Consider the following 144,179-nt stretch of genomic DNA (forward strand, 5'->3'; position numbering starts at 1 on the left):
CAAATCGTTGTCCTGGCGGTGGTAGGTTGTCCAATGAAGCATTTGCAGAAATTAGCATTGGTCCCGCACTGCACGGAGATCCGTAAGAGGTAACTGCACCGTCGATGAGGGAGGGCACATGTGATGGGAACAAAGGTGTCAGATAGCCAGAGTCATCCACACTCCTAACCTCACTTATTGTTGCAGGCTCTAAATCGGCATAATTGTCGAGTGAGAGGCATCGTGTTGCAGTCCTGGCGGGTGTACATAGCCCGCAACACAATGCATGTCGATCACAAAATCCGGTGTTAGGCATTGGGCCGAAGTCATTGTTCGAATGCTCTGTCGAAGTAATACACGCGAACATAACCAACGTGGAGTCCGCGGACACAGTATAACGGCGAAAACTGAAGACGTTACAACTCGGGGTCACCAGTGAGGAGGAAGTTCGGGTCGGTTTCACCAAACAACACTCCCATTTTGCAATAGCTCATTTAGTCACCTCTTTACACAAGCAAGGATTACACAGAACTGAATGGTGGAACTGCACAAAGATAATGTTTAACTTAGTTCGAAGACGATACTTAGATCGATACTGGTGTCGACCTCATCGGCGCCATAGTATAGAGAAGACTTTGTGATTATAATACAGGATAGATATTGTAAAATAGCTACATCTTTTAGTAGCATGGATGGATTGGAGCTCTCTTTTGGCACCCGCCCCAACTGTAAAAAGCATAGAAGTAACATGGCACAGTCTAGTTGCACTGCATAGAAGGTCCACTCATGCAATTAACTTCCAGAATGGTGACAGAAAATTATTTGTAAGGTACAGTTGGCACACACTTGTGGTCAGGTGAGAGATTGTGTATGTAGTGGAACATATTAATAACCCTTCAGTAGTAGTGAAGTGCAAAGGATACAGAAATATTTTGTATATGCACGCTGGGAATTACCTATTTCTGCGTACAACTACCATATTTGAAATTATAATAATTTCTGCTAATTCTTAATTAATGATGTATTTGTTTAAGGATGAGTGTCATTTGGCCCAGAAAAATTGGGATAACAAAAGTGTGATGCTGAACCCGAGAATTAAACAGGTGTAATGCACAAAGGCAACAATAATTATGTGTGTCCAAACTTTGACACCAATTATGTATTAAGTTAGCTTCCAACAATTAACCTGGTATTGTAAAGTCTGGATCCCTAGCTTCCTAATGGTTGTTGTATTGATTAGCTTAGTCAGAAGCTGTCATTACATGGTGTTATGGTAATTTCAATTATAAATTACTTTTAATCACTAAGTTTTCTAGAAAAACTAAACACATTACTGTATTTAGCATACTGCAAATTATCATCTTAATAATTCATTTACATTAAGTATGGCCTGAATAACATCCTGACAGATTTAGGAATGCACTACATATGCCCAACATGGATAACTAGCCTCAAAATGTAAAAAAGAAGAGCAAAAATTTAATTATTAATAGGAGTGCAACAACAGTGTAGAATGGTTCTAGCCCATTTTGTTCCAAACAGAAGGTTTATTTTTTGGTTTTTCACCATGGGATATAACAAACAGCTGTGACAAATATTTCAAGTGCTAGAATCACTGAAGAAAATTTACTAGACTATATACTCTCTTGAAACACCTTTCAGTTCTTGAGGTATATGTTTCTTATTGACTTGCAAAGTTCCCAAAACAGTCACAGTAGCTAGCAATTGCTCCCCGGATCTTTGTTCAAATCAATTGAAGTATTATATCTGTCGGTTGTGATACTGTGCCCTGAATTTTGTATAGGAATCACCATGCATTTCACCACAGCCGCAGCTGAATTTGATTGTTATGTGCCATCGTTTTTCTTTCCTGCAAATGGTTCTGTGCTGATAGTGTTATATTGTTTTAGAATCTGTAAGCATGCATACAACATACTTCTCAGGTTTTTCTTTCATGAAGACCTTAAAGGGACACCTGCAGTGTAATGACAATTCAACAATAACTCTCAACTTCCCTCTAGTACTGAATCAGTCATCCCTCGATGCTTCAGAATGTGTCCTATCAACTGATCCTTTCTTTTGGTCAAGTTGTGCCATAAATTACTTGTCTCTCAAATTCTATTCAGTACCTCCTCATTAGTTACATCCTCTACTCATCTTATCTTCAGCATTCTTCTGTAGCATCACACTTCAAAAGCTTCTGTTCTCTTCATGTTGAAACTGTTAATCATCCGTGTTTCACTTCCATACATGGCTACATTCCATACAAATATTTTCAGAAAAGATTTCCTAACATTTAAATCTATAATCATTGTTAAAAATTTCTCATCATCACAAAATCCCATCTACTTCAGCATCAAGTCAGTTTGCAGCCCAAATAACAAAACTCATTTAATATCCTAAGTCTCTCATTTCCTAATATAATTCCCTGAGCGTCACCTGATTTAATTTGACTATATTCCATTATCCTTGTTTTGCTTTTGTTGATGTTCATCATATCCTCCTTTTAAAAACACTGTTCCTTCCTTCCAACTGCTCTTACAAGTACTATGCTGTCACGCACAGAACTACTATGTCATCAGTATATCTCAAAGTTTTTATTTCTTCTGCCTAAATTTTAATTCCTACTACAGATTTTTCTTTCATTTCCTTTACTACTTGCTCAATGTACACACCGAATAACATCAGGGATATTTTACAACCCTGTCTCACTCCCTTCTCAACCACTGCTTCTTTTTCATGCCTCCTCGACTATTATAACTGCCAGCTGGTTTCTGTACAAATTGTAAATAGCATTTCCGTGCCTATATATTACTCCTGCTACCATCACAATTTGAAATGCTACAAGCATAAGTTTACATTTCCTTAGCCTATCTTCTAAGGTAAGTCATAGGGTAATTTTGTCTCGTGTGTTCCTACATTTCTTCCGAATCGAAAATGATCTTCCCCAAAGTTGGCTTCTACCAGTTTTTCCATTCTTCTGTATGTTTGTATTTTCCAACCATGACTTATTAAACTGACAGTTCGGTTATATTCACACCTCTCGGTACCTGTTTTCTTTGGTATTTAAATTACTATATTCTTTTTGAAGTCTGAAAATATTTTTCCTGTCTCATATATCTTGCACACCGAATGGAAGAGTTTTGTCATGGCTGGCTTTCCCAAGACCATCAGTAGTGCTGACAGAATGTTGTCAACTCCCAAGGCCTTGTATCAGCTTAGGTCATTCACTACTCTATCAAATTATTCTCAAAGTATTATATTTCCCACCTCATCTTCATCTACACCCTCTTCCAATTTATAAAGTTGCCTTCAAGTTCATCTCTCTTGTATAGACCCTCTATACACTCCACCTTTAGTTTGTACTTCCTTGCTTAGAACTGGTTTTCCATCTGAGCTCTTGACATTTATACAGCTGCTTTCGTTCCTCCAACAACCTCTTTCATTTTCATGCAGAAGGTATTGATCTATAACCTAGTGACACATGCTTCTAAATCCTTACATTTGTCCTCCAGCCATTCCTGCTTAGCCATTTTGCACTTCCTATCAACCTGATTTTTTAAAGGTTTGCGATCCCTTTCCCCTGCTTCATTTGCTACGTTTTTATATTTTCTCCTTTCATCAACTGAATTCAGTATATCTGTATTATCCAAGGATTTCTGCCTTGTCTTTTTACCTATTTGATCCTCTGCTGCTTTCAGTAATTCATCACAGACAGCTACCCATTCATCATCTACTATATTCCTTTCCCCCGTTCTAGTCACTCATTGCTTGATGCTCCCTCTGAAACTCTCAACAACCGCTTGTTCTTTCAACTTATTCAGCTCTCATCTCCTTGATTTCCTACCTTTCTGCAGTTTCTTCACTTTTAATCTACAGTTCATTGCCAATAAATTGTGGTTAAAGTCTGCCCCTGAAAATGTCTTACAATTTAAAATCTAAATCCAAAAAGCTATTATACAATCAATCTGAAACCACCTGGTGTCTCCAGGTCTCCACATACAGAACCTTCTTTCACAACACTTAAACCAATTGCAAGCGATGATCAAATTATATTCTGTGTAAAATTCGACCAGTTTCCTCTTTCAGTTCTTTCACCCATTCCATATTCACCTACTAGTTTTCCTTCTCTTCCTTTTCCTATTATCAAATTCCAGTCTCCCATAATAATTAAATTTTCACCTCCCATCTATCTGAACAGTTTCTTTTATCTCACCACACATTTCTCCAGTGTCTTCATCATCTGAGGAGATAACTGGGATATAAGATTTGGTTACTGTGGGCTTTGTGTCTACCTTGGCTAAGATAATGCATTCACTTACGCTCTTCCTGGTACCTTACCCGCCTTCCTGTTTTCTTAGTCATTATTAAATTAATCCTTGCATTACCCTACTTGATTTTGTATTTATGACCCAGTATTCACCGGACCATAAGTCCCGCTCCTTCTGCCACCAAACTTCTCTAATTCCCACTATAACTTCAATCTATCCATTTCCCTTTTTAAATTTTCTAACCTACCTGTCTGACTAAGGGATCTAACATTCCTTGTTCTGAGTAGTTGCCACCCAGAGAACTCCATATGGGACTATTTTACTTCCAGATTATTTCACCCAATATGATTGGTTGATGCTACAAGGCTGGATTAGTTGATCATCCAAATTGCAGCCCTTGCAACTACTGAAAAAGCTGATACCCCTCGTCAGGAACTTCGGCTTTCAGGGTATGCTAATATGACAGCTCCTTACTTAGCAATCATACACAAATGCTCGCTCAAAGAAAAATTCTTATCTAAGGACTGGGAACAGGAACATGTCACACTAATACTCAAGACAGGAAATAGGAGTAATGCGCTGAATTACAGGCTTGTATCATCAATTTCGATTTGCAGTAGTGTTTTGGAACATATATTGTGTTTGAGTATTATGAATTACTTCAGTGAAAATGCTATATTGACACACAGTCAGTACAGATTCATAAAATTTCATTCTTGTGAAACACAGCTATTTCTTTATTCACACACTAAGTCATGAGTGCTATTAACAAGGGATCACATACGGACTACATGTTCCAGATTACCAGAAGGTTTTCGACACTGTTCCGCATAAGAGATTACTAGCCATATTGTGTGCCTATGGAGTATTATTTCTATTGTGCGACTTGATTCATGGTTTCCCATCAGAAAGATCACAGTTTATGATAACCAACACACAGTTGTTAAATAAAACATAAGTGATATCTGGCATCCCTTAAGGAATGTTAAAGGCCCAGTGATTTAGGAGATAATCTGAGTAGCCCTCTTAAGATTGTTTGCAGGCGATTCTGTCACTTATTGTCTAGTAAAGTCATCAGTTAAGATCAAAACCAATTGCAAAATTATTTACACAAGAGAAGTGGCAACTCTAAATAATGACAAACCAAATCTATTCCTAAACGACGGAAACTATATGACAGCTTCAACAGTCTTAAATTTTTTGATTAAGTTTAACTGATAAATTTAAAACAATTAGAATCTGATAGAAGAATTCATCAAAAAATTATTTTTCAAAATTTTAAAATACAAAAGTACATGACTACACAAAACATACCGAAGATGCACGTCTGGCACACTCTTCAAATTTACCAGATGACTCAATACATTCATTACAGTCATTCAACAATCTATGATTGAAATTAACATTCAACAGTCTGGTCACAAAATAGCATGTGCACTACTCTTGTCGAAAATTATTTACACTGAATATGTAATTTCATCATAATGTACATTAGATTCTTCTTGTAAGCTAGTGCGAACTGGATACAAATTTAGGTTGCACTGATTCCTATGACAAACAGCCCAGACTAATTCTTTAAAATTCATTCAGTGTTAGACATTTGATTAATATTACAATAAAATGAAATTTGTGATTACAGTTTTGTAATTCATGTTGGCAAGAAACAATTTGAGGTACATAATGAAACATACTTCACAAAGTTGACAGAAACATTTTTTTTATAATAAGTTTGTATTTCATATAAAAAAATAATCATATTTTACACTGTACACAAAGTAATATTTATAATATCAACCATCATCATCCTCCGCATCTTCATATTCAAAGTCTCTGGTCTTTACATCTGAGTCCTCACCAAACTGAATCATGTTATCTATTGTCAACATAATGTCTGCTATGTTCTCCTCGTCTCTTACATCAAATGGGTAGAATCTCACTAAGCTGTAATCTTCAATTAAGCGTCCAATTGCTTCCGTTAATCTGTTGTACTTTTGATTCCACTTTGAAGTAGTCTCCATTTCTCCTAACAGTGCATGAGGATCTGGTTCCAAGTAACTGAAAATGCAATCACAGCAATATGAGAATTCAAGAAAATATACAATAAAAGTAGTTGAAATCGGTACCCTGCCTTGATCCTCAAGCATCGAGAAACCCCAATGATGTCCAATATTTTGTTTCCAAAAAGAATAAGATGAGAGCAGAAAGCAAAGCTATTTGCAATTTAGCAATATCCATTTTATTAGCAGTTTGAGTTACAATAAAAGAACTTGAAAGCAACATACAAAAGCAAGACTACAGTTTTCATCTTTGACAGTGGTGCATATTTAATACCGAGATTTTGGTGAGTGACAAAAAAAAACAAAATATTAAACACACAAATTTAACTTTTTGGTGGTGATAATTAAAATTTTATGATCACCCCTCGAATATGTTAATTACTTCCTTTTCATTGACTACATTTTCACGAGATGATTCAAGCACTGCAATTATTTGTTATTTAACAAGCAGCAAGGTTATGGACATCAGAGTTAAGCAAACTTTTATGGTTATGCTACGTGTTCCTGTTGCTCTCACAGGAACGTACTTTTATTTCTTGAGTTAGGTATAATGGCATATAACGTCAGGGAAATTTCTAGATTTTTTTTCTGTTCTATTGTCAGTTTTATATTTTCAAGTTTACATGCTGCTGAGAACACAAACTTCATTGGAGTTATGCTTCCAGGATCAGTATACATACGTAAACCAACTCACAGATTAGGCCTTAGGCCTGTTCTAACTGACAGACTGCTGCCTCCAAGGCTGTACAAGGAACAACCTATGACTGTAGGACATGTGATACTCATGGCTACAAAGTTTTTCACAACAGAGGCCATGGCTAAGATGTTGGTTTACTTGCTATATCAAATAAAGTTAAAATGCCAAGCTTTTGATGACAACCTCCACCATCGTCTTCAGGTGCTAAGCCTGACCATCATGAAACTGTAAAGGATTCTGTCTTTTATATTCTGGAGGACTGCACGTGATTGGCTGGATTATGTCTTAGTGACATTACGGAAATGGTGCGAACTGAGGTGGTGGGACTCCTTACATCCACTGATTATGTTTGCGCTCTTTATCTGGCGTCGCTTGCAGCATCATCACTCACAACAAGAAGTCTTCCTCCATGCTCTTTCTTTATCCACTACATGCTTCCATACATTGCCAAGTGCATAGACGGTGCGCCTATTAAAACTATAATCACATCGTTTTACTATCAAGTACTTCTCTGAACACAGATTCCCAATACTTTGATGTGTGGGCAAGAATTCTTGTGTGTTTCAACAAAATCTTGTTTTTATTTAACAGGCTGTGTCGGCCTCTGATGATTTTTCAAAATTCCTGTATATAAGGTGACGCTGGTGCTCAACACAGTGATAGGCAACAGTCCATACAGACTGGCCCACATAACTTTTACCACACTCACAACTAAATTTATAAATCCCTGGTACTCTCAGGCCCAGATTATCTTTAACGTGTCACGATATTTATTTAATTTCCCTGGCTGGCTGGCAGACTGGACAGATTCCTTCTCTGTTTAAAACTCTACCCACCTTGCTAGATGCTGCACTGCAGAATGGAAGTCATGCTACATGGCAGTCCTCCTGCCCTTGTGGAAAAGTGTCACAACCTTGTTTTCGTGACAGTGTTGAACCGATATCATGGACAGAATACCTGTTCCTTCTTACAACCATCATCAGGTGATTAATCTCCGAGCCGAGATGGTCCTGGACCAGAATAGTCCTGGCTCTGTGTAGATCCCTTCTGAGCTGGATGGTGAAAGTCACTCCTGCTGAGATACACGTCTGTAAGCATCGCTTTTCTATAAACAGAAAGGCCAAGTCACCCATCTGAGTTACTTTCAACCAACACATTTACAAAAGGCAACTCCATTTACACTGTAAATCTTATGTTACAATGCATACCGCTCATACAGTTGATGAACTGCTGTGGCACCTCACTGACATGCAACCAGATTAAAAATGTATTGTCAACATATCTGAAGAAGCAGGATGGATAGAAGGGATCACTGTTCAGTGCGCGTTCTTCTCAATCCTCCAGGAAAAAAAATTAGTTATGGCTGGTGACAGTGGGGAACCCATACCTGTTCCATCATCAGTTATTTCGTAATAATTTCCACTGTGCAAAAAAGAAATGGTCATCAAGATGTGCCGAAATAATTTTAAATTTTCAGCATAGAAATGAGCAGCCAATAGTTTCAATGTTGCTTCCACTGGTGCCTTCATAAAAAAGGAGACAACATTGAGGCTGACCATGACTTCACTTGGGACTGTCTTCATCTGCTTTACGATAACAACAAACATATATGATTTCTTAAGGTTATTTCTACAGGTACCAATAATTCGGTTAAGAACTTTGCTAGCCTTTGGGTAGTAGAATTCATAGCACACACACTTGATCTCAGCAGTACACCGTGTCTGTGTATTTTAAGCAGACTTTACATCCTGGGTAGTCTAGGTGCTCTCGGTCTCAAATTCTTCAAAAGTTACTCAGAGAAAACACAGTTCTTTAGTAGCTCCCCTCTCTTCCTGGTAAGTGCAAAGTGGGATCCTGTTGAGAATTTGATATGTCCTGCCTTTCAATAACAGACCACGTTTCTTATGATAATATGTAGCACTGAGGACAACTGTAGCATTATGCTTGCCAGGCAATAAGACAATTCCCTGAATGATTTCACCCTAATAATATTGGACTTACAGGGATTGGCTGTCGGTAAAATCCAGCTAGTAGCAAGGCTTACCTCATTTGCCGCTTCTTGGGGAATTGCTACACTGCTTGTTCTATTCCATTCAGTAACTGGTAGCAATTGTGAAACTTGAGCAAAGTTCGTATCTTTACTGAGAATTGAGATGGAGGCTTCGACAAGTTCCTTATCGGAGAATTTGACAATAGTATGGTGAACATCACTGGGCCTAGGAGTTCCTTGTCCATGGTTAAGGTGCTCAAATTTATTGGCCTCTTTTGCCATTGTCTTGCTTAAATTAGCTCATTGATGTGTAGTCCAAGTCATGTCCACTGCAGTATTCAGCAATGAAAACAAAGTCTGCCAGCACACAATTACAGGCATTTGTGTTTAAGAGGTAAACCTCGTGATTGGTATCTCGAAGAGCGTATTCTTCAACGATATGCTGATTCCACCATAGGCCATATCCATATGGACTGGGATGCAGTAAGTTACCACTCTTCTTCCAATTTCATGTTTGTGGAGAGAATCCTGACAGTGGTCAGTACATGCAGAATGTTATTCGCCAGTTTTCATGCTGTTCTAGCAGCAGGTGATGATAGGCTGTTCCAACATAATAATTCTCACTAACATTCTGCCCATGAAACTTAATATACTGTACAAACTGTGCAGCCAGCACAAACTTGGGATTTCTCTCCAATTGGGCAAGTGGGCAGCGTGAAGGAATGACACATAATTCACGTAACTCATCCGCCAAAACAGAGCTACCCAAACAGGTGGAGCACGCATAGAATAACATATTTCAAGCTAGTATTTGCCACCTGTAGGATTGTCCACATGGCAGAGTTAGTGCTTGCTAAACTGTGCACCAATATGAATGTTTCAGCAATGGCCCTTACATGATATCTCAGAACTACTTGAGCTACTGAAACATAAATGTAATAATTTCATGTACTCTACATTTACTGTTTCTGTAATAAACATGTAGTGAATTGTAAAACTCTCAATTTGTGTTCTTTCTTCTGGCATTGTACTGCACACAAGATCCATGGGGGCCAAATCTGTCATGTTTTTTTTAGATTAGATTTACCCATGGTGACAAAATTTCGAAATATGTGCTCAATGCAGAAAATAGTTATTTCTTTCAAATAAATGTACACTGCAAACAGGTAATTGCATTATTTTATCAGGTCTGTTATTCATAAGCTAGCTGAAATCAACACCATACAAAGGAAAGTTGTAGTATGAAGAAATACTGAAAAAACATACTGGTCTACAAGGGTGGTTTGATAAGACTGGTAAAAAACAAGAAAGAAATATCTGTTCTGTACACAACTCACCTTACTTCTCGATGTAGTCTCCTTTGACAGATATACAGCTGGTCCAGCAATCCCCCAGCTTCTTCATCCCCTTGGAAAAATAGGTTATGTCAAAGTCTACAAAATACTCATTGACTGCAACTATTCCTTCCTCATTTGATGAAAATTTCTTCCCAGCAAGCCAAAGTTTCAAGTTGGGAAACAGAAGAAATCACTCAAGGCCAAGCCTGGTGAACAGGGTGGATCAGGAACTGATTCAAAGCTCAATTCATGCACTTCTGCTATAGTTGTCACTGATGTGTGAGAAGGTGCATTATCCTGGTGAAAGAGAACTTTTCTGCATGCCAACCTTTGTCTTTTTTCAAGCACTGCAAGTTTCAAACAATCTAACAATGGTTCTATATTTTCCAAGTAATCTATGAGAATTATCCCTTGGGAATCCAAGAAAACATTGGCAATCACCTTACCAGCTAAAAGAGTGACCTTTGCCTTCATCGAAGCATTTTTACCAGACTTTATATATTGTTTTAAACGTCGTTTTGGCAATGGCATGAAATGATGGATCCAGGTTTCATCAACAGTCACAAATAATCATAGAATGAAGGCTTCCATGGCAGGTGTTGTCATCACTTAACATTTCCGGGCTGAGATGCTGTGGTCCATACATAAGACTCTCCCCTGACATTTCGCCTTCGACTGCGGAAGGCATCCTCCAAGGACAATCGGCGAACTGCAACGAGAGCAATAGTGAGTGCCATATATACAAGCCATCCAGAGGGCGCCACTGTCAATCATGTGACGTTGGCTGTGCTGTGATCTCTGGTATTGCCAACTTTCTCAATTGAAACTAATTGATTGTCACGCTGTTGCTGCAACATTGACATCCATATCTTATCCAGCTTAATGCCTTCATCTTTTCTATTAAAATTATTGCAGTGTTTGGCAATCTCAATGGCCTCTCTGTACATTCGCGCATAATAATGCGACGTCTTTGCTATGACGGTCGTCTCACTAAACTTTATTTCATGATCACCTTAGTTTCAATTGAGAAAGTTGGCAATATCAGAGATCACAGCACAGCCGACATCACGTGATTGACAGCGGCGCCCTCTGGATGGCTTGTATATATGGCGCTCACTAGTGCTCTCGTTGCAGTTCGCCGATTGTCCTCGGAGGATGCCTTCCACAGTCGAAGGCGAAACATCAGGTGAGAGTCTTATATATGGACCACAGCATCTCAGCCCAGAAATGTTAAGTGATGAGTCACAAACAAGCACAAAAAGTCTTGCGGATTAGGGTTAAATATCACCAGATATTGTGTTGAAATGTATCGCCAGATGCACTATTGCTAGATTGCGGCCAATCGTTGCACCCACCTCATATACAGCTTCTTCATAGCCAATTCTTCCTGCAGGATATTATGCACTCAGTCAGTTGAGATACCTACGGTCTCAGCAATCTCACTTATTTCTAGTTGGTGGCCTTGCATTACCATATCATGGCTTCTCTCAATGGTTCCCTTTGTGGTAACCTCAACTGGACATTCAGAGGGCATATCATCTTTGATGCTTGCCCAAGCATGTTTAAAGTCATTAATCCAAAAGTAAATGGTCATCAAAGTTGTTGCAGTATTTGCATGAACTTCATCCAATTCTGTTTTGATCTGTATGGCAGTCCACCCTTCAAATGATAACAGCACAAAACTCAGTTTTCCCCATTTTCAATCATAGTCAAGACACTGAACAATTCATATGATTGTCAAAAATGAACTGAATGCAGTACATTGTTAAAATTCTTTACACAATCCTTGAAATAATCAAGATTCCATCCATGAAAGTGCAAGAAAAATGTTCCATTTTTCATGGAAATTTACCAGATCTATCAAACCACACTCGTATTTGAGACGGGAGGTTAGTGTTTGCATAGCAGTTCCTGAAACAATGACTACTAGAGAACAGCTTTTATAATTAATCAGAATCCCGAGATTTTGCAACTATAAAATAGTTTCTCAAGGTGGTGAAAGGGGTTGAACAGACAACAAAAAAAGGACATAACCAATTTAGGATTATTTAAATAATCAAAGTTTGAAAAATGGGGAAGAGTTTTCAGAAAAGTGGCAAAAAATCATTATTCTACACAAGATACAGCACAGAAGCTTTACCTGTCAAGGCGTGATCGTGCAGTCTTGCTTAATAGGTCCATCTTGCTCAAGACATTTATGTGTGGAAGTTCTAAATTTGTCATAACACTTAATGCTGCCATTGTGCCAGACAGAAACTTGGCAGGATCTACCATAAACTGAGAGTCTATGAGGAACACCGCACAAAGGCGAAAGTCCTGACGCTGCAGATGTTCAACAAGCTGTCTCATGACTGTCATGTGTGTGTACAGCTCTATCTGCCCAGGACAGTCAAACAGAGTGTAGTCATCCTCATCCTCACCTAGCTGCTCTTCCAACCAGTCGATATTCTCCACCAGGTACCTATACGAGAGAAAACACAATGATTATTTTTTAGTTTTCTTAATATATATAACTCACTGTTAAAAATTGTGTATCTCCAATCCTCTTCCTTTTCTTGGTATACTGCCCTAACATCACAAAAAAGACGCAAGGGTATCTGTGTGTGTGTGTGTGTGTGTGTGTGTGTGTGTGTGTGTGTGTGTGTGTGTGGGGGGGGGGGGGAGGGATCACTAACATTTTCTTTTACAAATAGACTCCTTATGCAGACTTCACAGTAATGTTCCTTATGCTGGTGCAGAGGTCTTCAACAAGCTCCCAGTTGGACATAAGGCAATAAACTGTAAATCCCAACAAATTCAAAAGAAATTTGAGGTTCATGCAGGGTCAGCTCCTCCTGCCACATGTAACTTGATGATCTACTTTCTATGGACTGAATATCTGTGTTAGCTATATGGCAACTACAATCAAAGGCTAGTAATTACACACATCTGCAACCAAGCAAACATCTGTGCGTGCACCTGAAAAAACTGTTCTGTGCATATTCCTGTATACATAACTATGTCAAATAAATTAGGCTACACCACATAACCATACATGAAAGATGTCTACATAATCACTTTAAACAAAATCTTACTTGAAATACTCCAGGTTTTACTTTTGTTTCAAAGTATACTTAAAGAAAGCAATGAAGATGTTGAACATACTGTTTAGAATGAAGTAGTTAGGGACAAGAGTATCATTCAAGGCTTGGATAAGAGATGGTGAAAATCAGCTACAGTCTTTCCAAGGGAAGCATCTCAACAACTGCGTCAAATTATTTAAGGAAACCATGGAAAAACAAAATCAGGATGACCAGACAGCAATGTGAATCTCAATCCTGCTAAATGCAGGTACAGTAGCTTAAACATGGCGCCACTTCACTCAGCAAGGACACCACTTGCCATTTACAATAATATACTGCATGACAAATTCTTTAGGTTATTCAGATATTATAGAAGTGGGTCATTCAGATATTATAAAAGATACTCCTTATATTTACCTGTTTGTTATCAATAGATAGTGGAGTATGCTATTCAATCCCTATCAGAGATACAGGCGGGAGGACTTTACTATTCACTTACATTCATAATTTCATGAAATCTTGTTAAATGAGAGCCAGCAATGTTTCACAAAGTCAATTCTGCCTGTACTAATACTTCTTTGGGGAGGGAATCATTTCTCTCCCTCGGTCATTAGTACGTTACATTTAGGAAGCCCACAACAAACATTGGCGAGATTGGTTTATGTATCTTTGTAGTGTGAATGAAATTAGCTGTCCAATCTGTCACCACTTCCCTACCAGTAGGCAAAATATATTTTATATTCCTTGTAGGTCTTCAGTCCCCTGACCATGACAGCACTGGGTACTGACCTTACAGTACGTGTTTCCACCAGGGGTAGTTATATAATATAGGACAGGAGGAAGGTCACAAATACACAGCAAAAAAAGCAGTAAGTCAATGGAATGATTATTTATTGCCCATTTAAGAATATATCTAGAGGATTTTCTATAGCAGGGACAACATCAATCCACAGTTCCGAATAACTTGATGGATAAACAGTCATGTTTGTCTGGCCCTCATGGAGTCCTAATTAATGAAGCGTGGGACTTCATCTTAAGAATAATGCAGGCGATACTGTTGCTGACCCTGAGAGGTAAGGGACGTGAAAACAAAGGTTGATAAGCATTGCAATTCCTACCCCATCAACATCGATGCATAGTATACAGACAGCTCATAGAGCAAGTTGTGTGTGCATGTAATTATAATCGTCAAGGCCGGCACATGGCATAATCCCGTGGCGTAAGTGGATGTTACCACTATGATTTTGCACACAACTGATTCCAAAGTAATGAACACCAGTTCATGTTAACACAAGATGACAGTGACTTCCACATTAATGTTTTAACAACATTTGAAATCTGCAACAGAATGGGGGCCAGAGAGCAGCTCTAAGAAGTTTTCCTACCTTAAAGGAAACACAATGAAGTGCATGCTCCAGGAAAAAGCATTTCCTGTAGTGAACAAAAGAAGTAAATCCTTTATTCAGCCTTACCAAGGCAGGAGAGAGAATTGGGGAGGGGGAGGGGAAGGCAGTGCTGTTCATTCCTGTGGCTTTTTTTGGTCAGAGTTGCCAGAGTGGTGGGTTGGTTGGTTTGTTTAAAAGAGGGGAGAAGGGACAAAACTACGAAGTCATCGGTCCCTTATTCCTAATAAAACAATGCCACAAGTGTGAGAATAAAACAGACAAGACATATAACACAAAATGGAAAGAAAGGAAAAACCAAAAGAACAAAGGAAAGGCAACAAACACTAAAAGGACCAAAGAGGACAAGAAAACAACAGAGAGACTCTAGAAACAGAAGAGAGTAAAACAAGAAAGTGGATTACAGTGGCTGGCCGACCTAGAGAATAAAAAGGAAATGCCAGCCACTCTGCAACACCTTAAAACCTCCACCCTAAAAGCGCTATGGTGGAGGACACAGAGGAACAAAGGACATGCACTAAAACTTAGATCAAATGATAAAACCCACCCTTGTGAATAAAACGTAAAATTAAATCAGCCAATGAGGCATAGTCAGATAAAATGAGTGGCAACGAGTCTGGTAATCCAAGATTTCATCGCTGGACAGTCAAAGCGGGACAGTGCACCAGAATATGGGCCACTGTCAACTGGGCGCCGCATGACACTGAGGTGGGTCTTCATGGCGCAAGAGGTAACTGTGGGTGGCCCAAGCATGGCCAATGCGGAGGAGGACAACTGATTCCCTGCGAGAGGCCCGCATGGCAGACTTGCGCACATTCATAGTCTCCTTAATGACACACAGTTTGCTGTGCGTACTGTTATGCCATTCTGTCTCCCAAAGTTGAAAAACCCTGCAGCGTAAGTCAGAATGCTGGTCAGATTCAGATTTGCCTATCTCCAGAAGCGGTTTCTGTGTAGCCTGTTTGGCCAGCCTGCCAGCAAGTTCGTTGCCTGGTATACTGACGTGTCCTGCAGTCCACACAAACACCACTGAACGATAGGACTGGTCCAGGGCATAGATGACTCCTGGATGGACACCACCAAAGGATGGCGAAGGTAGCACCGGTCGATAGCTTTTAGGCTGCTCAAGGAATCAGTACACAGAAGAAACAATTCCTCAGGGCATGAACGGATATACTGAAGTGCACGAGATACGGCCACCAGCTCTGCAGTGAATACACTGCAGCCATCGGGCACGGAATGCTGTTCAATATGGCCTCTGTGGTCAAAGGCGTAGTCAAGATTACCATCAGCCATCGAGCTGTCGGTGTAAACCACTTCAGAGCCGCAGAACACTTCAAGAATTGAGAGGAAGTGATACGGGTGAGCCGCAGGGTTAACGGAGGCCTTAGGGCCATGCAAAAGCTCCAGGCCAAGCTTCGGCCTACAGCTACACCACAGAGGTGTACGTGAATGGACCTCAAGGAGAGGTGGTACAGGCATGGACTCCAGTTCAGACAGAAGCAATAACTCACGAACCGAAATCGTTAACCCTGACCTGGGCCACCTATGCGGGAGGTGAACCGCTGTGGTTGGGAAAAGAAGACAATAATTAGGATGTTCTGGGGAGCTATGAGTGTCTGTGCAACATAACGGGTGAGCAGTTGCGCACATCTGATATTCAATGGAGGGACTCCAGCTTCCACCAGTACGGGTGTCACCAGACTTGTCCTAAAAGCTCCTGGTAGTCAAACTCTGCAATGGAGCGATGGGTCGAGCAAACGCAATGCTGAGGGCACCACCAAACCATAAATAACACTCCCACAGTCAAGGCGGGATTGTATAAGGGCTCTGTAGAGTTGCAGCAGCGTGGAGCGATCTGCACCCAAGTTGGTGTTTCTCAGGCAGCAGAGGGCACTGAAGTGCTGCCAACATTTCCATTTAAGCTGACGAAGATGAGGAAGCCAAGTAAAACTAGTGCCGAAAACCAGACCTACGAATCGATACGTCCCCACTACAGTGAGTGGATCACCATCAAGGTAAAGTGCTGGTTCCGGATGAATGGTATGATGCCAACAGAAATGCATGACACGTCTTCATGGCAGAAAACTAGAAGCCATGGGCTAGAGCCCATGACTGCACCTTGTGGATGGCTCCCTGTAGGGACTCCATTCTCCTGGATATGGATGAAACTATGGGAGTCACCAACTTGGACATGGAAAGTATGGAGCGACAGGAAGTTTTGGATAAAAATCAGGAGTGGTCCCCTGAGACCCCACTCATACAATGTGGCAAGGATATGATGTCACCAAGTCATGTTGTATGCTTTACGTAGGTCAAAAAAGACGGCAAACAGGTGTTGCCATCTGTAAAAGGATGTTCAGATGGCAGACTCGATGGAGATTATCAGTGGTAAAGCAACCCTGGCGGAAGCTGCCCTGACATAGAGCCAGCAAGCCACGTGACTCCAGGACCCAACCCAGTTGCCGTAGCTCAGCCAGGCGGTGGAAAAAACCGCTGCGATTCCACTGGAGGATGAAGTCATCGTGAGACTGGGGAGGCATGCAACATTCAATGAGGCATTTTATGTCTCAGGGCCACCTGCTGCCACCCACTTTTTGCCTGAGCAGTCTATATCCATTGTGTCTGAGGGTCTGGCGAGATCTAGGTCCTCAGTGGATGCCAGAATCTCCACCCCATCGTCAGACACAGAGCTTGTAGGTAGCGGTGGTGTGGGTGCCATCGCAATTTCCTTGGTCTTATGGGTCTACTTTTTTTTTATTTCTCTTGCTGCTCCTTGGGTTTCCCTGGCTTGGAGAAATTCACTGGCTCAGTCTCGGGGACTGAGGATGAGCATGAAGACCTACGACCAGCTGCTTTTGAGCTCTTCAGCCACTGGTCGGTGTCATCTTTCCCACTAGCAGAAACCTGGGAAGGGAGTGACCCAGGGGACCCCATCCTAGCGAGAGAAGCCAAAGAAGACTTATGCTTTCTCCATCTTAAAAGTGGGGACGGACGTCCCTGATGGTTTGGGGGGGGGGGGGGGGGGGGGGATGTTGGTATCAAAGTAGGTGGTGCGTGCTGAACCAACAGGGAGGGAAGTGCCCCCCACCATCAAGGAGGCAGGTGTAGTTTTCCGGCTCAGAGAGGTGACTGGGGTTGGCGGAGCTGATGGTGCCAGAACTATTGTAACGGTGGCATAAGACGATGTCATACATACAGGATGCAAGCGTTCCAATTTTCTCTTGGCCTCAGTGTAGGTCAGTCGGTCCAGGGTCTTGTACTCCATAATTTTCCTTTGTTTCTGGAGAATCCTGCAGTCTGGCGAGCAAGGCGAATGGTGCTCTCCGCAGATGACACAGATAGGAGACAGGGCACATGGAGTAATGGGATGTGGTGGATGTCCGCAATCTCAACATGTAACGCTGGAATTACAGCAGGAAGACACATGGCTGAACTTCCAGCACTTAAAGCACCACATCGGGGGAGGGATATAGGACTTTGCATCACAGTGGTAGACCATCACCTTGACCTTCTCAGTCAATGTATCACCCTCGAAGGCCAAGATGAAGGCACCGATGGCAACCTGATTATCCCTCGGACCCTGGTGGACACACCGGACAAAATGTACACCTCGACGATCTAAAATGGCGTACAGCTCATCGCCACACTGCAATAGAAGGCCCCTGTGAAACATGATACCCTGGACCATATTTAAGCTCTTATGGGGCTTGATGGTTACAGAAACGTCCCCCCCTTGTCACAAGCGAGTAACGTCCGTGACTGGGCAGGGAATGCTGTTTTGATCAAGACTGACCTAGATCTCATTTTGGACAATCCCTCCCCCTCCCCAAACTCGTCCTCTAAATGCTCAACAAAAAACTGAGACTTCATCATCACGAAAGATTCCCCATCAGCTCTCGAACATACAAAGTACCGGGGCGAATAAGATCTGCTGGCATCCTTAGCCTGACGTTCCTCCAATGGTGTGCCCAGGGAGGGGAACGATTTGGGGTCATACTTCTGTGCGTTGAATTGAGCTTGTGAACGCTTAGAGATTGCTGGTGTTTCACCACCAGCAAGAGATGATGGACTATGTTTCACTGCATGTCATCTGCCCTGATGCCACCCACTCCAACCAGGGCCGCCCAGCCACAGCAAAGGACACCTGGCAGGATGGCCACTGCCAGGAGTCCCGATGCCCCACGGGGATGGGCATCTACCCCGTGGCATAAGCGGGGAGCTAACGGCGCAGGCATCAGAAGAGCAATCCCTGTGTAGTCAGGGGCTACAACCAACAGGGTACATGGCGACCCCACCACAACGGGCTGGCTACTGTGCTGGATATCAGGTGCAAAGAAGTCCACGGTCATCGTCAACGCAGAATGCAACACTGCATAGTGAGTGCACGGTGGAAAACGCACCCAGGAAGGTGTCCTCGCCGAAGAGATGGAGAATGAGCGGGACTGAAATGCGACAACGAGAAAGTAGGCTAAAGATCTCAATGCACAACGGACACGATGCACCATGTAAGGCGCCCTTCCCCAATTGGTTCACTCTTCGGGAAAATTTTGTAGAATGGAGGTCAAACCCTACAGGGGACCATCACATGAAGGCTGAAACATGTGAAACTCCTTTTAGTCGCCTCTTACAACAAGCAAGAATGCCTCGGGCCTATTCTTACCCCCGGACCCCCAGGGGGGAGAGTGGTGGGGAACACTTCCTGTCATTTAGGTTGATCATTCGATGGAGGTGCCAGGAGGGTGTGCCCTGGAAAAAAAAAAAAAAAAAAAGGTATCCTTTCATGGTGACATGTCTGCAGCTTCAGTTTGAGCACAATGTCTCCGCCCTTTACTGACTGACGACATCTTGAGACTTTCTTCAACTATCTGTTTGGCTGATATTAAAACTACTTTACCACCACATCCAATAGTTCTTCATCTAGGCAACACATTGATGAGTCCTGATGACCGAGAAAAATTGATATTACAATATAAATTTGCTTATCAAGTTTTCCACCTTGTTAAATATTCATGCAATCAGCATGTGACCGAGGTCATTGGATTTGAATTTTGACTCTTGTCTGAATCAGTGATTAGAAATATTATTGTTCAAATAATTAAATACTCTCCCTTTGTAAGGACTGGATGACACTGCTAAGGCCTCTCCACATGCAGGTGATAATATGGTGGAAAAGTTTCAGATCTACACCTAGATGGAAACAAGAAATTGCTTGACAGTTGTGTGCAGTTGAACATACAAAATAATGATATCGTTACTTCATCATTACTCCCACACACAGTATGGCTATGACAGCAATAGCTGTGCACTGACAGACTGGCTCAAGTCTAATATACAGGCAGGACTAGCCAGGGCACTTTTCCTGTATACAAGGGTGGTTTGAAAAGTTCTCAGAATGGAATAGAAAAAAGTACTTATATCACAAACTTTTTTTTTATTTTTCAATGTAGTCTGCTTGTAAATTAATGCACTTGGTCCAACGATGTTCCAGTGCCTTGATCCCATCTCAAAAATGAGTTTCCTCCAGGTCTGCAAAATAGTTGTCAACTTCAGCTATCAATTCTTCGTTTGAGGTGAATCTTCATCCACCAAGAAAAACTTTCAGTTTCGGGAAGAGATGGAAGTCTGACAGAGCCATATCAGGTGAATAAGGGTGGGGTGGCAAAAATTCATACCCTAGTTTGTGTAATTTAGCCAAGGCAATGGCACATGTGTGCAGGCATGCATTGTCGTGATGGAAGATGACTTTCTTTGTTGCTAAACCTGGCATTTTTTCGCGTATCTTTTGTTGCAATTTGTCCAGGAGGTTAGCATGGTATTCTCCAGTAATTGTTTGGCAAACAGAATCCCCTTTGTATCCCAGAACACTGATGCCATGACCTTTCCCGCAGATGGAATTATCTTTCCTTTCTTTGTTGGTGGAGAATCAGCATGTTTCTACTGCTTTGACTGTTGTTTTGTCTCTGGGGTATAGTAGTGCACCCAAGTTTCACCTGTGGTCACAAACCGGCACAAAAGATCTTGTTCATTTCTCCTAAAATGGGCTAATCATTGTTACATTATGTCCATTCTCATGCGTTTTTGATCCAGCGTCAAGAGTTGTGGCACCTATCCTGCACAAAAAATCTTGTTCATTACTCCTAAAATGGGCCAAACATTGTTACATTATGTCCATTCTCATGCGTTTTTGATCCAGCGTCAAGAGTCGCAGCACCTATCCTGCAGATAATTTTTTCATTTCTAATTCTTCAGTTAAAATGTGAAATACCCTTTCAATCGGCGATCCTCCATGACCATTTTGTGCACTTTTGGAATGATTTCCAGAGTAGTGATACATTTTGGCCAACCACTGCGTGGTTCATCATCTAAGTGCTCCCGACCAAATTTAGATTCATTTGTCCACTTGGCAACAGTTGAATATGAATGAGCAGAATCCCCCAGTATATTCTGGAAATCAGCCTGTATGTCCTTTGCTTTCATACCTATTTTTATGATGTACTTAATCACTGCTCGGACCTCGATTTTTTCCATCTTTGCAAATTATTAGGCAGGAACAACAGACCCAAGTCACAGCCACAGCTCTCTTCCAAGAGCACTGATGTGGCACATGTTTACATGCAGCAGTCAACTGAATAACTCGTTGCACTAGTGCTGACCTCTCGTGGTGATTCTGAGAATTTTTCAAAGCACCCTCGTGCTAAATACCTTGGTCATGTGTCTGTTCCATGTATCTAATGATGATAGTAATTGGTAACCGATGAGAGGCAAGAAAAGCTACAATATATTCGAGCATTGAATTTATTCAGTATTATTTGTAAATAATTCACACCTATGTTGAGTCATAGAAGGTTGTCTTAAATTGCCCCTTCCACAGTTCCAATATTTGCTTCTAGATTTTGGATGCAGGTTGTGGTAGTAGATGTAACTGTAGCACAGCCTCAGGTATACATTAGGTTGAAAGGAGATAGTTCGGTTATGAGATGACCAGGTCAGTGTGACGTCACGAGAAAAGGAAAGGCATTGAACAGATTATGCAGCACATTTAATTTTTTCATTTTTTTTAAACAGCAAATATGTTGCAAACTTTAGAATCACAACTGCTGTAATTATATTCATATTTGGATTTGGCACAATTACTTTCAATCTTTGCTATGAAACAAATCACCCACCAACTGTTCTCTCATTGTGTATTCAACACGCCATCTCGCCTTCCCATCACACTTCACAGTAATTCCTGCCAACATTACCCCACAAAAAAGATAATGGCACTGTTCTCATTGTACCTCTTGTCCTGCTATAGTTCAATTCTTTTATCTTGGCGGCTCACGCATGCCCGCTCAGACACGGGAGATTGCTGCGTTGCCAGTTGCACACGACGCACGCATCAAGAGAAGCAGCGCCATAGTATAGCATAGTTCGTAAGCTTACGTTTAGGGGGGAGCGCGCAGTTCATGAAGTAAAGCCACCACGGCCTCATTAACCCTTTCACTGCTACAAAAACGTGCTCCCTGCATTCCGCACTGTGCGCGATTTTGACACTGCACTGCTCACCTGTGCAGACACATGGTGTCCTGACTGCTTTGACAATCTTATCATTTGATTCCACAAAAACTATTTGGCCCAAAAATTTGATTTTTACACATCTTCTTGACTGATACCTTCCCCCCATAAAGGACTTAATTTTGTTTCCATGTTCAACGCAGTTATTATGCAGCATTAAATATAGTAAACCATTGCACGAAATTTTGAAGAGTTTGCAAAGGTAAAAGTCCATAGAGTATACTTTCCATATGGTCGATTTTAGTTGCCACAATGTTGAGAATGAAATGTGGACAAGATACCTAAATTTCATATAAAATTTACTGTATAACAATATCTCATTTAATTTAAGTACCACATAGGTGTCGTATGTAATATTGAGAAATATTCCATCTTTCGTAACTGTAACAAAAGTTTTATTTACACCGGGCACGTTTGGCTTTATTTTAAAGCACTTAAATCAATCAAAAGGAAGTAGACAAAATACATTAAACAAAACTGTGGACTTACAAAAACATTAGGACTTGAATATACCATCTATCAGTGAAGTGCTCTGAGCTATGTCAAATATAATTTTTGTGTGTGGCACACACAAACAGCACTTATTTGCTGAAACACTGATCAGCCGACACAAACGTTGAATATTGTGTTACCGCAGCACAAAACTACGAAAGGTGACTTGGCAATGGAGGAGACAAAATACTGTCCACTAAAGATGCTTCAAAAGAGAGAAACACGTCTGGTCTAAATAAGTCGCTTATTACAGTTGCAGAAGAGGAATATATTTCAATACCATTGGTAAAACTGTGACTGTGGAACAAAAACCAGAAAGAGAACACGAGTACCATTGTGTATGTGCCATACCTTTCATTGATTGAAGTGCTTTAAAATAAAGCCAAAAGCGCCTGGTGTAAATAAAACTTTTATTACAGTCGCGAAAGACAGAATATTTCTCAATATTACATACAACACCTATGTGGTGCTTAAATTAAATGAGATATTGTTATGCAGTAAATTTTATATGAAATTTAGGTATCTTGTCCACATTTCATTCTCAACATTGTGGCAACTAAAATCGACCATACGAAAAGTATACTCTATGGACTTTTACCTCTGCAAACTCTTCAAAATTTCATACAATGGTTTACTACATTTAATGCTGCACACTAACTGCGTTGAACATCGAAACAAAATTTAGTCATTTATGGGGGGAACGTATTAGTTAAGAAGATGCGTAAAAAGCAAATTTTTGGGCCAAATAGTTTTTGTGAAATCGAATGATAAGTGTATCAAAGCAGTGGGAACACCATGTGTCTGCACAGGCGAGCAGTGCAGTGATGACAAAATCGCGCACAGCGCGGAATGCGGGGAGCACGCGTCTGCAGCAGCGAAAGGATTAATGAAGAGACAAAGCACTAGAAATTTCAAAAAACTGCATTCAAACGAATAAAATTCGTGAAGTATGACACTTCGATATTGTTTTTTAAATAAAGAAAATATTATGCACCACACAAGGTTTGAACTCAAAACCTTTCGCTTAGCAGCCCAACGACATTACCGTTGCGCTAACGCATCTCATTGCTTTTGTTCTATTACTTTTTTTATGAGTGAACGTTTCTAAAACTGGAGACACTCGTCCGTGCTCTGCACTGCAGTCGAGATCTGGCAACATCGTTCTCTGTTCATTGGCTGACTGTGTTTTGTGACGTCAGATGCGCAGAACGAACCTAAACTCGGCCGCCAACATAAATGACGCACACTTTACCAACACATTATGCCCAAGTTCATGTGAGTCAACGGGCTTTTCTACAGAGGTTGAACAAAAATGAGGAAATGCCACGAGAAATGCAGGCTTGAATATAAATGCAGATGCTACACAAGCCTGCAGGTTTTGCTGTTGTATATGATCATGAACAGTACCTGTGCAATGTCCTCAACACATTCACAAGTGACAGTAGTGGTCAGAATAGTGTTCAGTGTGATTAGAGAGCATTACATCAGAACTAAGAGTATTTGAACATGGGTAGACAGTTGGTGCTCATATGGTGGGTGCTTCCATAACCATACCGCACACAGAGAAAGTAGAAAAATATCATCTGCTATCACAAAGCAGCTGAAAGTGTATGTTGAGTGTTTCAATGAAGAAGATTGTGGTGATATATAAAGAGGACAACAGCTGCAAAGGTCACTGCAGAACTGAATGTCTCAATCATGAATCCTGTCAGCATCAAAACAATACAAGTGGAGCTACATAAGCATGGAATTGCAGGGCGAGTTGCAATTCCAAAACCACTCATCAATCATGCAAACGGCCATAACAGGAAAATGAGGCACCAAAGCAACGGAAGAGTCTTGTTTCCCACTGTTTCCAACTTCTTGCCAAGTTTACACCCCAAGAGCAAAAAATGGCAGGAATTCAGTGAAGATTGGGTGAGTCATATCTTGGTATTTGATGGCTCCATGTTTACTCTGCATGGTCACCCCTACTGCCTAGAATTATAGAACTATTTTGATTGATCAGGTCCATCCCCTACTAAAATGTTTGTTCCCCAACAGTGATGTGTTCCAAGACTGCAGGGCCTCTGCTCACACAGTTGCTTCATCCAAGATGGGTTTTGTGAGCATGAGATTGACCCCTGGCCACCAGAGTCCCCAGATCTCATTATTAGTGAGTCTTTGTGGTCTACTTTGGAGAGAAGGGTACATGATCATTATCCAACTCCATCATTGTTAACTGGACTTGTCTCTATTTTGCACGAACAATGGTAAAAGATTCTCCTGACAACCATACAGGATGTGTACTACAATTCCAAGATGACTGGATGCTGTTTTGGATGCCAGCAGGTTTCTTACTCTGTACTACCCATGATAATGCGTTTCCTATTTGGTGTTACCACATTTTTATCTACCTCCTCCATATCAAAAATCTGCAAACAGCTGTGAACTGCACAATAGGAAATTACACATAGTATCACATATTATGGTTTCTTTCCATGCCACACTCATGTAAGACGTGTAGGAAGACTGGCTTCAATCATACAGGCATTTGTGCATGCTGCAATTAGTTGCTCTACTGACAATGCCATTGACAAAATCACTCACCATATTTTACAAGCATTATGTATGAAAATAGCACTGGTTGGTATTTTCCGTGATCTTTCTAAGGTACTGTGTGTATCACAATATTCTCCTACATAAATTGAGGTTTTCTGGAATTGATGCTACAGTTACACAATGAATAATGGCATACATAACCAAAAGAATGCAGAAATTTGTACTTAGTAACTCAGTCAATGTAATTAGGGAAGATTCTTGTGACTAAGGAGAAACCCATATGGGGTTCCCCAAGACTTGTTCCTCATATGTGTAAATAATCTTCTGTCTGATATAAATCAAGCGTGATTAGTTCTATTTGTCAATGAGACTAGTTTTGTAATCAATCCAAGCCTACATACAGGAACAGAAGAAAAAGTAAAGAAGGTTCTTAAAAATGTCACTGTCTGTTTTTCTGTGAACAGCCTAACTCTCAATTTTAAAAGGACACAATATATTCAGACCTGCAGATCTAAAAGTACAACACCAATGATAAGTGTAACGCATGGTGAGGAAATAATAAATAGGGTGCAAACTTCAAAATTATCAGGTTAAAAGCTGGAAAAAAGCACAGATTAGAAAAGTCTTCATTGCTCAAAAATGTGCTGTAAGAATAATATGTGGAGACCACCCAAGCTCATCTTGTACATATATTTTTAAAGAGTTGGGTATTTTGATTACTGCTTCACAATACAAGTATTCCATCATGAAGTTTGTTGTAAATAAACCACTGCAGTTCAAAAGGAACAATGATGTATATCATTACAATATGACAAGAAAAAATGGCATTCATTACTACTCATTAACATTGTCTTTAGCACAAAAATGGGTGCACAATGCTGCAACTAAAATTTTTGAACAGCTACCCAACATCTGACAGACAGAAAAGCAAAATTTGAAAATAAACTGAGAAAGTTTCTCCTTGACAACTCCTCCTATTCCATATAATCATTTCTATTATTGCAATCTGTAAAAGGTGCTGGGTAGGAATTACTAACTCACATCTGTATATTTAAAATAAATAAATATAATGAACAACAACAACTTATACATGTTCAGCGTGTCATTATATTTACAAATTAATGTGTGATGTGAATGTAAAATTACTCGTTCCACATTATTACAGTTTATTGCACAAAGGGAACATGAAACTGACTAAAACTACAATTATAGGTCTCTACAGGAGTGATATGTAGGGAGCTGCAATATAGTCCTAGGATCCCCACTTAATACTGGTTCTTAAAACTGTGTGTGTTGTGAAAACTGGAAACTGGCTCAAAATAATGAAAAATATGAAGTCCTCTATGAGTATTAAAAGAAATTCACTAAATTTTGGTTACACATGAAATCTTACAAATTTAAAGGCTCTTAATTCAACTAAATACTTTGGCATTACAACTATGAATAACTTAAACAAGAATTATCACATAGATAATGTTGTGTGGAGAGTTAACCAAAGGCTGCTATTTATTGGCAAAACACACAGAAATTCCAACAGTGTCTGCTAAAGAGACTGCCTACACTATGCTTGTCCATCCTCTTCTCTAGTATAGCTGCATGGTGTAGGATCCGCATCAGATATGATTGATAGAGGACTCGAAAAAGTTCAGAGAAGGGCAACATGTTTCGTATCATCATGAAATAGGGTATAGAGTGTCACAAATATGATACGTGAATTTAAATGGCAGTCACGAAAACAGAGGCATTTTTTGTTGCAGCAGGATCTTCTGATGACATTTCAACCACCAACTTTCTCCTCCAAACGCAAAAGTAATTTGTTGGCACCCACTAAGATCATCACAACAAAATAAGCTAAATCAGAGCTTACATAGAAAGATTTAAGTGTTTGTTTTTTCCGGGTGCTGTTCATGAGTGGAAAGGTAGAGAAATATCCTGAAGATGGTTTGATGAGACCTCTGCCAGGCACTTAATTGAGAACTGCAAGCTATCATGTAGGTGAGTGGGCTTTCACTGTATAGTTGATGTCTGTCTTCAAGTGACTGCCAGTTCAATTCCTTCAGTATCACTGTGACACTCTCCCATGGATTAAACCAACCTGTGACCGTTCGTGCTGCCCTTCTCTGTATACGTTCAATACTCCTGTTTGTCCTATCAGGTACAAGTCCCACACACTTGAGCAATATTCTAGGATGGGTTGCATGAGTGATTTGTAAGCAATCTCTTTTGTGGACTGATTGCACTTCCCCAGTCCTCTACCAATAAACTGAAGTCTGCCACCTGCTCTACCCACAACTGAACCTATGTGATCATTACATTTCATATCCCTACCAGGTATCTGTATGAGTTGGCTGATTCCAACAATGACTCATTGATGTTATAGGATATTACATATTTTTGTTTTAAATGAAGAGCAAAATTTCTGAACATTTAGAAGAAGTTGCCAATCTCTGCACCACCTTGAAATCTTATCAGATCTGACTGAATATTTATGTGGCTTCTCTCAGATAGTACTTCATTACAGATAACTGCATCATCTACAAAGCCTAATTTCATTGTTAATATTGTGTGCAAGGTCATTAATGTACAACATGAACAGCAAGACTCCAAACACACTTCCCTGGGGCACACCCAAAGTTACTTCTATAACTGACAATGACTCTTCATTCAAAATAACATGCTGTGTCCTTCCTACCATTAAGCATCATCCAGTCACAAATTTCACTTGATACCCCACACGATCATAGTTTTGATAATAATTGTAGGTGTGGTACTGAGTCAAATGATTTTCAGAAGTCAAGAAACACTGCATCTGCCTGGTTGCCGTGGTCCAAAGCTTTCAGTATGTCACGTGAAAAAAATGTGACATGGTTTTCACAAGATCGATGCTTTCAATATCCATGATGGTTGGCATTGAGGAGGCCATTCTGTTCAAGGTACCTCATGTTTGCGCTCAGAATACGTTCTAAGATTCTATACTCGGTGCCAAGGATATTGGACAATAGTTTTGTGGATTACATCTAATACCCTACCTGTAGATGGCAGTGACCTATGCCTTTTTCCAAGAACTAGGCATGGTTTTTTGTTCAAAGGATCTCCAATAGATTTAGTTAAAAGCGGCACTAACTCAGTCGCAAATTCAGTATAGAATATAGATTCAATTGGCACATGCAGCTTTGTTCAATTTTAATGATTTCAGCTGTTTCTCAACATCACTGACACTAATACTTATTTCATTCGCCTTTTCAGTGGTACGATGGTTAAATTGGAGCAATTCTCCTGGGTTTTCCTTTGTAAAGGAATATTTGAAAATGGAGTTCAGCATTTCAGCTTCTGCATTGCTACCCTCAATTTCCGCTCATTTCATCGCTAGGGACTGGACACCAACTTTGGTGCCACTAACAGCCTTAGCACATGACCAGAATTTCTTTGGGTTCTGTGAAAGATCATTTAACAATATTCTGCTATGGTAGTCACTGAAGGCATCATGCATTTCTCTCTTGACAGCCAAATATGTTTCATTCAGCATCTCTCTATCTATAGCCCTATGCTTTGTTTTATACCTATTATGCAGTAATCTCTGTTTCTTTAGAATTACTGTATACCATTAAGGTTCCCTTCCGTTATGAACTGTTGTACTGGGTACACATCTATCCAGTGCTTGGTCAACTACTCTTTTACATTTGAGCTGGAATTCCTTTAGTTGCTTCTGATCTGTGTTGAAAGTTTCAAGTTCCTCACTGAGATATGACACTACTGATTTTTTATCTAGTTTGCTGAACATATACATCTTTCTGCTTGTTTTAGCTGTCCTTTGTACTTTGGTAATCACTGTTGCCATGACTGCATCACGGTCACTGATACCAGTTTCAATGTGGACATCCTCAAAAAGGTCAGGTCTATTTGTTGCCATTAGATCCAATTTGTTTCCATCATGAGTGGAGTTCCTACCTATCTGTTGTAGTTTTCAGAGAAGGTATGTAGTATAGTTTCACAGAATGTGTTATCATGCCCACGACTAACAAAACTAATTTTCCCAATTAATTGTTGGATGATTAAAGTCTCCACTGGTGATTACAGTATGACTGGGGAACTTACGTATAAATGAACTGATGTTTTCTCTCAAGTTTTCGGTTACATTAGGAGATGAGTCTGGTGGGAGACAGAAGAATCCAATTATCATTTTATGCCCACCCTGATACTGAGTCTTGCCCAAACACACTCACATGCAGCTTCAATTTCTATTTAAGTGGATTTGAGCTTTTTGTCTACTGTGACAAATACACCACCTCCATTTCCCATTTGCCTATCCTTTCGACATACACTTAAATTTTCCCCAAAAATCTCAATGGTAACAATTTCAGGTTTCAACCAGCTCTCTGTATCTAGTATTATACGAGCTTCACTGCTTTTCACAAGTGCTTCAAACCCTTCCAGTTTGTTGCAAATGCTTTAGCAGTTTACCATTAGGATTTTAACACTCTCGCCTTTGGGAGGCATTTCTTTCAATCTCATGCTGATACTTCTGGGTTTCCTTCAGGTATCATTATCTGTATTGGAAGGAGAGTCGCCTAATCTAAAAAACCATTGAATGCACCCGACACAGTCAGCTACCTGAACAGCAGCCTCTGACGTGTAGTGAACATATGACCTAGTCTCTCAACCCTGTGGCCCAAGTCCAAGAGGTCACAGCCTAGCTTATCATAGAACTTTCGAAGACTCTGGTTCAGTCCTTCCACTCGACTCAGAACCAAAGGGCCACGATCAGTTCTGAGAATTATGCTGCAAATTGTGAGCTTTGTTGAAACTCCATGCACAAGGCTCGTCTTCTCAACCTTCCCTGCCAATCGCTGGAATGACCCAACAATGACCTCGGAGCCCAGATGACAGGCACCATTTGTTCCAACATGTGCCAAAATCTGCAGTTGACTGCACCCTGTTTCCTCAATGGCTGCCAGAATATGCTCCTCAACATGTTTAATGAAGCCTCCATGAATACAAACTGAGTGCACTAGTGTCCTTTTCTGCCCCATGCTGCCATTTCCCTAAGGGGTATCACCGTCCGCTGTACATGTGAACTGCTGACGATTAATAGATACCTACCCTTTCGCGTTTGCCTCCTGCTGACACGAGACAAAACACGATTCCCCAAAACAGGTGAAGTGAGTCCCAAAGGCTGTTTCAGTAAAAGATAGCACCTCAGACTTGTTGGTTAGGGAGATTGGTACAACACACTGAGTCCTCCCTAGTCCTCGTCCACCCTGTACAGGAAGCCTACATCTCCCCACTGACACACCACTCGCAGTCAAGTGGGCGTGTATTGACAGATCTTGTACTTTCTGCAGAGGAGACATGATTCACAGGAGAGGTTAGTACTTGAGGTACCTATGGTATAGGTATCACAGGTACATGACTCTCAGGAGCTCATCCAACACGCCAATTCGCAGCAGCTGTCAATCATTTGACAGCAGTTAGGGCTATTTCCAGATGCTTACAAATGTCAACCAACTCATCCCGTAGTTGAGAACAGCATTCACAATGGGTCTGCATTTTGGCTGGTGCAATATACTACAAGGCAGAGAAAAAATAACATTAAATTAAGCCTGCTGATTATATTTTTATCAGTTGAGCTAAAAAGTTGCTAATCCCCAATAAGAATTGAACGAGTTTTCTATTAAGGCAACACAAAAACCCATGGTAAAAATTACTAGTCTCCTAAATGATTTTGATGTTAATTATAGTTGTCAGCACACTCAAAAACCAAGTTAATTTACGATAAATGCAGATAATACATACGGCTACTCCTCTTTAAGGGAAACTGGATGTAACACTGTATCTTAGGAAACTTCTACAGTAACTAAATCATAAACCCCATCCTGTTGAGCAAAGAACAATGGTAGCTTCCAAAAATTCTGACAAACGCATGTTTATTTGCACTGATATACAATGAAATTCATGGGTGATGTCCACTTTGGCTGAACTGTGAACCACAACCAATTTTATACAAATTAAATAAAGTGTCCAAAACATTCGCACTAGTAATTTACGAAAATATAGTTTCATAAACATCTGAAAATTCTAAAACTAGCCTGTTTATCATGTAATTGCACAATGAAATTAGAGAAAGATTGTTTTCAATAAAGATAGGGCTACTGTCTTTAAAAACTTTAAAAGACCACAATTTAGTTCGAGCCTACAATTGACGATAACAATATTAAGTTTATCGCCGCACTTGCAAATGTCTATTTCAATCAAAACCTCTAAAATGTGCAGCAACAACAAAGCACGTCTTCTGCCTGTTGCAGCTAACAATGAGTGTGTCACAAATTTCTTTTGTAGCCCATACAACTATTTTGGGTACTAAGTGTTGGTTCGTTACTGAGTCAAATCATCCTCGTATCTCACAAAATACTGCATCTACCTGACTGCCTTGATCTATGGCTTTCAGGATGTCATATGAGAATAGCGCAGACTGTATTTCACATGAGTGATATTATAAGAATCGATGCCTGTTGGCATGGAATTGTGTTTAAGATGTATGTATCGTATTTCCTTAAGTTTTCACTCGGAATATGTTCTACGACTCTACAACAAATGGATGTCAATGATACTGGATGGTAGTTTTCACGATCACTTCTGTTACCCTTTTTTTTTTTTTGGGGGGGGGGGGGGGGGCGTTCCAGATTTAATGTAATTTCTGTCATAGCAATTAAAGGTACAATGTAAATTCAGAACATCTGTATTACATACTAGACAAATGTGCATGAGTGTTTTGGTGCATACTATGTACACATATTACACCTCCAGAATTAAGGGGAAGGGGTAAGTGCATACCTCTTAGTGAAAATTAATGTTCCTTTTAACTTAGAATACAAAAGATAGCAATCCTTTCAGGAACTTTAAAAAAAAAAAAAAAAAAATGTTTCCCTCTATTTGATGAATGAGTAGGCACCTATAGTTACACCATAGGGTCTGGTGAAGGATTCCCCTGAATAAATTATGCCAGCATCTGCCTGGAGCAATGACTTGTCTTTTAGAGAACTACAACATGGACCCTTCCTAAGCCAGCCACTTTACCAATTCCCCCAGGATTAAAACGAGTGTCATTCGTCGCTCTTCAGGCTTTCCTGGTAGATCTATTGAATGTATATGTCTCTCCCACCAGTGGCTAGATTATGCTGTGTAAATTCCACAGTTCTTAGTCGACGCAACTCCTCAACATCATTAGATGGTTACTGACTCTGAGCACTATGGGGCTTGACTTCTGAGGTCATCAGTCTTAGATGGTTACTGCTGATGAGTAGCAACTGCTGGTGTCCACACTAAGAGGTGGTACTAATATGGAGGCCTCGTAGAAAGTCGCACATGTGACCAAGTTGTTCCCAAGTGCATGATGGTAATGTGTCCAGTATTTGCTCAATTCTGTAAAGGCCAATTTGGTCTTAAGAGAAAAGGCACATAATCAAGATGCCTTGTCAATGTGGAACGTCATATTGGTCAGCCATGCCATACAGTGCAAGAATTGGGATTAACTAAAGCGTTTGATATTGCTTTGCCAACACGTAATGACATTGTCACCTTTCAACCTAAGCTTATACCTCGAGCTACACTACAGATAAGGTAAGTCATTACATATAAGATTTCACATTCACAATTGTTGGTTGACTTCGGGCCATGCTACTGATCAGTATGTCACCACATCCTGACTTCTAAAATGTATTAAAGGTACAAAGAAAGTATTGTATAGTATGACATGATGATATCACATGTCACATCATTATTAAGTTACAGGCTGAAATCTACTTATGGTATCAGAACAATATGATGAATACCATCATTATACAGGCATAAACACCTGAGCCACTGAGATAAAGCTGCAATATCAAAGCACTGTCTAAGCACACAACAGTGCATGACAAATGAGAAGTCGAAGATTATTAAGTTCAGTTTCATCTGTCTGGTTGTGTTTGATGCAGGAGGGGATACATATTTGCACAACAGATAACCTTATAAATAGAAACTCATATTTACAACTAACTACAGCTTGGAATACCAACACTTACTGCCATTAGATACACAGGAAAACAAGGGTTTCCAGTAACATCTCCAGTGCAGTGTAATGGAGGATACACCTAGTTACCAAATTTGGGTTGGCTCCCTGACAGTGATGCCTAGAAACAAATACCTGTGGTCCAATGCATGTGTGGAAGGCTGCAGCTTGGTTCCCAATAGGGGGCCCTGGATGCATTACAGTCATATGCCAGGAAGGAACTTAGTTCTCCTGTGTGAATTTTGGAAAACGCCTTCAAAGCAAGATCCCACAATGTGCAGTGTGTATTGTTTAATACAAGTTACAACTGTAGCTTCCATTGACATGCAATACCTGATACCTATAAACAGTCTCTCACAACGTCTTTTTCAACCCTACCTGTCTTGTAGCACTCATAATGGTTCATTCTTTTACTCACGTCCTTCCCCTCCAATTTCTCGTATCAAATAAAGTTATGGTAAGTAATATATCTCCAGATGTCACCCTCTTAAGCACTGAAGTGAACATAACACCACACAAATGGTTGGCATAAACTATAGTAAAAAAAAAAAAAAAAAAAAAAAAAAAAAAAAAAAATAGCACCAGTAAAATCAGAAATACCACCATGACATGTAAAATAAACGTAAATGAGAGAGAAAAAGGACTTATTCAGAATGAGTGGAGTGTCAAGATTGTATAGAATTAGAAACATGACGAACATCATTATTGCTTCAAATTGTTTAAATATACAGAAGAACAAAAGGAGCAAACCCTGACAGGTACCTCATAATCTCTATCAAAGTGATGTAACCCCAATTATAAACACAAACAATGAAGCTGATGATATCCTTCTCGTGGCAGCAAAATGAAACAGCTGTAACGTAGCTTCTGTCGAATACTCCACGATTTAAAACACACAGTTTCAATGAAATGTTTCACTTCTTTACGACTGACAGTCTACAAACAGCATACATAGCATCTAACACAGAAAGCGTGTAACTATCTAAGTAAGTTTCAAACATAAAATATATTCTGGATTCATATTTGATATTCATGCGAGTAACATTTGAACTTACTCCATACAAAATACCAAACCACCGTTTGGTCCAAACTTCAATTCTTCGTCTTCCATTGCATCATCAACGTGAATAAGTTGCCGAATATCAACGACAGGATCATAGTCAAAAAATTCTGCTGCTGGATCCAGATTCACAACGTTGATTACTTTCTTCTCATCCGCTGCATGTTTCACTAACGTAGAACAGTATGTGGACTGTAAAGGGAGGACTTGTAATTTATGAACGTTCACTCACAATTCGATAAATGCAATCACAATCGCAGAAAACAGTCACATTACCTTCCCGCTGCCAGCAGGGCCCATTACAAGTTGGCCATATCTCATATTTGTATAATTTATGTATTCACACAACTCAGAGCATAAACGTGAAAACACATAACCTCATCCTCACTGCAACAACACAATACATTAGCAGTTAGCACAAACAATACCAAAGTATTCCCAATAGCAAACGATAGAACTTTACATCCTTGGTTTAGAGATCGATCCCTGCAAGCAGCTAAACTGGCGTGACGCCACCGTCCGAGTATGGGGAAAAATTCATTTAACATTCAGATGTGCTTGCTTATTTATTTAGCCCTTCAAATCCTATATGTATAAAATATATACAAGGATATTGGACATGGTTAGGTATTTACAAGATAAAATACAGTTTGTGTTGCAATCCTAAGGACTAGATATTGAAGTAATTTAGCACAGATTCATAAATACAGCAAACATTACAGGCAACATACAAAGTAGAATATTATTAATGCATCTTTATTTTTGTTGTTTGGCTTTTATATATTCTGTCAGACTGTAAAAGTAATGATCAATTAAATATGCCTTTACACCAGCCTTAAAACTATAGAGTTTAACTATTGATTTAATATGTTTAGGTAGATTATTGAAAATCTTTATCCCACTATGTAGTGTGCCTCTTTGGCACAATGATGTTCTCACCTGTTTCATATGAAGCTCAGATTTTTGCCTTGTATTGTGTGCATGTATATCTTCATTATTTAATAAGATATCTGTGTGTCTATTGATATATTGTTTGATGAAAACTGATGTTTCGTAGATAAAAATGCAAGGAAGAGGAAGAACTGATAGTTTTTTGAATATGGGTCTGCATGATATCGTATTGTTTACCCCTTCAATAATTCTTGGTATTCTCTTTTGCATCCTGAAAAGTTTAATATTTGTTGTTGTACTGCCCCAGAAGATTATGCCATATTTAATTACAGAATGCACATAGGAGTAGTATACATTTAACAGGCTGCCTTTTCTGCAACAAGTTTTTAAGATCTGTATCATGTAACAGGTTTTGCTTAGTTTTCTTTGCAAATATTCAATGTGTACCTCCCACTTTGTGTTGTTCTGGAGCCAGAGTCCCAGAAATTTAGTACTGTCAACACCTTCAAGAACTCTGTCCCTAAGTTCTATTTCTATGTTTGGGTGGTGTCTTCCTTTTACATTATAGAAGTTCAGTGCTACTGTCTTTTCTTTGTTTATAATTAGCTTGTTGTAGCTGAACCACTGTTCTACACTGTTCATTCTTTGGATAGCGGAGTCTTTTAGTTTTTCTTCTGTTTTACCACTAATAAGGAAGCTTGTATCGTCTGCAAATTGGAGGGTAGTTTAGCAATACTTGTTGTACATAAGATCATTGACATAGAGGAGAAACAGAATGGGTCCTAATACTGATCCTTGAGGGACACCATATTTCACATTTTCATATCCTGAATAGTAGTAGCTGATTTTGTTATGGTCAGCTTATTGCACTTCAACCACCTGCTTGCGACCACATTGAATATACCTCAATTCCTAACTGGTCAAGCTTCCACAGTAGGGCATTATGAACAATGACATCAAAAGCTTTAGATAAATCAAGACATATGCCTGTCACAAACTCACTTGCATCCAGTTTAGTATAGATTTCATTAATAAATTCAAATATTGCACTTTCAGTTGAATAGCCTTTCCTAAAACCATGCTGTGAAGGAGAGAGAATTTTATTTTTATTTAGGAAATCAGGCAATCTCTTATAAAAAACTTTTTCTAAAATTTTTGAAAATACAGGCAATAGGGCTATTGGTCTATAATTTGAAACACATTCTGGATTTCATTTTTTGAACAGTGATTTCAGCTTTGCTGTTTTTAAACATGAAGGGAAGGTTCCTGATGCCAGTGAGGTGTTGCACAAATGTGTCAAGGGTTCAGCTAAGGCAAGACAGCATTTTTTAATAATTGCATCTGGTGTTCCATCAATTCCACATGAATACCCTGTTTTCAAGGTTTTTATAACTGATAAAATTTCTTCACAATTTGTAGGTGAAAGGAACAAAGATATAGACACATTTCTCACACTATTGCATGATGGAGGTGATATTTTGTTGTGTTCTTCCAGTCCACTCACCAACTGTTCACTTACGTTTGCAAAATATTTGTTGAAGGTCCCTGCAATTTCTGTTGGGTAAGAAATCATTTGTCCTTCGTAACATAAGTTCATATTTTTATATTGTTTAGTTTCACTTGTTTGATTTTTTATAGCTTCCCATATAGTTTTACATTTGTTTTTTGAATTTTCAATGTATTTGTCATTTGCCATTGTTTAAGCTTTCCTTACAACATTTTTGAGGATCCTCTTGTAATTCTTCAGGTACAAATGAAATTCTTGAGGCATGTTCTGTGTCTCTGCTATATCGTGTAATCTTCTTTTCTCTGCACAAGATATTCTAATACCTGTTGTAATCCATTTGTTCTTTTTGAAGTTAGGTTGACATTTTTGCTTTTTTAATGGAAATGCAGCCTCAAAGTATGACATGAAGATTTCCATGAATTTTTCAAACTTTTTGTTAGTATTTTCACAAGTAGACACTTCATACCAAGTTTCTTCACTTAGTTTCTGTACAAAAAGGTTTATTTGTTTGTTAGTGAATTCCCTTGCTTCTTTTACAAGTTCCTCTATCTCAGTTGTTTCACTTGGGGTGTGCAAAGCAATGAACTGTGCATACTGATCACTGAAGCCAGTATTAAGATTTCTGGCACAGAAATTGTGATTTACATTTGTGTTTATTAATATCTGATCAATTGTAGAGCTAGTTGTTGGTGTAACTCTTGTAGGAGAGTCTATGGTGGCTTTTATGTTTTATGTTTCCAGTAGGGTCATCAAGCTTTGCTGGTCTTTTGAGATTTCTTGAAAATCAATATTAAAATCTCCACATATGGTCACTGTTTTGCTGAAGTTTTTTATAATATTTAAAGCTGCTCCTATATACATAGATGATTATTAATTTTAATGCAGAGAATTCAACTGTAGATACTTCAAAAATTTTCTCTTCAGCTAACAGTTCAATGGGTTTTATGTTACAATAATCAGTGCCACTTTTAACAAATATACATGATCCTCCATGACTGGATGTAATTCCAGAAAATGATGATGAAAGATTGAAGTCTGCACGTTTTGTGACTGACATTGCATCTTTAAGCAGCCAGTGTTCAGTTATACACATTACAGAAACGTTTTTTAGCTCATCAGTACATAAAATTTCAACTTCACTTAATTTGTTTGGCAATGATTGGACATTTTGATGAATGAGCATGAAATTAAAGGGTTTGTTAGGCTTTGGCATATTATAAGACTTTGGTATATTTAATTGATCACTTACCTTTACCTTGTCAATAAAAAATCATTCAGGTGTGCTGGAAGTACTGCTTTTCTTTTCCTGACTGCACCAATTCTTCTATTATCATCTGCAGCAGAATTTTCTTCTGTGTCTGGCTCCCCTGGTAGTTGTTCAGCTGCTGCTCCTACTGTTGATAATATTGCTGCTGGTGTTAGAGCTGGGTCTGCAATTGGAAGAGCTGTTACTGCATTCATTGTTGTTCCTGTGCCTGAATATTGGAGCACCTAGTACCTTCTTTTGTTGTTGAGGTTGGTGAGTGAGGTCTTGCTGGCGTTGTTTCCTTCGAATATTTGGGCGGGCCAATCCAGGATGATTTTGCTTTTGAGTGTTTGATGGCTCTTGATGATAATTTCTTCAATTTTTCCGACGAGTAGTTTTTTCCCCATGTTGTTAACGTACAATTCATGTAATGTGTGGAATCTGCGCCCAATATTGCTAACATTTACGAGTTCTACATTTCTGAAATGTTTGCAAAGTAATGAAATTTGTTGGTTAGCAATGATTATTTCTTTATTTACGCATGACCAGGACGGTAAGTCATGCCGATGTGGAATGTTTAGGACTAAAACATTTGTGTGTGTCAACTGTCCTAAGAACCTTTTTAGTTCTTGTTTTGCTTTGTGGGTTTCGTTTACAAATCTATAAACCACAGGTGAGTTAAGTTTTGTTTAGTCCCGCAAATAAAAAAAATAAAAAGAAGAAAGAAAGAAGAAGTTAAGTTTTATAATAAGGATAAAAGGTTAAATTTGTGATCACAAATATTAATTTCTTTGGCTTAGTCCATAAAAGTGATGACATTGCGACTTTTAATAAAGTTCCAAAATCAGATGTAAAAAAACGCTGTTTTTCTCTTGGAAAACAAAAACTCTGCAAAGTGGGATCAAATATCTAACAAATGAATTAAATCTGTCTATGATATAATAACACACTCTTTGTTTTCAACAATCAATCATTTGAACAGACCAACTTCCCTGACATACTCAAGACTACATCTACATACAAACTCTGAAAACCACCGTAAGGTTCATGGCACGTACCAGTTATTAGGGTTTTTTGCGTTCTATTCACATATGGAGTGAGGGAAGAATGATTGTTTGAATGCCTCTGTGTGTGCAGTAATTATTCTAATCTTATCCTCACGATCCCTATGTGAGCTATAAATAGGGGATTGTAGAATATTCCTAGAATCATCATTTAGATCCAGCTCTTGAAACTTTATGTGGAAACTTTCTTGGGATAATTTATGTCTATCTTCAAGAGTCTTCCAGTTCAGTTCCCTCAGTACCTCTGTGACACTTTCCCACGGATTAAACACACTTGTGGCCATTCATGCTTCCCTTCTCTGTAAACGTTCAGTGTACTCTGTTAGTCCCACTTGGCCCAGTTTTCATACACTTGAGCAATATTCTAGAGCTGGTCGCATGAGAGATTTGTACACTTCTTGCACTTCCCCAGTACTCTACCAATAAACCAAAGTCTACCATCTGCTTTACCCATAACCGAACTTACGTGATCGTTTTTGATTTATCGTGCCTTTTCCTGTCTGGTTAGAGAATATCATAGGACAGACAAATAATAATAGATAATGATAATAATATGTGATAAGTTTATACAAACTTTGGGCTCTTGATAATGGCTTTTTGCGTAAGGCCTGTTCATTGTAAGTTTGACTGTGAGTGATTTTTCTGAAGATAATTCTCTATCGGACTTCGTAGATTGAATAATTGAAAATATTTGGTTCGTCCCAGAATCAGATTTTCACTCTGCAGTGGAGTGTTCTGGAAACATCACCCAGGCTGTGGCTAAGCCATGTCCCCGCAGTATCCGTTCGTTCAGGAGTGCTAGTTCAGCAAGATTCGCAGGAGAGCTTCTGTAAAGTTTGGAAGGTAGGAGACAAGATACTGGCAGAAGTAAAGCTGTGAGGACCGGGCGTGAGTCGTGCTTCGGTAGCTCAGATGGTAGAGCACTTGTCCGTGAAAGGCAAAGGTCCCGAGTTCGACTCTCGGTCGGGCACACAGTTTTAATCTCCCAGGAAGTTTCATATTTGGTTCGTGCTGGAACATTTGTAATATGGAACCTTTAGCCATGCCAATACGCCGTTTAATTGGAACAATAGCTTGCGACATAAATGAAACACAAGATTAAATAATATCACTGTATTCATAAAATATTATACTAAATTAAATTACATAGACACATTAATTCTGTTGCTGTGTGCAACTATGAGCACACCTAGTGAGATTGCGTCTCAATAAAATAGAATAATGGCGGGGTGCCAAATACTTATCTGCAGTAATGGCAGATATGCGTCCAATTTGGACAAAAAAGGTGTCATCCTCTCGGCAAAACAACTGAACTGTGTAGTTATTCTAATGTTTCAGTGGTTGCACGTCACAATCGATAGAACTGCTTATACTAATTAATATCTTAAGTAATTCTTTATTTATATTCTGAACTTATATCTACGTTTTTGCAATACATCCATGCCCATCCTGAAAATGTGCCTTTAAACGTTCCGCTTCATATCGCTACATAGTGTTGATTCCAACAGTGATTTATTGGTATTAAGCTCATAGGATAGTACGTTTTTTCGTTTCGTGAAATGCAAAATTTTACATTTTTGCACCACTTTGAAATCTTATCGAGATCTCATTGAATATTTATGCAGTTTCCTTCGGATAGTACTTCATTATACACTGAAGCGCCAAAGAAACTGGTATAGGCATGCATATTCAAATACAGAGATATGTAAACAGGCAGAATACGGCGCTGTTGTCGGCAATGCTATCTAAGATCTCAAGTGTCTGCCACAGTTGTTAGATCTGTCACTGCTGCTACAATAGCAGGACACCAAGAGTTAAGCAAGTTTGAATGTGGTGCTATAGTCGGCATACGAGCGATGGGACACAGCATTTCCGAGGTAGCAATGAAGTGTGGTTTTCCTGTGCAACCATTTCACGAGTGTACCATTAACATCAGAAACCAAGTAAAACATCTACTCACCGACATCACTGTGGCCAGAAAAAGATCCTGCGAAAATGGGACCAATGATGACTGAAGAGAATCGTTCAAAGTTTCAGAAGTGCAACCTTTCCACAAATTGCTGGGCCATCAACAATTATTAGCATGTGAACCATTCAACAAAATATCATCGATATGGGCTTTTGTAGCTCAAGGCCCACTCATGTACCCTTGATGACTGCATGACACAAAGCTTTATGCCTCGCCTGGGTTGGGCTGTTGATGCCTGGGAACAAGTTTCCTGGTCGAACGAGTCTCATTTCAAATTGTGTCGAGTGGATGGATGTGTACAGGTATGGAAACAACCTCATGAATCTGTGGTGTCTCTGACGCAAATTGAAACTTCTTTGATTACTCTCTTTGGCTTTGCATTCTATCTTTGCTTTGTTCGACATCCATTTCTGTATTCGCTCTGTTCAGTGCAGAAATAAATGTTAACTCTTACTCTAAAAGTGTGTTATTACAGTTCTAAGCCATGTATAATCAACAAATCCATGGATCCTGCATTTCAGCAGAGGACTGTTCAAGGTGGTGGAGGCTCTGTGATAGTGTGGGACGTGTGCAGTTGGAATAATATGGGACTACTGATATATCTAGATACGACTGTGACAGATGACACTTGTGTAAGCATCCTGTCATGACCATTGTGCATTATGATGGAATTGGGCAATTCCAGTAGTACAATGTGACACCCCACAAGTCCAGAATTTCTACAGAGTGTCTCCAGGAACACTCATCTGATTTTAAACACTTCCGCTAGCCACCAAATTCCCCACATATGAACATTATTCAGCATATCTGGGATGCCTTGCAATATGCTGTTCAGAAGAGATCTCCACCAAGCGTACACTTACGGATTTATGGACAGCCTTGCAGGATTCATAGTATCAGTTCCCTCCAGCACTACTTCAGACATAAGTCGAGTCCATGCCACATCGTGTTGCAGCACTTTTGTGTGGTCGTGGGGGGCCTACATAATATTAGGCAGGTGTATGTTTCTTAGGCTCTGCAGTGTGTAATCTTTTATGGTTAAATTTGTGTAAATTTTTATAAAATAAAATGCAAATGATGTATTTAAAATAAATTAACCTTCATGTAAAGAACCTCCAATAAATATTTCTAATTTTCAGGAATAATCACTGACATGCTTTGTTTTGAAATTCGAAATAAATAGTTCAGATTGGTATGCAAGTCGCTAACACACAATGAAATGTAATTGCCAACCTTATCGCTGCAGGTTTCGAGACACAAAACTAAAATCTCGCTGTGACCTGAAACTTGTGAACAAAACATCGCCATCACTCTGTATTTCTAATACCTCTGTTATTTAGACACTTTTTTATTCACAGTAGCCTTTATATTTTCTTTTTCTGTATCCTCTTCATCATAACAGACCCAGCAGAAACTCTCAAGCAAAGGAGGGATATATAGCAGATTGCGTGCACATTGAGGTAAAATGTGGACATGGGAACATGCATGGATATGTTCATTCTTCCCACTAATTTTTGTACATGTACTTTTATTCCTGTGCATCTGAGTTTGAGCATGAGGAAAGAGGCATTGTGTGGACATACCTTATAGTTGTCAACTGCTGCAGTCGTTTTCGAGAGACATGTGGTTTTGACGACGCTATCGAGTACTTGAGGCCCACGAGAAAGACAGGCCACGGTCCGTATGTCACAGTACGTGACACTATGGGTGTTACAAGTGCCAGCAGCCATCTCTGGTGGGGAACGAGGAACTATTTCAGACGAATTTAACGATTCTCGAGTGCGTGTTTAAATGCTTGCAAGTTCGCGATAGAACAAGAGAATATTACGACCTTTAGTGGGTACTTTTACAATTAAATATTGATTTCTCGTGACCCTTGCACGAAGCCAAGCATTAGCAAAGAGTGGCGGACACAAGAACTAATGGGACATCACGAGTTCGCTGCTTGGCCTGTGTATCTCGTTGGCCCCGTGAGTACATCGAGCGTGTCACGAACCACAGGTACTGATGCAAAGTCTTGTAGTGGCAAAATGCAACTCCATAGTAAGCCTGTACACAGGATCCCAAAGACGTGTCTCAACTCGCAAGTAACTTCTTGAAGCACTTGCGGAAGTTTACTTCTGCAGATTTTATTGGACAAGTTAATGCCTGGAACTTGCTGCAGGTACTTGGATAAAAACTTCCGCTAGGTCGGCTCTGAGACAGTACTGTGGTGAAGAACGAGAGCAGTGGCCATCATTGTTGCATTACTCTTATTTAGGAAAAACAAACAGTTAAGCAAAAAATATTTTTAGGCGGAAAATGGATACAGAGGGGTGCATACGTCAGTTATCGGGAAGCACTATTGAATAACATTTAATCAGAGGACTTCGCTTAGGTTAAACTCTTTCATACTATTTGGTATACAAGTTCCGAAAATTTCTTGGTTGTTGTATAATAAAATATTCGAAAACCCAATACAAAAATGATGCAAGCTGTGTCACCAAGCGATAACCTTACAATTAGTCTTCGATTTTTTGCAAACAACATTTATTACAAACGTTATGCATTGTGCTTACACTAACATTGAAACATCAGCTAAAATTAAAAGACATCTCTGCTGTCACTATACTTCCCCCTCTAGCAAAACAAAGTAACCAAGAAATTAATCTCGAACTTCATTGTCTGACTTCGCCAATTACACATGTATAGAGAGATTCCAGTGGTCTATTTGTTTCGGCTCATCTGTCTTCGTTCCACATAACTTCTGTAAGCAAGGAAAAAACTTCCAACAACGTGGACATTGGCAAGTGCTTGCAGTGAGATTCAAAGAACTGTCTTCACTAACTCGCGGTAGCTACTTTTGCAAGTTGACGAAACTTCTGGAAGTTGGCTTGCTAGGAATGTTCCCATGTGAAAGAAATTCCTGAAATACCTTCTGCAAGCGACTTGTGGGGGGTTACTTGCAAGTGGATACACGTCTTAACGATATTGTAATAGCATGAGTGACAACAGAGAAAACTTTTGGTGCCTCCGATTATGCCAAAGTATATCTTTGAAAGGAGAAGAGCCACTTCTAAATACCTTCAGACATACATGATGTATGTTTGTGCTAAAACACATCTGGAGTGAGCGTTGCGTTCTACGCCTATCGTCAACGTTAAGCTGGAATTGTCACATAATATTGGAACGAAGCTATTTGTTTGGATTAGATTAGATTAGATTAGCACTTGTTCCATAGATCATGAATACGACACTTCGTAATGATGTGGAATGTGTCAGGTTAATAAAAGGTGTTTATACAAGATATTACATTAGACAAAATATTACAAGACACTCAGCAATATTTTTTTGTGGAGGTATGGAAATTACCCACTTACTATATCCAAAAATTCATCTAATGAGTAGAAGGAGTTGCCATTAAGAAATTCTTTTAATGTCCTTTTAAATGCTATATGGCTATCTTTCAGACTTTTGATGCTATTAGGTAAGTGACCAAAGACTTTTGTGGCAGCATAATTTACCCCCTTCTGAGCCAAAGTTAGATTTAACCTTGAGTAGAGAAGATCATCCTTTCTCCTAGTGTTGTAGCCATGTACATTGCTATTACTTTTTAATTCGTTCGGATTGTTAATAACAAATTTCATAAGTGAATATATATATTGTGAGGCTACAGTGAAGATCCCTAGCTCTTTAAATACGTGTCTGCAGGATGATCTTGGATGAGCTCCAGCAATTATTCTGATTACACGCTTTAGTGCAATGAACACTCTTTTACTCAATGATGAGTTACCCCAGAATATGATGCCATACGAAAGCAGAGAATGAAAATAAGCGTGGTAAGCTAATTTACTCAGTTGTATATCGCCAAAATTTGCAATGACCCTAATAGCATACGTAGCTGAACTCAAACGTTTCACCAGATCCTCAGTGTGTTTTTTCCAGTTCAACCCCTCATCAATGCATACACCTAGAAATTTTGAATATTCTACCACAGCTACCGATTTCTTATCGAATTCTATATTCATTAATGGGGTCATTCCATTTACTGTGTGGAACTGTATATACTGTGCTCTACCATCTGAGCTACCAAAGAACAACTCACACCCAGTCTCACAGCTTTGCTTCTGCCAGTATCTCGTCTCCTACCTTCCAAACTTTACAGAAGCTCTCCTGCGAACCTTGCAGAACTAGCACTCCTGAAAGAAAGGATACTGCGGAGACATGGCTTAGCCACAGCCTGGGGGATGTTTCCAGAATGAGGTTTTCACTCTGCAGCAGAGTGTGCGCTGATATGAAACTTCCTGGCAGATTAAAACTGTGTGCCCGACCGAGACTCGAACTGTGAGACCGGGCGTGAGTCGTGCTTCGGTAGCTCATATGGTAGAGCACTTGCCTGCGAAAGGCAAGGTCCCGAGTTCGAGTCTCGGTCTGGCACACAGTTTTAATCTGCCAGGAAGTTTCATATCAGCGCACACTCCGCTGCAGAGTGAAAATCTCATTCTGGAAACAACCCCCAGGCTGTGGCTAAGCCATGTCTCCACAGTATCCTTTCTTTCAGGAGTGCTAGTTCTGCAAGGTTCGCGAGAGAGCTTCTGTAAAGTTTGGAAGGTAGGAGACGAGATACTGGCAGAAGTAAAGCTGTGAGACTGGGTGTGAGTCGTGCTTCGGTAGCGCAGAAAGGTAGAGCACTTGCCCGCGATAGGCAAAGGTCCCGAGTTCGAGTCTCGGTCGGGCACACAGTTTTAATCTGTCAGGAAGTTTCATATCAGCGCACACTCCGCTGCAGAGTGAAAATCTCATTCTGTATATACTGTGTTTTGTCAAAGTTTACATTGGATGTCACATCAAGTCATTCCACAATGCACTCTGAATGGAGGCATTCAGGAAGGTCGTCAAAAGACCATCACGTGATATCAGGGAACTTCAGGGTTTCTCGGAAATGAAGTTTTGACAGTATTCTCGCCTACTAACACCGTAAGTTAACCTATTTTCTCTATACTCATTAGTGATATAGTAGTCGATTTTGTGTTTTTGTGTCATTGTACTACTTATTTTTAGATTACGGTTTTTTTCGTGGTAAATTGCCAATATTCCATGACAACTTGGATGTTTGAAAGCGAAAGTAATTTTGGTTTTACAATAACAAAACAGACTTGACGCCCACAATATATAGATATAAATAACATTGTAAGTTGACTAAGCAGCTTAAACAAGAGAGGAAAAGAGTTGTTTATGACATTATTAGTTATGTATGGAGTAATGGATAAGGTAAACAGGCTCCATTTATTCCTTGATAAGTATTTTTTGATGTATTTGTATGTATATATTTTCTGTAGCACATAAATATCATGTTTTGAAATGTCGTTTCACTTCTCAGGACTTAACAGAACATCTTTGATCAACAACATACGTTATGAAGTTTGGTTTGGCCATTTGTAGCCTTTGTCGTTGTTTGTTCCTCAATTCCAATACCATAATCTAACATATTGTATCACAGATGGTAGAACATAACCTCACTTTCACCCTTTCGTACGGGGCTAAGCAAACTGACATTACATAATGTGCCAGATAGTGCGAATACACGCTGATATGACTGTGTTGCTGGTCGATGCCCATTTATTTTGCACCTCAAAACTATGCGCCCAGCTTATTCCTGGTATTAAATGCAAAAGGCCTATATCAAATCCACAGCACCTACAAAATAGGTTCGTCCATGCGATGCCTTTTTTTGTGTTCAGCTTTGTGCATATGCATAAATTTCCAGTAGCACAGCTGCACAAGCACATGTATGCATGCGAAATTCCTGGAAACGAGGGCAGTGTGTAAAGCGCATCTTCAGTTAGAATATTTGCGTCTTTTAGCAGACAACAGGCAGATGGGGCACGTGTGTGTGATTGTGTAGTGTGTTGAGGTCATACTGAGGAGCGATTTATGTGCAATAATGCCTGTTGACACCAAATGAAGTTTATAGATGATTACATACAAAGAAAAAAGTCTTATGGAATGGAGAATGTTTCACGACAGCAAAACGCCTGGCTGCACTGAGGTTTTGGATGGGAAACTGCCATCAAGTCACCATACCCACCTGTGCCTGTGCCTGTTCTACCTCTCTGAAAGTTACTCCTAAGGTGTAGCTGCGCTTGCCTCCTCGATTATCACTTGCTCATTCTCATTTCGCTTCCTTTCTTTCTTATTTCTAGTTTTATATTTGCTGCTGGAATTTTTTGTATTTTTTTATAGTTTATGCTATTAAAGAAATGAAAGCAGTAAGCAGGTTCAAAATAATATAGATTGCAGTAGTTATTTGGAGATGAAAAGGACTGTGTGTAATAGAGTTGTGTGGAGAAGTGCATCAAACCAGTCTTCAGTTCGAAGATAACAACAGCGTTATAGTGATAATTGTCAGTGTTTAAATAGTCTGCTGTTCCTTGTCCATTACGTTAGTTTTAGAAATCGAGAGCCTCCATGATACATGTATACACGAAACTTAGAATACCTAAACACTTAAACAAGGGCTTACAGGAATTTCTAGTTTACATCCTTCATCATTCTGTGGCATGTAAAACAAGTATTGTGATAGAATTACTCTTGGCCTAGATGACAAACGAAAAAGGGTCTTTGTTCTTACTTTGTAACCTATTGATTGTATGTAATTTCCTTGAAATTTTTAATGTGTGTTGGTTTCTCAGAGTTATCAAGTTGTCGAAAGTGATAAAAATAAAGAAAATAAGGTTACAGAATCTTTAATCGATTGTGAAGTGTAGTGCCACAAGTGGTGACCGACTATGGAAGAAGATACATCAGTTAAGAGTAAAATCAGTTTGCCTATTGGGACGGGCTTTATACTTGCGAAACGCAGGACCAGATGAGGAATGTTAGACTGTTCTGCAACCAATGTTAATGTCCAACCAAGTCACAGTCATTTCGCCAACGGACTGCAACATATGTTCAGCAGCTCATAGTAAATTCGTTGCGCCGCTGTATATGCCACTGCAGCCAGATCTTTGGTTTCGACTTCTCAACCTCTCTTTCGAAGCATACAGAATGGTGGGCGATACCATGTACTTCGTCATCACTACATGACTTGCAAACACTATTGTCACTCTCGGACATGGTGCACAATACTCCTCTGAAAAGGAAATATACTCACATCAAAACTGATGTACTCCAATGAGTGCCCAAACCAGTGGACATTCGCGTTTAATAAGTGCTGCAAAGAGAAACAATGGGAGACAAGTTTCCTTTGGTCTTTTGACAACACTTACGATCACTTGTTTCTGCAACTGAGCTTTCTGAGGCTACACTTAGGCAAGTTTGGATGGGCCAGTTACCTTTCATAGTCAATAGTGCAGTGATTCCTGGCACGGCGTCTTCGTTCAACTCACAGCTATTAATCACAGACCTACTTTACCACTCGCTGGAGCTCTCAGACAGAAATTGAATAGCGCAGTGCAGGGAGTAGAGAGGCAGATTTTGAGGATAAAAATCAACAACTCCCGTTAGAGAACTAGGTGAGTACCCCAAAACGCAACTTCGATGCTCTACAGCGGCAAATACGTGCAGTCCCAAATACTTCCATCGAAATGCAACCTAAATAGACGACGCAGAACACGAGTTGACAGTAGGGAAGGGAAAGTGTGCTGGTGTCTTGCATGCTTCAGCAGCTGGCACGCAAATTTAATCAGCCATGTCCTTAGCCAAATGGGTACAGCAACCTGACTTAGGCTTGGTTGGTCGCTCCAGTGGACAACGCCTGGCATACTGACAAAGTCAGTAATAAGTTACCTTGCTCTGTCTTCAAAAGTATAAAAAGAAGTTCTTAAACTAGTATGACATTCACACACATTGTTGGGACAATATTCAGTGCAGCGGAAATTTTCTTCCTCTGTATTGCTCAGCACATTGTAATACTTATTTACAGGATTAACTATTTAGCATAATATAGCCTACAGCTGAATTTTGTCTTTATCCTGATACATAGTTATATGTGCTTGAAAGGTACAGCTAGTGGCGTTATAAATTCCACTGTATCATCAGGTCTACTAAGTGCCATTACAATTCAGATCTGCTTTGGAACACCTTATGGTAATATTAAATGCAGAGGAAGGATGTTCACACTGTAATGAGTAGCTTAATGAACAGATATTTAGTACTAATGAGAAATTTTTTTTCATACATTGTTGCAGTGACAAATATCTCTCAGTACAGGGGGGCTGCAGACCACTTCTGTGTTATGGTGCATTAGCATTAAATGAAAATTAAAAACTGAATTCCATTTTCATCTACATCTGTACTCAGTGAACCACTGTGAAGTGTATGGCAGAGAGACCCCTTTGTATCAGTTATTAGAGCTTTCTCCCATTCCAGTCACATAAGGATTGTGGGGAAAATGATTGTTTGAAAGCCTCTGTGTGTGCTGCAATTAATCAAATTTATACTCATGATCCACATGGGAGTGATATGTAGTGGATTTTCATATATTCCTAGAATCATTATTTGAAGCCAGTTCTTGAAACTTTGTAAGTAGACTTTCTCAGAATAGTTCCCATCTATCTTCAAAAGTTTGCCAGTTCAGTTCTTTCAATATTTCAGTGACAGTCTCCCTCAAGTCATACGAATCTGTGATCGTTTGTGCTGCCCTTCTCTGTATACATTCCACATCAACTGCTAGTCCTATTTGGTATGGGTACCCAACACTTAAACAATATTCTAGGATGGGTCACATTTCCCTAGTGTTCTACAAATAAACCAGAGTCTGCTATTTGTTTTACCATCAACTGAGCCCATGTGATGATCATTCCACTGCATCTTCCTACTAAGTGATGCATCCTAGTATTTGTATGAGTTTACAGATTCCAATTGTGACTCGCTAATGTTATATTGTACATAGGATACTAAGTCTGTTTGTTTTTTAACTTTTAAAGTAAGCTGTAAATCATTGCACCATTTACAAACCTTATCCAGATCTGAGTGAATATGTGTATAGATTTGTTCAGGCTGTACTTTGTTGTAAATAAATGCATCATCTTCAAAAATCTAAGCTTGCTACTTATAACATCTGCAATATCGTTATTATACAACGTGAACAGCTAAGGACCCAACATACTTCCTAGGGACACACCCAGAGTTGCCCCAACACCTTTTGATGACTTGTGCAAGATAACATACTGTGTCCTCCCTACCAAGAAATTCTCAATTCAGTCACATATTTCATCTGATACCCAATATCATTGTACTTTTGGTAACATATATAGGTGTGGTACTGAGTCAAATGCTTTTTGGAAATTGAGAAATACTGCATCTTTGTGACTGTTATCAATGGCTTCCAGGATGTCATGTGAGAAAAGTGCAAGTTAGATTCCTCATGATCAATGTTACCAAATCCATGTTGGTTGGCATGGAGGAGATCATTCTGTTCGAGATGCCTCTGATTTTTGAGATCAGGATATGTTCTAAGATTCTACAAGAAATGGGTGTCAAAGATATTGGATAGTAATTTTGTGGATCACTTCTGCTACCTTTCTAGTAGACAGGTGTATCCTGTGCTTTCTTCCAGTTACTGGGCATACTTTCTCATTCGAACATGTCTGAAAATACAGACACCACTCGCGCGCATCCGCGTTTGTGTGTGTGTGTGTGTGTGTGTGTGTGTGTGTGTGTGTGTGTGTGTGTGTGTGTGTGTGTGTGTGTTTGTGTGTGTCTGTATACATGCACCATGAAAGCTAATCAGATCATCAGTGCAATTCACTCTTTGCCCAAACTCGTGTGAGGCTTCATGAGATACAACAAGCAGAAAGAATAAAAAGGGCTAGAGGATGTTACTTGGGAAGTGTACAGCAAATATTACTTGGGTCTGAGGGAAAGCATGCTTGGGTAGGCCATGCATTGTGTCTGACCACTGTGCTGAGGTGACCTACATGGTTAACACATCTGCCTATTGAACAGGAGACCCATGATCGACTCCTGGCCTTGGTACAAATTTTCATTTATCGCCGATGAATTGGCAGATAAAATTTATACATGAGAGTCTGATTGATTTCTTCCAATTTATGCAGGTTTTCAATTCCTTCGGTGTTTCTAAGTATTTCTGCATGACACGAATTTCTGAACAGTGTAACTGTGACCTAATTAATTAGAACAGATTCGACAATGTGAATAAGTGCAATAGAAAACCCAAAAAATAATATTGTTCACTGTCAATTATTTTATCACACCAAAATTTAAGCATTAATCTTGTATTTTTTGTTTTTTGTGTGTAGTGTATGGTTTTACTTTTCTAATGAGCTGGCGAAATAATACTTCAGAAATTTTATTTGTCTATAAAAAGCAGAAGGGTAAATAAGAAAAAACTGAAAATAATAATGGACAAGCAGGTGGCGCAGATCACTAACCGGATTTACTATAACAATTTCGTGGCTCTAAATGCGTTTGTTTTTCATGACATTCAGGCGCCATCTACAGTGTCATTGTAACGTAATTAATTGGAACAGAGATTCGTCAGTATGAATAAGTGCAATAGAGAATGTAAAAAGAAAGTATTGTTGGCTGTCACTTCTTAGGCTGTTAGTGAAAGAACGTAAATAAAATCGAATATGAGCTACGATACACTCGGGAAAAAGCACAATACCATTGCATCTCACATCTTTAAGCCAACTTCAATCCCTGGTATCAAATTGATAAGATGTCTGTGAAACGTGAAAACAAAGTTTCATGGTACTTCTGAGGGAGATGTATCCATAGCAGCAATGTAATGAAGTTGGTTTCAAACACGCAACCTATGCAGAGCCACACCTTATTGCTTTCTGTAGTGACATCGTGAGCTAACTTTGATATAGGACGCCACAAATTCTGTGTAGTTGCACAGCTTACAATATAGCGTCAGTTGAAATCATATAGGCGGGCATGAATGTTGTAGTGCAGTTTATGGCAATAGAGTTGCAGCAAGACTTAAATACAAGTAAGTTGATTCAGAAAATAATTTCGCACATGTGTAAATCAGGGGCCACAAATACATTTATAAAATAAATAACACTCAGAGACGAAAATCTGTCTGCAGTGGCAGCTAACCAACAGTTGGCATGTAAATATCATCTACAGACACGCCACTCGTCCAAGAGTTTACAGTTTTACTGTATTCGTTCATATAGGCATTTCGAATACCCAATTTTTAGTTTAACAGCTGCCATATGACACACGGGAATTACATCTCTTTATCTATTTATTTATTTACACGTCAAGTTCTGTAGGACCAAATTGAGGAGCAAATCTCCAAGGTCATAGAACGTATCAGTACACGAAATTACAACATGAAAAGTAATAACAGATAAAAATAAATGTTCATTTTTATTTATTTATTTTTATTTGGTGTGCGTATTCCATGGATCCATAGATGCAAGTGATTTGCCTGAATGTGGAATGTGTCAATACAACTGTACAAATACAATTAATGCTAAAGGATAGTAATATAATACAATGATATAGATATTAATAAGTATCACTTTTTCTCATGTACAAGCTGTCATTTAACTAGTATAGCAATTCACACTATAACATTATAACTATAACATTAATGCTATAACATTAACATAATATTGTATTGTCCATCTAATAACTAAGAGACTAAACTCATCTATTATTAAGGGAGTGCACTACTTCTGCAAAATAATTCATCTGAGGAGTATAGTGGATGGTCAAGCAGGTATTTTTTTAACGTACCTTTGAACAGCATTTCATTTTCTCTTCTACATTTAATATAATTAGGCATTGCATTAAAAGTCTTTATAGCAGCATCCTTAACTCCCTTTGGTACAAGTGATAAATTTTTTAGTTCGACATGCTGATCATCTTTACCTCTAGTATCATAGTTATGGTAAGAACAATTTGTTTCAAACTGAGCATAGTCTTTATTAACTATGTTCATCAGAGAGTATATGTACTGACATGTTGTGGTCAGTATACCAAACTGTGTGAAAAGTTTTCTACATGAGGTTCGTGGAGGAACACCACACATGATTCTGACTGCTCTCTTCTGTGCAGTTAAGATTTTTTTTTAGGCTGGTGAATTACCCCAGAAGATTATTCCGTAACTCATTAATGAGTGAAAGTATCCAAAGTAAGCTGATTTTGAAATGTTGATGTCCCCAAAATGAGTAATGATTCTTAGAGCAGAAGTTGTTAATGAAAGCCTTTTTGGAGTAAGGGACACATGCTGTTCCCAGTTGAGCTTACTATCAATGTGAACCCCCAGGATTTTAGTGGAGTGCACATGTTCTAGTTCCTGATTGTCATGAGCAATTGCTATATTTCCTAGAGTTCTATGGTCGTGCGGTAGCGTACTCGCTTCCCACGCCCGGGTTCCCGGGTTCGATTCCCGGCGGGGTCAGGGATTTTCTCTGCCTCGTGATGGCTGGGTGTTGTGTGCTGTCCTTAGGTTAGTTAGGTTTAAGTAGTTCTAAGTTCTAGGGGACTGATGACCATAGATGTTAAGTCCCATAGTGCTCAGAGCCAGCCTAGAGTTTTATTTTTTTGTGTGGGACTGTATAAAATTAGTTTTTTTAATGTTAACTGAAAGATAATTAATTGAAAACCAAGCTGTAACGTCTCTGAGTATATCATTAACATCAGTCTCCAGATCAGCAGTGGACTTACCATCTACTACAATGCTTGTATCATCAGCAAAAATTATGAATTCACAATTTTTACTAATGGACAGGGGTAAATTATTAACATATATTAAAAACAGCAAGGGTCCAAGGACAGATCCCTGGGGAGCTCCATGCTGAATTTTGCCTCATTCAGAATCCCCTAGATTAGAAGATCCTTTGTTGCAGCCATTTAGAGCCACCTTTTGTTTCCTGTCTTCAAGATATGATTTTAGCCAGTTACCTATAGGCCCTTTGATTCCGTAATGATAGGCCTTCTCCAAGAGTATCTTGTGGTTTACACAATCAAAGGCCTTGGAAAGATAACAGAAGACACCAAACGGTGACTTCTTACTATTAATAGACTCCAAGACAGCATTTGTTAGTGAATATATGGCACACACTGTGGAAACCCCTTTTTGAAAACCAAACTGTTTCTGGTTAATAATATTAAGTTTATCAAGATGTGCCACAATCCTGTTATACACTGCCTTTTCAAGAACCTTTGAAAATGTTGTTAAGAGAGAGACAGGACGATAATTTTTGACATCTGTAGCATCCCCAGACTTGAAAAGGGGTCTCACAATGGCATATTTCATTCTCTCTGGAACAACTCCCTCATAAAGAGACCTGTTGCAAATGTGAGCAAGTACTACACTTACATCATAACTGCAGGCTTTCAACAGTTTACCAGAGATGTTGTCTACACCTGAAGATCCTTTACTTTTCAATGAGTGAATTACTTTTTTTTTATTTCATTAACAGTTATGGGTGTTACATTTATATAAATAAAACATTGTGGTACGTTAAGTTTCAGAATATCTGCATCTTCCCTTAAGTCACTATTGCAACCTATTTGAGAAGTGAAAGAAAGTGGTTGTTAAATGTGTCTGCTATCTGTTTACTATCAGTTATTTCCAAATCATTAATTTTTATGACAGCAGTTTTTGCATTGTCAGATGGTGCAGTACCTGTTTCCCTCTCTATTAGATTCCAAATCGTTACGATTTTATTATTTGAAGAATTAATTTAAGACTGTATGCACATACTTTTAGATTTTTTAATGACTTTAGTTACGATTTTACAGTATGTCCTATAATAGTTCATCTGGAGGGGATTATTGGATTGTCTCAATATTATATACAGTTCTCTTTTTCCCTGCCATGATATTTCTATGCCCTTTGTGACCCATGGTTTCTTGCTTGATTGTCTGTTCTGTAGTCTGCACACATTTTTTGGAAATACACTTTCAAATATACCTGATAATTCATCAGTAAATAAATTATATTTTGTATTAACATCATTTGCAAGATAAACAAACCTCCAGTCAGTCTCGTGAATGCATAATTTGAAGTTTTGGATATTTTCCTCATTCATGTACCTAATGGTTTTCCACTGTGCACCAGCTTTGCTCTGATTTGTGTTAAAGTTGTCAATTGTGAGTTTTTGCCATCATGATCAGAGAGACCATTTGTTGTGTTGGCTTGAAGATCCAACACCGAGTTACTAGGGGAGGCTGAAATGCATGCGTTTTAGCTCACGCAGGCTGGTGTGAGGAGGGAAGAACTATACTGACGTGAGGTCTGGAACATGACAAGGAATTAGAATTCAGAAAGGGGATGTAATTAGTTTGATACTTAACTTTAATCCATTAATGATGAACGTCGCTCTTGACGGTACATGATTCACAATATTATCTGTTCAGATTATATTAACTGAATATGGCGCCTTGCTAGGTCGTAGCAAATGACGTAGCTGAAGGCTATGCTAAACTGTCGTCTCTGCAATTGAGAGCGTCTGTAGACAGTGAACCATCGCTAGCAAAGTCGGCTGTACAACTGGGACGAGTGCTCGGTGTGCAATCACTGATAGTGGCGACACGCGGGTCCGACGTATACTAATGGACCGCGGCCGATTTAAAGACTACCACCCAGCAAGTGTGGTGTCTGGCGGTGACACCACACCATTTATGACTTTTTCGACTTTTATGTGATGAGTTTTACTAATATCTACAAAGATCTTGTCTATTAAGAGTGCTGGGAGTGGCAGTAGTTCTTGTGGGAAAAGTCACTATAATGTTCCTATTTTTCCTTGTGAGATACAATAGCACAGAATCTAATTGTTTCATGAATACTTTAAAATTACCAGATGGAGCCCTGTATACTGCTACGATTACCAGTTTCTTGTTAGCTTCTACTATTTCTGTGACACATGCCCTAAAGTCTTTCTCTACACAATATTTCTCTATATCTACTGTATTAAAGGACAGGCTATTTTTCACATAAATCGCTGCCCCACCTTTGCGCATATGCTTTCTACAAAACGAGGTAGCCAATACACAGTTTGGAATACGGAGCATTTCGATGCCAAAAGTGACATGGTGTTCTGTCAGACAGAGAATATGAGCACAATTTGCGCCTGTTGGTTCATCAATATTTACAATAAATTGGTCTAACTACAGTAAAGCATGCAGCTTTACTGTATGATTAAATGATGATGGCGTCCTCTTGGGTAAAATATTCCGGAGGTAAAATAGTCCCCCATTCGGATTTCCGGGCAAGGACTACTCAAGTGGACATTGTTATCAGGAGAAAGAAAATTGGCGTTCTACGGATTGGAGCGTGGAATGTCAGATCCCTTAATTGGGCAGGTAGGTTAGAAAATTTAAAAAGGGAAATGGATAGGTTAAAGTTAGATATAGAGGGAATTAGTGAAGTTCGGTGGCAGGAGGAAAAAGACTTTTGGTCAGGTGATTACAGGGTTATAAATACAAAATCAAATAGGGGTAATGCAGGAGTAGGTTTAATAATGAATAAAAAATTGAAGTACGGGTAAGCTACTACAAACAGCATAGTGAATGAATTATTGTGGCCAAGATAGACATGAAGCCCATGCCTACTACAGTAGTACAAGTTTATATGCCAACTAGCTCTGCAGATGAAGAAGAAATTGATAAAATGTACGATGAGATAAAAGAAATTATTCAGGTAGTGAAGGGAGACGAAAATTTAATAGTCATGGGTGACTGGAATTCAAGAGTAGGAAAAGGGAGAGAAGGAAACATAGTAGGTGAATATGAATTGGGGCTAAGAAATGAAAGAGGAAGCCAGCTGATAGAATTTTGTGCAGAGCATAACTTAATCATAGTTAACACATGGTTTAAGAATCATGAAAGGAGGTTGTATACATTAAAGAATCCTGGAGATACTAAAAGGTATCAGATAGATTACATAATGGTAAGGTGGAGATTTAGGAACCAGGTTTTAAATTGTAAGACTTTCCAGGGGCAGATGTGGACTCTGACCACAATCTATTAGTTATGAACTGTAGATAAAAACTGAAGAAACTGCAAAAAGGTGGGGATTTAAGGAGATGGGACCTGGATAGACTGAATAAACCAGAGGTTGTACAGAGTTTCAGGGAGAGCATAAGGGAAAAATTGACAGGAATGGGGGAAAGAAATACAGTAGAAGAAGAATGGGTAGCTTTGAGGGATGAAACAGTGAAGGCAGCAGAGGAACAAATAGGTAAAAAGACGAGGGCTAGGAGAAACCATGGGGTAACAGAAGAAATATTGAATTTAATTGATGAAAGGAGAAAATATAACAATGCAGTAAATGAAGCAGGCAAAAATAAATACAAACGTCTCAAAAATGATATCGACAGGCAGTGCAAAATGGCTAAGCAGGGATGGCTAGAGGGCAAATGTAAGGATGTAGTGGCTTATCTCACGAGGGGTAAGATAGATACTGCCTACAGAAAAATTAAAGAGACCTTTGGAGACAGGAGAACCACTTGCATGAATATCAAGAGCTTCGATGGAAACCCAGTTCTAAGCAAAGAAGGGAAAGCAGAAAGGTGGAAGGAGTGTATAGAGGGTCTATACAAGAGCGATGTACTTGAGGACAATATTATGGAAATGGAAGAGGATGTAGATGAAGATGAAATGGGAGATATGATACTGCGTGAAGAGTTTGACAGAGCACTGAAAGACCTGAGTCGAAACAATGCCCTCGGAGTGGACAACATTCCACTAGAACTACTGACGGCCTTGGGAGGGCCAGTCTTGACAAAACTCTACCATCTGGTGAGCAAGATGTATGAGACAGCCGAAATACCCTCAGACTTCTAGAAGAATATAATAATTCTAATGCCAAAGAAAGCAGGTGTTGATAGATGTGAAAATTACCAAACTATCATATTAATAAGTCACAGCTGCAAAATACTAATGCGAATTCTTTACAGACGAACGGAAAAACTGGTAGAAGCCGACCTCGCGGATGATCAGTTTAGATTCTGTAGAAATGTTGGAACACGTGAGGCAATACTGACCCTAGGACTTATCTTAGAAGAAAGATTAAGGAAAGGCAAACCTACGTTTCTAGCATATGTAGACTTAGAGAAAGCTTTTGACAATGTTGATTGGAATTCTCTCTTTCAGATTCTGAAGGTGGCAGGGGTAAAATACAGGGAGCGAAAGGCTATTTACAATTTGTACAGAAACCAGATGGCAGTTATAAGAGTCGATGGGTATCAAAGGGAAGCAGTGGTTGGGAAGGGAGTGAGACAGGGTTGTAGCCTCTCCCCAATGTTATTCAATCTGTATATTGAGCAAGCAATAAAGGAAACAAAAGAAAAGTTCGGAGTAGGTATTAAAATCCATGGAGAAGAAATAAAAACTTTGAGGTTCGCTGATGACATTGTAATTCTGTCAGAGGCAGCAAAGGACTTGGAAGAGCAGTTGAACGGAATGGATAGTGTCTTGAAAGGAGGGTATAAGATGAACATCAACAAAAGCAAAACGAGGATAATGGAATGTAGTCGAATTAAGTCGGGTGATGCTGATGGAATTAGATTAGGAAATGAGACACTTAATGTAGTAAAGGAGTTTTGCTATTTGAGGAGCAAAATAACTGATGATGGTCGAAGTAGAGAGGATATAAAACGTAGACTGGCAATGGCATGGAAAGCATTTCTGAAGAAGAGAAATTTGTTAACATCGAGTATAGATTTAAGTGTCAGGGAGTCGTTTCTGAAAGTATTTGTATTGAGTGTAGCCGTGTATGGAAGTGAAACATGGACGATAAATAAAACTTCCTGGCAGATTAAAACTGTGTGCCCGACCGAGACTCGAACTCGGGACCTTTGCCTTTCGCGGGCAAGTGCTCTACCATCTGAGCTACCGAAGCACGACTCACGCCCGGTACTCACAGCTTTACTTCTGCCAGTACCTCGTCTCCTACCTTCCAAACTTTACAGAAGCTCTCCTGCAAACCTTGCAGAACTAGCACTCCTGAAAGAAAGGATATTGCGGAGACATGGCTTAGCCACAGCCTGGGGGATGTTTCCAGAATGAGATTTTCACTCTGCAGCGGAGTGTGCGCTGATATGAAACTTCCTGGCAGATTAAAACTGCGTGCCCGACCGAGACTCGAACTCGGGACCTTTGCCTTTCGCGGGCAAGTGCTCTACCATCTGAGCTACCTAAGCATGACTCACACCCGGTACTCACAGCTTTACTTCTGCCAGTACCTCGTCTCCTACCTTCCAAACTTTACAGAAGCTCCCCTGCAAACCTTGCAGAACTAGGACTCCTGAAAGAAAGGATATTGCGGAGACATGGCTTAGCCACAGCCTGGGGGATGTTTCCAGAGTGAGATTTTCACTCTGCAGCAGAGTGTGCGCTGATATGACACTTCCTGGCAGATTAAAACTGTGTGCCCGACCGAGACTCGAACTCGGGACCTTTGCCTTTCGCGGGCAAGTGCTCTACCATCTGAGCTCAGGAGACGAGGTACTGGCAGAAGTAAAGCTGTGAGTACCGGGCGTGAGTCGTGCTTCGGTAGCTCAGATGGTAGAGCACTTGCCCGCGAAACGCAAAGGTCCCGAGTTCGAGTCTCGGTCGGGCACACAGTTTTAATCTGCCAGGAAGTTTCATATCAGCGCACACTCCGCTGCAGAGTGAAAATCTCATTCTGGAAACATCCCCCAGGCTGTGGCTAAGCCATGTCTCCGCAATATCCTTTCTTTCAGGAGTGCTAGTTCTGCAAGTTTAGCAGGAGAGCTTCTGTAAAGTTTGGAAGGTAGGAGACGAGGTACTGGCAGAAGTAAAGCTGTGAGTACCGGGCGTGAGTCGTGCTTCGGTAGCTCAGATGGTAGAGCACTTGTCCGCGAAAGGCAAAGGTCCTGAGTTCGAGTCTCGGTCGGGCACACAGTTTTAATCTGCCAGGAAGTTTCATATCAGTGCACTCTCCGCTACAGAGTGAAAATCTCATTCTGGACGATAAATAGTTTAGACAAGGAGAGAATAGAAACTTTCGAAATGTGGTGCTACAGAAGAATGCTGAAGATTAGATGGGTGGATCACATAACTCATAAGGAGGTACTGAATAGAATTGAAGAGAAGAGGAGTTTGTGGCACAACTTGACTAGAAGAAGGGATCGATTGGTAGGACATGTTCTGAGATATCGAGGGATCACCAATTTAGTATTGGATGGCAGCGTGGAGGGTAAAAATCGTAGAGGGAGACCAAGAGATGAATACACTAAGCGGATTCAGAAGGATTTCAGTTGCAGAAGGTACTGGGAGATGAAGAAGCTTGCACAGGATAGAGTAGCATGGAGAGCTGCATCAAACAGTCTCAGGACTGAAGACCACAACAACAACAATAACAACAACTTACAGAGCAGGCTTTGGATATTTTTGTGAAAAATTTTGAGTTTATTTTTAATTACATGATTGGTTGTGGTGCTGCCACTGTTGGTATTGCGTTTTATTTCTGTTGACATACCAGTGTTACAGGAACAGATTTCTGCAGGGATGGGAGAGCTGTTGTTCTAGTAACACCCACATTTGTTGTTATTAACTGCATTACTTACATTCTGATTGGAACCTTCCCTCTTCTGCCCCAGTACCATAAAAAATCCCCATTTGCAGCTGAGGACTTTCTTGATCTCAGGCACATCATATGTGGAGCAGCTGCAGTCACTACTGTGCTCCTTTTTGCCATAGAGGCTGGATCTCCTGTTGGTGAGGTTTCTACACTGTCATCTTGTACATTTGATTCTGTGGGGGTTGGTGTTGCTGTTTCTGCTATTGATGACCGTTCTTCCTCCTTAAATGCTGCTGCTGCTTCACAAGTTGGTAGTGGACTAACTTTTCCCATTTGAGTTGTAACTGTTGGTGCTGTCTTGCTTTTGTATAAAAGACGTGTTTGTGTTGCTTCACATACAGGTGTTGCTGCATATGAAGTCTTCCCTTCAGCTGTTCCATTAGTTTTGAAAGAGTATTTTGACGACACTGTCTGTATTTCTTCCAATGGTACAGTTTCAATGGGCACAGGTGCTTTTAGTGTGATTGGAGGAATGGTGTTTTCAAATAGTTTGAATGTTACTGCTAATAGTGCTTTAGTGAGTACACATATTCCTAGCCGGTTCCTGTGCTTTGCATGTCGAGTAAACTGGTTTCTCTCTTCGGAATTACTGTCCAAAAACTTCACATCCTTGAGTGCCTTGCATACCTTTTGAAACATTCTGTCTGTGAATATGATTTCATTATTTACAGATGAACTGTTTATTACGTCATGTCTGTGTGGGATGCTAACGACGATTATTTTTCTTGACGAGATTCTCTCCAGTACATTTCGCAATGTTGCGATTGCATTTTTCGACTCATTTTTATAAATATCATTATCTCCAACAATAATTACTCAAACATCGTTTGATTGAGGGTTTAAGTCTTTAATTATTTGCTGTAAAGGGTCTCTGGGTTTTACTGTGGCAGTAATAGAAAATTTAGATTGCATGTTCATAAGAATAGTGGCTAAATCTCGTCTATGGCCGTCAGCAAACATACAAACTTTTGGTTTTGTTTCGTCTTCTCTCACTAATTTCATTTGTCAGAGTTTCTCTTGTGCATTGGGTGCAAACGGGTTTCTTGTAACAATAGCAGATTTTGGAGCACTTTGACTTTCATTAACGGTTTCTTTGAGAGTGTTGTAGGTTTCACTTTGTACATTTTTCACACAAGGATTAAAATCGACAAACAAAGAATTTATTAACGATTCGATGTTATTGATATATTTTTAGTTATTACGAGTTGTTCTTTCAGCACATCAGAGATAAGTCCTTCAGTACCAGCGTTATACATCTTGATTGCACTATTTCGACCACTGCACTGAACAAAGCCACATACACAATTCGGATTTGTCACTTTTCTGTTCTTCATACATGATAGATGAATCCATATATGTGAGAAAGAGCACAAACGGAACCAGTCCATATGTTTAAGTAAACGCCATCAACAACACAATAAGAATCAGCTTAATTTTTCAAGGAACTCCTCGAGAGAATAGAAGGAGTGACCCACTAGGAAACTCTTCAGTTTCGATTTGAAAGCGCGTGGATTACTGCTAAGATTTTTGAATTCTAGTGGCAGCTTATTGAAAATGGATGCAGCAGTATACTGCACACCTTTTCGCACAAGAGTTAAGGAAATCCGATCGAAATGCAGGTTTGATTTCTGCTCAGTATTAACCGAGTGAAATCTGCTTATTCTTGGGAATAAACTAATATTGGAAACAAGAAACGACCATAACGAATATATATCCTGCATATGAATACAAAGTTTACACAATGCTTGATGTTACAAGTCACGAAATTTATACCACTCGCTGTTTTGGTTATATAGATTAATTTTATTTATCCAAAAATCTTTTAAGATTGTAGGATACGTCATTGGTTTGAAAACATAGCGCGCGCGATTGTTCCCGCGCGCAAACACACACACACACACACACACACACACACGCGCGCGCGCACACACGCACACACACACACACACACACACACACACACACACACACACAAACACACTGCTGCAGAAAATAAAACATAGGTTGCTGTTCTTGTAGTTCCGGAAGCTGCGGAAGTGTATGTGCCGACCACTGTTTCCATTTTTTTTTCTTTCAGGAATAAAATGATACACTGAAATCTAATGCAGTACAGCAGCAATTACTCGACGATAACTGCGACAGAATGCTCGTGATTCGAAATGCTGTCACCAGGAAGAAAGGGTGGAAGGAAACTGGCGTAACAAACTAAAACCAAATTGAACTTTTTGTGGCATGACAAAAGTTTCGTCTCTTAGTCGCGCCACTAAATACTAGGAGTTCACAGACGCATCTGCGTAATGCCACTAGCTATGGCTTTTGTTGCGTGTGTGAGCCTGACTTGGAACTCAAAATAAGCTAAGCGCTATATAGGCTAAAATGCGCCATCCCAAAATTACAAGGCATGAGCTGCAGACAGTTATTCTCGTTCTGCGCTTTCGAATGTTCACTCCATAGCTAATTATACTGCACGAACGTCGTCACAGACATGCATAATTTATGTCTGTGGATAGGCTTTGCACTTCTGATATACTGATATTCTGTGGTTGTTGCTCAACAAAGCAGACGACATTCAACGAAATGGTATACTAGCAAATGAATGCATGTCGCGCGGAAAGTACTTGTCTGGTCATTTCAGCTCTTTGGTATCTGAACAAAAATTACATCATTTGGAAAGCCGGGTTCACTTTTTCATGGGAGCGAGTAACAAAAGTGTACGAATATTGTACTCATCCCATCGAATAATCTGACAGAGCAATTAACGCGACTTTTTTTTATATGGTCGCTCGGCCTTGTTAATTATGAAGGCTGTCATCCAGAGAGTATTAAAAGCAAGTGTAACAGGTACATTATGTAAATAATCCGTTGTGAAATCAACTTGTAAAGAATATTATTTATCGACAAGGGAAGTTTGTAACAATATTGTCACACATCAACTAGAGTAACAACATGCAAACGCACATCAGTTAACTGTTTTGTTTAACTCTAATTAAAAATTTGGCATATTTTAAGACCACCTAAACAGCATTCAAATATTAAGTATGTAGCCCTTATATTACTGTTACCTGTAGACATAAACCTCTGGGATAATTGTAAAATGCAGTGGTATATAGAAAATGATTAAAACTGATTGAAATTTTATACATTTATCGAACTTTTTTTTCCCCCTCCATGTCAGATGAGATGCCATTAGTTTCGAGCATTTTGCTGGGAATCCAATTAGTAGGAAGTATGGGAGGCATGCCTTAATGACTGCAGTTCCTAATGTATGGAATTAGACTCTCTCCCTCAAATGTTGGTTGTGGTGACAAACTGATCTGTAGTGCAGCCTGAGGTCGAGGTTAGGTTGAAAGGTGACAATTTGGTTAATTGGTGAAGACAACAAATGTGAAAACAAAATGAGGGTGGTTGTAACAAACTGAAGATTGTGTAGCTTAGTGTTTATGTCTGAGACACATTGAAACATACAACGTGGGTGAAGGTTTATTTTGCATGAAATGATTTGGTCTATGTTAAGAGTGTTTGGGTCAGTCTGAAGAATAAATCACTGCTTCAGTTATGAGTTGTCTGCTGTTCACAAGTGTTAGAATTGTTCAGCTGTGAAAACTGTCCTAAGCTTGATTCTGGAAAAAGAATTAGCGAGTGCTACTGTGTTGGGAAGTGATGCATAGCATGTGCTAAGCACCATGGTCTGTTGAGACATAAGCTCCAATTACAATGGGTCTTCACACTGCACATGCATTCAGAACGTTGCACAGCACACTTCATATCTGCTCCTTTTGTGGAAAAAAGATGTGCACTTTTAAGAGGATGGGACAAACAACATACAATTTATGCTGTCAAGCTCTAAATCTCCTGGCCAAGTCTGTCAGAAGATGTGGTTCTTGTTAGGTACATACAAGATATGTGTAGGTGGCAATTTATTTGGTTTCCAACTGAGCAACATATTTTGATCCTCTGTGACATCAGGTGGATGAAATTGACCTCACTTTCACAACATGAAGTCCAGTTCCTGTACAATATACTATGTTTGTGATTGCTTGTGATGCAGGTAGGTGGATTGAACTCACTACTGACATGTATATTTAAAGGCTATTGAAGCTCATATGCTTAGTTACATATTGGAGGAAGACTGTGAATAAGAGATTAAATTGTCTCAGTTTATGGTTTAGCAATGTTTCTTTTTTAACCTTCCATGTGGATAATTCTGTAAATATTTATCATCCCCCTATATCATTTCCCATTTTTCCCTGGAAGCCTAGTTCTCTGATTAATTAATCTGTTCGATTGTAGATGTGCTGTACTATCCAGATCCAGTATTGTAATTAAAATTTGTTTGTTTTATTTTCCACAAAAAAACTTTTATGTTTCAGTTGATGGAGAGGTTATCAGCTCCATAGGAAAAGGATTATGTGTTCTTGTCGGAATTTCAAGAGATGACACAGAGGCAGATATGGAGTACCTGTGAGTAATTTCTCTCTGCAGCTGGAAAACATATTATTTGCCAGTTGAAGAATCAACTGTAGAAGTAACATTCATTTTTAATTTACAGAGCTCGTAAACTCTTAAATCTTCGAATATTTGAAGATGACAATGGAAAGAGGTGGAATCTAAGTGTAAGAGATAAAAACTTAGAAATCCTGTGTGTCAGTCAGTTCACACTGTATCATGTACTAAAAGGTAACAAACTAGACTTCCACTGTGCAATGCCTGCAGAGAGCTCAGAGGAATTTTATAACCAATTTCTTAAACTGCTGAGAACTCAGTACAAGGATGATTTTGTAAAAGGTGAATAACTTTGCCATTTTCCAGAGACGGGGGGGGGGGGGGGGGGGGGGGGGGTGAGAGAGAGAGAGAGAGAGAGGCAGGCTGCATCTGCATTCGATTTATACATCTACAATGAAATTCATCAACAGTTGAGTGAGATGTAGTGATGGTGTCATAGATGTGTGTGATATGCATTCGCAGATACAACAGTTCAAAGAAGGTAGAACATCGTGTGACAGTAAAAAAAGACAATCTTGGTCTCACACTAGCCAAGCTGATGACATGATCAAGCCAATGGACAAAGTTGTTTTGGAGGATTGCCGAATCAGTGCAGAACAAATCGCCTTCAGTGTTGGCATTTCCATGGGGTCTGTGCGCACAGTGTTGGATGAAGACCTGAAAATGTGGTAAGTGTCATCCGTGTTGGGTGCCACTAAAGCACCAGTCAGTTGAATGAAAGGGCAAACATTTACTGGGGCAGAGATGGCATAATTTTTACTCATTGCATTCCAAAGAGCACTAAGGTGACAGTTGCATCCTACCGGGATGTTTTGAAGCAACAGCTCCTACCAGCAGTGCATGAAAAAGGCTGGAAAGGGCTACTTGTGTGCGCTTTCACAAAGACAATGCAGCAGTGCATCGGGTGAATGTGAAGTTGTAGTTTCTTTGCAACAGAAACTTTGAAGTGATTTCTCATGCTCCTTACTCTCCTGACATGGTTTCTAGTGACTTTTGGCTGTTTCCAACCATTAAAAACACTTTTAATAGTCACACATTCACTAGCTGTGCCACTGTTTCTTCAGAGATTTTCCAGTGGTCACACCAGACTCCTAAAGAAGTGCTTGCAGCAACTGTGGATCATGGTGTCAACATTGTGAAAAATGTGTACGGCTATAGGGAGATTACGTAGAGAAGTGACACAAGTTTCACAGTTTCTGTATCATTAATTTGTGTGTGTGTGTGGGGGGGGGGGGGGAGGAGGAATCAGAGGTATTATAACTTGAATACACCCTCATATTCTACCTATAGTACTAATTGTATGTGGCTCAATGGGCGAGTGCAGGTCTGTCAATTGGACACCACTTCGGTGAATTGCATGTCTCTGATTACATCAGCTATCCATCCAGAGAAAGGGGATATACCCCAGTTATCCATGGAATGGGGACCAACGGTTCAATAAGGAATCCAAACATATCATTCCTGGCAACTCCTCACATCATTGAGAGGTGAAGGCTAGATTAAAGGCAGACTGATACTTCCCAGCATTCAATTCTGTGATGTTTCAGTTTTACGGCATGCGCTTTACCGCTAGACCACCAGGCTTAATGTATTCTTAACAATGAGCCACAGTCTCTCTCTTGCCTTGCCTGCAACTGAGCCTATGTGACTGTTTTCTTTCGCATTCCTAAAAGTTGTTGCACCCAGGTATTTAACTGGGTTTATAGTTTCAAACTGTGACTCATTGCTACTGTAATTATATGATACAGTTTTTCATTTTGTGGAGTGCAAGATTTTACATCCCTAAACATTTAAAGCAAGTTGCCAATCTTAACACCACTTTGAAATCTTATCAAGAGCTGACTGAATATTTGTGCAGCTTTATTCAGATAGTAATTCATTACAGATAAATGCATCGTCTGCATGAAGTTTCATCTGCGAGGCCATTAGTTTACAATATGAACAGCATGGATCCAAACTCACTTCGCTGGGTCATACCTAAAATTAGTTCTACATCTGTTGATGACTTTTCATCCTAGATAACATCCCTCATCGAGGATAACCTTTCAGCTTTGACCTGTGACCTCATCAAAATGGAGGACACCCCTATTCAGAGCTTGATTTGTGGAGGGGAAAAAAAAGGTTCCAGTACTGTGACCTTCCAGTTGTTTCTTCTTGAAATTCTGACATATTAAAACACCCTGGTCGGAGTGGGTGGCATCGGGGCAGATGATCTGCACTGAAGCGGATGAAGTCTCAATCTGGTGGTCAAATGACCGCCAACGTCTCTAAGCGTGGTAAGGTAGACTTTAACACTGTGACATATCACCCCAAATCATTCCCTTCCCTAGCCACGCCCTGGGAGGGATGTAGGGCTGCGGACAGACAGGAGCCGTATTCCCCGCGATACCTTGTATGCAGCAGAACCAATGGAGATTCGTTTTTGGGGACTAAGCCTCTCTTATTTGTGAACAATCTCGAAGATAAGTTTGGGGAAGTGGCGTCTCTTTCCAAAATGAGGAGCAGGGCCATCCTGATACAAGCAGCTTCATCTGCACAGTCACGGGCATTACTCGCCTGTGAGAAGCTCGGTGACATACCTGTTAATGTCACTCCCCATAAGTCCCTAAATTTGGTCCAGGGGATTATCTTTCATAAAGATCTTCTGCTACAGTCTGATGACGAGCTACAGGAGAATCTGGCATGACGAGGTGTACACTTTGTCCGTCGTGCCTTTTGGGGGCCCAAGGTTAATAGGATCGCTACCGGTGCTTTCATCCTGGCCTTTGAGGGCGACTGCTTGCCCGAGAAGGTCAAGGCCATGATCTACCACTGCGATGTCAAGCCCTATGTCCCGCCCCCTGTGCGATGCTTCCAGTGCTGGAAGTTCGGACACATGTCCTCCAGATGCACTGCGAGCCCCACGTGTCGAGATTGTGGATGACCTTTGCATCCCAATGCTCCATGTGCTCCACCTCCCACCTGCGTTAACTGTGGGAGCATCATTCTCCCTGCTCGCCAGACTGTGCAGTCTACCAGCGAGAGCGGAAGATACAAGAAATTAAGACCCTGGACCGTTTAACTTACCAAGAGGCAAAGAAGAAGCTAGAACGACTCAACCCCACACCTATGTTGAGGAGTTATGCTGCTGTCACATTGCCGCCACCAGTGCCTGCAGACTCCTTTCTCAGTTGGCCCACAGAACAGTCAAGTTACGCCTGCCCCACCGCTGGTAGGGGCCGCTCTATCTTCCACTACTCAGCAGGAGAAGCAACAGCCTCCTCCGGCCTCACTCGTTCGGAAGGGGTCCCTTGGGGGAGACCCTTCCAAAGACTTTACCAGTGTCTCACAAGACACTAGCTGGTGGCTGAGGAAACCACCAGCTGCTGGTCGAAGGGCTTCATGCTCTTCCTCTGTTCCTGACAATACGTCAGGGAAGCCCTCCCAGCATGCGAACTCTCCTCCCAAAGACAAGAGAGAGAAGAGGAAGCTCTCTAAGAAGAATAAGGACCCAGTGGTTCCCGTGCCACCGCTTCCTGTAAGCTCAGCCTCTGAGAATGAGGTCGAGTTCTTTGCTTCCCCTGGTGACCTGGATCTCGCCGTCTCCTCAGAAACGATGGACGTTGCGACATCAGTCCCTCAGTCGGTGGCAGCATGTGACCCTGCGAAGTAATTTGCCTTTTCAGTGCCTTCATGCCCTTACAGGACATGCTTTGTACAATCCTCCAGTGGAATTGTGGCGGTTATTTTAGCCATCTGCCTGAGTTACGTCAGCTTCTAAGCATGACACCTGCTTTCTGCATTGCCCTCCAGGAAACCTGTTTCCCGGCAATGCGGACCCCTGTCCTTCCTGTATACAGGGGCTATTACTGTAACCGTAGCGTTTACAATAATGTGTCAGGTAGAGCCTGCGTGTATGTCCTTAACTCTGTATATAGTGCTCCTGTGCCCCTTCACACATCATTGGAAGCTGTGGCTGTCAGGGTAAGGACTACCCAGGACATAGACACTGCAGACAGTTATCTCCCTCCAGGTGGTCCAGTCCCCCTGACCGAATTGGCTGCACTTGTCACTCAACTCCCCACGCCTTTTCTTCTCCTGGGAGACTTTAACGCCCACAATCCCCTGTGGGGTGGAACGAAGATTACTGGCCGAGGCAGAGATGTCGAGAATCTCATCTCCCAACTCGGCCTCTGCCTCTTAAACACTGCCGTCGCCACACATTTCAGTGTGGCGCATGGTATGTTCGTGGCCATAGATCTGTCGTTGTGCAGCCCAGGGCTTGTACCATCAGTCCACTGTAGAGTCCATGACGACTTGTGTGGTAGTGACCATTTTCCCACCTTCCTTTCACTACCCCAGCATCGCTCCCCCGAACGTTTGCCCCGATGGGTTTAGCAAGGCAAACTGGGAAGTGTTCTCCTCTGCTGCCACTGTTGAATCTCTCCCCCACGGTAACATCTATGTGGTGGTTGAGACACTGACTACAGCGATTGTTTCTGCTACAGAACGTACCAATCCTGGTTCGTTGGGGTGCCCCCAGCAAAAGTCAGTGCCTTGGTGGTCGCCAGAGGTCACTGAAGCCATTAAAGAGCGTCTGCAGACTCTTCAGCGCCATAAGCAGCACCCGTCTTTGGAGAACCTCATTTTATTCAAACGTATCCGTGCTCAGGTCCGGAGGCTCATCAAAAGGCAAAAACAGGAGTGCTGGGAGAGGTACGTTTCCACCATTGGTTCCCGTACTTCACCCTCCCAGGTGTGGATGAATATTCGGCGCCTCTTCGGATTGCAGCACTCTACAGGTGTCCCAGGGCCTTCCATCCACGGGGCGCTATGCACCGATGCTGATGCAATCGCTGAGCATTTCGCTCATCACTATGTTCGGGCCTCTGCGTCGGGGAATTACCTACCCGTGTTTCGTGCGCTGAAACGCAGGGAGGAAGGCAAACAACTTTCTTTTGCTTCTCGCCACCCTGAGGCGTATAATGCCCCGTTTAGTTCGTGGGAACTCCAAAGCGCCCTGGCACGGTGCCCTGATACAGTCTCTGGGCCAGGTGGCATCCACAATCAGATGCCCAAACACCTGTCCCCAGACTGTCAGCAATGTGTTCTTGCCCTCTTCAACCACATATGGGGCAATGGTGTCTTTCCGTCACAGTGGCGAGAAAGTACCATCATTCAGGTGCTGAAGCCTAGTAAGGACCTGCTTAATGTGGATAGCTATCAGCCCATCAGCTTAACAAACACTCTGTGCAAGCTACTAGAACATGTGGTGAGTCGACGGCTGTGTTGGCTCCTCGAGTCTCGGGGTCTCCTGGCTCCGTGCCAGAGCGGCTTCCGTCCAGGCCGTTCCACCGCCGATACTTTGGTCTTCCTCGAGTCTGCAATCCGCACTGCTTTTTCCAGGTGCCAACACCTTGTCTCCATCTTTTTCGACCTCTCCAGAGCATATGAGATGACTTGGCGGCACCATATTCTTGCCACGTTGCACGGGTGGGGTCTCCGGGGCTCTCTCCCCATTTTTATTCAGAATTTTTTATCTGTTCGGACATTCCGCATTTTACTTGGCACATCCCATAGTTCCCTTCATGTCCAGGAAAATGGCGTACCACAGGGCTCTGTATTGAGCGTGCCACTTTTCCTTGTGGCCATTAATGGCCTTGCAGCAGCAGTAGGGTCGTCCGTCTCACGCACGTTATATGCTGACGATTTCTGCATCTTTTTCAGCTCCTCCACCATTAGTGTTGCAGAACGTAGGTTGCAGGGAGCCATGCGCAGGCGTGGGCCCTAGCCCATGGGTTTCACTTTGACTCGATTATGGGAGTGTGGCGTATGGCTCAGCGTCGCCCTCAGCATTGCAACTGCTGGACCCCGTTCACCACTGTGGGGTTCGAAAGGCGATGGGAGCATTCCGCACCAGCCCTGTTAATAGCGTACTTGCTGAGGCTGGGGTTCCTCCACTTCGCGTCCGGCATCAACAACTCTTAGCTGACTATGCTGCACACGTCCGTTGTTCGCCCCGTCACCCTAACTACTGTCTCCTTTTCACTAATGTGGCAGTCCATATCCCACACCGGCGGCCACAATCAGGACATACAATTGGGATCCGTGTTTGGTCACTCCTTAGTGACCTCGAATCTTTGCCTCTTCCATCTGCTTTCCAGGTCCACCCACATATACAACCTTGGTGTATTCATTGGCCACAGCTTCGGCTGGACCTCTCACGATGGTAAAAAGATTCAGTTCCTCCTGCAGTCTTGCGCCACCAGTTTCTTGCTCTCCTAGATGCATCCCGTGACTCGGAGGTTATCTATAACGATGGCTCGATGGTTGATGGCCGTGTGGGGTACACTTACGCTCATGCGGACTATGTAGACCAGCGCTCCTTGCCGGAAGGCTGCAGTGTTTACACCGCAGAGCTAACAGCCAGTTTTCGTGCCCTTGAGCATATTCGTACCAGCACTGGAGAGTCCTTCGTCATTTGCGGTGACTCTCTCAGTAGTCTGCAGGCTCCTGACCAATGCTACCCACGCCATCCCATTGTTGTTGCCATCCAGGAGTCCGTTCACGCTATTGAACTGTGTGGATGTTCAGTGGTGTTCATATGGTTCATATGGACCCCGGGACACATTGGGAAAGCGGGAAACGAACTCGACGACAAGTTAGCCAAAGAGGCTACCCGCAAGCTGACGCTAGAGATCGGCCTACCAGCAGCTGATCTCCGAAAGGTGTTGCGCCATTGGGTCTTTGGGATGTGGGGAGACGAATGGCACACTCTGTCTGCACCCAACAAGCTGCGGTGAGTAAAGCAGACCACGACTGTGTGGGGATCCTCCATGCGGACCTCTCGCAGGGATTCTGGTGTTGTCTGTAGGCTCCGCATTGGTCACTCTTGGCTGACGCATGGTCATGACCCCCGTCATTGTCGCTGTGGTGCAAACATGACGGTGGCCCATATGTTGTTGGAATACCCTCTTTTAACTACCCTCAGGCGAAATTTTAATCTCCTGGGTGATTTATCATCTCTTTTAGGTGACAATGTCTCTATGACAGATCATGGTTTATAGGTCCATCTAATTTTATTGTGTCACCCTCATTTGTGCTGTTATTTTACTTCGTTTTGTGTTGTAATTCAACTCCACCCTAATCTTTTAGGCTGAAGGTTTTAACATGTTGCAGAGTGGCTGGCTCATCCTTTTATTTTTGTGATCAGCCAGCCACGGTCCTCTGATGTACAGTTTTAATTCTTCCTGCCTTTCTTCTATAAGTTGTTTTTGTTGCTGTGCTCCATTTTCTATGTTGCCTTACCATTGACCTTGGGGCTTTTCTGCCCCCGGAATTATTATTTTAGTGCTTAGCCTGACTGGTGGATGGTTTCAATATGCTCTGTGTGTTTATGAAACAAGGGACCAATGACCTTAGTAGTTTGGTCCCTTTAATCTTCAAACCAACCAACCAACCATTAGCATTTCTGTTCAATACACATGATCAGATCTGTACATGGTTATTAGAGCCATGGTTACATTTTTAATGGCAGGGTTCCCTACAGAATTGGCTCAAACAGAACATAAATACCTTGGTGCCAGACTTATACAAGCCTTTGTAACAGATCATATTAAATCCACAATAGGTTCATACACTGTTGGGAGCAAGCTTGGCAACAGCTAGTAGAATTGTAAAGGTGAGATGAGGAGGACAGTTGGTGCAATAACATTCACCAATTCAAAGAAAGTCAGCTTACTGCACCTCGGGGTAACACTATCCAACTCACAGTGTTCCTCCTTGAAAATGGCTTAGACCCTGATGCTAGACGATTCTTTGTAGGCCACTGTCATGTTTGCCTTGCTGATATTTCCATTTTGAAGAACAATCAGTTGACAACAACTGGTTAAATAAATACCAAGAAAGGAAGAAAAACCATCCTGCTTAGTAGACACAGTAAAATATTTCTGATTAACTGTGCAATCAACAACAAAGATTCATCTTTGAGATTGAAAAAGGGAATAAAATTCCAGGAGATTGTACAATAGACTTTCGTAATATATGTGGCGAGCAAGGTTGTGAATGACTGGAAGAGACACTAGGGTTCAATATGTGTTGTTGTTGTGGTCTTCAGTTCTGAGACTGGTTTGATGCAGCTCTCCATGCTACTCTATCCTGTGCAAGCTTTTTCATCTCCCAGTACCTACTGCAACCTACATCCTTCTGAATCTGCTTAGTGTATTCATCTCTTGGTCTCCCTCTACGATTTTTACCCTCCACGCTGCCCTCCAATACTAAATTGGTGATCCCTTGATGCCTCAGAACATGTCCTACCAACTTCAATACTTCCTCATTAGTTATATGATCTACCCATCTAATCTTCAGCATTCTTCTGTAGCACCACATTTCGAAAGCTTCTATTCTCTTCTTGTCCAAACTATTTATCGTCCATGTTTCACTTCCATACATGGCTACACTCCATACGAATACTTTCAGAAATGACTTCCTGACACTTAAATCTATACTGGATGTTAACAAATTTCTCTTCTTCAGAGACGCTTTCCTTGCCATTGCCAGCCTACATTTTATATCCTCTCTACTTCGACCATCATCAGTTATTTTGCTCCCCAAATAGCAAAACTCCTTTACTACTTTAAGTGCCTCATTTCCTAATCTAATTCCCTCAGCATCACCCGACTTAATTAGACTACATTCCATTATCCTCATTTTGCTTTTGTTGATGTTCATCTTATATCCTCCTTTCAAGACACTGTCCATTCCATTCAACTGCTCTTCCAAGTCCTATGCTGTCTCTGACAGAATTACAATGTCATCGGCGAACCTCAAAGTTTTTATTTCTTCTCCATGAATTTTAGTACCTACTCCGAATTTTTCTTTTGTTTCCTTTACTGCTTGCTCAATATACAGATTGAATAACATCGGGGAGAGGCTACAACCCTGTCTTACTCCCTTCCCAACCACTGCTTCCCTTTCATGTCCCTCGACTCTTATAACTGCCATCTGGTTTCTGTACAAATTGTAAATAGCCTTTCGCTCCCTGTATTTTACTCCTGCCACCTTTAGAATTTGAAAGAGAGTATTCCAGTCAACATTGTCAAAAGCTTTCTCTAAGTCTACAAATGCTAGAAACGTAGGTTTGCCTTTCCTTAATCTTTCTTCTAAGATAAGTCGTAAGGTCAGTATTGCCTCACGTGTTCCAGTGTTTCTACGGAATCCAAACTGATCTTCCCCGAGGTTGGCTTCTACTAGTTTTTCCATTCGTCTGTAAAGAATTCGTGTTAGTATTTTGCAGCTGTGACTTATTAAGCTGATAGTTCGGTAATTTTCACATCTGTCAACACCTGCTTTCTTTGGGATTGGAATTATTATATTCTTCTTGAAGTCTGAGGGTATTTCGCCTGTTTCATACATCTTGCTCACCAGATGGTAGAGTTTTGTCAGGACTGGCTCTCCCACGGCCGTCAGTAGTTCCAATGGAATATTGTCTACTCCGGGAGCCTTGTTTCGACTCAGGTCTTTCAGTGCTCTGTCAAACTCTTCACGCAGTATCATATCTCCCATTTCATCTTCACCTACATCCTCTTCCATTTCCATAATATTTTCCTCAAGTACATCGCCCTTGTATAGACCCTCTATATACTCCTTCCACCTTTCTGCTTTCCCTTCTTTGCTTAGAACTGGGTTTCCATCTGAGCTCCTGATATTCATACAAGTCGATCTCTTATCTCTAAAGGTCTCTTTAATTTTCCTGTAGGCGGTATCTATCTTACCCCTAGTGAGATAGGCCTCTACATCCTTACATTTGTCCTCTAGCCATCCCTGCTTAGCCATTTTGCACTTCCTGTCGATCTCATTTTTGAGACGTTTGTATTCCTTTTTGCCTGTTTCACTTACTGCATTTTTATATTTTCTCCTTTCATCAATTAAATTCAATATTTCTTCTGTTACCCAAGGATTTCTACTAGCCCTCGTCTTTTTACCTACTTGATCCTCTGCTGCCTTCACTACTTCATCCCTCAAAGCTACCCATTCTTCTTCTACTGTATTTATTTCCCCCATTCCTGTCAGTTGCTCCCTTATGCTCTCCCTGAATCTCTGTACAACCTCTGGTTCTTTTAGTTTATCCAGGTCCCATCTCCTTAAATTCCCACCTTTTTGCAGTTTCTTCAGTTTTAATCTACAGGTCATAACCAATAGATTGTGGTCAGAGTCCACATCTGCCCCTGAAAATGTCTTACAATTTAAAACCTGGTTCCTAAATCTCTGTCTTACCATTATATAATCTATCTGATACCTTTTAGTATCGCCAGGGTTCTTCCATGTATACAACCTTCTTTCATGATTCTTAAACCAAGTGTTAGTTATGATTATGTTGTGCTCTGTGCAAAATTCGACCAGGCGGCTTCCTCTTTCATTTCTGTCCCCCAATCCATATTCACCTACTATGTTTCCTTCTCTCCCTTTTCCTACACTCGAATTCCAGCCACCCATGACTATTAAATTTTCGTCTCCCTTCACAATCTGAATAATTTCTTTTATTTCATCATACATTTCTTCAATTTCTTCGTCATCTGCAGAGCTAGTTGGCATATAAACTTGTACTACTGTAGTAGGCGTGGGCTTCGTATCTATCTTGGCCACAATAATGCGTTCACTATGCTGTTTGTAGTAGCTTACCCGCATTCCTATTTTCCTATTCATTATTAAACCTACTCCTGCATTACCCCTATTTGATTTTGTGTTTATAACCCTGTAGTCACCTGACCAGAAGTCTTGTTCCTCCTGCCACCGAACTTCACTAATTCCCACTATGTCTAACTTCAACCTATCCATTTCCCTTTTTAAATTTTCTAACCTGCCTGCCCGATTAAGGGATCTGACATTCCACGCTCCGATCCGTAGAACGCCAGTTTTCTTTCTCCTGATAACGACATCCTCTTGAGTAGTCCCCGCCCGGAGATCCGAATGGGGGACTATTTTACCTCCGGAATATTTTACCCAAGAGGACGCCATCATCATGTAATCATACAGTAAAGCTGCATGCCCTCGGGAAAAATTACGGCTGTAGTTTCCCCTTGCTTTCAGCCGTTCGCAGTACCAGCACAGCAAGGCCGTTTTGGTTATTGTTACAAGGCCAGATCAGTCAATCATCCAGACTGTTGCCCTTGCAACTACTGAAAAGGCTGCTGCCCCTCTTCAGGAACCACACGTTTGTCTGGCCTCTCAACAGATACCCCTCCGTTGTGGTTGCACCTACGGTACGGCTATCTGTATCGCTGAGGCACGCAAGCCTCCCCACCAACGGCAAGGTCCATGGTTCATGGGGGGGAGGGTTCAATATGACTCCTAGAAAATTGCTGCTGGAGAATGCATTCAACTCGGTGATCGTTTTTACCAAATCATAGGACAACAGAGAGAAGTCTGAAATAGCCTTCTGTATTGTCTCCCTAAGTTGTTTCACCAAGAAAGATGGTACTATTGGTTATTATTTTCAATTGTGGCACAAAGGCCAAAATGACAGGTATTGAGATAGGTGAACATGGGTAAGAAATAAAATCAATTTGTCAGCAAGGGAAATGCAACTAGACATAATGAGACTTAAGAAAGTTGTCCACAAAGTAAGTTCTATTTCTATCCGCAGCAGCGCTATGATCGCAGTTCCGAGCATGAGCAGCAGTTACTCTGACTCAAGGAGAAGACATGTTTACCATTTTCAGATCACTGCTGCCAACTTGTGCATTTTAGTGCTTCTTTGTAATGTCAGCCGTAATGGAAAATGCCACCATGTGTGGAATCAGATCTGTGAGTCATTTCCTTAATGCAAAGAAAGTTAAACCAAAGCAAATTCATTGGCAAATCTGCAAGGTTTAAGGACAAAATGCTATGAGTGATTCAATGGTTTGAAGATGGGTCAGACAGTTCAATGAAGGACTTGATCAAGTGCACGATGAAGAATGAAGTGGACGCCCATCTGTGGTTACTGATGAACTGGTTCACACAATTGAAGAGAAGATTAAGCACAATTGAAGAGGAGATTAAGCACAACCGTAAGTTTACACTTAGTGCCCTTGCTATGGAAGTTCCGCAAATCTCATGATCACTAATTCATGAAATTGTTACTGAAAAACTGAAATTTCAAAAACTTTGCTCACGTTGGGTCCCCAGAATTCTTACTGAACAACACAAAAAACAATGGATGGGCAGTGCCCTTGCTATGGAAGTACTGCAAATCTCATGATCACTAATTCATGAAATTGTTACTGAAAAACTGAAATTTTGAAAACTTTGCTCACGTTGGGTTCCCAAAATTCTTACTGAACAACACAAGAAACAACGGATGGGCAGTGCACTTCAGTTTTTCTACAGTGAAGAAGGCGATGGTTTTCTTTCTTGGATAGTCACTGGGGATGAAACTTGGGTATCGTACAACACCCCTGGAACAAAATGGCAATCAATGGAATGGAGGCACACATCATCCCCAATGAAGATTAAGCCTAAGCAAATCTTGACACCTCGAAAAGTCATGTGCACCGTTTTTTGGACAGGAAAGGGGCATTCTGCTGATTGATTTCTTACCACGAGGCCAAACAGTCAATGCACATGGTTACTGCGAGACCATTAAGAAATTGTGCTGCGCAATACAGAACAAGTGCCGAGGATTACTGTCAAAAGGTGTTGCTTTTTCACAATAATGTTTGACCTCACATGGCAATGTGATCAAACAACTCTTACGGGAATTTCACTGGGATGCGTTTGATAATCCTCTGTACGTCCCAGACCACTCTCCTAGTGACTTTTGTCTCTTCTTACACCTAAAAATCTGTCCTTGGTGGTCAACAATTCAATGATGATGACGAGCTGAAAGAACATGTTACCACATGGTTGAATACATATGCAGCAGATTCTATGAAGAAGGCATACAAAACTGGGGAAGAAGGACTTGCTGGTAAGATTACATATAAACCTGTGACAAGTGTCTACAAAATTTTGGAAGCTGTGTATAAAAGTATTTAACATTTGTAGATTTTTATACAACAAATATTTTTTCTGTATCTGTACATGTTTGTTTTATACAAACGAAATGGAACTTACTTTGTGGACCTACCTTGTATATTGCAACAACATTCTGTTGTTGTGTTATGGACACACTTAAAGCTGTATCCAGAGGGCAGTAAACAGCAGCACCCAGGGTGATATGATGTTTCTAGTCCTTCAAAAGTTGATTAGTTAGGCATTGGTGGCTAGTGAATGAAATACTAGCTTATGGAATATTAGATCAGCTTGTGATTGAATTGAGGAATTCTTAAGTTCAGCTGTCCCAAGGAGAGTATTATAAGGTGATTACTATTCATGATAACTGTGAATTATCTTATAAGACAACAATGGAAGCTTTGTGATTCTACAATTGTATCACATTGCTAGTAGCAAACTACGGGAAGATGGGCAATGCGTCAACACATGCTGCAGTAGTTGGCACTCGCAGTAGTTAAATGTCAAAGAATATGTGGTCAGAGTGATTTAAAGTGGAATAACCATAGAAGCGGTTATAGAAAAGGAGATGGCAAGAGTGAAATTCATCAGGAGAATTTAATGAAATGTAATTACATTGTAAAGATTGCATGTATGATTCTCTTTCAACCGAGTCTTGAGTATTGCTTATGTGACACACTTACAAGCTATGTTTATTAAAGGAGATGGAAAAGTTCACAAGAAGAGTACTTCATTTCATCACAGTCCCTTCTACCAAGCATGAGAGCATAAGAGAGATGCATACCAAACTACAGTAGTAAATGCTGCTGGAGATGATGTTCATCATAGTCATCTGGAATACCATTTCCTCTCATATATCTTGTGTAATGACAACGACAGTAAAATCAGAGAATTTCAGGTTTATATGTAATCTTACCAGCAAGTCCTTCTTCCCAAATACCATTTGTGAATAAAAGAGGAAAGGGGACAAATGTTACGGAGAGTACCCTACACTGTATACCTTAAGATGGCTAGTAGATGTAATCATTTTTGTTAATTAAAGACAGGAGATCATCATAAAGTTCTGTGACCATGATATGCACTTTTACAAAAATGATCCTGAATTGCTGCTGCTATAGATGCAACTCAAAATTCATCAGAAGAGGAGAAGTAGTTATTTTCCTTAGGTATGATGATGGCAGCCTGCCCCGAAAAATGTTATCCACGAAGAAATAGAGCGTGAGCTACAAAGACAGTTCTCTTGTTTGTGGTTGTTCTCGTGGTCTTCAGTCCAGAGACTGGTTTGATGTAGCTCTCCATGCTACTCTATCCTGTGCAAGCTTCTTCATGTCCCATTACCTACTGCATCCTACAGCCTTCTGAATCTGCTTGTGTGTTCATCTCTTGATCTTCCTCTACGATTTTTGCCCTCCACACTGCCCTGTAATACTAACCTGGTGATCCCTTGGTGCCTCAAGAACATGTCCTATGAACCGATCCCTTCTGCTAGTCAAGTTGTGCCACAAATTTCTCTTCTCCCCAATTCTATTCAGTACCTCCTCGTTAGTTATGTGATCTACCCATCTAATCTTCAGCATTCTTCTGTAGCACCACATTTCTAAGGCTTCTATTCTCTTCTTGTCCAAACTATTTATCGTCCATGTTTAACATCCATACATGGCTAAACTCCATACAAATACTTTTAGAAAACACTTCCGGACACTTAAATCTATACTCGATGTTAACAGATTTCTCTTATTCAGAAACGCTTTCCTTGCCATTGCCAGTATACATTTTATATCTTCTCTACTTCGACCATCATCAGTTATTTTGCTCCTCAAATAGCAAAACTCCTTTACTACTTTAAGCGTCTCATTGCCTAATCTAATCCCCTCAGCATCACCTGATTTAATTCGAATACATTCCATTATCCTTGTTTTGCTTTTGTTGATGTTCATTTCAAGACATTGTCCATCCCGTTCAACTGCTCTTCCATGTCCTTTGCTGTCTCTGTCAAAATTACAATGTCATCAGCAAACCTCAGAGTTTTCATTTCTTCTCCATGGATTTTAATTCCTACTTTTAATTCCTACTCTGAATTTTTCTTTTGTTTCCATTACTGCTTACTCAATATACAGATTGAATAACATCGGTGAAAGGCTGCAACCCTGTCTCACTCCCTTCCCAACCACTGCTTCCCTTTCATGCCCCTTGACTCTTATGACTGCCATCTGTTTTCTGTACAAATTGTAACTAGACTTTCGTTCCCTGTATTTGACCCTTGGCACCTTCAGAATCTGAAAGAGAGTATTCCAGTCAACATTGTCAAAAGCTTTCTCTATGTCTACAAATAGTAGAAATGTAGGTTTGCCTTTCCTTAATCTATCTTCTAAGACTAGTTGTTACATGTTCCAACATTTCTACGGAATCAAAACTGATCTGCCCCAAGGTCAGCTTCTACCAGTTTTTCCATTTGCCTGTAAAGAATTTGTGTTAGTATTTTGCAGCCGTGACTTATTAAACCGATACCTCGGTAATTTTCACACCTGTCAACACCTGCTTTCTTTGGGATTGGAATTATTATATTCTTCTTGAAGTCTGAGGGTATTTCGCTTGTCTCATACATCTAGCTCACCAGATGGTAGAGTTTTGTCAGTGCTGGGTCTGCCAAGGCTGTCAGTGGTTCTAATGGAATGTTGTCTACACCCGGGGCTTTGTTTCGAATTAGGTCTTTCAGTGCTCTGTTAAACTCTTCACGCAGTATCATATCTCCCATTTCATCTACATCCTCTTCCATTTCCATAATATTGTCCTCAAGTACATTGCCCTTGTATAGACCCTCTATGCACTCCTTCCACCTTTCAACTTTCCCTTCTTTGCTTAGAACTGGTTTTCCATCTGAGCTCTTGATATTCATACAAAAAGGTTGTCTTTTCTCCAAAGGTCTCTCTAATTTTCTTGTAGGCAGTACCTAGCTTACCTCTAGTGATGTATGTCTCTACATCCTTACATTTGTCCTCTAGCCATCCGTGCTTAGCCATCTTGCACTTGATCTCATTTTTGAGACATTTGTCTGCTTCATTTACTGCATTTTTATATTTTCTCTATTTGTCAATTAAATTCAATATTTCTTCTGTTACCCACGGATTTCTACTAGCCCTCGTCTTTTTACCTAATTGATCCTTTGCTGCCTTCACTATTTCATACTTCAAAGCTACCCATTCTTCTACTGTATTTCTTTCCCCCGTTCTTGTCAATCGTACCCTAATGCTCGCTTTTGTACTCTCTACAACCTCTGGTTCTTTCAATTTACCCAGTTCCCATCTCCTTAAATTCCCACCTTTTTTCCAGTCTCTTCAGTTTTAATCTACAGTTCCTCACCAATAGATTGTGGTCACAATCCCTATCTGCCTTTGGAAATGTCTTACAATTTGAAACCTGTTTCCTGAATCTCTGTCTTACCGTTATATAATCTATCTGAAACCTTCCAATGTCTCCAGGCATCTTTCATGAGCCTTGAGCCATGAGCCTGTACGAAATTCTACCAGGTGGCTTCCTCTTTCATTCCTTCCACCATTCCATATTCACCTACTACTTTTCCTTCTATCGAATTCCACTCCCCCATGACTATTAAATTTTTGTCTCTCTTCACTATCTGAATAATTTCTTTGATTTCATCATACATTTCATCAATCTCTTTGCCATCTGCAGAGCTAGTTGGCAGATGAACTTGTACTACTGTGGTAGATGAGGGCATTGTGTCAATCTTGGCTACAATAATGTGTTCACTGTGCTGTTAGTAGTAGCTTACCCACACTTGTATTTTTTATTCTTTAATAAACCTACACCTGCGTTATCCATATTTGATTTTGTATTTATAATCCTGTATTCATGTAACCAGAAGTCTTGTTCCTCCTGCCACTGAAATTCACTAATTCCCACTATATCTAACTGTAACCTACCCATTTCTCTTTTTAAATTTTCTAATCTACCTGCCCGATTAAGGGATCTGACATTCCACACTCCGATACGTAGAACACCAGTTTTCTTTCTCCTGATAATTACGTCCTTGTGAATAGTCCCTGCCCGGAGGTCCGAATGGGCGACTATTTTACCTCCGGAATATGTTACCCAAGAGGATGCTATCATCATTTAACCATACAGTAAAGCTGCATGCCCTTGGGAAAAATTATGGCTGTAGTTTGCCTTCGCTTTCAGCTGTTTGCAATGCCAGCACAGCAGGGCCATTTCAGTTGATGTTACAAGGCCAGATCAATCAATCATCCAGACAGTTTTCTTGTAAGCAATCATTTTTATCAGATGCTGTGGGAAGAATGAGGAGGAGGAGGAGATTAGTGTTTAACGTCCCGTCGACAACGGGGTCATTAGAGACGGAGCACAAGCTCTGATTAGGGAAGGATGGGGAAGGAAATCGGCCATGCCCTTTCGAAGGAACCATCCCGGCATTTGCCTGAAGTGATCTAGGGAAATCACGGAAAACCTAAATCAGGATGGCTGGACGCGGGATTGAACCGTCGTCCTCCCGAATGCGAGTCCAGTGTGCTAACCACTGCGCCACCTCGCTCGGTCGGGAAGAATGAGTTTGTATGCTGTCTAGTCCAACCAGTCAAGCCACAGTGACGTGAGGAGAGCGCGCGCATGCGCTGCCCGCCCCCCCCCCCCCCTCTCTCTCTCTCTCTCTCTCTCTCTCTCTCTCTCTCTCTCTCTCTCTCTCTCTCTGTGTGTGTGTGTGTGTGTGTGTGTGTGTGTATGTGTGTGTGTGTGTGTTTTAAATAAAAGCTGAGTTACTATATTGTGGTTTACGTATATGTGCCAAACCTCCATTGCACTGTACGTCAGTAAGTTGTTGTATGCTGAAAATTTAAGTTATTTAACTTTTACTGGTTTGCTGTTTCAGATGGAAAGTTTGGTGCTTACATGACCGTGAACATTGAGAATGATGGACCTGTAACAGTCGAACTTGAATCTCCCTCAAAGAAAAGTAAAGAGGGTGATGGACAAAACTAATTTTAAATTGGATTGTTATTCTTATTTCTGTAATTTAAGAATAAATTTCTGAAATGGAGATTACATAAAATATGGAAATACTTGCATTAAAGTTTTTTGTATAACTGCAAGCAGAGAGGAGAAACATGAGAGTACTTCAATGAGGTTTTTGGAATGTTTGTTAATGATCTAGGTGAATATTGGGCAGGTGGCCAAGTGTTGCTTCACTTCTTGTATCCACACACAGATTACAGAAACAGTACTTATTTTGGTAATAAGTTTTGTATTTCAACAGTGTTTGTGTGAAATGTCATTTCCACTTTATATGTGATTTGTTACACACAGGTTTGCCACAGATTATATGTAAAGACTATGAAAAAAATGAAGATGGCACAATTTTGAGAGGGTCTGAAGTCAGTTTTGCTTATTGATGCAAATGTGCCTTTGGTTAGTTATGTTTTACTATTTGAAAGCAATTTTCTTTAGCTGACAGCTGTAATTCTCATTCTTCTTGTAAGGGGGTATGATTTAACCTTCATAACAGTAACCCTGCATTTGGACAGAGTGGCATACACTGGGACACTTGAATGGAAATTTTGAGAAACCCCACATGTCCAAAAAATTAAACTTTTCAAGAGACACAAAAAATGTTCCAGATTTTAAAATTATGCTGAAACTCCATATTTCTTCTCAGTTTTTGTTAAAATAAATGTAGAGGGAAGAATGCCAATGCACCGTAGACAATGTCATTTTCTTGGCGGTAAGTTAAAATTTATGTAATAAACATGTGGGTTTTCTCAGCATTTTGAATGAGATGTCGTGTGGCGAGGGCCTTCCGGCACGTAGACCTGATCGTCTAGTGCAAGTCTTTTTAGGTGATGCCGCTTTGGCGAATTGTGCGTCGATGAGAAGGAAATGGAGATGATGATGATGATGATGATGATGATGGTGACAAAAACACCCGGTCCCTGAGCAGAGAAAATCTCCAACCCAGCCAGTTGGATAAAAAAAAAAAACAACAACAACAACAACAAACAAACAAACAAACAAACAAACAAACATTAAAGTGAGCAACATGTATTTTACATAGGGTATCCCAGAAAGAAGGGTCAATATTCTGGGATATTACAAGAACAATCAACTGCAGCAAAACAGAGTGTACCTTAAGAGCTATGAGCACTTGTCCAGTAGAAGTGATGTTTCATAGTACTGAAGATGAACAAGTCTTCACATAGCTCTTAAAGCGTGCACTTTAGACCCAATGTTCACCGGCCTCTCATACCCTTTGAATGATCATTCTAGTACATTCCTGAATACTGACCACTCCTGGGACACCCTGGCACATAGTTATTGTTTCTTCCTTTACCTTAGCCACAAAACTACATTATTGTAAATGTGGATTACATTACATTTTGACCAATCTTCTACATAGGTATGGTGATGTTGCAGCTCTGCATTCCATGACAGTAGTGTCTAATCTGCATTATTCTTCACATATTTCCAAATTAGATGTTCTCAAATATTTGAAAACAACCAGTGCTTTCTGTGGGCAGCCCCATTGCAGTCTTTTATGTTGATCTGCATTATGAGCACAGTTTTGTAATCTGTTATGGAATTTGTCATATACATGCTTCACAATGCTAGAATTTTCATACTAATGTGTATTATCTCACTTTGATAATATATGATCACAAGGGCAACAAATATGCAGCACATGCAGAATATTCCCACTGAATGCAATGGTGGTTGTCTGCAATTAGGAGTGAGTAACAGTGTTCAATGCAGATCTTTCTTATAGAGGTGTGATACACATGTCGTCATATTCATAGTACACATATTCTTATGCTAAAATGTAACTACTGTATCTCTGTTAGGCCATCTTGCATTCCAGTGCAGACACTTACCAAAGCACATTCAGTGTGACTGTGCTGGAAACTATCGTGATACTGTATTGTTAATGAAGATAATTGTTTTCTGTGGTGTTGAAAGTACTTACCTTACAATGGGTGGTACCCAAGAGCCACCACTGTATATGTAGGCTGGGGTGGTAGTAATCGAGTTTAGGAATCAATTCTGGCACTGGAGTTCAGAACAACTGTTACATAATAGTGAAGAATACCACTGACAAGTCCTTGCCAATGCAGGAATATGCCATGTACTAAATGGAAACATTTAATTACAGAGAAACATGAGTGGGTGTTAAGAAAATAGTGAAGAGCTTACCTGAGTTGTTCCAAAGTTCCCAAAACTCCCAATATTTCAAAAATGTTCTGTACTTCTGACCTAATACACTGGGCACAATGGAATGCATGGTGGTGTTTGTTTATCTTCACTTACTTCACAGTAAATAGTCCAGCTGTGACAAAGGCGAAAGCACTTGCCACGTCATGGTTCTATGATCCTACACCAGCAGCTGTCTGTCGCATACGCTGTGGTGAACATGACTTCGCAAAATCACTGGCAGAAAGGGTTCAATGGAACAGCTCACACTCCACGAAGGAGACTGAAAAACTAGTATGTGGAAAAATGCTGTAGGAGATATAGAATAGAGGCAAAACCAGAGAATGATTAAAATGGAAAGTCGCGTGTTTTAGGTAGTTAAATGGAATGCCTCTCTGCTCACATTGTAAATGAGGCTTGTGGATAATGAAACAATCACAGTTGCTTACTGACTTACTGTACTCAAGAAAAATGGGAAAAATTAAGTAGCAGTAACCAATAAAGCACAGTTTTTACCACAAGAAAATGAAGCAAGCTGACTAGAGTTTGGAGTAATAGACTTTTTAGCACAGTAAATTTAAAATTCAGAATAAGTCTGCCCCAAATTTGGTATGACGATGGAAATATTTGCTTCCCCATAGATGGAAGAAGGAGTTTATGCATGTGGAGTGAGAACTGACCACACACTGATTATGTTTGCTAAATTTTAAGCAAGGTTTTGGTTCAGTATATAAAGAGTATTTATACCAGAGCAGATTTGACATACTATGATGGAAGCTTACAGAAATACTTCCTTGATTATTATGAGTAACATTTACATTCTGAAGACCTAATTAAAACTGAATTGTGTATCACCAACTGCACACAAGTCATCAGTTTCAATGAATGAAAAATGTATACATAATATGACCAAAATATGAGTACAGAATATGAGAAAAATATCAAACATTAAGAGTATAGTAATAGTACTGATGTCTGTCAGATATCCAAGTGACAGAAATGTCACAAAAACTGACAATGGGAGATCAGCAGCGCTCATTAGGGGACAGAGAAGATGGTAATTGGCTGCCATAAATCATCAATACTAAGTATTTCTGCATTAAATTTGTACTCCACATGTGCATGCACGTTAGTGAGGATGAAATGAGTGGGAAACAAGCAGACCAAGGCAGCGAATACATGACTAACTGTAATATGGTGCCTCATCTCAATCTTTGTACCAACATTGAAATGATAGATATTGAGATAAGTGATCACACAACAGAAAAGCAACTACAATCTCTTAATAGTGGAAAGGCATCAGGAGCCTTCTACAAAGATTATGCACAAGAACTAGCTTCCCTTCTAGCAGCAGTTTATTTGTAGGTACTGGAGCAATGAAGGATCCTCCCTAGTGACTGGAGAAGAGTGCAGGTCATTCTTGTTTTCAAGAAGGATCATAGGACATATGCACATAATTATAGGCCTGTATTGCTGACATCAAAGTGTTTTAGAATTATGGGAAAAGTTAGATGCTCATGTATTATGATGTTTTTGGAGAACAAAAATCTTCTCAAAAATCAACACATTTTCCGCATTCTTTCAAAACTCATCTTGCTCTGTTCCTCCAAGTTTCACAGTGCTGCAGACACGAGTGGTCAGGCTGATGCCATGTTCCTAGAATTCAGAAAGGCATTTGACACTGTCCCGCACTGCCATGTAATGAAAAGATATGAGCTTACTGATTTTCTGAGCAGATTTCAACTGCATTCAAGACTTCCCGGCAGAGAGAACTCAATACATCACTCTTAATTTTAAAAAATCAACAGATATAAAGGTAATTACCTGAGTACGCTAAGGAAGTGTGATAGAACTGTTACTGTTTACCATATGTACAAATGATCTAATAGAAAATGTTGGAAGCTCCATGAGGTCGCAGATGATGCAACCATCTGCAAGAAGGTAGCAATGCCAGAAGACAGCAGCAATTTGCAGAGGGACTAGAGGATTGATGAATGATGCGGGGACTGGCAGTTGACTACGAAGTAAATAAATATATTGAGCATACAGACGAGAAGAAGTACACTATTGTACAACTACACCATTGACGACAAACTGCTGGAAACAGTACCCGCCATAAAATATCTATGGGTAACCATCCAGAGCGACCTTAACGGGAGTGATCACATAAAACAAATATTAGAAAAGGAGATGTTAGATGAAGATTCATAGGAATAATCTTAGGGAAACATAATTCATCCATGAAAGAAGTGGCTTACAAAACAATAATTTAACTGATATTTATTATTGCTCATCATTCTTGGAACCTTACCAAGTAGGTCTAATAGAAAAAATAAGAGAAGATCCAACAAACAGCAAGGCGTTTCATCACAGGGTCGGTTCAGCCAGCACAAGAGTGTTACAGAGATGCTTAACAAGCTCCAGTGGCAGATGCTACAAGAAAGGTGATGTGCATCATGGAGTGATTTACATTGAAATTACGAGAGAGCACATTCCAGGAAGAGTTTGACAATTTATTATTTCCCCACACATTCATGTTGTGAAATGAGCACAACGAGAAAATTAGAGCCAATACAAAGTTCTACCGACACGCATTCTTCTAACGTGCCATTTGCAAATGGAAATGGAGGCCAGATGGAGGTAAGATATACAGGGCAAGTCAAAAGTCCTTGGACACCTTCATAAGTTGGAAGATTAAAGGGAAAATTGAAATGTGATGATTGGAACATAGGTTTGTTGTGGGGCCGCAACTTTTGGAGTGAATGTCATTCATGGCCGCCATCTTGAAATCCGCCATTTTGGATTCAAGTCATTTTTTTTAAATGGGAAGGGGGGGGGGATTAGAGATTAGATTAGATTAGTTTTTCGTTCCATAGATCTGTGCTGAGGAGATCCTTCTGGATGTGGAACTTTTTTTTTTTTTTTTTTTTTTTTTTTTTTTTTTTTTTTTTTTTTTTTTTTTTAACTGATCTTTATTTGTAATAAAATTTTTTGTTTGCTGCCAAATTATTGAAGATGAGTGTTCCTGAGTAGTGGACCCCTTTTTGAACTAAAGTAAGTGCTTTTAAGTCCTCGCGCAGATCATTTTTGTTCCTGGTATTGTATATATCAACTGAGCTGTTTGTTTGAAAAAGAGATATGTTATTTAGGACTAATTTCATTCAGGAGTAAATATACTGAGAGGCAGTAGTTAGTATACCCAGTTCTTTGAAGAGGTTTCTACAGGACGACCGTGAATTTACTCCACAAATAACACGTATTACACGCTTTTGGACTCTGAAAAATTTTGTTGGACTTGAAGAGTTACCCCAAAATATTATACCATATGACATTATGGAATGAAAGTAGGCGAAGTATGCAAGCTTTTTCATTTTTATGTCACCTATGTCTGCTAACACTCGAATTGCAAATACAGATTTGTTAAGGCGTTTCTGCAGTTCTGTGGTGTGCTCCTCCCAACTGAATTTATTATCAAGTTGTAATCCCAGACTGTCAACCTCTTCTATCTTCTCTTCTTCATACTTTATGCATATGGTGGGTGGGAACCTCTTACAGGTTCTGAATTGCATACAGTGAGTCTTTTCGAAGTTTAATGTCAGTGAGTTGGCTTTAAACCATTTATTAATATCCATGAAAATATCATTAGCAGATCTTTCTAGAACTACACTTGACATACTATTTATTGCAATACTTGTGTCATCTGCAAATGAAACGAACTCTGCATCTGACACTGTAACTTATGAGAGATCATTAATGTACACAAGAAAAAGCAATGGCCCTAAGATAGATCCTTGTGGGACACCACATGTCATTTCTTCCCATTCTGATGATGACTGATGACTTAATTCACTAGTCCCTTGCACTGACACCCTTTGTTTCCTGTTAGCGAGGTATGACTTGAACCATTTTGCAGCACTGCCCATAACATCATAGAATTCTAATTTATTTAAAAGGATGTTGTAGTTCATACAGTCGAATGCCTTTGACAAATCACAGAAAATACCTGGTGCTTGTAACTTGTTATTTAATGAATTAAGTACATTTTCACTGTAGGTGTAAATAGCCTTCTCGATATCAGAACCCTTCAGAAATCCAAAGTGATTCTTGATAAAATGTTATTTGTGGTCAGATGGTTTAGAAGCTGCCTGTACATTACTTTTTCTAAAATTTTTGAGAATGCTGGCAAAAGTGAAATCGGTCTGTAGTTTGATGGTATCTCTTTATCCCCATTCTTGAATAGAGGCTTAACATCTGCATATTTTAGCCAGTCAGGAAATGTCCCAGTTATAATTGACTGGTTACACAAGTAACTTAGAATTGTACTAAACTCACAAGAACATGCCTTAATTAACTTTGTTGATATTTCATCGTAACCACTAGAATGCTTTGTTTTTAAGGGTTTTATCATGGAAGTTATTTCTTTTGGTGAAGTGAGTGACATATTCACGTACCTGAAGCTATTTGTAAAGGCTAGTTTCAGATATTCAAGGGCATGATTTACTGATCCTGACAATCCCTTTCTATCAGTAATGGATATAAAGTATTTGTTAAATAGATTTGCCACACTATGCCCATCGGTTACTAATGTGTTGTCTACCCTTAATGCTATTTGCTCCTGTTCATTTCTGGTTCTACCAGTCTCCTCTTTTACTATATCCCATATTGTTTTTATTTTGTTCCCTGACATTGCTATCTTCTTCTCGTAGTGCATTTGTTTAGATGTGTGAATTACTTTTTTTAATATTTTATGGTATTTCTTGTATTTAGCTAAATCATCAGCATTGGAGCTATTCTTGATCGACAGATACATTCTCCTTTTTGTCTTACAGGAAATCTTTATTCCTTGTGTAATCCATGGTTTTATTATACACTTCTATTTAATTTGAGTAACTTTTAGAGGAAAACAGTTTTCAAACATGGTACTGACATTGTTAATGAATGTGTTATATTTTTCATTCATGTCATGTGCACTATAAACATCTTTCCAGTTCATATCTTTGAGCAGTTTTCTAAAACACTCAAGTTTTGGTTGACTGACTACTCTCCTGTACTCAGATTTAGCAGTCTTGATAACCTGCTTAGAATTTACATCTAAAACACGGAGCTGCATGTCATGACCTGATAGTCCATTTATTACAGGTTTTAAGATATGATTTTGTTCCTTTGATTTGTCTATAGAAATGTTATCAATGGCTGTCCTTGAGGATTTAGTGATCGTAGTTGGAAAGTTTACAGTGTGAGTTAGAGTGAAAGACAACATTACTAACTGCAGTAAATGTTTACTGGAAGATTGCATTAGAAAATCTGTATTAAAGTCACCAGTAATCAAAATTTCTTTGTTTCTTCCTGTTAAATAACCCAAAAGAGCTTCTAGATGATTTATGAATAGATTATAATTTCCTGCAGGTGCTCGGTAAATAGTTACTATTATATAGGATCTGTTATGGAACTCTACTTCTGTTGCACATGCTTCTAGATGCTGCTCTAAACAGAATTTATTAATGTCAATGTTCTTGAATTTATGGCAGTTTTTAATAAATGTGGCAACTCCTCCTCCATTCATATATGTGTATGACACATCAAGTAACATTCACTTGAGCTCTGGAATTGAGTGGTGTAATTTGTTTTTGTCTATCTTGTACAGTTTAGAAGTTATTAATGTTCAAAGTTACCTTGATACCGACTCATGTCTCTCTTTGTTCCGGGTGATCTAAAATGGGTCTGACCTGCGAACAGAAGATCGAAATTATCCTTATATCAGGGGAACGCAGTTACTGAACAACAGCAGCTGACTACAACAGACGGCACCCAGACAGAGAACCGGTGTTGCACAGCACGGTGGCTCACACGATCAGCAAATTCCGGGAGACGGGCTCTGTTCACGATAGGGCATGTAGTGGGTGACCAAGGACTGCCACCAATGAGGAAACTGCAACTGTGGGTGTTGCTTCATTTGCAAAAAGTTCTAAACGAAGTACCCATCGTGTGGCCCTAGCATGTGCAATGAGCCAAACCTCCGTTGTCCGGATATTGAACACCAATAAGTGGCATCCTTACAAGCTGCAGAGCAACATCGACTTAACGAGGATGACCCTGATCACTGGTTGGAGTTCTGCCTGTGGGCTACTGAACAACATGAACTGGATCCTTCGTTTGCCAAGGGCGTACTGTTCAGCGACAAGGCGTATTTCACGTTGAACGGGGAGGTTAGTTGACATAATTGTCGATACTGGAGTGACACAAAGCCGAACTGGGTTGCCCCAATTCGAGAACATAGTCCAGCGAAGGTGATGGTGTGGTGTGGCATATGGGACACCCGCATCATTGGCCATTTTCCATTTACAACACCTTAACTGCACCACAGTATCTAATGCTGGTGCACGACCTTGTGTTCCCTTTCACACTGAATGCTGACGGCATTTTTCCATCTTATTTTCAGCACGATGGATCCCCTCCGTACTATGGCATTGGTGTCTGTGAATGGTTGGAGTAACAACTGTCAGGAAACTGGATTGGTCGCCGTGGTCCCGTGGCGTGGCCACCCAGATCCCCTGACTTAACGCCCCTTGATTTTTATCTGTGGGGACGTCTTAAGCAGATAGTGTATGCTGAGAGCATCTGTAATTTGAGACACCTGGAGGAATGCATACAACATGCCTGTGACCAAATTACAGGAGACACTTTGCTCCGTGTGTGCAGTCAGAGTGGTTGCGGCGACTACAGTTGTGCATTGCACGGGATGGACAACATGTAGAACATGCGTTGTAGCAGTTGGTATGAAGGTAATTTCCCAACTTTGAAAATTAATAACCTCTAAAATGTACAAGATAGACAAAAACAAATTACACCACTAAATTCCAGAGCTCAAGCAAGTGTTATTTGATGTGTCATACACCCGCCTCCTCATTTTAAAAAAATGACTTGAATCCAAAATGGCGGATTTCAAGATGACGGCCATGAATGACATTCACTCCAGAAGTTGCGGCCCCACATCAAACCTATGTTCCCATCATCACATTCCAATTTTCCCATTAATCTTCCAACTTACGAAGGTGTCCAAGGGCTTTTGACTGACCCTGTATACTCTCCGTCACACACAGTCAGATGGCTTGCTGCATATTGATGCTGATGTAGATACGTATTTTATGAGAACCGGATTTGACAAAGATGTGATTGTTGCTATATGTAACTGGATTTGGGAAATCATCACAGCCCATAATAATTTAGAAAGCCAAATATAATTCTCTTTTCAGAAGCTATACTATAAACAGCTGGAACAAAAGAAAAATACACTAGGTCTCATTCTAAATCGTTCATGCACTGTACGTGGTGCAAAAAAGCAAATGGTGACAGAAAAAAAATCTTTGTGTCAAAATGAACGAGAATTACAACTCCTGGCAGATTAAAATTTTGTGCCAGATATTCAAATCTGACACATTTGCCTTTCATGGGCAAACACTCTACCAACTGTACCATCCAAGCTTGATTTGACCCACCTTCACAGCTTTGCTCCCACTAATACTTCCAAAAGGAACCCAACCTATGACGATGTGTTGGTATCCATGCTTGGATACCTCACTGGTAGAGCACTTGCCTGCAAAAGGCAAAGATCCCATGTTTGAGTTCCAGCTCAGCACACAGTTTTAATCTGCCTGGAAGTGTCAAAACAGTGCACAGTCTGTTGCAGACTGAAAAGTCATTCTCAATGAGAATAATTTTGACATATTCGCACTTTAGAACACTATAGTAAAACAAGTGGAATGGTTAATGGAGGAGTTCCACTTAAATGATCAAAAGAAAATGTGTGCAAGTGGGGGGGGGGGGGGAGGGGGGGGGGGGGGAAAGAGCTGAAGATGTTATAGCAAATATTTCGTGATCAACAGTGCGATTCAACAGACAGTAATGTTGGTGAACTTGTAGCATGTATTGTTTTTATTGTACTTGTGGCCAAATGTACAGCGTGATACAGGAGGAATGTCAGCACTATGATGTCACACAGAGGCAACAGCAGCAAGCATACCTAGCATGCAATCGTTGGTTGGATCAGTGAGCAGTCGTAAGGCCGTGTGCTTGTGGTGCTTGAGTCTTACTTAATTGAGCAAGTTCATTGTGTCTGTGAATACCAACATGCCACATACATTCAGCCATGCAGAATGTGCAGATGGGTTTCTGTACAGGTATTGTAATGGCAGTGCCCGAATGACTGTGACAGAATACCACAGACATTTCCCTGATCAACAAACGCCGTGTGCCAGGGTTTTTCAAACATTGTGTGTGTCTGGAAGACTACCCAGTGTACACGTAACAGAATGTGAGGGTGCAACATCTGCATCCAGGTGACTTAGTGGACAACAATTTTGTGAATGATTGGTTGTACATAGAGGTGTTGTACCATATGCTTTATGTACAGATGTCGCTACATTTACACACAATGATTTCATGAATACCCATATTTATCATACCTGAGTAATCGAGAACCCACATGACACTACAGAAACAAGATTCCAAGTTAGTTTCTCAGTTAACAATTGATGTGGTATGATGACATGGTGATAGGGCCTGTATTCCTTCCAAATCACGACAGCCACAGCATATGCTTATTTCCTTACATACGACCTACCTACACTTTTGGAAGAGGGTGCATTATAGCAATGACGGTAAATGTGCCTGCAACATCATGGATCATTTCCTCAGTGATGGATCTGTGTGGCGGACCCTTTAACTGGCCTGCCAGGTCACCTGACCAAACCCCATTAGGCATCTGTTAAATGGGACTGGTTAAAAGGAGGATGTGTATGCTATGAAGGTGGATACATGTGAAAAACACATCGCTTGCATCACAGATGCTGTTGCCCACATTAAAGCCCGCCGATATGATGTTCAATGTGCAACCAGTCGACAAGTGCATTGAGATGGGTTGGGGACTTTTTGAACAACTCTTGTAGAATGGATTAGTCATCTGTCCAACCATTATTCTGTCCACCACAGCACCTAAACATTATTTTGTTAAGTAATTTTCACACTTGTCTTCATCTCATTCATGGATGTGTGTAGTTTTCAACCCACTCCAGTTCCTTAACAATCGAAAATCAGACCCACATTCACAGGACTTTTTCGGTTGATTTCCACATGTAGAATCACCTCACAAATTATGTGACATTCCTCCTGAATCACCCTGAATATTATACAGTGTTCTTGTCCACAAAACGTTTTTTTAACATCAATTGCTCATGCCTGTGTAGCTAAAATGATCCAACTTTCCACTGCCTGAAACATTACTGTGTGCTTTTACACAAACCATAATGACATTGGTTGTTCTTTCTGTTATCCTTTGCATCATTTTTAAAATACTTATTCACTGATTACTTTCCCATTGTTTTGAAAGAATCTTTAGCAGTGTCAAGGCACAACAACAGTCTAACATGCCCATTATAATTATCCGGGCTGTTATGCCGTGGTCGGTAGATGAATTTTGTCTCAATTCCCAACGTTTCGTCTCCGACTGCGGGAGACATCTTCAAGGGGGTCCTTAGGCCGATGGAAGGTCCAACACACCCACTGACTCGCTACTGACTGCCGCTAAATTCCGTGTCCGCGCGCTCCCGCGCTGCGGTGTGATGTCACATGTTTTGAAAACGTCAGTGCAATTGGCCGCTGTCCATCGCCGTCGATCGCCGTTGCCATTACCCAGTAGGGGACGGGTGGTACACATCTTCTTTAACACCGGCATCCACATACCGTTTAATTTCACGCCCTCCTCCTTTCGGTTGAAATTATTTGGGTGTTTAGCGATTTCGATTGCCTCCCTGTAGAGCCTTTCGTAGTATCTGCTTGTGGCCGCTAGTACTTGTGTCTCCTCGAAACGATTATTGTGGTTCCCTGGCTGGAAAGCTGTTGCGGCAGTCAGTAGCGAGCCAGTGGGTGTGTTGGACCTTCCATCGACCTATGGACCCCCTCGAAGATGTCTCCCGCAGTCGGAGACGAAACGTTGGGAATTGAGACAAAATTCATCAACCGACCACGGCATAACAGCCCGGATAATTATAATGGACATGATATTTCCGGCCGTGAAAGTCTACATTTTAGTAACAGTCTAACAACACAGTGATGGTGTCACTAGTTTATAGCTCTACATATTTAAGAGCTTTTAATACTTCAGTTAATTCTTCTGTCAATGACACTTTATGCATGCTGTATAACACAACCTGATACATTTTACTCTTTAATGTCACTTCCTGCCTCTGTCACTTGTCTCCAATGCTGGGCTAATTTGTGCAGGATGTTTTTTGAATCTGTAGAATTGTATGTTGTAGAGGACTTATTGTGTACTAGCTGAGCATATACCCACATTGCCTGGGTATGTATTTATTCTTATCTTCTATTAGTCCATCTCTGTGTCCCTATTCCTCCTACCCACTTAGCCTGTTCATCTCCTCCTTTTCCCTTCCATCTCTCCTTCCTCTCTCTCTCTCTCTCTCCATTCCCTTTTCTTCCCTTTCTCTGTCCACCTCCTCCTCCCCTCTATCTGTATCTAGACCCTTCTCCCATTTCTCTCTCCACATTATCACCCCCCCCCCCCCCCCAAATGGAGGTTGCTGGTTCTTACCTCAGTATTTCTTCTTTCCAGAAAGTAAGCTATGTTTGTATGAAGTTTGGTTGAAATGGATCCAGGGATTTAAGAGAAGCTTTCTACCCACTGTTTTGGCCACTTTGTCACATGTATTTTACACATATTTAACATACTTCAGTTGTATTTGTACACATATTTCATGAATTTCACCTTGCAGTTTTGTTAGCACACAGCTCAATATTTACGGCGGTCCTTAGACATCAAACCCGTGGCAAACATGCTGTTCGTCAAGTGTGTGCTTGACGAGCAAGTGCACAGATGTCCAAACAAACCATCAAATCTTTCCTGTAAACAGTTTGCCATGCCTAAATTTCTGAATTGCTGAGTAGCTGGTCTTGGCTGCACTGTCGTAACTCCTCTCATGCATATTCTCTCTCTCTCTCTCTCTCCCCCCCACACACACACACACTTCCTTTTATAATATGTATGGATTTTAAGTTCAAAGATAGTCCAGGAATTCAGTCTGATACAGATGGATAATGTGTCATCTGCAAAATGTCCAATATTGCAACTAACCAGATCAACAAATTCATTCACATATTGTGTTTCACAATTCCTATTACAGACTTCTATGCTTTGTAATGGGGACTTTGTATATATTGTTTTCATGCTTGGCCTGGTGGTCTGATGGTAAAATACATGTATGGAAACTGAGAAGTCCTGGGATTGAATCCCGCTCGGACTATGAATTTTTTCAGTTGGACCATGGATTTCTCAGTCTGCATTTTAACAGCCTTCACCTCTCAACAATGGGAGGAGTCACTGGAAATGACACATGGCTTGTATTTGGATTTTACATTAAACTGTTATGTCCCCTTTCACTGGCTGGATAACAGCGGTACGTTAGGGATACGAACATTGCTAAAGTAGTGTCGCATTGAGCCACATTAAATTATTATTATTTCTTTCCTTTCTCAGACGTTATGTCTGGTTAAAAATGGAAAGTGATGCGGACCATGATCAAGGTGACTGCCTTTTAACTATATGGTATATGTTACCTTGCATTTAGGAACTTTCAGGTAATTGAACATGTATCAATAATTACAGATTTCTGTAGTTGTATATATACATTTGGATGTAGCTGTATTGCATTGATGCACTGGTGGATATTGTGTGGTATGACTCCTGTACTTGATAGTGTAATTGGTATAATGTCAACTTTCTCCTGATGCCACATGTTTTTGACTTCCTCGGCCAGTTGGATGTATTTTTCAATTTTTTCTCCTGTTTTCTTCTGTATATTTGTTGTATTGGGTATGGATATTTCGATTAGTTGTGTTGATTTCTTCTTTTTATTGGTGAGTATGATGTCAGGTTTGTTATGTGGTGGTGTTTTATCTGTTATAATGGTTCTGTTCCAGTATAATTTGTATTCATCATTCTCCAGTACCTTTTGTGGTGCATACTTGTATGTGGGAACGTGTTGTTTTATTAGTTTATGTTGTATGGCAAGTTGTTGGTGTATTCTGTATTTGCTAGTATTGTACATCCACTTGTGATGTGATCTACTGTTTCTATGTGTTGTTTGCAAAGTCTGCATTTATCTGTTGTGGTATTGGGATCTTTAATAATATGTTTGCTGTAATATGTAGTGTTTATTGTTTGATCCTGTATTGCAACCATGAATCCTTCCGTCTCACTGTATATATTGCCTTTCCTTAGCAATGTGTTGGATGCGTCTTGATCGATGTATGGCTATATTAGGTGATACGGGTGCTTGCCATGTAGTGTTTTCTTTTTCCAATTTACTTTCTTCATATCTGTTGATGTTATGTGATCTAAAGGGCTGTAGAAGGGGTTATGAAATTGCAATGGTGTAGCCGATGTATTTATATGAGTGATTGCTTTGTGTATATTGCTAGTTTCTGCTCATTCTAGAAAGAATTTTCTTAAATTGTCTACCTGTCCATAATGTAGGTTTTTTATGTCAATGAATCCCCTTCCTTCTTCCTTTCTGCTTAATGTGAATCTTTCTGTTGCTGAATGTATGTGATGTATTTTATATTTGTGGTATTGTGATTGTGTAAGTGTATTGAGTGCTTCTAGGTCTGTGTTACTCCATTTCACTACTCCAAATGAGTAGGTCAATATTGGTATAGCGTAAGTATTTATAGCTTTTGTCTTGTTTCTTGCTGTCAATTCTGTTTTCAGTATTTTTGTTAGTCTTTGTCTATATTTTTCTTTTAGTTCTTCTTTAATATTTGTATTATCTGTTCCTATTTTTGTCTGTATCCTAGATATTTATAGGCATCTGTTTTTTCCATCGCTTCTATGCAGTCGCTGTGGTTATCCAATATGTAATCTTCTTGTTTAGTGTGTTTTCCCTTGACTATGCTATTTTTCTTACATTTGTCTGTTCCAAAAGCCATATTTATATCATTGCTGAATACTTCTGTTATCTTTAGTAATTGGTTGAGTTGTTGATTTGTTGCTGCCAGTAGTTTTAGATCATCCATGTATAGCAAATGTGTGATTTTGTGTTGGAGTGTTCCAGTAATACACTCCTGGAAATTGAAATAAGAACACCGTGAATTCACTGTCCCAGGAAGGGGAAACTTTATTGACACATTCCTGGGGTCAGATACATCACATGATCACACTGACAGAACCACAGGCACATAGACACAGGCAACAGAGCATGCACAATGTCGGCACTAGTACAGTGTATATCCACATTTCGCAGCAATGCAGACTGCTATTCTCCCATGGAGACGATCGTAGAGATGCTGGATGTAGTCCTGTGGAACGGCTTGCCATGCCATTTCCACCTGGCGCCTCAGCTGGACCAGCGTTTGTGCTGGACGTGCAGACCGCGTGAGACGACGCTTCATCCAGTCCCAAACATGCTCAATGGGGGACATATCCGGAGATCTTGCTGGCCAGGGTAGTTGACTTACACATTCTAGAGCACGTTGGGTGGCACGGGATGCATGCGGACGTGCATTGTCCTGTTGGAACAGCACGTTCCCTTGCCGGTCTAGGAATGGTAGAACGATGGGTTCGATGACGGTTTGGATGTACCGTGCACTATTCAGTGTCCCCTCGACGATCACCAGTGGTGTACGGCCAGTGTAGGAGATCGCTCCCCACACCATGATGCTGGGTGTTGGCCCTGTGTGCCTTGGTCGTATGCAGTCCTGATTGTGGCGCTCACCTGCACGGCGCCAAACACGCATACGACCATCATTGGCACCAAGGCAGAAGCGACTCTCATCGCTGAAGACGACACGTCTCCATTCGTCCCTCCATTCACGCCTGTCGCGACACCACTGGAAGCGGGCTGCACGATGTTGGGGCGTGAGCGGAAGACGGCCTAACGGTGTGCGGGACCGTAGCCCAGCTTCATGGAGACGGTTGCGAATGGTCCTCGCCGATACCCCAGGAGCAACAGTGTCTCTAATTTGCTGGGAAGTGGCGGTGCGGTCCCCTACGGCACTGCGTAGGATCCTACGGTCTTGGCGTGCATCCGTGCGTCGCTGCGGTCCGGTCCCAGGTCGACGGGCACGTGCACCTTCCGCCGAGCACTGGCGACAACATCGATGTACTGTGGAGACCTCACGCCCCACGTGTTGAGCAATTCGGCGGTACGTCCACCCGGCCTCCCGCATGCCCACTATACGCCCTCGCTCAAAGTCCGTCAACTGCACATACGGTTCACGTCCACGCTGTCGCGCCATGCTACCAGTGTTAAAGACTGCGATGGAGCTGCGTATGCCACGGCAAACTGGCTGACACTGACGGCGGCGGTGCACAAATGCTGCGCAGCTAGCGCCATTCGACGGCCAACACCACGGTTCCTGGTGTGTCCGCTGTGCCGTGCGTGTGATCATTGCTTGTACAGCCCTCTCGCAGTGTCCGGAGCAAGTATGGTGGGTCTGACACACCGGTGTCAATGTGTTCTTTTTTCCATTTCCAGGAGTGTATTATATCCATAATTTGTATTATTTAGCATGTTGGATAGTGGGTTCAGAGCAAGGCAGAACCAGAAGGACTGAGTCTCCTTGGTATATTCCACGCTTAATCTGTACTGGCTGTGATGTGATATTTGAATTTGTTTGGATATTAAGTATGGTTTTCCAATTTTTCATTACTATGTTTAGGAACTGTATCAATTTAGGTTCTACTTTGTATATTTCCAACATTTGTAGTAACCATGAGTGGGGTACACTATCAAAAGCTTTTTGGTAATCAGTGTGTGCGTAGTGTAGTGACCTTTGTTTAGTTTTAGCTTGATATGTCACCTCTGCATCTATTATCAGTTGCTCTTTACATCCTCGTGCTCCTTTGCAGCAGCCTTTTGTTCTTCATTTATAATTTCGTTCTGTGTTGTATGTGTCATTAATTTCTGTGTAATGACTGAAGTTAATATTTTGTATATTGTTGGTAGGCATGTTATGGGGCGATATTTTGCTGGGTTTGCTGTGTCTGCTTGATCTTTAGGTTTCAGGTAAGTTATTCCTTGTGTAAGTGTATCAGGTACTGTGTATGGATCTGCAGTGTACCTGTTAAATAATTTATCTAAAAACAAAGATGATGTGACTTACCAAATGAAAGTGCTGGCAGGTCAACAGACACACAAACAAACACAAACACACACACAAAATTCAAGCTTTCGCAACAAACTGTTGCCTCATCAGGAAAGAGGGAAGGAGAGGGAAAGACGAAAGGATGTGGGTTTTAAGGGAGAGGGTAAGGAGTCATTCCAATCCCGGGAGCGGAAAGACTTACCTTAGGGGGAAAAAGGACGGGTATACACTCGCACACACACACACACATATCACCAAATGAAAGTGCTGGCAGGTCGACAGACACACAAACAAACACAAACATACACACAAAATTCAAGCTTTCGCAACAAACTGTTGCCTCATCAGGAAAGAGGGAAGGAGAGGGAAAGACGAAAGGATGTGGGTTTTAAGGGAGAGGGTAAGGAGTCATTCCAATCCCGGGAGCGGAAAGACTTACCTTAGGGGGGAAAAGAGGACGGGTATACACTCGCACACACACACATATCATCAAATGAAAGTGCTGGCAGGTCGACAGACACACAAACAAACACAAACATACACACAAAATTCAAGCTTTCGCAACAAACTGTTGCCTCATCAGGAACCAAATGAAAGTGCTGGCAGGTCGACAGACACACAAACAAACACAAACATACACACAAAATATAAATTAAATAATTTAGTTAGATGTGAATGTGTTGAGGTGAACTTCCTTAGCCAGAAATTTGCTATTTTATCTTTTCCAGGGGCTTTCCAATTGTGAGTAGAATTAATTGCTTGGGTGACTTCATGCTGCAAAATTATCAATTCAGGCATTTGTGGTATCATCTTGTACGTGTCTGTTTTTGCTTGTATCCACCGTGCATGCCTGTTATGTTGTACCGGGTTTGACCATATGTTGCTCCAAAAGTGTTCCATGTCTGTTATGTTTGATGGATTGTCTATTTTAATGTGTGTGTTATCTATTGTCTGGTAAAATTTCTTTTGGTTTGTGTTGAATGTTTGGTTTTGTTTCCTTCTATTTTCACTTTTTTTGTATCTTCTAAGTCGTTTGGCCAATGCTTGTAATATCTGCTTCTTTTCATTTAATTGCTCCATCGCTTCTTGTTGTGAGATTTTACCTAACCTTTTTCGTTTTTTGTCTGATATTTCATTTCTTATAAATTGTGTTAGCTGTCCGATGTCTTTTCACAGTTTTTCTATTCTGATCTGTAGCCTGTGTTGCCATGCTGGTTTTGTGGGTTTCTTCTGTGTGTTGGTTGGTTCTGATCTCTGCCTAGTGTGTATATTTAGTGTAGTGAGTGCTCCTATATAAACCATTAGTTGTAACTCTTCCATAGTTGTATTTTCATGTATTTTGTTGTATATGATTGTGTTGATAGTACTAGTAGTAGTTGTTGTTGTTTCAACTTGTGGGTTATTTGGTGGTTTATGCAAGAATGGTCTAATGTCTGTATTTGTGTCTTTGTATCCTATATATGCCAGCTGAAATTTTTCTTCTACATCTAACATGTGTGTCACTTCGTGTTCTATTTGTGCTTGTTCTGGTGGCTGTCTGAAGATTTCGTTTTCCTCTGTTTGTTTAATTGATGCGTGTTGTTCTTTGTTTGTTTGCTCTGGGATGTTTGAGTCCATTATTGTATTTTCTTCTTCTTCTAATTGCATATTATTTTGTTCCAGTATTTGTTGTACTTGTTGTTTGATGTTTTCTAATTCTGACTGGGGTATCCTGTTATTTTTTTATTATTATGCGGATCTGCTCAGCTAGTCGTTGTTCTGTTAAAAATTTTAATTCTGGGTATCTGGTAATAAATGTTGTGGATACTTGTCATCTGTATCCAGTCATGTTGGTTCCTAAGTTTGTTGCTTGGTAATAACAGGACATGAGGTGTCAGTTAACTTCATCTGACCATCTCATCCTCTGTCTTTGTTTTCCTTCTACAGTGGTTGCAGGAAGCATATCCTGCAAAACATCTCTATTTGGATTTAAATCATTTTCCATGTGGCTAGCAGTGTCGTTACCATTGTGGACGGGCATAGGGTTCAAGCGTCGTCCCCGACCATGACAGCACTTGTCCGAGGCTTCATTAGTTCTGTCCTGAACCAACTTGGCATAGATATTGCAAGAGTCACTGAACCTAGTTGAGCGGTATCAATAATCTGTATTTTTTCAAAGTCCAATGTGTTAGATAAGCATGTGTAAAAGATCTGAATGTACTGCAGATATGTTAATTTGTTTCGGTACACTAAATTTATTAGAACACTTTTTATTTAAAAATACAAAGTGTTATGCAGTTTTCTCTTAGAGTGCTCGAATCATCTTTATCACTGATGACATATTATGTACAGTTTACGGTGATCAGCAGAACAACAGATGATATTTTGGAAAATTCGCTGGAATTTTGCATGAAATGCAAATTTTTTGTTTTCTGGCACTAAATGCATATCAGCCATCAGCTTCAAAAATCAACTGGTAAACTACTGATAACATAAATGCTCTCTGGGAGTACTTACCAGATGCGAAAATTCTGTGAAAACTCTCATGATTCCATAACAAAGAAAGCCATGAGCTTATACGTGCATTTTGGTAAGAAGGGGCTGATGCAACAGCATGATGTTATGAAATGAGGCTATGCTTTCATTAAGATGATGATGAAATTTGCTGAAGCGTTTTGAGCAGCACAGAAACCAAGTGCATCAAATAATTTTAGAAGATAAAAGACTTCCAGCACCGTTTTTGTAATTATGACATAGGGCATCATTGGGAATGTCAAGGAAAGGGTATGTAGGAAAGACAAGTTCTGGAGGCACTGTTATAATTTCCTGGGGGGTGGGGGTGGGGGTGGAGGGGGGGGGGGAAGCAAGATAAGGATAATGAAGTAAATGATGACTGGACTTTAATTGCAGCAGGCATCAGTGTTTTAGATGTGGTATGCATTATTGAGTGGCAATAAACAGATAAGTGGACTTCTGTTACTACACCGTATTTCATATCTCACTTTATGCATGGCATTTTTGTACATCGGTTGTTATGAGCCTACCCACAGTCACATAAACAGCACTTACAAAATTATCTGTTGCTACTCATGTTGCACAATAAAGGTTCATCCTTTACTTTTTGAGACAAGTAGTATTGTCAGTCTCCTTTATCCTATTTATCCTTTTGGGGGGAGGGGGGGGGGCGACAACCATGGAATCTTTCCTCAAAAGCAATCACCACAAACATCAAGACAACTATCCCACTGGGAGATGAGATGATCAACTCAGCCGTTAATGGATCCACAATAGCACTGACTCTTGCCATTCCTCATCTGACTGAAACCGCTGTCCAGTTTCTTCAGGTTGCCAAAGATGCGAAAATCACATGTTGAAAGATCTGGGCTGTACAGAGGATAATTCAGAGTTTCCCAGCCAAATCACTGAAGCATAGCCTTCATCCGATTGGTGGTGTGGAGGCAGATTCATCGTACAACAGGCTGCTTCAGTCCAAAAGAATTCTGGGATGTTTTGACTTTACGGCACGCTCCAGTTTCTGCAAAGCGCTGTGAACTGATTTTGGTTTCATGCTTGAGGAAGTCGACGAGGAGCAGAGGGCCTCTGCAGTTGAAGGAGGTGGTCATCACAACCTTCCTGGAACTTGCATAAAGGAAGATGTGACATGTTTCTACTGTTGGGCTTGCTATTTGACTTCTGGCTGTTGACTGGAATCGTCCTATTGGTTGATAATGCCTGCCCCTACACTGCCCCTCGGATGAAGGCTACAATTCAGCGATTTGGTTGGGAAACACATCCCCCATACAGCCCGAATATTTCACTGTGTGATTTTCACATATTTGGGAACCTGAAGAAAGACATGCATGGGTGTTGCTTTCTGTCAGATGAGGAAGTGCAAGAGTGGGTGCAGCTGACCTTCGTGTTCTAGAAATGAGCATTTTGTCTCACAATGGGATAAATTTCTTAACATGTGTTGTGATTATTTTTTAATGGAACTATTTGTTCTTGCCTTCCAATGCCCTGTTAATTGGTTTCCACGGCCACTTACGGATGAGGGAGGACATAAAAGTTTCACTTAAAAGCCAGATCATTATATGATCTGTGACATTTTACACACATGCCAAATATTGCCAAAGGTGAAATTAATGATGAGTGACAAAGGATTCTGAGGCTGATCTTTCTCTCAGAAAAATGGAAGCTGCAGGAAGGGGAGGAGGGAGAGAAAAAGAAAGGTAAAGATCAAACAGTAATTATCTCTCAGAATGGGAAAGAGGGGGGGGGGGGGGGGGCAGATGTAGAAAGGACGAAACTGTGTGCCGTTCATTAGGCAACTCCCATGAAAACAGCAATGGCTTTACTATACTGTCATTAATTGTTCAAGCCAATTGTAAAGTAAGCAGGATCTATTTAGAAAATGTTGACTACTTGAAAATGAAAGACAAGATTTTAAATTGTGATGTAATTGCCATTTCTTTATTACAAAATTAATATCTTTTTCGGTACTGCAGAGTTTATCACAATATTTGTAAATAATAAACAGTATATATATTGCAAAAAGCCGTCAATACAAACATACACATGTAACAAGTTTTCCCACAAAAGTAAATTATTTCTGAAACAGGAAAATGATTTTCCCTGCTGCTCGTTATAGACACTTAAGAGAATTACAAAAATATTTCAGTATCTAAAAAATTTCAACAATTTACATTTGTATATGAGCCTCATGTTCTTCAGGATACTAACAGGAACACATTACTAACAGGCACTTAAAACTAGAAGGGATGTCTTGCCTAGTGCTGGTGAAACTAGAAGTAACAACCATAACTGCCTGGGAACATGATATTTTTGACCAAACAACATGGCAAAAACAGGCAACCAATACTGGTGTTTGGATGTGGGTGAAAAATGAGTGTCTGATCTATGTATCTTGACTGTGAAGAAATAATGTGATTTACTGTAGCTGCCAAACTATATTGTCCTCTAAAAGCCAAATTCAATTCACTTTCCCATTGTTGTGTTATTTTTCACTTACTGTTGTTATTACACAAGGATATAATTGACTAACTGAGTAGCACTGATTCTAACAATGCCACATTACAAGCATTTCTTGTAGCTCATCAAGCTCTTTTTTGGTGAACGCTATGTTCCCTCTACTTGCAGAATAGTAATTACTGATTTGGTGTCTAATGTCATCCTGCTTACAGAATGAAACCTGCATTTTTTCCCCAGCCACAGCAAGACATTCCTGTGAAATGCATAGTACAGTCAATAAAAGAATAGATAAAATAAGATAATAAATTTCTGGTTGCTGACAACTTCACAGAGAAAAAATATAATCTTAAAAATTGTGTATGTTTAACATATCAAAACCATTTTCACGTACTTAGAAAAATGTCAGCGTCACAAAAATAGTGCAAATAGCAAGACAGCTAGTGAAATGGTACAGTTTCCCATTCTTCTCTGTATATTTCTGAGAGGAAACATACACGAGCATTTTGTAGACTATATCTGAAGCAACAGCAATGGCCACCACTGATTACTATATGACAAATGGTAGCTAAATTTATTTACAACTATCTCAATTTTTGTGAGAAACTGTGACAGAGAAACCACAATCAATATGCATAAAATTTCAGTCAAAATTTGTTTCCTTGCACTACAGAGTACTAAAATGTTATTCTGTCTGTGGTATTTTAAAGCGCACTGTTGATTCTGATGTTATAAGGAAGACTATTATTTGAAGGCACAGTAAATATTATTAAGATACGGCAATTTCCTAGAATTCTATCACATTTTTAAACATACTTGACAAGAAGAAAAAAAAAGAAAATCTGTCTTCACTATATGAATACTTATATACACAAGGCACATAAAACATTAATTCATGGCAAAGAGCACCTTACAAGTGTGTCAAAAGCTATGATACATCAGACTAAATAATGAGACTAGAATTGTGGTACTAGCAAGTTACTTGAATACACAAATTAAATTGCTAAAAGCAGAAAACTTTGAGGTAGGGTCTGCTACATAAAACTAACTTTATTCTGCGAACACACTTTCATGGAGGGGGGAGGGGGGGGGGGAATAAAAAAAAATGGGAGAAGTAAACAGAGTGTGACTCCTATTGCATTCTGACCATACTGCTTTTGGGTTCATTTTTATGTCATTAACTTTCTTCACATATTAAAACAGTAGTTAACATTACTCATTACAAACAGTTAAAAGGCACTATAACAGGAATCTGTATGTGATGTTTTATAAAGCTCATTCTTCCATGAATTGCAAACCACAGAGATAACTGAAACACAGCTCTGCTCAGTGATTGAGGAAGAACACTAACAAGTCTCACTGAAGAAACATTGAAATCATTAAACACATCTATCTTAGTTTTAAATCAGTACGGAGCAATCACTGGCAAATGGAAGACATTTGTTAGAACTGAATTCTGTACTTACCAGTACTAGCAACCGACTTACTGCTAGCATTGCTGCTATCTGTAGAAGCAGGCTTCGCTACAGATGAACTACGACGTGATCGAGGTCCTGTAAAGAGTCGCAGCTTGGCACCTTCTGCTCGAGCTACACCTGAACTACTTGGTTGGCCATTAGAATGAACTGAACGGCATACACTTCCCGACACTGAACAGGGAATTGACGATTTCCTCTGGCGAGAAGGTGTTTCTACAGATCCTTCAGCGAGACGCCCATATCCACCGAGTTTGCGCGGGATGCCAGAGCGGTGTGATGCTGATGGTGGTGGCGTAGCAGCTGGAGCCGGAGGTGGTGATGGTGGGACAGGTCCATGGCTCTCACTGCCGCTAGCACTTCCATCTCCGAGGCGACCATACCCTGCACCACTGCCAGCTGGTGGCCTGCGAGGTGGTGATGGTGGGACAGGTCCATGGCTCTCACTGCCGCTAGCACTTCCATCTCCGAGGCGACCATACCCTGCACCACTGCCAGCTGGTGGCCTGCGAGGTGGTGATGGTGGGACAGGTCCATGGCTCTCACTGCCGCTAGCACTTCCATCTCCGAGGCGACCATACCCTGCACCACTGCCAGCTGGTGGCCTGCGAGGTGGTGATGGTGGGACAGGTCCATGGCTCTCACTGCCGCTAGCACTTCCATCTCCGAGGCGACCATACCCTGCACCACTGCCAGCTGGTGGCCTGCGAGGTGGTGATGGTGGGACAGGTCCATGGCTCTCACTGCCGCTAGCACTTCCATCTCCGAGGCGACCATACCCTGCACCACTGCCAGCTGGTGGCCTGCGAGGTGGTCGTGGCAGAGATGTTGGAGGAAGGCTGGCTGCACACTGCTGCTGTGAGCTGCGTCCTTGCTTCTCTAACAGAAGGATCTCTTCAGGACGACCCTGCTCATAGCGTGTGGGCACCAAGCCCTGCAGGAACCCTGATGGCTCAAACAAATGGTGGGGTGAACCTGTTCGCCCTACACCCGCCAATAATGGCTTGGGTAATTTTCCTTTTCGCGACGTAGTGCCTGTATTAGAGAATCCTGGAAAACAGCAAAGACCTCTCTGGAAAAAAAGAGAAGAAACGGCCGAGAGTTGGGATGGTCCGGGCCGGACGATGGTTGGTTAGAGGTTAGTGGCACACCACACATGTATGCAAGGGAAGGTAGGTTAAATAGGTTGGTTTTAAGGAGGGAAACAAAACTTTCCTAAAACAAGCTTGGGTGAGAACATTTTTCTTTGCTAACAGTATAGTAGCAAACTGTGATATGCCGGTCATATTGTCTCTCGTGTTTGGCAGAGAGTTTCAATTTAGCTTTTGCAACGTGTGACTAGAGTCAGCCCAAAGAAACACTGCTACTAAAGTCTTTCATGCGACACTCAGTGTGAACGGAAAGTGTTTGTTTGTTTCCCTGTTATGAACAAAATGATTTTTAAAGCATAATTTTATTTGCCCAATCCATAGAGTGGCTCCAAATTAGCCTAGTGCAATATCCATTTCATCAATATGCATTAATGGGGACTGTAAAACATGAAGAATACCCCAGCTTCCGCGTGGTGCATGGTGGTGGCAGTCAGTATAGGCATGGCTCGTGCTGTTGTTGCTGGAGTACTGGTTACTCTTCATGTTTTCATGTCTCTGTTACTACATAAAGATAAAACAAATATCGCACTAGGCTAATTTCGGATAGCTTCATTGATTGGGCACATAAAATTCCACTTTAAAAATAATTTTGTTTATAACGGAAAACAAAATGACGCTTTCTGTCAACAGTGAACACTGCATGAAAAGCTCCAGTTACATACTGGAAAAACGAAATTGCAAATATCTGCTGAAACTCAAGAGAAAATGCGTCTAAAGACACTTTGGAAAGTGCTGGTATGTTGATAGACACAATAAAATAAAAAACACAAATATTCAAGCTTTCGCACACAGGCAGACAGTGTTTGTTGGTAATGAGGATCACCCTGTGGCTAAACATGCCTTGGAGCACGGCCAGCACATCTTGGCACAGTGTTACACCGTCCAGGTTATCTGGATAATTCCCACTGACACCAACCTATCAGAACTCTGGAAATGGGAACTTGCCCTTCAATATATTCTCTCTTCCCATTACCCACCAGGCCTCAACCTCCGCTAATTTCAAGTTTCCGCCCCTCGTACCTCACCTGTCATTCGACAACATCTTTGCCTCTGTACTTCTGCCTCGACTGACATCTCTGCCCAACCTCTTTGCATTTACATATGTCTGCCTGTGTCTGTATATGTGCGGATGAATGTGTGTGCGTGCGAGTGTATACCTGTCCTTTTCCCCCCTAAGGTAAGTCTTTCCGCTCCCAGGATTGGAATGACTCCTTACCCTCTCCCTTAAAATCCACATCCTTTCGTCTTTCCCTCTCCCTCCCTGTTTCCTGATGAAGTAACTATGGGTTGCAAAAGCTTGAATATTTGTGTGTGTGTGTTTTTTTTATTTTATTGTGTCTATCAACATACCAGAGCTTTCTAGTTTGGTAAGTTAAAGCATCTTTGTTTTTTATATACATTTTTCCCACGTGGAATGTTTCCCTGACCCATTTAGCTTGTCTCAGGACAATACACTCAACTAAATATGTTATAAGCAAACATAATTCTACAGCTAAAAAACAAACAAGCACAAGAGTATAGTGTTGTCATTTTAGGTTTCTAATACAGTAACAAAAACATTATTCCTTTTCTTGTGACACAGGATTGTGGAGAACTGAGAAAATTTTACTGGAAAGAGATTCACTTAACATAAGTTTTGTGTAGTAAGAGCTAGTATGTTTTCATGAATCACCAGACAGAATTGCAAATACAGGAGCAACATCCCTTTGTCACATGTACAAGAATAAGGTAAATGTTTGGAAACACCTTCAACAAATAAACCCTTTAGTGTATTAAATGAACTCCATGCACTTTTGATAAAAGTAAAAGGAAAAAATGTGTTAAATATTACTATCTAAAAACTTGGTAACACCTACAATAAATGAAAGCTAGATTAACTCAAAACAGACATTCCCATTGTAATTCTTCTGCACGCAGAAAATTGTAAATGCAATAATTTTCATTGTAATCCTAAACTGTCACACATGTCAAACTGCTTTTAATTACTCTTCTTTTACAAAAATTGCTTTTACCTGCACATTTCGATACAAATGTAGCACACGGGTGATACCGCTGTGGAGTTGGCCAACATGCACTGACTCCAGACCTAGAGATACAGTTTTCTACCTGAACACAATATGCTGCTCCTAAATATTACTGTCATGTTCCTATCGCAGACTGACCTTTATTTTTTTAATGCGTTGATTCACAGTTTACTCTCATTCAGTAGAATTGTTGAAAGGAATTAACAGATTCTATATTTCTGTCAACAAAGAGATGCCAAACATGTTTGTGGCAGGCTACACTAAACTCTTAATCCATCACCAGTCTTAGAATATCGTAAATGTTAATCTGATCTCAAAAGTTGTACTGCCAAATAAACTAACAAATTGTAAAAATACAATTGCAAGTAAAACCATTTCACACAAATAACCCATGAACAACAATTCAATGAAACTTTTCACAAAATATTGAACAGTTTTTAAATATGTACATCGGCAGATGGATTAAATGCTAACAAAGTGAGGTCTTCAAGAGTACGATCAACTTTTTTAAATTGTCTATCTGAAGGTGTAGGTTAGGATACTGATCATCACACCTTGCAGTCTTTCACCAAAGTAAACCCTCATTTGTGAGTAATCAATGAAATTGATTCCACATGGAAGCTCTAGAGCAGGGGTTCCCAAACTTTCTCCACCATGCCCCCTTCTGAAACCCCCCTCCCACCCCCATTTTTCTTCCCTTCCTCAGGTCATCTCATACTTGGCACAATCTGTCTAATTACTGTAACAACAACAATAATAATTAAGAATGTGTCCTTCACTCGTTCAGACTGCCATGCAGGGAGGTGTGCTGGCCCTGGACTGAATCCCCTAGCAGATTAACAATAAGGATCAGCATGCCGGCCAGCCTGGATGTGGGTTTTAGGCAATTTTCCACACCCTCACTAAGTGAATACTGGGCTGGTACTCAAGCCCTGCCTCTGTTACATGATTTGCAAACATTTAGAAAACTTTTGCTCACTTTCACATGAATAACACAACATACAGACAGTTGAGGATACACACATTTCGACCGGAAGGAGGGGTGGGGGTAATAGGTTGGCGACAGCATGGGCATCCAGTCACCCCTTTTAATAACTATAGTGACCCGTCACTGCTGTGGAACAGAGGCACAAGAAGAAGGAAGAAGAATATGAAGAAGAAGAATTAAAGAGTGTCTTTCAAGCACACCAGAGTTAAATTGTTTTAAATAATTATGTACATTTGTATCATTGAAAGGTGGTGCAAGTTAACAATTGCAACTAATTCATAAACAACAACATGTGTGTGCGCAGTTATTGGAACTGAAATCTACTTTACTTTTTTTAAGTTAGGTAAAGTTTAATTGTTTGCATCTATATTGCTTTTAACACATTTAGAATGTTGTTATAATATCTGAAAGTTCACGAGATACAAATGATGATAAAATGATAGTCAACTTTTAAATGCCAATAAAAAAAAAAGAAAAGAAAAGAAAAAAGAATGTTATATTCAAACCGATCATCCAACAATGAAATACACAGGAGTAAAAAGGCACAAGGTTCAAAATTCTGGAATTTTCTGACATATGTACATCTAGAATGATGTGTGTGCTTGAATTTGTGAAGAAAGCAAATCCAGTTTTCATTGGATCTTTGAAACAGCAACTTGCAAGTCCCCTTGCAGATGCAGTCGAGAACAATGTTTCATCTTTGGTAATGTTATTGCGGAAAGTGTTGACTCACATAAGTAAGTTGATGCGAAGTTCTATTGTTAACAGCATATCAAATGGATTGTTGATCCATGAACACTCAGATGAAGATCCTGGAAATTTATCCTGTAATTGCTGATTAAGGTTTTCAAGACATACTATACCAATTCTACTAGTTTTACTTACGAGGTGCAATAACAAAGTAATGAGACTGATTTTCTTTGCAAGATGTGGCAACCCTGCAAGCTTGTGTAGGTACAATATCTTTCACCTTGGTCTATAAGCTGCTTCTAGTCCAGGCAGCACATCGATGCAACTACTCAGTTGTTACTTGTGCTGTAATAAGTTAACATGTGTTTGTGTCTCTCTTCACGGAAATGGAACCGCATAATATTGCGCAATGGTATGCCATTTCTTTTTGCGTTAAATTGGGTGAAAACATCATGACAACTTACGGTACACTTCAGAAGGCTTTTGGAGAGAAGGTTATGTCAAGGGCTCAAGTTTTTCATTGGCATAAAATGTTTAGTGAAGGCAGAACGAATATTGAAGATTAAGACCCCAGTGGATGACCATCAACCTCACGGACGGATGTCAACTTGGCCAGGGTACGTGAACTGATCGAAGATTATCCATGAAAATGATTGCAGTAGAACTGAACATCAATTGAGAAACGGTTCGTCTAATAATAACTGAAGATCTTGGTATGAGAAAGATTTGTGCAAAAACGGTCCCCAAAAATTTCACACCACGCCAGTGACAAACACGGAAAAATGTGGCAGCCAATCTGTTAGAGCAAACGGAAATCAATCCAGAATTGTTGAGCCATGTTATCACTGGTGATGAAAGTTGGTTTTTTCAGTATGATCCAGAGACAAAACGCCAAAGTTCGCAATGGTGCTCAAAGGGATCACCCAGACCAAGAAAAGTTCGCATGTCAAAGACAAAAGTGAAATACAAGCTTGTGTGCTTCTTTGATTCCAAGGGAATTGTTCATAAAGAGTGAGTGCCTCCTGGACAAACACTTAACCAATGTTACTACAAAGAAAGTTTAGAAAGACTTCGAAAAAGAGTTCTTTGTGTCTGTGCCAACATTGCTGATAATTGGATTCTGCATCAATACTGCTCTGTCAGTACAGCAATTTTTAACCTCAAAACAAATTTCAGTACTACCACAGCCACCTTATTCGCCAGATATCAATCCGTGCGACTTTTTTCTATTTCCAAGAGTCAAAATGGCAGTCAAGGGACACCATTTTCAAACAACACAAGATGTCCAGAAAGCTGTGATTTTATGGAAGATAAGTTCCAGAAATGTTACCGTCAATGGCAGAAGTGCTGGAAAAGTGTGTGCAATCAGAAGGGAACTACTTTGAAGGAGACAACGTTAAACTTGACAAAAACTTCTGGTAAACTATTGTCATACTATTGACAAAAACTGTAAGCAACATTTTTTTTCACATCAGTCTCATTACTTTATTGTCACACCTCGTACATCCAACCCATTTCCCTTCAAAAATTCATTCAGACAAGAAAACATCACTTAGTTACCTATTTACATCTGGATTTTCCGAAGTCCAAGGTTTCTCTTAAATGCAAACATTTGCTTGGCTGGATAGAAAGATGAATTACCATTTCAGCATTGAAGTGATATGTTAAACAGCATTCGTTTCTCAAAAATGTCGGTAAATTATTAGAAGCCATTTTTGACCCAGGAAATGGGAAAAGATGACCTTCACCCTTCAATGTGATGAAGGACTTTACTAAGAGACAATCAACGCATCTCCATGTAACACAGCTCCTTGTGGAGAATGGAAAATTTACAACACTGATTGTGTCCATTCAGTACTTGATTGATTTCCAGCTGTACTATGTTAGAAAATAGTGCCTCCCCCTATATCACGCAATGTGTAAATTTTACAGAAGGAGAAATAGCACACAGTCTTGTTGTGAATCCCTTTTAGTCTTGTTGTGAACCCCTTTTTAGTTCCAGTAAATGCTGCTACCCCACTGGTACATACACGAACATAATTCGTCCATGACACACTTTCGTCAACAAAAAGAAATTCAAAGCAAATGAAATCTCTTCACTTGTAGTCCTCCCATACAGAGCTTTACAGAACGAAGTCCTCATACATTTCATTTTCATAACAGTAGCACACTAGAACAAGAAGTTGGGAAATATTTCAGATAGCAGTACAATCACAAAGTTGCAGGGTGAATTTTGGGCTATTGTGAAGATGTAGTAGCAATTGGTTTTTCATGTCAGTGACTACTGCATCAATACGATGAGCCACAGTATCATCTGAGAGTGGTCAACTTCAGACTCTCGCCAAACTTTCTACACACACGATTTCGCACATTTTGACAGCTGTGGGAAGATGTAATTTCTCACCGCTGAAGTGTGGTGATTTGGATTTTTCAACTAAGCAGGATACCTTTAGGATGCTCTTAGGGCTTTCTTTTCAACTGACATTATTGTTTTTTCTTTCCTTTCTCAGACATTATTATTATTATTATTATTATTATTATTATTATTTTGAGAAACCTGGCATTTCCTTTCAGTTGTTGCTCGTGACGCTCAAAAAATTCGAAGGGTTTACTTATATGGACTAAATGTTTTGTCTGCAAGTGTATCTTTTAATTTATAAGCTTCAACCTATCATTGGCTAAAATCTCCAAACAAAGAGAACACTGTGGTCATCACATAATCAATTTGTAATTTGGTTTTGCATTTAGAACTAACGTTGCTGATAGGAGCAGAAAAAGAGGCATAAGAAGAATGCACTTTCATTACATTTGAATCTTTTTCTTTATTAGAGCTGCATACTTTCCAAAGAGAAGAGAGACTCAGTGAATCACTTCAATGGGATTCTCTTGTTACCACTGCAAATCAGTCACTTCTATATGGGAATGACAGAACTTTTACCACTTTATTGTAAATCTTGTTTACTACTTCCACTGAACATGTTCTGAATTCAACTTCTAGCTCCAGAAGCCTGTGTGAAATCTAGTGGACAGTTATAACGGCTCTGGTTAACAACCTATTCTTGTAATCAGTGTTGCAATGAAATGGCAGTCAGATCGTGAAGCAGCTTATTGCTACTAGTGGTTATTAAAAGTTTAGTAAGCAGCTAACCCCGCATGTGATCAATGATGGGCTGTAAGGTGAAATATTGCTAGTGATTTGTCTCAGCATTTCTGCTGACAGTGTATACTAGACAGTTCTTGTGAAATAAGACAGCAAATTAACAAGTTTCCTAAATTGGTTCATGAAAATGAGAATCTGACACTAGCAATATTTGTTCACTGGAGGTCTTATTCTTACATAATATGAAATATAAATACATAGTCACAGAAAGAGACTGTTGAAAAGTTAGCTTTCAGCCAACATGGCGTTTGTCAAAAATAGACACCCCCCCCCCCACACACACACACACATGTGACCACAGTCTCTGGCAGCTGGAGCAAGACTGGGACCCCCCCCCCCCCCCCCCCCCTCTGTCTAACCTCTTGACTGCATCTAGCTGCCCTGCTCTCCACCTCGCCCTGCTTGCTCCCACAGCAGCACTTTACTGTCCCTCCCACCCCTACCCCTATCCTGCTATCCCTACCCCTCGCTGCACCAGCCTCCTCCTCACACCCACACAGTTGCCTCTCCCATAATGCCCTGCTACTCACAGTCTGGCTCCAGCTGCCAGAGACTGTGGTCATGCATGTGTGAGTTGCATTTGTGTGTGTGTGTGTGTGTGTGTGTGTGTGTGTGTGTGTGTGTGTGTGTGTGTGTGTGTGTGTGTGTGTGACAAAGGTCTTGTTGGCCAAAAGCTAATTTTACAACAGTCTTTTTGTTGAGCCTTTCTGCGACTTAGCATCTCCACTTTACGGTGAGTAACTACTATACTTCGCATTATATTCTTACATTCTTTCATGAATTTTCCATTGTTTGAAATATAAATTTTTCATTGAGAGCCATCGATTCTGAGAACAGCTGCTGTGGCAGTGCAGTGTACCCATTATGTTCTTTTCCTGATACACTGAAGGATGTGTGTTCAAACACTGATGTGCTTTTAAATTCTTATTTTTAAATCTACACTGAAATGCCTTTGATCTTTGTTTTTATTCAATTAATTCGTTTAAATATAAGGGTTTTTAATTCTAATTCTTTGCCAGATCATTTTAATCACATTATTACTCTTTTTACTTGCTCTCATTTCCCCCCCCCCCTACCATTCTCTTTTCATTTGGAACCATTGTGCATGTGATTTTAATCATTTTTATTTAACAATCAAAACATTTAAACATTTTAAAATGCCAATCAATCAGTTAATAAAAAACAGAAAACAAAACAAACTATTTATATCTGCTGTGCAGTGGTGCCATTATAAGATATACACTTTTTGGATGATAATCGTCAAACAAACATTTGAAACTAATTCTTGTTGTACTACAGACAAAACAACTACATGCAGATTTATATGAAAGAAGGGACTGTAAACAAAACAAAATTCACACGAAAATTAAACAATGAAAACTCCAGGTGGGAATATCAACAATGTAGGAAAAGATAGATTGTTTTTTAGTTACTGTGAAGAATTCATGTCAAGTTGCAGACAGGCATTCTTAAAAGACACTCACATATAGCTTTCGGATCCAGCTTTCATCAATAAACACACACACACACACACACACACACACACACACACACACACACACACACACACACACACTCTCTCTCTCTCTCTCTCTCTCTCTCTCTCTCTCTCTCTCTCTCCCCCCCCCCCCCTCTCTCTCTCTCTCTCTCTCTCTCTCTCTCTCTCTCTCTCTCTCTCCAGCATCTCGGGCTGGAGTGCAACATCATGTGGGATGCAAGCAGCAATCTAGAGGGGATGCAAAAGAGGAAGGGGAAGGTGAAAGGATAGGAGTGTAGGGCTGGTGAGAGAGACAAACGCTGTCTGGTAGAGTATGCAGGGACTCCAACAGGTGCAGTGTCAGGAGACTGCAGGGCAGGGAGGTGGGGAAAAAGCAACAAAAAATGAGAGGAGCAGGAAAAGACAGTTGGATGCATTGGCAGAGGGCTGCAAATAAATAGGGTGGGTGATGAGAATGGGGAGGAGATGACAGGACATAGGGGGTGGAAACTGTTGGGTGGAGTGTGTGGGGACAGCATGTTACTAAGGTTGAGGCCAGGATAATTATGGAAGCAGAAAATGTATTTTAAGGATAATTCCCATCTGCACACTTCAGAAAAGCTGATGGTGGAGGGAAGGATCAAGATGGCTTGGGTAGTGAAGCAGTCATTGAAATCAACGTTGTTATGTTCAGCTGCATGTTGTGCCACAGGGTGGTCTACTATGCTCTTGGCCACAGTTTGGCGGTGACTGTTCATTCTGGTGGACAGCTGGTTGGTAGTCATACCAATATAAAAAGCTGCGCAATGATTGCAGCAGAGTTGGCAAATGACATGGCTGTTTCCACAGGTGGTCTGGCTCCTGATGGGGTAAGATAAGCCTGTGACAGGATTAGAATAGAAAGAGCTGTGTGGGTGGATTAGGAAGGTTTTGCATCTGGGTATGATCCTTGCAGCATGGGATTGGAACTTGAAGTGGCATGGGGATGGACTATGATGTTGTGGAGGTTGGGTGGGCAACAGAACTGTACTTTAGTAGGGGTGGGAAGAATCTCGGGTAGGATGTCCCTCATTTTAGGGCACGATGACAGGTAATCAAAGTGCTAGTGACGGATGTGGTTTGCTTGTTCCCATCCGCAGTCGTAATGGCTGACGAAGGGGACACTCCTTTGTGGCTGGTGGGAGGACTGGGTTGTGAGGGGAAAGGGCACTGAATTTCTGTTTGCGGACTAGGTCTGGGGGTTACTGCCTGTATGTGAAGTCCTTGGTGAAACCCTTTGCATATTGAGCAAGTGAGTTTTTGTCACTGCAGGTATGCCATTCCTGGGTAGCCAGGATATTTTGGTGTGAAAGGGATGACAGCTGTCACAATGCACGTACTGTCAGTGGTTGGTGGGCTCAATGTGGACAAAGGTGCAGATGGAGCCATCAGAGAGGAGGGGGTCAACATCTAGGAAGTTGGATTGCTAGGTTGAGGAGGACCATGTGAAACAAATGGGAGAGAAGGTTTTCAGGTTGGGACGGAACGAAGATAGGGTATTTTGGACCTGGTTCCAGATCATAAAGACATCATCAATGGACCTGCACCAGACTAGGGTTTGGTGTTTTGGGAGGCTAGGAAGGTCTCCTCTAGGCGGCCAGTAAAAAGGATGGCATAGGAGAGTGCCAAGTGAGTGCCTATGGCTGTTCCACAGATTTGTTTATATACTTTTGCTTCCAATGAGAAGTAGGTGTGGATTAGGATAAAGTTAGTAAGGTGTATGAGGGATGAGGCAGTGGGTTTGGAGTCTGAAGGATGTTGTGAAAGGTAGTGTTCAATAATGGTAAGACCATGGGGGCGTATAGGGAGGTGGCGTCAACAGTGATGAGTAGGGATCCAGGAGGTAAAGGGGTGGGGATGGTGGTGAGTTGATGAAGGAAGTGATTGGTGTCTGTGATTCGGGAGGCTAGACTACAGGCAACTGGTTGGAGGCATTGGTCAATGAGTGCCAAAATTCTTTTAGTGGGGCACAATAACCAGCCATCCACCTTCTACATGCTCCACAAAATCCACAAACCCAACAATCCTGAACGCCACATTGTGGCTGGTTATTGTGACCCCAATGAGAGAATTTCGGCACTCATTGAACCAAACCTTCACCCAACTGCCTGTAATCTGACCTCCCATGTCAAAGACACCAACTACTTCCTTCACTAACTCTCCACCATCCCCACGCCTTTGCCTCCTGGATCTCTACTTGTCACTGTTGATGCCACCTCCGTATACACCAACATCTCTGAGGTACATGGTCTTACTGCTGTTGAACACTACCTTTACCAATGTCCTTCAGACACCAAACACACTACCTCATTCCTCATACACCTTACTAATTTCATCCTAACCCATACCTAGTTCTAATTTGAAGGGAAGGTATATAGTAGTGTTCAATAATGGTAAGACCATGGGGGTGTATAGGGAGGTGGCGTCAACAGTGATGAGTAGGGATCCAGGAGGTAAAGGGGTGGGGATGGTGGTGAGTTGATGAAGGAAGTGATTGGTGTCTGTGATTCGGGAGGCTAGACTACAGGCAACTGGTTGGAGGCATTGGTCAATGAGTGCCAAAATTCTTTTAGTGGGGCACAATAACCAGCCATCCACCTTCTACATGCTCCCCAAAATCCACAAACCCAACAATCCTGAACGCCACATTGTGGCTGGTTATTGTGACCCCAATGAGAGAATTTCGGCACTCATTGAACCAAACCTTCACCCAACTGCCTGTAATCTGACCTCCCATGTCAAAGACACCAACTACTTCCTTCACTAACTCTCCACCATCCCCACGCCTTTGCCTCCTGGATCTCTACTTGTCACTGTTGATGCCACCTCCGTATACACCAACATCTCTGAGGTACATGGTCTTACTGCTGTTGAACACTACCTTTACCAATGTCCTTCAGACACCAAACACACTACCTCATTCCTCATACACCTTACTAATTTCATCCTAACCCATACCTAGTTCTAATTTGAAGGGAAGGTATATATACAAACCTGCAGCAGAGCCGTGGGCATCAACATGGAACACTCCTACGTCAACCTTTCTATGGACCGTTTAGAGGTGACATTCCGAGCCTCCAAAAACATCAAATCCCTAATGTGGTTCAAGTTCATTGATGATATCTTCATGATATGGACCCAGGGCCAAGACAACATATCTTTGTTCTTTCTCAACCTCACCACCTGTCCCATCCGCTTCATGTGGTCCTCCTCAACCCAGTGTGCCACATTCCTATACGTCAGATTCAGATTCAGATTCAGATTCTTTATTAGTCATTCAGCATTGTTACATGCAATAGACTTCGTCAGTTCACTTAACTTATTAATTTTACAAAAAAAATTTTTTACACATTTAAGTTGATATTAGGCATTTCTAAAAATTCTTCTAATGAATAGAATGGATTGGTTAACAAGAAGTTATGAACATTGTCTTTAAATAATTTGTCAGGTTTGATTGACCCATTTTTAGACAATTTGTTATATATTTTAATTGCCATATACTTATGACTATTGTTAGTTTTGGCTAATCTATTTTGTGGCAACAGCAGAGAAGTACACGTTCTTGTATAGTAGCCATGTCTTTCATTTGTTACACTTAAATTAGGTAGTTCAGCAAGTATGTAGTTAACACTGTCAAGAATATATAAATTAATTACTGTTAAAATTCTATATTTAGTGAACAATGGTTTACAATGTGTTCTATTATCTACCTTAGCCATTACTCTGATTGCTTTCTTCTGGATCACCATAATTTCATTTATTTTTCTGCTGTTTCCCCAGAGTATTAACCCATACCTTAAAACAGATTGAAAAAAGGCAAAGTATGCTGTCCTTACGTACTCAAATGTCACACAACACATCAGTCTCTTCAACAAATATATAACTCTTGACAACCTAACCACTATGTGATCTACATGAGAGTTCCATGTTAGACTGTTGTCAAGTACAATACCTAAAAACTTTGCCTTTTGTTTTTCTATTTTTGTAGACTTTGATAGACTGAACCACATATTCTGGGTCTTTTCCTCATTTAATAGCAGACCATTGGCATTAAACCATGATGTTGCATTTTCTTTTGCCAATTTCATATCACTTACAAGGTTATTAAGTACATGGTTTACAGATAGAAAAGTTGTGTCATCTGCATACATATATGTCTTTACATCTATATTTCCTGGTAAGTCATTTATGTGTACAAGGAAAAGAAGTGGTCCCAATTTAGATCCCTGTGGCACTCCATGTTGAACCTCGACTATGTTTGACAGATGACTTCCTGAACTCACCACCTGGTTCCTTTTATTGAGGTATGATTTGATGAGTTTTAAACTTTTATCACATATTCCATAGTACTCAAGTTTAGAGAGCAGAAGTGAGTGGTCAACACAGTCAAAAGCTTTGCTCAGATCACATAAGGTTATCTGTGCGTGCACATGGTCCTCAAATGCTGCTAGAATGTCTCTGACTAAGAGCTCTATGGCATGTATAGCTGACCTTCCTTTTCTGTAACCAAACTGTGATGCACTTAACATACCATTTAGTTCTAGGTACTCATACATCTGCTTATATATTATGCCTTCAAAGACTTTTCCTAGTACTGGAATTAGTGAAATTGGTCTGTAGTTTGCAGGATCTGATTTGACACCCTTCTTAAAGACTGGAGTTACCTTGGATAGTTTGAGAGGATCAGGAAAAAACCCTTCTATGAGACACAGGTTTATAGAATACGTTAATGGTGCTGCAATGTAATGTATGATTTCTTTCAATAGATTGTTTGACATATTAAAAATATCTGTACTGTATGAATTTTTCATTTCTTTGACTATTTTAAGAACTTCATGTTGGCATACCTCTCTGAAGTGTTTCAATGATGATCCGGCCCTATTATGATTTAGGTTTGCTCTCTTCAGATAATCTATATATGTTACATTCGGTTTACTGATCAGCTTTTTGATATCATCAGCACAGCTTACAAAATATTTATTGAATGTATCTGCTGGTATTGGGACTGTCTTGTCGAAGTTTCTGACTTCACCTTTAACAGTATTAATTACTGACCAGGCTGTTTTGCATTGGTTTTTACTATTTTTTATGAAATTTGTGTTGTATCTTAGTTTCGCTAATTGCAACTCTTTCTTATACAGTTTCTTAGTGATTTTTTCAAGATCCTTAATTTCATTAGAATTGTTTACTTTGGCAAGGCGCTTCAACAGCAGTAGCTTATTTTTTAGATTCTCCAGTTCTTTGGTGTACCAAAATTTACCTTTTCTTGTTTTATGGTATTTCTTTTGAACAAGATGGGCTTTTAAAATACCTGTTAAGTAATTGTGGAATGTTTCATAAACTGTTTGGGCACTGGAATCACAGTTTTGAAATAATTTGTCCCAGTTTGTTATGCTAAACTGGTTTGTTAGTTTTATGAGATTGTGTTTTGTTAATATTAAGGTATTAGATTTTGTTAACTTTTGTCCAGCCTTGCTCTCATCTCCTTTTATAAAATGTCTTAACTTTACTGTTAACATGGAGTGGTCTGAGAAAACAAACTCCTTTACCTTGGTGGAGTACATATCACGAGCACAGTTGACAAAAGCATTATCCAAGCACGCTTGTAGTCTTGTTGGTTCTGAATTTACATGATGGAAGTTGTGCTGCCTCAGCATATTCAGTAACTTATTTACACTGGGTTTGTTACATGTTACATCAAAGCTTGAATTAAAGTCTCCCCCCAATTACAGTTGACCACCTCCTCCTATCTGACGGCTCCATCAAAACCCCTATCCACATGAAACCCATCAACCACCAACAGTACCTGCATTTTGACAGCTGTCATCCCTTTCACTCCAAAAATCCCTCCCATCATATAGACTGGCTACCTGGGGATGGTGTACCTGCAGTGACAAAAACTCACTTGCCCAGTATGCTGAGGGTCTCACCAAGGACTTCACAGACAGGCATTATCTGCCAGACCTTGTTCACAAACAGATATCCCATGCCATTTCCCCTTACAGGCCCAATCCTCCCACCAACCAGCCACAAAGGAGTGTTCCCTTCACACAAAGGAGTGTCCCCTTCACACAAAGGAGTGTCCCTTCCATCACCCAGTACCACTCCAGACTAGAACAACTGAACCATATCCTTCGCCAGTGCTTTGATTACTTATCAACATGCTCCAAAATGAGGAAAATTCTACCTAATATACTCCCCCCCCCCCCCCCCCCAATAAAACGCTGTTCCGTCACTTATCCAACCTCCACAACATCCTAGTCCATCCCTATGCCAATCCCAATCGCTTGTCACAAGGATCATATCCCTGTTGGAGGCCCAAGTGCAAAACCTGTCCAACCCACCCACTCAGCACCTCCTATTCCAGTCCTGTCACAGGTGTATCCTACCCCACCAGGGGCCATGTCATCTGTGAACGCAGCCATGTCATTTACCAGTTCTGCTGCAATCGCTGCACAATGTTTTATATTGGTATAACTACCAACCAGCTGTCCATCAGGTTGAACGGTCACCACCAAACTGTGGCCAAGAGCAAAGTAGACCACCCTCTGGCACAACATGCAGCTGAACATAACACACTTGATTTCAATGGCTGCTACAGTACCCAAGCCATATGGGTCCTTTCCTCCTTACAATACATTTTTCCACTTCTGTAATGATCATGGCCTCAATCTTAATAACATGCTGTCCCCACACACTTCACCCAATGGTTTCCACCCCTTATGTCCTATCATCTCCTCCCCATTCTCATCTCCTCCCCGTTCTCATCTCCCACCATGTTTATTAGCAGCCCATTACCAATGCATCTGCCTGTCTTTCCCTTTCTCATTTTTCCCCATTTTTCCCCACCTCCCTGCCACACAACCACCTGACACTACACCTGTTGGAGTCTAGTCCCTGCACACTCCACCAGACAATGTTTGTCTCTTTCCCCAACCACACACTACTATTTCTTCTCCTTCTCCTTACCCTTCCCCACGCCTTCCTTGCATCCCATGTATTGTGGCATTCCAGCCCAATATGTGTGTGTGTGTGTGTGTGTGTGTGTGTGTGTGTGTGTGTGTGTGTGTGTGTGTGTGTGTGTGTGTGTGTGTTTGTTTTTACTGACGAAGCCTATGGCCGAAAGCTACAAGTAAGTATCTTTTAATCCTGCCTGCCTGTAACTTGATGTGTCATCTTTATAGTAAGTAACAATCTATCTTTTCCCATATTGTTAAAATTCACGGAAAATGAGGAATAGAAATAATGAATGCAATAACACAGATGAAAATATAAAATGATAAACAGAAGAAGTTAAATCAAAGTTAACACACAAAAATAATTAAAATCACACATACAAAAATTAAAATTGAGTGATAAGAGGTTAAAATGGGAGCACATAAAAAAGTTAATATGATGACTGAAATGACACAGATAAATCAAAATAAAAAAAATTAGGTTGAAACAAATCAATTGAATAAAAAGAATGACAATCATTTCTATAAAGATTAAAAAATAAAAATTTGAAGGTACCTGTCAGGAGTGAAATCCACAATCTTCAGCCCGTCAGGAAAGGAAATAACCACTACACTACACTGTTGCTCTGAATAAAACCATCATAATCAGGCTCTAGAACGTGCTGTGTAACTCTTTTACATTGATTACTCATAAACAAGGGCTCACTTGGGTAAAGAGCTGCAGATTGTGATACATCACCGTAAAAAGTGCTTGGAGGAATGGTAATTTGTTTAAAGACTGTTTTCTTAATGGATTTGTTCCAGCTGTTACAAAATACTCGAAATCAAAAACCTAGCACCCCATGCAACTGTACTGCTAGACAATGCCCCAAGCCACCCCTCTAATTCTGAAGTTCAACAAGGTGACATAAAAGCTGGGTCATTCCATGCCAAGTGGTCTAGAGGCTCCCACATGACCCTCACGGATTTTGATGAAATTTTGTATGAACATTCACACATGTTCTCAATGAACACTGGTGAAGCTTCAGTTTAAGAAATTCAATACTTTCGGAGATACAGTCACTTGTTTAAGACCATAGCACAGCTTTCTATAGTGCGTCCTTGAATTTTCAGCAACTTTGAGATGAGATATCTCTGTAAGTATTTGCATGAAAGAAACAAAACTTGGCCATCTTATACAACTTTTAGAGCTCTTTAAAGTAAAATATTAAGTAAAGGATTTCTGAGCAATTTTCATATAGATAATTTGAGGCAAAGTTGGGCGAAAAAATTGCTGTTTTTAAAAAAATGCGAACTTTAGTTTTTTATATCTCCAAAAGTAATTGTGGGATCTACATGACACTTTGCACACTATCACTCACTCACCAACACAAGATCTTAGAATATAAAATTTCATTCTCCTATTGCTTTCCATTATTTCACAAATCTAGGGTAAAGTTGACGATTTTTCAAAAAGTGCTAAAAATGGGTATTTTTAGTCAAATTTTTCAAACAAGTGTTTTCTCCAAACTCTTCTAAACTATGGTCATTAGAAAGAGCATATTCTAAACTATCTATAAAAGTGGATTTGGTTTTGCAATACAAGCATATAAGGCACTAAAAAGTAGCATCTTCAAAGAGGCGCACTGTAAGTTTGAACACATTTTTCTGGCACTCAAATTATACCTGAAATCTTTTATTTTGCCTTATATATGTTTATTAATGTCTGGGATAAGTGAAATAAGAAGTCCTGATGAACAGGACCTAGCTTAAGTCCGAATAGCAAAAGAATAAAAATAAAAACAATGTTATTTTTTAATTGTCACCCCCCCCACTCTCTCTCTCTCTCTCTCTCTCTCTCTCTCTCTCTCTCTCTCTCTCTCTCTCCCCCTCTCCCTCTCTCTCTCTCTCTCTCTCTCACACACACACACACACACACACACACACACACACACACACACACACAATTATTATTAAGAATGAATGTAAATCGTAAAATTTATTTGCATAATCATCTAATTATTAGTTGACTGTTTAATGAACAACACCAGCTTACTGATGGAAAAGAAGTGTATAAATGAGTTGCTATGGTCCATGGTGGCTTAACCACTGCTAGTTTCATTTCACCTGAGAAAACCAGCATTCCCATTGCCATCGGGGCCACACCCGATAGCTTAGCAACAACAGCCACAGGTGGGTTTCTTTATCACTGGATCCCAAGCCTGATAAGGGTTTCTTTACACAATTTCCCAAGCCTGATAGTAAAATTATTTAAGTGCCCTGTGTAAAATTAGAAGGCACTCTTGGGTTCCTTAGATTGTTTCCTCTAACCTATTTCAATTTTTGATATGCTACATTAATTTTCTGATGAATATCAAGAGGAATGGTGTATTGCCGACCAGACGAATTTACTGATGGAGCTGGAACAACTGCAATAATGTGGTGTTCTGGAACCCAGCACTTGTCACTTCCTGGTGGCCAATAAAATGAATTTGCTGGACCATGTGGGTGCATAAAGTTTATTAACGCATCCCTTTGCTCTGTGGAGGTCTCACAGATATTCCCAATCCACCACACGTTTTCATAACAAATTTTAAGAGAGGTTAGAACTGAGACAAACCTTCAGTTTGAGAAAGAAATCAAAAAACATAATTCCAGCTTATTACATCAACATAAACAGCCATTGGTTAAGAATTTTCAACTGTCAGCAGATATTTTAACTCCACCCAATTTTAAGTCAGTCAATGTGAAATGTCAGCTATCTTTATTGCATCAAAATATTCGAGGACTGAGAAATAAAATTAATGAATTAACTATCTGCATAGATGAATTAGAGTCTTCAAACCCAGCTGACATAATCTGCCTCTCTGAACATCATGTGACCACTGGTATAGAACTTTTAAGTGTTACAGGGTTTAGGTTAGCATCTCATTTTTGTAGATCAGAAATGGAGAAAGGAGGAGTTGCCACATTCATCAGGAACTGTCATAAATTTAAGAACATAGACATTCATAAATTTTGCCTAGAACAGCATATGGAAGCATGTGCAACAGAATTAGATTTTCACAAAAAATCTTTCATAATATTAAGTGTATATCGAGCACCTGCAGGTAACTTTAATCTGTTTGTAAACCACCTTGAAGCTGTACTGGCCCATTTAACAACCAAAAACAAAGAAATAGTGGTTGCTGGTGATTTCAATGTAGATTTCCTTAAAGACTCTCCCAATAAGAACCTATTTGAGTTAGTAACACTATCATTCAACTTAATTCCCACAGTAAAGTTCCCCACTAGGATAACCACTTGCTCACAAACAGCCATTGATAATATCTTTATAGAAAAGTCAAATGAACAAAATTATATTACAAAACCAATAGTCAATGGCCTCTCAGACCATGACATGCAGTTCCTTCTGTTAAATGTTAATACTGAACAGGATATAAAATATGTTAAATCTGAGCTCAAGAGGGTAATCAGTAAGCCAAAAATTGATTATTTTAGGACACTCCTCAGAGACATTCACTGGACTGATGTTTACAGTGTTCATGGCATGAATGAAAAATATAACATTTTTGCTAATAAAGTGCTTACCTTATTTGAACACTGCTTTCCCCCAAAACTTACCAAGGTTAGAGCAAAGTCTACAAAGAAGCCATGGATTACTCGAGGAATAGGGGTATCTTGTAAAACAAAAAGAAAACTGTATCTGTCAATCCGAAACATTTCCAATGTTGATGCTATAGCACATTATAAGAAATACTGCAAAATATTAAAGACTGTAATACGGATGTCAAAGCAAATATATTACAAGGAAAAGATAGTCATATCAGATAACAAAATAAAGACAATATGGGATATAGTGAAGGAGGAGACCGGTAGAACCAGACATGAAGAGGAACAAATAGCATTAAGAGTAAATGATGCATTGGTGACAGATGTGTATAGTGTTGCAGAACTTTTTAACAAACATTTTATAACTGTTACTGAAAAGATGGGGTTGTCAGGTTCGGTAGATGTTGCTATGGATTACCTTAGACCAGACATTTCAAGTAACTTCCATAATATGAATTTGACCCTCACTACCCCAACAGAAATAACGTCCATCATAAAATCTTTAAAATCAAAAACATCTAGTGGGTATGATGAAATATCAACAAAGTTAATTAAAGAATGTGATTCTGAGCTAAGTAACATATTAAGCTATCTGTGTAACCAGTCATTTATCAGTGGAATATTTCCCGAATGGCTGAAATATGCTGAAGTTAAGCCACTGTTTAAGAAGGGAGATAAAGAAATAGCATCAAATTTCCGTCCAATTTCACTGTTGCCAGCCTTCTCAAAAATTTTCGAAAAAGTAATGTACAGTCGTCTTTATAACCATCTTATCTCAAATAACATACTGTCAAAGTCACAGTTTGGATTTCTAAAAGGTTCTGATATTGAGAAGGCTATCTACACTTACAGTGAAAATGTACTTAATTCATTAGACAAAAAATTGCAGGCAACTGGTATATTTTGTGATCTGTCAAAGGCATTTGACTGTGTAAATCACAATATCCTTTTAAGTAAACTAGAATATTATAGTGTAACAGGAAATGCTGCAAAATGGTTCAAATCTTATATCTCTGGCAGGAAACAAAGGGTGTTATTAGGAAAGAGACATGTATCAAGCTATCAGGCATCATCCAACTGGGAACTAATTACATGTGGGGTCCCACAAGGTTCCATTTTGGGGCCCTTACTTTTTCTTGTGTATATCAATGACCTTTCATCAGTAACATTACCAGATGCCAAGTTTGTTTTGTTTGCTGATGATACAAACATTGCAATAAATAGCAAATCAAGTGTAGTCTTAGAAAGATCAGCCAATAAAATATTTGTGGACATTAATCACTGGTTCCTAGCCAATTCTTTGTCACTAAACTTTGAAAAAACACACTACATGCAGTTCAGAACTTGTAAGGGGTGTCCCAAGAGTATATGTCTAACACATGATGACAAGAAGATAGAAGAAGTGGACAGTGTTAAATTCTTGGGATTACAGCTTGATAATAAATTCAATTGGGAGGAGCACACCACAGAACTGCTGAAGCGTCTTAACAAATCTCTGTTTGCAATGCGAATTTTGTCAGACGTAGGGGATATAAAAATGAAAAAGCTGGCATACTATGCTTACTTTCATTCCATAATGTCATATGGGATTATTTTCTGGGGTAATTCATCAAGCCAAGCTAAAGTTTTCCGGGCACAAAAACGTGCAGTAAGAATTATATGTGGTGTGAACTCAAGAACATCCTGCAGAAGCCTGTTTAGGGAACTAGGGATACTAACTACAGCTTCCCAATATATTTATTCGTTAATGAAATTTGTCATTAAAAATATATCACTTTTTCAAACCAACAGCTCAATTCATGGAATCAATACTAGAAATAAGAATAATCTTCACAAGGATTTAAAGTCACTTAGTCTTGTACAAAAAGGTGTGCATTATTCAGGAACACACATTTTCAATAACTTGCCAGCAGCCATAAAAAGCTTAACAACCAATGAAATTCAGTTTAAGAGAAGCCTAAAGGATTTATTGGTGGCCAACTCCTTCTACTCCATTGATGAATTTCTTAGGAAAACCAACTGATTTGTATATAAGTACAACATAACTTCTGCACAATTTCAGTGCAGTAATGTGTTCACTGAAAATTTGTGTGTGTGTGTGTGTGTGTGTGTGTGTGTGTGTGTGTGTGTGTGTGCTTGTGTGTGTGTAAGTGTGTAAGTATAATCTAACTTCTGCACCATTTCAGTGCAGTAATGTGTTCATTGTAAATAAGTATTACAGTAGTTGTATTACATGTTTCTTACCTTATAAATAAATAAAAAACTTTTTTATTTTAAATTCAGTGCAATAGTATTTGTAAAATGACTCTTAGTGTTCATTAAAAAATGACGATCATTCCACTTGGGACCTGTGGAATGGTACATTAGCTTATTTGTTTTAGTTGTAAATATTTGTCATGTATTGTTGTTTTTCTGACATGTTCCACATCCTGGAGGACCTCCTCACTACGGATCAATTGGAATGAAAGTAAATCTAATCTAATCTAATCTAATCATAGAGGCATGAAATATATTGTCCTGATTGGAGAGCAGACATTAATACGCCTCTTTCATTACTGTGACCCATTTTAGCTAGAAAAGATGAACAATCATTTGAAACTCTGCTGACCTGAATTGTTGTTTCATCAATAGGTAAAAAGTGATGATTTTCTCTAGTGCCTGCTACAGTTTGTCCAAGTTTAAAACTCTCTTCTTGTGACACAATATTTTTTTCAATTTCATCTTTACTGACGAAAATAAATGTAATTCCATTAATGTTATAAGACCAGAAGTGAAACAGATCCGGGGGGGGGGGGGGAATTTGTCCATTAAGTTGCCGTTGGAAGCTTGCTCTTGCTACTGACCGCTTTGTTGTACCTCCAATCCCATCACAAGGTGATTTCCCGTGACTAGTAGCAAAAAAATTCCATTCGACTGTCATTCCAAAATCACTCTTATGATAGCATAAATTTAGGAAATTCTTGAAATTTTTATATTGAGCACTGGACCCATCACTGAAATCATGAATGTGGGATATCTGTGCAAACCGTGCTTTTATATATTTGATGAGCTCCTTGATAAAAGCGTGAACTGTAATAGTGTCATGCCGCAAACTATCACTGATAATGCAAAAACTTAAAGATTGTACTTTCTCATTTTGACGGAAGTAGATAACAAATGGATGAATTGTTGCTTGACTATTGTCCCAGTGGAAGCCTTGCACAGCATCCTGAATGATAAAAGAATAATTTTCTGCAAAAACCATCAGGACAACAAGCTCTTCATCTTTATGATGACATTTAAGGCCTTTAAGATGCAAGCTTTGATGCTTGGCAATGTAATGATGGCATGACAGACTCCATATTTTATTTTTTACATCTGCAATAAATTCATCCACTACCATTTACTTCGAGTCCAGTGTGGCCCGATTGGTATGTATCCATTGCTTAAACACAATAACTTCCTGTGGCTCATGATCTAGGAAATAGCTGGCAATTTCAGATGCTATAGCTTTGGGCCCAGGGCACCTTTCACAGCGATGTAGCATGCACTGTTTAGAGTTCAAACTGCAAACTGCCTTGCTGAGAAACTCCTTATAATTTTCACTTATACCAGCTCCGCTAAGCATAAGCTTAACATTTTGGTGAATTGCACAGACGCAAACTGCATGCATTCCAGCTGATCCTACTGTTACACACCATTTGGGTCTAAGTTCACAAAACTTTGAGAACCTTATTTCTGGACCATTTATATTCTTATAGATAACATACATTTCCCGTAAATTGCAAAGTACCAATCTTTTCTGCATGTATGTCTTTCTATCTAAAAGTCTAACTGAAATACTATATTTTTTTCCAGGGCACACCCTACTATAGTCATCATCTTCAAAAAAATTTCGCACTCTACTAGCAACTTCTGCTGGTAATTTCCTGCCTTGCCTATTTTCGGGAAGTGCCAGAATGCCCTTCTCTGCTTTAAGCTTCCGAGCATTCTTCACCATTCTTTCGGACATGCCGAACTGAGCTGCTGTTTGTCTGACTGTCCAACTTACAGGTGCCAAGGTTAAAATTTGCATCTGAGCTGCTGTTTGTCTGACTGTCCAACTTACAGGTGCCAAGGTTAAAATCTGCATCTGTTCTTTAGGAATTGCATTCTGCATCTTGGCACAGTTTCCACATTCCTTAATTTCACTAGCATCTTCAATTTGTCGGTTTACTGCCATTGCATTTACAATTCTGTTTTTAATCACATTTTGAGTCTTTTGAATTTTCTTCTTCACATATTGGGGCTTATCTCTGTGGCTTACTGTTCTCTTCACGGGTGAAATACCGATAGACAATAAGCTACTATTTAATTCTTCTTTTGGTGTAAGGTCCTCATCAGAATGTGATGATGAGGCTGATAAAGCTTCGTCCAAGTGTTTATTTAAGGTAGTCTTGCAAGCCGGACAAATTTTCTGACCTGGCTTTATGTTATTAAGAAGCTGCTTCTTCAACATATCAGAAGCCTTATTAGCTGTTTCAGTATCAAGAGTGTGAATTCCTGCCTTAACATTATGATTCACCTTCCCAAAGGGATTGAAGCATTTTTTTGTAACCTCTCATATTGTGCCAATAACAGGGCTTCATGGTGTAGGCAAACTTGAGAAGTATTGTCCAGCTTTGCTTCAGAACATCAAACCAACAACTCTTTTTCCTCATCACTAAAATCCGCAAACCATTTTAAAGCAGCTTTTTTGGCAAAGAAAGTGACATGACACTTGGTTCCACTATCTCCTTGCCCAATTGAGCAGGAAGGTATGCTGTTCCCTTCTGCATCCATCTCTAAACGGTAACTAAATAATGTATTTGACCTCTAAGTGCAAATTATAATCTGCTTAAATTTCAGACAAATTGCTACTGAATGAAATTATACACAATGTATAATACCAATGAAAAAATCTAATAAGAGATATATGCTATAAAAGACACAATCAAAACAATTTTTTGTAAATTAGATTACAAACTTTGATGGTCTTACGAATCACTTAACAAGCCACACTCAGTCAAGAGAACCCACTCACTATGCTGCAAACACACCACTCAAATACAGATTGTTCAAACATGGCTCACAATAATGAAACAATCTGATTGTTAAAGTAATTGTTGCCATTATATTTTCTATAAACAGTTAATCTTTTGAATTTTCTCTGTGAAACTAGTGCTTACTTATTTACCAAGGTAGTAGGTGTAACGTTCCCTGGTAAACTCATGTTATTAAAGAACAAGAGTTTATTTGTACCATATACGCCGCTCTGGGCAAGTTGTATATATCGTAATTATTGAACAAAAATATTACTGAATGTGGTGTAAAAGACATTTGTTATTCTCCTTATATTTTTTGTTGTAATATTTCTCTGTATTTAGGATAGGAATTTTTCTGTATTTATTATGTGATTGTAAAATGTGTCAGTATTTGCGATAGCAGAGATAGGAAGATAGTGGAACAGGAGGGGAAAATTGCTGCCCTTCAGGCTGAGCTAGATCAGGCTAGGGAAGATCTGGACAGGTTAATGAGGGAGAAGGGCAAAGAGAGGTGGGAAGTGGCAACAGGTAGCAGAAGGAATAGGCCTAGAACTAAGTCTGACAGTTTTTTGGTGAATGTCAAAAATAAGTTTGACCTGTTGCTTCAGTTAGAAACTGATGAGCCTCAAGCAGAGGTAGGTGTAGACAGGACACAACAAACTTTCAATAGGAAATTGAAAAAGAATGTAGGAAAGTCATCGAAAAGGAAGAAAGTTTTGTTGTTAGGCAGTTCTCATGCCAGAGGTGTAGGCCAACTTCTGCAGGAGGAATTAGGACCAGAATACCAGGTCACAAATTTTTTCAAACCAAGTGCTAGTCTGGATCAGGTGACAGAGGATTTAGGTTCACTCTGTAAAGGATTTACCAGGGAAGACACCGTGGTTATTGTGGGAGGGCCAGGGAACAGCATCGACAGAGATCCTGGGTACAGTATAGAGTGTGACCTGGTAAAGATTGCGTCAGCATCGAGACACACCAATGTTGAATTTGTATCTGTCCTGAGAAGCCATGACCGGCCTCATTTGAACTCTTCTGTTGGGAGAGTTAATTTGGAGTTGGAACGGCTGCTTGGATCGGGTGCGGGGGCTCATATTGGTGTGGTTCCTGTTGATTATCTCAGTAGGTGGGACTATACCAGGCACGGCCTACATCTCAACAGGAAAGGGAAGGGGAAACTGGCTGGGGTAATAGCAGGAAATTTAAGGGGGGGAGGCACTGCCATGAATGGTAAAATACCAGTGGTTACAGGTGTTGGAGCAGCACCTTTTTTAGGATAGGTAAGACAGAAAGATGTCAAGTTCTACGAGAGGTCAGGATTGAATCAATTCTTCAGTTTAGGAAAGAAATTAAACAGCACAATTCTAGCACATTGGATCACCAATCACAGCTATCAATTATAAATTTTCACCAATCACCAGAAATTTTATCTCCACCAAGTTGTATCTCAGTCCTAGGTAATTCCATTGATGAATTAAAGTCACCCAACCCAGATGACATAATGTGCCTCTCTGAACACCATGTGACCACTGGTATAGGAACTAGGCCTAAGCACAATGAGAAACTCAGACAGGAGAGTACTGCAAATGTTAGAATAAGGAAAGGTTCTCATAAAAGTATAATTAAAAATAATGTAAGTATATTTCATCAAAATATTGGGAGTTTAAAGAATAAAGTAGATGAGCTTCTGGTTTGTTTAGAAGATTTAGAAGCTGAGAATGAAATAGATATACTATACCTGTCTGAGCATCACATTGTTACTGATATGGATAAGGTAAATGTAAGTGATTATAAGCTCTCTGCACATGTAATGAGAGAAAATATGGAGAAAGGAGGAGTTGCCATATATGTCAAAAGTTATCATTGTGCAAAAAGTATAGAAACAAAAAAGTTTTGTGTAGAGAAACATATAGAAGCATGTGCCTGTGAGCTTAAATTAAATAAAGGCACATTTATAATTGTAACTGTATATAGGTCCCCATCAGGAAATTTTCATCTATTTCTGAAAAATTTGGACTCCTTGTTGTGCTATCTGTCAGACAGGGGGAAGCAAATTATTATTTGTGGGGACTTCAATGTAGATTCTCTGAAAGAGGGTAATAGGAAAAATGACCTTGAAGTATTACTCGGTTCTTTCAATTTGACACCCGTTATTGATTTTCCTACTCGGGTGGTAAAGGATAGCAGCTCACTGATAGATAACTTCTTTATAGACCAAGATAAGTTTAACCAGATAAATGCTCAGCCTGTTGAGAACGGTCTTTCTGATCATGGTTCACAGCTAGTTACAATATATGACATAGCTCCATTCAGCAATACTAAACAGTCCTCCAAAGTAGTACGTTCAGTCAACGATTTAACAATTGCAAATTTCAGGGAAAGCCTACAGCAGTTAGACTGGGATGAGGTGTACCGTGAACCTGATGCCAATTTAAAATATAATTTATTTCATGACATTTTTGTAAATGCATTTGAAAACTGCTTCCCCAAGAAAATAGTTAAATATACTCGTAAGAAACCTTGTAACAAACCATGGCTTACTAAGGTTATAAAAATATCTTGTAACCGGAAAAGGGAAATGTATCTGACAGCAAGAAAGAGTAGTGACCCAGAAACTATCAAAAATTATAAAAACTACTGTGTTATATTAAGAAAAGTTATTAAAAAATCCAGGAGTATGTGTATCATGTCTGAAATCAGCAACTCTGATAATAAAATTAAAACAATTTGGAATATTATTAAAAGAGAAACAGGTCAACCAAGAGCAGAGGAAGACAGTATTACCATCAAATTGAATGAAAACTTTATGAACAAAAAGTCAGAAGTTGAAAATATTTTTAATAATCATTTTCTAAATGTTGTGGATATAGTAGGATCCAGGTGTTCATTAGAAGATGCTAGGCTGTTAATGGAAGAGGCCATACCTATGCAATTTGATACAATTGAAATCTCACCCACTTCTCCCTCTGAAATTAGGAAAATAATAAACTTGCTTAAAAGCAAAAACTCACATGGAATTGATGGCATTTCCAGCAAAATACTAAAAGCTTGTTCTCAACAGATAAGTAAGATTCTCAGCCACCTGTGTAATAGCTCTCTGGAACAGGGCATTTTCCCTGATAGACTGAAATATGCTATTGTTATACCTTTGCATAAAAAGGGGGATAGATCTGATGTCAACAATTACCGTCCAATCTCCCTTCTAACAGCTTTATCCAAAATTTTTGAGAAAGTAATGTATTCAAGAGTAGCTTCACATATCTGTAAAAATGAAGTACTAACAAAATGTCAATTTGGTTTCCAGAAAGATTTTTCAACAGAAAATGCCATATATGCTTTCACCAGTCAAATTTTGAATGATCTGAATAACCGAAGACCACCCATTGGGATTTTTTGTGATCTCTCAAAGGCTTTTGATTGTGTAAATCATGAAATTCTGCTAGACAAGCTCAAGTATTGTGGCATGAGTGGGACAGTGCACAAATGGTTGAATTCGTACCTAACTGGAAGAGTGCAGAAAGTTGAAATAAGTAGTTCTCGTAAAATGCATAGATCAGCACATTCCTCAAACTGGGGAACTATCAAGAATGGGGTTCCACAAGGGTCAGTCTTGGGTCCTTTGTTGTTCTTATTATATATTAATGACTTGCCATTCTATATTCATGAAGAGGCAAAGTTAGTTCTCTTTGCTGATGATACAAGTATAGTAATCACACCTGAGAAACAAGAATTAACTGATGAAATTGTCAATATTGTCTTTCAGAAAATTACTAAGTGGTTCCTTGTAAACGGACTCTCACTGAATTTTGATAAGACACAGTACATACAGTTCCGTACAGTGAATGGTATGACGCCATTAATAAATATAGACCTTAATCAGAAGCATATAGCTAAGGTAGAATATTCCAAATTTTTAGGCATGTCCATTGATGAGAGATTAAATTGGAAGAAACACATTGATGATCTGCTGAAACGTTTGAGTTCAGCTACTTATGCAATAAGGGTCATTGCAAATTTTGGTGATAAACATCTTAGTAAATTAGCTTACTACGCCTATTTTCACTCATTGCTTTCATATGGCATCATATTTTGGGGTAATTCATCACTGAGGAATAAAGTATTCATTGCACAGAAGCGTGTAATCAGAATAATAGCTGGAGTCCACCCAAGATCATCCTGCAGACATTTATTTAAGGATCTAGGGATATTCACAGTAGCTTCTCAGTATATATACTCTCTTATGAAATTTGTTATTAACAACCAAACCCAATTCAAAAGTAATAGCAGTGTGCATAACTACAATACTAGGAGAATGGACGATCTTCACTATTCAAGATTAAATCTAACTTTGGCACAGAAAGGGGTGAATTATACTGGCACTAAAGTCTTTGGTCACTTACCAAATAGTATCAAAAGTCTGACAGATAACCAACAAGTATTTAAGAAGAAATTAAAAGAATTTCTGAATGACAACTCCTTCTACTCCATAGAGGAATTTTTAGATATAAATTAAAAAAAATAAAATAAAATAAAATAAAATAAAAAATAAAAATAAAAAAAACACAAAAAATAAAGTTGTTATATTAACTTAAGTATGTTGTTAAATTAACCTAATTATGTCATGTATTGGAAAATTCGACTCGTTCCACATCATTACGAAATATCGTATTCATGATCCATGGAACTAGTATTAATCTAATCTAATCTAATCTTGCCAGAAGAGAATAATATCGTCAATTTGCAAAGAAATGTTAATAGTCAGCAATACTATTGAAGCACAATGCATTATGTATTCTTTGGTCTTCTCTGTTCAGAAGTCATTGCGGTAGGACACTGTGAAAGAGTTTTTTACGAATGTGTAGACTTCTCTTGTCTCTGTCTGGACTTAGCCGCCATTAGACGATGCGTTACGAATTAATGTGAGTTGTACTACTGTTTGATCTAAATATATCAGAATTTATCAAATGTGTGAATTATTTATGTAAATTAGCTTGCTCACGTCATCTATAAAATTTCTTTAAGAATTTTTCAGCATTTTTTTGCGGTGTCGCTGGGCTGTGCCGCGACCAACAATAGCAGCGGCGGCATATTTAAAAAAAATTATCAAACCCGTAAATCGGGAACAGATGCATAAAAAGAAAAATCAATAGTGAATTAAGAAATTGTTCTTCTTTTTCAGAGATCCTGTGGCTGATAAAATTTGAATTAATTATACGTTTGTGCATTCGTAGGCGGATAGTTAATGTTAGTTAACATTGAAATTTAAACAGTTTGGTTCTTTCAAAATATCTTAAATGTGTAATGAAGTAGGTTTGATCAGTGATAAATGTCGGCTTGGCAATAATTAAAACATTTTCTGCTAATAGAGGTAATCTTGTGTTCTATGGCTAGTGCCGGGATAAAATTCAGTAAAAATATTTAACAAAAAACCCACTGCATCTGGAAAGTGTATGCCAAGGCCGAATGATTTAAAGGACTCAATTCTCAACCTAATATCCTTAACCAGTTCATATGAGTTCACGTAAATATTATTTTTTCTTTAAATGTACGTAATTCTTAAGAAAGTAAAAATTTTTATTACCACACGAAAATAAGAGAGTGGTTCTACAACAAAGTTCGCATGAAAGAAAATTAACTTAAAAGCAAAAGATAAAATTTATTATTCTTCTTTAACGAAATTTCAAATCAATTCCATTCATTTCGACGATTTCGTTAAATTGGCGCCCAACGTGGGGCTCGAATATGCAGTGGCCACTAAATACCCGTGAGATAACTAGGGAATTAATATAGTCGAACTTTGTTGCAGAACATTTAATAATTTTTCTATGTATTGTATGTATTGCATAACCAATATTGTGTGGTAATACCTGTGTATGATTTTTTGCATGAGAACACTATGTACCCAGAGGCAAGCTGAAGAAGAGAGCTCAATATTTCGAAAAATTAATTACCTACCACAATACCAGGGGGCAGCTGCACCCAAGATAGATCACCAAAAGGTAAAGCTACAGTGTAGTTGTCCTGTGGGTAGTAAAGTAGCCTCACTGCAGTGTTCTCGGATCATTAGTGGTGTGCTTGTTGTTAGTGTTTTTTTTAAAAATAACAGGACATTTGAGTAGTTAGTCATTGTAGTATATAGTAAGTGTGTATTAGTTAATGTCCATTTCTTGTGTGATTATGTCAGTGAAACCTGAGTGTTAGGATATTTAGTTCAGATTTTATTTCTTTTGTTTACTATGGTTAGATTGCGTAGTCAGAAAGATATCAACATGGATAATGAGCAACAGTCAGTAAGTAGTGATACTGAGTTAGAAAGTGGGACACACAGTAATGTTAGTGACGTAGTTCAGGAAGTACAATGTGAAAATCTGGGGGCAGAAGGGCAAGAAATGTTGCCATTGCCACCCAGTGATTCAGCTGATAGCGGAAATACTGTGCCATCCGCAAGCACTGGACACGGACCAGAGAGTGGTGAGGTGTCAGAAGTGCAATCATTAAGAGTTATGTTCGAGCGCATGCTCAATTTCCAAGCTGAATTTGTACGTGTGCAAGCAGAGCGTGATAGAGAACGTGATGCTAAACAAGCAGAGCGCGATAGAGAACGTGATGCTGAACAAGCAGAGCGTGACCAGAGATTGGTAGCTGAATTTGCATGTATGCAAGCAGAACGCGATAAGGAACGTGATGCTAAACAAGCAGAGCGCGATAAAGAACGTGATGCCAAACAAGCAGAGCGCGATAGAGAACGTGATGCTAAACAAGCAGAGCGTGACCGACGCCTGCATGAGAGGGACTTGCACTTGATGCAAACTTTAGAAGTTATGCAAAGTGAGATTGTTAGTTTGAAACAAAAATATGAAACCATACCCAAAACGGTGCAAGAATTAAACGAAAGAGTAGATAGTGTTCAAGTGGCTAACGCCAATATCGTAGAGGAAATCAGTGTCCTGACTAATAGGGTCGAACAACTAGAAATTGACACAACTCAAGTAATTGAGAACGAAGTGATCGAACAAGTGCACAAAGTAGAAAATGAAGTCATAAAAGAAATAGATCAGAAAGTGCACGCCGCAATTGAGGCCAGAGATGTGGGCTCAAGTGCGGATGTGCAGGATCTAAAAAAGATAGTGCACAAAGACATCCCGCTGTGGCAGCGGAGTGTGGACCGTCGTCTTGCGGCATGACGAGGCACAGGCGTATGTCACGCCAGCCAGGTCCAACAATGATAGGCATATAAATACTGCAGTAAAAAATTGCGACTGCGAGACAGAACAGGCAACCAATGTAAGCGAAACAAATAAATGTCATTCCAAAATAGTGATTGAAGAAAGCTTGATTAGGAACCGACAGTTTCAGATCTTTACAACGGAGAAGAAATCTGTTCACCCTGTAGTGTTTATCAAGGGATTTAGAAACATTTTGCCTAGCGTTTGGAGTCATACCCAGAAAATACAGTTCGTTATGTCCTACATACAAGGAGATGCTGCATTATGGGCAACCGAAGCAGCTGACAGTTGTGATACATATGAGCAATTTGAAAAAGCATCCTTGGCCAAATATTGGTCAACATGTATCCAGGAGAGATTACGGAAGGAGGTATATAATCCAGAGCCGTATTCTCCACGACTAGGCAATTTGCGAAAATATTTCGAGAAGTACATTAATAAGACCCGTTACTGGGACGAACAGATTTCATCCCGGGATTTGATCAGACTTTTGAAATCACACTTGCCGATACATGTAAAGGAAAAACTTATACACGTGCCCGAAAATGATATGGAACATTTCTTGTCTGTTCTGGACTCAATTGACCTGATTCAGGAGGATGTTAAGGCAGCCTCTGAACAGGCTAGAAGTAACGGAAATGGTTATAGAAATGGTAGAAATAACACGCCTCCACCAAATAATGGAAACGGCGGAGGTAATAATAGGAGACAAGAGTATGCACAAAACGGAAATAGAGGTAGAGACCGGAACGGCAATAGTCCGCCGGTGAATAATGACCGGAAAACGAGGTTCGATGACCGGTATGAAACAGGCCCACCAAGCAATAGTAGATGGAAAAATGCCAGGGGGCCGAGCAACACTAATACTTATAATGATGCAAACCGAACTTGGCCGCAGAACCAGAGGCCCAGTCCGGACCGGCAAAACAGTGATAGATATGACAATAACCGACCGCCACCACAAAATGCACCAATTGCGCAACCGTGGCGGCCGACGCAACACAACGTGCACATAGTGGAGGTCAGTGACACAGAGCAGCCACGCCCATCCACTAGCAATAATTCAACAAACTAGATGCAGCCGAGATACGCTCTCCATCGTCGGCTGAGGTTTGGAGTGAGAGCAGCCCGACACAGAACAAAACACCGAACAAAATCTGTATCCTTAGGTATAATGACGGGGTACAGATGGGAGATGAATTAATAACTGAACCATCCACGTGCATAAAGGAGCACAAAGACAAAGTACAAGCGATAATAGAGATCAAAATTAACAATATTGATGTGCAAGCGGTCGTAGATACAGGTGCTACTGTCAGTGTTATGAGTATGGACTTATTCAAAGTACTGGGGAAGGAAAGGCGTATGCTGACTTTTCCCGTGAATAATTGTAAAGTCACTGGAGCCATAAGTGCACAGCGACAAATAATTAAACTCCAAGTGCGGGTAGAGATGTATATAGGGGATGAAGCCATAGCGTGCTCATTCCTGGTAGTAAAGGGTTTAAAGGTAGCCTGCATTTTGGGGGTAGATTTTTTTAAGAGAAAGGGATGCAATAATCGACCTTTCTCGGGGAAAATTAAGTCTGATGAATGCTGGTAGGAGAATAGAATTGTCCATGCTCAGATCTGAAGAGGTACCTGTACCTAATTGTAACGCTATTAACATAAAATGTAGGAATCAGTCGATACTACATTTAGACAATCATTGTCTAGCACAGAATCTCTATTATCCTGACGTACAATGTGATCAATCAAAAGCAAATGTGGACGCATTAGTGAACAAAGTATCACAGTCCGAAAATTTGAACTCTATGCAACAGCAGGATTTGGTACAGTTATTATCTAATTATGCAGATGTATTTTCAGAACGACCAGGAATTGTTAAGGGATATCAGTACAATATCGAGGTGAAGCCTCACAAAACTTACTGTCGAGCCTCATACTCCATTCCTTGGCCCAAGAAGGAAAAAGTTTTTTTATGAACATTTGGAGAGTTAAATAAATTGTTCAGGTTATACATTGCATATAAGCACACAAGATAAGAAAAGCAGGGTGCAACCTTACCAGGTGCGCTCAGAAAAGGAAAGAAAAATATAATCGACATGTGACGAATAACCAAAAATTTAGTGTTGGGGACTTGGTACTCTTACGCAATCATCCTAAGTCCTCGGCATCCTTGAAACAGAATAGCAAGTGGCAATTGGTGTACAATGGACCTTTTAGAGTAGTAAGTGTGCCACATGAGTGTAGCTATCTCTTAGCAGATCCCCACTCAGGGAGAGTACGGGGACTGTATCCGCGTAAGGATGTAAAAGCATTCCTACAGTAAAAGACTAATAGTCCTATGTGGACACCATTCTTTTGTAAATAATGAACATTAATGATGTGTGATCTTTAGAGATAATGTACTAGTGTAGAAGTGTTTAGTTATAAGAATATGATTGACTTTCTCATGTGTATGGATATTTGTGTTATGTACTCTTTTAATTTGTGTTATCTAGAACATGCTCTAAATGTTTGCACAGATAATCTGATTAGTGCAATTATTTGTAGTGTTAAGCTGTGACAGAGTTCAATCAAAAAGAACAATTTAATAATGATTAGTTAGTGTACTACATAATTTTCTATGTGCCCAAATTTGAAATATTTCTTGGCACAATCTTTTCTATTATGTGTATGTATGTATATATGTGTAGCTGTCAGATTGACAGACTCGAACCCAGAATAATATCAGTAATATGAGGCCCTGAGAACTTTATTATCTCACCAATGTTATTAGAGAAAATAATGCACCCAGTAGTGACCCGAGGGCACCACGGGAGGTAAACTTGTTGCAAATTTAAGTAGTGCAAAGTTACGCACAAAGAAGCTTCAATTGAAGCATGTGCAGATTCAAACAGTAAAAAAGAGCTAGCCAGATACAGTCCAAGTCAATTTTTGCCTACAGAGACTACACTGTAGTTACGTAGGACGTTGATAGTAAAGTGTGACATGAGTTCAAAGGAGTTATTGAACAATATGCCTGAATCCGGCTGGAATGCACAAATAAAATCTACTCGAACACGAATATAGATGACTTTGGGCAAACTAATACGAATTTTTAATATTTTGTTACCATGTACGCAAATATCACACCTTGGTAAAGAGTTACGAATGTGCTGTTACAAAAAAAATTGTAGAGCGGACATTGTAAATAAAAATAAAGGAACTTTAACAAAAGTGCAGTATTGTGCGGCAGAGACAGACAGTGACTGTTAAACCTGCAGCAATGCGTCACGGAATAGTTGAGTATAAGTAATAAAAAAACTGTATCATCGCCGTGTGTGCAAGTGGACAAGGAACTAGCACGACACGAACAGTGAACCGATGACGGACGGTGGATCAAGCTAGTGTCAAACTTTAACTCTTTGTGTGTCAAGGGACGCTAGGAAAGCGCATTGACTACGAAGATACATTTTGTCCTAAGGTGAAAACTTGCGTGTGACTAATGACAAGTCATGACATGGTGAAAAATATTGTGTGCCCATAAAACGTATTACTGTGACAACGAAACATTGTGCAAACCAGACTAGTGAAGGCCTACTGAGTAATAACTGCCACTAACTGTGTGCGTTCTTTCCCACAGCAGGAAAAATGCCTATAAGGATAATACACTGTTTCTGAACTTGTTGCATGTTTCCTGGAGCACTGCAAGAAGACGTCGCACGGGCGAGCGGATATCCAACGCGCATCCGGCTACATCAGCTATGCAGCGGCCGCAGCAGCCCGTAGCAGACCAGACAGACAGCCACGCCCCTCCGCGCCGTAGCTGTCAACGCCGGGGGCGGTGACCTACACGGAGTCAGCGCGCCGCGCCGAGCGCCGCTCAACAATCACTCCGCACCGCTCACCAAATACAGCATTATTGACTTTTTTTGAAATGTTCACATAAACTGAATAACATGTCAATGACTTCATTTCGATAAACATTGAACATTTACTATGTATGTCCGTAAGTGATATATCCTAGGACAAGTGACCTTGTAGTGTATCACAAGAATAATAGTATCACACACAAAAAACTTCCGTCGAACTGTATGTGACTGTGATATTGTGTAATTGTGTAACCGTTTGTGACGAACTGTTAATTTTATTCAAATGAATAACTGTTAAAGAGACAATATTGACCATGAACCAACTGGGATGGCTGGGCTCCGGCACAGTTTTGCCCAGGTTTCCTGTTTGCCTACGCCCAAATGGGGGAGCCATGAACTTATATAACCCTGGGACTAAATAAAAGAGCCATTCCGTAAAAAAAATACAGAAGTGTAAAGAACGTTACTGGCACCATTGTGTCAAAGTGTAAAAACTCTTTGCCAAATGCTGCCAGGGGGCAATGTAACGTTCCCTGGCAAACTCACGTTATTAAAGAACAAGAGTTTATTTGTACCATATACGCCGCTCTGGGCAAGTTGTATATATCGAAATTATTGAACAAAAATATTACTGAATGTTGTGTAAAAGACATTTGTTATTCTCCTTATATTTTTTGTTGTAATATTTCTCTGTATTTAGGATAGGAATTTTTCTGTATTTATTATGTGATTGTAAAATGTGTCAGTATTTGCGATAGCAGAGATATAAAATGTTGCCAGAAGAGAATAATATCGTCAATTTGCAAAGAAATGTTAACAGTCAGCAATACTATTTAAGCACAATGCATTATGTATTCTTTGGTCTTCTCTGTTCAGAAGTCATTGCGGTAGGACACTGTGAAAGAGTTTTTTACGAATGTGTAGACTTCTTTTGTCTCTGTCTGGACTTAGCCGCCATTAGACGATGCGTTACGAATTAATGTGAGTTGTATTGTTGTTTGATCTAAATATATTAG

The 144,179-nt window shown here is 40.0% G+C and overlaps 4 protein-coding genes across 6 annotated transcripts; 2 read left to right on the plus strand and 2 right to left on the minus strand.

Moving 5' to 3' along the window:
- Positions 1 to 4,963: 4,963 nt before the first annotated feature.
- Positions 4,964 to 34,923, minus strand: LOC124782176 (GPN-loop GTPase 3). Its single transcript, XM_047253920.1, has 4 exons — positions 34,773 to 34,923; positions 34,492 to 34,688; positions 12,472 to 12,792; positions 4,964 to 6,305 (listed from the first exon to the last, which is right to left on the minus strand). The coding sequence occupies exons 1-4, from the start codon at positions 34,815 to 34,817 to the stop codon at positions 6,041 to 6,043; spliced, it is 828 nt and encodes a 275-aa protein (XP_047109876.1). The 5' UTR covers positions 34,818 to 34,923; the 3' UTR covers positions 4,964 to 6,040.
- Positions 34,924 to 63,207: 28,284 nt separating this feature from the next.
- Positions 63,208 to 83,249, plus strand: LOC124803294 (D-aminoacyl-tRNA deacylase 1-like). 3 transcript variants are annotated; one of them, XR_007017209.1, is made up of 5 exons: positions 63,208 to 63,530; positions 65,060 to 65,150; positions 65,239 to 65,474; positions 65,655 to 65,860; positions 83,062 to 83,249. XR_007017209.1 is itself a non-coding variant. In XM_047264480.1 (4 exons), the coding sequence occupies exons 1-4, from the start codon at positions 63,488 to 63,490 to the stop codon at positions 83,169 to 83,171; spliced, it is 480 nt and encodes a 159-aa protein (XP_047120436.1). In that variant the 5' UTR covers positions 63,210 to 63,487; the 3' UTR covers positions 83,172 to 83,249. The 3 variants fall into 3 exon arrangements, 2 of the variants coding, with proteins under 2 accessions (XP_047120436.1, XP_047120444.1); XM_047264480.1 differs by lacking the exon at positions 65,655 to 65,860 and having other exon boundaries at positions 63,210 to 63,530; XM_047264488.1 differs by lacking the exons at positions 63,208 to 63,530; positions 65,655 to 65,860 and adding an exon at positions 63,598 to 64,737.
- A 9,327-nt stretch (positions 83,250 to 92,576) lies between these two features.
- LOC124780266 (protein SPT2 homolog) lies at positions 92,577 to 122,152 on the minus strand. The gene is made up of 4 exons (XM_047253768.1): positions 122,045 to 122,152; positions 107,315 to 108,038; positions 106,958 to 107,116; positions 92,577 to 92,641 (listed from the first exon to the last, which is right to left on the minus strand). The coding sequence occupies exons 1-4, from the start codon at positions 122,150 to 122,152 to the stop codon at positions 92,577 to 92,579; spliced, it is 1,056 nt and encodes a 351-aa protein (XP_047109724.1).
- A 16,198-nt stretch (positions 122,153 to 138,350) lies between these two features.
- LOC124780282 (putative uncharacterized protein DDB_G0271982) lies at positions 138,351 to 139,265 on the plus strand. Its single transcript, XM_047253769.1, has one exon. The coding sequence runs from the start codon at positions 138,351 to 138,353 to the stop codon at positions 139,263 to 139,265; it is 915 nt and encodes a 304-aa protein (XP_047109725.1).
- Positions 139,266 to 144,179: the final 4,914 nt, after the last annotated feature.

This window comes from Schistocerca piceifrons, chromosome 1 (genome assembly GCF_021461385.2).
Source record: "Schistocerca piceifrons isolate TAMUIC-IGC-003096 chromosome 1, iqSchPice1.1, whole genome shotgun sequence".
NCBI lineage: Eukaryota > Metazoa > Arthropoda > Insecta > Orthoptera > Acrididae > Schistocerca > Schistocerca piceifrons.

Bases quoted from the DNA above. Each gene is read 5' to 3' on its own strand.
- LOC124782176 (XM_047253920.1), bottom strand. From the start codon at position 34,817: ATGAGATATGGCCAACTTGTAATGGGCCCTGCTGGCAGCGGGAAG. The intron at 34,689-34,772 runs GTAATGTGACTG...CTCCCTTTACAG, and splicing joins GCCCTGCTGGCAGCGGGAAG to TCCACATACTGTTCTACGTT. The intron at 12,793-34,491 runs GTAAGTTCAAAT...TCTCTCGTATAG, and splicing joins GGTTTGGTATTTTGTATGGA to GTACCTGGTGGAGAATATCG.
- LOC124803294 (XM_047264480.1), top strand. From the start codon at position 63,488: ATGAAGGCTGTCATCCAGAGAGTATTAAAAGCAAGTGTAACAG. The intron at 63,531-65,059 runs GTACATTATGTA...TTTATGTTTCAG, and splicing joins ATTAAAAGCAAGTGTAACAG to TTGATGGAGAGGTTATCAGC. The intron at 65,475-83,061 runs GTGAATAACTTT...TTGCTGTTTCAG, and splicing joins CAAGGATGATTTTGTAAAAG to ATGGAAAGTTTGGTGCTTAC.
- LOC124780266 (XM_047253768.1), bottom strand. From the start codon at position 122,152: ATGCTGAGGCAGCACAACTTCCATCATGTAAATTCAGAACCAACAAGA. The intron at 108,039-122,044 runs GTAAAGGAGTTT...CTTTTTTTCCAG, and splicing joins GTGATATGTACTCCACCAAG to AGAGGTCTTTGCTGTTTTCC. The intron at 92,642-106,957 runs GTAAGTACAGAA...CTTTTGTTCCAG, and splicing joins TAAGTCGGTTGCTAGTACTG to CTGTTTATAGTATAGCTTCT.
- LOC124780282 (XM_047253769.1), top strand. From the start codon at position 138,351: ATGGATAATGAGCAACAGTCAGTAAGTAGTGATACTGAGTTAGAAAGT.